General features: G+C 40.6%; 10 protein-coding genes across 13 annotated transcripts; 7 read left to right on the forward strand and 3 right to left on the reverse strand.

The window, feature by feature from the left end:
* Window positions 1-782: 782 nt before the first annotated feature.
* Window positions 783-9,600, reverse strand: LOC6036779 (protein transport protein Sec23A). The gene is given in 6 exon segments (XM_038251443.1): window positions 783-1,164; window positions 6,898-6,912; window positions 7,107-9,147; window positions 9,149-9,169; window positions 9,171-9,324; window positions 9,396-9,600. Coding segments are annotated over 5 exon segments (2,319 nt in total). The 5' UTR covers window positions 9,323-9,324; window positions 9,396-9,600; the 3' UTR covers window positions 783-1,074.
* Window positions 9,601-14,248: 4,648 nt separating this feature from the next.
* LOC6036777 (sodium-independent sulfate anion transporter) lies at window positions 14,249-46,938 on the forward strand. 2 transcript variants are annotated; one of them, XM_038257681.1, is made up of 9 exons: window positions 14,249-14,664; window positions 44,032-44,195; window positions 44,313-44,448; window positions 44,505-44,613; window positions 44,681-45,094; window positions 45,162-45,516; window positions 45,576-45,878; window positions 45,938-46,083; window positions 46,139-46,938. In XM_038257681.1, the coding sequence occupies exons 2-9, from the start codon at window positions 44,072-44,074 to the stop codon at window positions 46,493-46,495; spliced, it is 1,944 nt and encodes a 647-aa protein (XP_038113609.1). In that variant the 5' UTR covers window positions 14,249-14,664; window positions 44,032-44,071; the 3' UTR covers window positions 46,496-46,938. The 2 variants fall into 2 exon arrangements, with proteins under 2 accessions (XP_038113609.1, XP_038113617.1); XM_038257689.1 differs by lacking the exon at window positions 14,249-14,664 and adding an exon at window positions 41,903-42,162.
* Window positions 22,728-24,673, forward strand: LOC6036778 (probable cytochrome P450 9f2). Its single transcript, XM_001846722.2, has 2 exons — window positions 22,728-23,141; window positions 23,210-24,673. The coding sequence occupies exons 1-2, from the start codon at window positions 22,930-22,932 to the stop codon at window positions 24,594-24,596; spliced, it is 1,599 nt and encodes a 532-aa protein (XP_001846774.2). The 5' UTR covers window positions 22,728-22,929; the 3' UTR covers window positions 24,597-24,673.
* Window positions 46,939-47,685: 747 nt separating the features above from the next.
* Window positions 47,686-48,433, forward strand: LOC6036776 (60S ribosome subunit biogenesis protein NIP7 homolog). The gene is made up of 2 exons (XM_001846720.2): window positions 47,686-47,855; window positions 47,908-48,433. The coding sequence occupies exons 1-2, from the start codon at window positions 47,800-47,802 to the stop codon at window positions 48,392-48,394; spliced, it is 543 nt and encodes a 180-aa protein (XP_001846772.1). The 5' UTR covers window positions 47,686-47,799; the 3' UTR covers window positions 48,395-48,433.
* Window positions 48,434-48,551: 118 nt separating this feature from the next.
* LOC6036775 (peroxisomal carnitine O-octanoyltransferase) lies at window positions 48,552-53,685 on the forward strand. The gene is made up of 3 exons (XM_001846719.2): window positions 48,552-49,203; window positions 51,920-52,846; window positions 52,904-53,685. The coding sequence occupies exons 1-3, from the start codon at window positions 48,952-48,954 to the stop codon at window positions 53,579-53,581; spliced, it is 1,857 nt and encodes a 618-aa protein (XP_001846771.2). The 5' UTR covers window positions 48,552-48,951; the 3' UTR covers window positions 53,582-53,685.
* Window positions 53,686-61,504: 7,819 nt separating this feature from the next.
* Window positions 61,505-65,079, forward strand: LOC6036773 (arp2/3 complex-activating protein rickA). Of its 2 annotated transcripts, none has more exons than XM_038249669.1 (2): window positions 61,505-61,931; window positions 64,952-65,079. In XM_038249669.1, exons 1-2 carry the CDS (start codon window positions 61,531-61,533, stop codon window positions 65,022-65,024), a joined length of 474 nt encoding a protein of 157 aa, XP_038105597.1. In that variant the 5' UTR covers window positions 61,505-61,530; the 3' UTR covers window positions 65,025-65,079. The 2 variants fall into 2 exon arrangements, with proteins under 2 accessions (XP_038105597.1, XP_038105596.1); XM_038249668.1 differs by having other exon boundaries at window positions 61,505-61,927; window positions 64,948-65,079.
* LOC119765557 lies at window positions 62,256-64,825 on the reverse strand. Of its 2 annotated transcripts, none has more exons than XM_038249670.1 (3): window positions 64,672-64,825; window positions 64,424-64,588; window positions 62,256-62,608 (listed from the first exon to the last, which is right to left on the reverse strand). In XM_038249670.1, the coding sequence occupies exons 2-3, from the start codon at window positions 64,449-64,451 to the stop codon at window positions 62,271-62,273; spliced, it is 366 nt and encodes a 121-aa protein (XP_038105598.1). In that variant the 5' UTR covers window positions 64,452-64,588; window positions 64,672-64,825; the 3' UTR covers window positions 62,256-62,270. The 2 variants fall into 2 exon arrangements, with proteins under 2 accessions (XP_038105598.1, XP_038105599.1); XM_038249671.1 differs by lacking the exon at window positions 64,672-64,825 and adding an exon at window positions 64,656-64,661.
* Window positions 65,080-92,646: 27,567 nt separating the features above from the next.
* On the forward strand, window positions 92,647-99,199 carry LOC6036769 (E3 ubiquitin-protein ligase arkadia-B). Its single transcript, XM_001846716.2, has 2 exons — window positions 92,647-93,691; window positions 98,856-99,199. Exons 1-2 carry the CDS (start codon window positions 92,744-92,746, stop codon window positions 99,084-99,086), a joined length of 1,179 nt encoding a protein of 392 aa, XP_001846768.2. The 5' UTR covers window positions 92,647-92,743; the 3' UTR covers window positions 99,087-99,199.
* Window positions 99,200-105,910: 6,711 nt separating this feature from the next.
* LOC6036767 lies at window positions 105,911-109,427 on the forward strand. Its single transcript, XM_001846714.2, has 4 exons — window positions 105,911-107,266; window positions 107,320-107,596; window positions 107,669-108,960; window positions 109,174-109,427. Exons 1-4 carry the CDS (start codon window positions 105,969-105,971, stop codon window positions 109,412-109,414), a joined length of 3,108 nt encoding a protein of 1,035 aa, XP_001846766.2. The 5' UTR covers window positions 105,911-105,968; the 3' UTR covers window positions 109,415-109,427.
* LOC6036772 lies at window positions 109,415-110,151 on the reverse strand. The gene is made up of 2 exons (XM_001846712.2): window positions 110,006-110,151; window positions 109,415-109,938 (listed from the first exon to the last, which is right to left on the reverse strand). The coding sequence occupies exon 2, from the start codon at window positions 109,936-109,938 to the stop codon at window positions 109,510-109,512; it is 429 nt and encodes a 142-aa protein (XP_001846764.2). The 5' UTR covers window positions 110,006-110,151; the 3' UTR covers window positions 109,415-109,509.
* Between the last annotated feature and the right edge of the window lie 4,321 nt (window positions 110,152-114,472).

Consider the following 114,472-nt stretch of genomic DNA (forward strand, 5'->3'; position numbering starts at 1 on the left):
GGAAAATAACACGAAAAAACAGGACTGCGCGTCCACACAGGCACCGCACTACTCAAAAAATGCGTATATTTGGATTTTTTGAAAAAATCATTGTGATTTCTTTTTCGCTGGTTAATATTGACTGTTCTTATAGAAAGTTTTTTGTTTGAAATCATTTTTTAGATAAGAAATGCCTATTATTTGAACATTCTGGAAAAGTCTGGAAAAAAGTCGGGAAAAGTCGGGAATTTGAAAATGGAATTTGAGTGGTCACCCTGATTTCCCCTTCTCCGACAAATCGCACAAAGCACGAGGAAAACCCGGAAAAAATCGTTTTGTCATGTTGAGATTGACGTCTGAACAAACGCACGGAAAAAAAATGAAATGACTTTGAGCTGTCAAAGTTGGCCAGGGTTGCTTCGATGGAACCACCAAGAGAATACATGTGAAAGGTGAACAAAGTTTTCTTTCTCATCCAACATTCAGCAAATAATCTAATATTTTTAAAGGGGGAAAAGTGTATTTGTTTTTTTCAATTTAAAATAACATTTGCACACGACGAGCGGCGCTGATTGAGTAAAATAAAAATTGCGAAACTTTTTCCAAGATGAAGATAGCGAAGAAAGCATGAATAGTTATTTGTGTAGCTTGTAAATGCGTGGTGTAAATAGTAATAGAAAATGAGGTGGATTGCAGAAAGTATTAAACCAAATAAAACTAGTTACAATGTGTGTTGTAATCGTTAGCTTCAATGTACTGTAAAAAAGGCTTTCTTTCAATTTAATGCAACGAAAAAGAAATCATTTTGTGCGGTTTCCCATTGCGTAATGTATTATTTTCCTACCAGCTATCGATATAATAATATACTTTCAGTTTATTCATCCAACACATAAAGAAAATTTACTCGCCTAAAAACAAACACTTGAATACATTCAATTCGTCACTTAATCATTGTTTTGCCCCTCTCCTTCGACACTAGCAGCGTGTCGATATCAATTTTAATTGAAAAGTGTCGTCAATTTGAATCGCGTGACCTAGTTGCAACTGATTGGATTGGGAACTCAGAGTGGTGATAAAATTGTGGCGGTCCTCCATTTACGTCGTCGACGAGACGGCCAGCTTCTTCAGATGCTCCATGAATACTTGCAGCGAGACGTCGTCGGTGAGGACCGGGGCGCCACCGTCCTGTGTGAGGCGAGGGAAAGAAGGGGTTTATTTTTAGTGGTTGATGCTTGACTTGTTTGGGAAAGGAGTACCAAAATTGCCCAATGTAAGTGTACAGTATGAAAATATGTGTGAGTACTTTAACCCTTAGAGACTACGGTATACCAGTCATTTTTCTGATGTTGAGGGTTATGATTACAGATTACACAGTGGTTCAAAACGCAAAATTAAGTGGAAAATGGATTTTCCGAAAAAATGTGACATTTTGGAGCTTTGGGGTCTTTAGAAGAGTTGTTGCTAACAGAGAAGGGTAGTTTTTGGTTTGGTTCAAAATTCAAATTTAACTTTTCAGAAATATTTTTGGGAATTTTTTTTTGTCTTCTAGAAAGTTGGGCTTGCCAATCCAAGCAACTTTGTCGAGGACACCAAAATTTTATCTTGTTATCTACGTACAGTTTTAAAAACCTAAAATATGACCAAAAATCGTTTTTTTACACTTTGGATGATTTCTGAGATTCAGTGGGCAAAATTACATGGAAAACCATATAGTTGGATAGTTTTCGAATTTCGTTAGGGTGGTCCATACACTTTTTCCTTGAAAATTAGACATTTTCAAATAAAGAAAAATACCTCTGGGATTCAGGGTTGCGCCAGATCTGCGCCGACCCCAAAATTCTATCCGCGCGAAATCCGCGCCATATAAAAAAATCGCGACAAACATAGAAGAGAGTAACATAATGAATAAAATTTTAAACGAAAAAAAGAATAATACAGAAAGCATTTGGATCAGTACCGTTGATCAGTTCTGGATTCATATCCCACCTGCACCAAGTGGAACCTTTTTTGCCATTTCTGAAACAATATTGGCATTTTTTGTAACACTTTAAATATCGTTGATTTAAAAACAAATTCAGAAAAAAAAATTAAATTAAAAAAAAACAAAATTAAAATCATAAAATAAATTACCAAATTATAATATTTAGGGATTTTGTACTTGATAATTCTAGCCAAATCGAAACACGAAATTCTATTATTTTCTTCTCTAAATTTCCCTAAACTAAAATATGACTCCGAAAATTATTTAATAATTTAATAATTTATTAATTTAATAATTTAATAATTTAATAATTTAATAATTTAACAATTTAATAATTTAATATTAATTTTAATAATTTAATAATTTAATAATTTAATAATTTAATAATTAAAAAATTTAATAATTTAATAATTTCATGATTTTATAATTAAATAATTTAATAATTTAATAATTTGATAACTTAAAAACTTTTTTTTTAAAATTAAAAATTAAAAACAACAATTGTAATATTTTCTTAATTTTTCAATTTAATAATTCGTACTTTTTTACGTTTTTTTAGTCTGTAAGTTTTGGCAATTTCGAATTATGAATTCTATTTTTTTTATTATTTGAATGTGTAAATTTTGAAATTCCAAATTGTTGACTTCCAGATTTTTTTATTTTTTTCGTCATGTTGTGATAATTGGGAGTAGAATCAATTCTACCTGAATTAGAGTGGCAACCGAATTTTTATTTTTTTCAATATACCGAAAATTTTAATATTTAAATTTTTATATTGAAAAAACTTAGAAAATCTAAAAAGTTTCACAGCATCAAATTTTCGAAATTAGTTATTTTGATTTTAATAAAATTGTTATAAATATTGTCGTAATGTAATGTTAAATTTATATAACAAATCTCAATACATTTAAAAAAAAAATCGCTCTTTGAAGATTATTCCAAAGTTTCGTATTAAGAAAAAAAATCAATAATTTTTAGAAGAAAATTTTCTTCATTAGCAACTTCTTAGAAATTGTCCGGATACTTAGCCTGATGGTTAAGCGATCTGCCTTTCAAGCAGACGATCAGGGATCGAATCCCGCCCGGTCACCTCGTCACCGATTTTTCGGTGGCAACTAGACCCCCTTGCTCCCTCTGGGAGCACCAGAACCCCGGTAATTAATTACCAAAACACACACGCACGCCGCTCCTCCCGCTAGAACCAGATAGTGGTGGTTGAGTGCAAACAGGACGGGAAGATGACCAACCAACCACACCACAACGCGTGAAGGAAGGAAGGAAGACTCTTCCAAGAAGACCCCCCTGGAGATCATCATCATCCATCATGAACAAGAACAATAGATCTCGAGATCTATAAATAGACGCACGGCTCCGTGATGGCAAGGCCGATTGAGCCAGTTAGGGTATAGGTTAAGATAGAGGACAAAGAATAAAAAAAAAAAAAAAAACTTCTTAGAAATTGATGTTTTTGCACTCAACGAAAAAGATTGAATTTATTCAATTCCTAATAATATTTTCCTTAGTAATTTGAAAGAAATTTTATCGTTCTCAATTATATTGTTTATCAAAATTGCTATCCGCGCGAAATCCGCGCCTGAGCAAAATTAGCCAGCAAATTCGCGCCAGATTCGCGCCATCCGCGCCGTCCGTAACAACCCTGGATTTTTTCGGCGTTTGTAGTGCTAGATCTCCTCTTACGAATGCAACCTGGCGCTTAAAATTTGGCCTGCGCCTTTTCAAGATATTTCAGTTTTAAATTTGCATCTTTTTTACCTCCAAATTGACCTGTCAGAAAATAAAAATGTTCGTTTTTCAGAGCTTCTAAAGTGCTCCGAACAACACTTTTCTCTAAAACTCAACCTTGAATTGCTACGTTCAAAAAACTGACTTTAAAATTTTGCTCCGATGCTTTTTCTAAATTTGGCCGTAGAAGGCGTAGATTATGAGATAAAAATTTGGTGTCTTTGACAAAGTTGCTTGGATTGCCAAGTTTAACAACTTTCTAGAAGACAAAAAAAATCCCAAAAATATTCCTGAAAAGTTAGAGTTTCAACACCAGCCCAATCGTGAACCCAACCACTCTTTTGAAGACACCAAAGGGCCAAAACGTCACAATTTTTCGGAAAATCCATTTTCTACTTAATTTAGCGTTATTTTTATGTATCACTATTTTTTCCAAACTTCTTTTTTTTTAAATCATATCTCTAATACCAGGTTTACCAACATCCTAAATTCTAGCGTAAAAAAGTTTTTTTTCAGAGCTCTAAAACATATAAAAAATCGAAAATAAAAAAAATACGTATTTTGGAATTCGCCAAAACGTTCAATCCCCCGTTAAGGCTGGTATGCAGATCGGGAGGAACGCAAAACTCCATATAAAAAAACGCCCAAGAAACGGTCAAGGAAAGGGTCACGAAAAGATTTTTTTTTAAGCGGTACGCAGCTGAAAGAAACGGAAAGTGACGTTTGACGTTTCTTCGCGCGGTGGTTGTTTGTAATATGTTTTGATGAAAAAATCAAAGAATTTGAATTTAACTTTTTGAATGCAACTGAAAGTTACAAACGTTTTAATAATTTTATATTCGTTAGAATAATAGAAAATCCCGGTGAATCTCAAAATGCAGAATCTTGAAATTAAAAAGACAGATTTAGTTTTTTGATCGACACGGAGTAAAAAATAGAAGTTGTCTTTATTGCTGTTGGCCCACGTGTCGCCAACTATTGCTAGTACCAACCAGCAACCTTTGGATTGTGAGTTCACTGCACTGTCCGATTAATCCACTCTGGCGGGACCGAAATACAATAAACCGGAGTGAAAATAAACTTGACATACAAATATCTATTTTCTTACTGGAAAATTCAATAATAATCTGATATTCGACAATACAAATGATACAAATAAAAATTTGACATTATAAAAAAACAAATATTTCAGAATTTTCAAATAACAAAAAAATATGAAAGAAAATCCAACCATTTTTAAAATCTTCATTTAGGAAATTCAAAAAAAAAAAAATGCAGGATTGAAAAAAAAATAATATTGAAGTCGAGATTAAAGAATTTATAGCTCAAAAATTAAAAATTCGAGACCTGAAAAATTTCAGAAATTTTAAAAAAGGTTTAAAAAATCTGAAATGTTGAAATTCGAAAACACATATTTACGAAAAATCCGAAATTGTAACATTCAAAAACTCTAATTTTTCAAAAATTTTAAAAAAATGAAAATTCCAGAATAAAAAATTTGGAGTTTAGAATTTTTATAGTTTAAGAATTAAAGAATCACAAAAAACAATAAAATTTAGAAATTTAAGAATTTAAGAATGTAAGAATTCAAAAATTTAAGAATTGAAGAATTTAAGAATTCAAGAATTCAAGAATTTAACAATTTAATAATTTAAGAATTTAAGAAAAACTCTGTACACGCCTTTTTTTAAATTTCCTAATTTCATTATTTCCCAATTTAGTAATTTCCTAACTTCAAAATTTCCTAATTTTCTAATTTCTTAATTTCCTGATTTCCTAATTTCATAATTTCTTAATTTCCTTATTTCTTAATTACCAAATTTCCTAATTTCCTAATTTCCTAACATCTAAATTTCCTAATACTCTAATTTCCTAATTTCCTTATTTCCTAATGCTCAAATTTCGTTATTACCCAATTTTCCCAATTTCCTAACATCCAAATTTCCTAATTTCCTTTTTTTCCTGAATTCTGAATTCATTATTTCAAATATTTAATTATTGATTTCTTAATTTTGTTTATAATCAATAATTGTTATTTAAAAGTTTTGAATAAACATTTTTAATCTATTTAATTTTAACTTTTGAATATTTTTGATCTTTTTATTTAATAAAATGCTAGAGGTTTTTTTAATATGTTTGTTTAACATGTTTATTGAATTGATGAATAATTTAAATTCAACAGTTTTGTATTTTTTTATTTTGGACATTTTTGAATTTTGAAAATTTGAAGTATGTATTTTTGAATATCTAAATTTTTGGGTTTACGGATTTCTCGATTTTCGCTTTTTTTTTTAATTTTGAGGTCATTGAACTACAAATTTGTGATGGCCTTTGTAAGCTTCCAAATGGTTTTTTTTTTTTGCATTTCAGGGTTCTGCGTTTTGAGATTCGGTCTATTGTGGATTAGCATTATCATGAGAAAATTTAATAATGTTTTTTTTTTTTAATTTTCTGCTTTGAAAGCGTACCAGCAGGACCAGCTCTGCTAGAATATTTCGTGACTGGATAACACTAAATTGAGACTAGTTTGAAGGCCCACGTGATATTATGTTACAGACATGACCAGTAAGACAAAAAAAAAGTTAGACAACAAACATACAAAAAAATCGCTCAAGAAAAATCTGTAAATCTGATTTGAAGCGAAATCTCCTTCCATACCAACATTGCTCAAACTCGTATAGTTCAGTAAATGTTCTCCCATTGGAACATCCCTAAGAGTTCTCGGACATTCCTGATTGTGGTCATTGCCCCTCTTCAGAGATCAACGATGAAAACTTCTCCATCAAAAGGGTTCTACTGAGCACTCACTCAGAGAGAATTCTAAGTTTTCTTTCTTAAAGGTGTTTATACCAATTTGTTAGTTACTTTTACTGAAATTTTTAACTATGATTGATTTTATGATTAATACATATGAACAATGAGTGCTACCTTATTTTTGATAAATTTACAAATATGAAGATTCACCGGATTTTTTTGAGTTTAATATGAGTGTGATTTTAAATGACTTAGAATACTGATGTTAGAGGTTGATGAGCCAAGGGTTAGAGGTACATCCAAATTTGGTTAGGAATTGATTTTGCCTGCAATTTCGCATAAAAAAAGATTCCGATTAGGCCCAAAATTTACACCCACAACCACCGATAAAATAATTAAATTGTAACAAATAAAAAAACGGAAATGTCTCCGATATCTACCGTCGGTGCGGCCATCTGCCATGGGATTTTGTTTTTTGTGTGGAGGGAGGGAAATGACGATTTCCAGTCGAAATGGAAGGAGTTTGTTTTGAGTTGATCAAATCACACAAACACGCGTTAAAAAAATAAAGAAAGAAAAAGAAATCATAAATAATTTGATCGAATTAGATTTTTGTTCGAAAACTTTAAGCAAAAACTCGGTAACTCACCTGTCCATACGCGTACATGTTGTTGTGGGTCTGCGACGGGTTGACCTTCGAGAGCAGGAACCGAGCCTGCGATCCGCCCTGCTCGGTGTCGATGTACCGTGGCATGGGGAAGCGCGTTTGGAGGATTTCCTGTGCGTCATCGACCGGGGCTTGCAGCAGCTGTTTGAAGTTTTCGTACTCGGGCATGTCCTGGTACTTGAGCGACCGCCACTGCGCGATGGTTTCTCCGTGGAAAATGAGAATTTGGAAGAAGGTGTCCATCAGGAGAATGCGGTCCGGCTGGATGGAGGAGGTGTCGAGCAGGACCGGTTCCGGCGGGCCGTTGAAGGAGTACGAGTAGAGAATGGGCTGGATCATGATGAGGGATTGGGTGAGGTCTTCGCGCATGAGCATGTGCCGGTAGAAGGTCGTTTCGTCGGGGGAGTTGTTGAAGACCTGCAGGAATTGGGACCGCCGGAGATGGTACATGAACTGGGGAAAGAGGGAGAAGTTTTCCGCGAGTCGGAAGCTGTTCGGGTCGTCTTTGCCGTATTCGCCAAACTTCTGGCAGAGTCGGATGAGTTGGCGATCGACCCAGCGGAGCGTGTCCGGACCGTCGTCGGTTTCCGCCCGGTAGACGACCATTCGGGACATGAGTACGGCTGCTGCTTCCTGGTCGAATCCGGCGCTGATCATTGGGAGGTTTGACGTGGCGTCCGCCCAGCTGCGGGCCACGGTCGTCACGCGGATTCGCCGCTGCCCGCTGGAATGCTGATACTGGGTGATGAACTGAAGACAACCGCGTCCGCCCTGCGGAATCGGTGCCGCATGTTGATTCGCGACCTCGAAGAAGAACGCCATCGACGTGTTTGGCGTCATTGTACAGAGCTTCCACTGGCAGGTTCCGCCCATTCCAACGTCAGAGTCGGACACCGAAGCGTTCTTCACGTTCAACGAAACGCACGAACCGATGCCGCCCTCAATCTTCAACTCCCTCGAACACTTAATCTCCAGCGTTCCGTTGAAGGCCATCTTCGGGTCACCTTTCCCGTCCGTCGCAAACACTCGCTGATAAGTTTGCTTGAACAGCGAAGAATTGAACGAATCTCCCATGACCATGTGGCCACCGGTCGAGTTGCAGCACTGCTTCATCTCCATCAACCCGGTCTGATCCAGCGCGCACGAGTAAATATCGATGCAGTGCCCGTTCGTGGCCGTTCTCAACGCCAACGCTTCGTAATGCTTGATCGCCTTCTTCATGAACTTCGCGTTGTCCTTGTGAATGTCGTGATGCGATCGGATCGGGTGCTTCAACTCATCGTCCACGACCTGGCCGGGTCCCTGCGAGCACGGTCCTCCGCAGAACAGCATAATCCGTGCCCCAGTATTAGGATAGGTGCATTCCAGCAACCCCACAGCAATCGAAAGAGCAGCCCCAGTCGATCGCAAGAATCGCTTCCCCTGCGGAACTGGCCACGGATCTCGCTGCAACTCCCCCAGCAAATCCGTCAACGCCATATCGCACTTGTGCAGCGGCTGCAGGAACCGATTCGCCGGCGGAACAACCCCCGTCGGGCCACGTTGCTGCTGCTGCTGCGGTTGATTCGGCCCTGGGGCCCGGCCAATCCCCAACATGTCCTGGATCTGCTTCGCGCTCAAATCCTTCGTCCCGCGGAACACATAACTCTTCGAGCAGCCATCCGTCCCCAGCTCATGCACCTGGACCATCTTCCCGAACGTAATCAACCCGACCAACGCATTTGCCGGAAGCAAGCTCAACGACATCTGCAGCGAATCCTTCAACGCGCCCAGCTCCTCCTCGTCCATGCAAGTGTCCACCACGAACAAAAACACCGGCGGCAGGCACGGTGCCCGCGTGATCGTGTACTCGATCGTACTGAACCCGGCAATCAGTTCCGCCGGCTGGTGCTGCTCGGAAATGGCCGCGTACTGCGGCGGAAACGGATTCCGCTGGAAGCAAAAGTTGCACACCCACAGCTTGGCCCGGTAGTCCACCTGGCACAGCGGGTTCAAAATCGCCCGGCAAGTGGTCCGCGTACACGACCGGATCGTACAGGATCGGCAAAGTCCGGCCGCTCCTTCAGCGGCTGGTACAAACATCCCAGCGGGACCACCAACCTGCTCGCGTCGATCCGGCTCGACGGCCACACGTTCCACGTGAACCGAATCCCATCGCGGTCCTCGTTCTGCTGGATGAACTCCTCGTACGTGGTCATCCCTGCGGGGAAAATCCGGAACGATTAACCTCCTCACCCTTCTCTTCGCAAAGGCGTAATCCAACCAACAAACCTGCAACTTTTTATCGTTCCCGGGTGCACGCAGCAGTAAACTTCACTTTTAACGCACTTTGTACCAAAATTACCCCAAATTAGCACATACTTTTGCCACGAATTATGAAAGAATTCCAAATTTCCAGACGACGAAATCGATTTGGGAGCTGAGGAAGGACAGACAGCGAAAAACACGTCAGCGTCGGACTGTCAACGAGACATACACGGTGAGTGGAAATCGGACGTTTTCTTATTTTGGTAATATGATTTGAAATGATAAATTCGTATGAAAAGTGCGAAATTCAAATTCCCAAATTATAGTTTTCAGTTTTCCGTGCATTTGAACTTTCATTCGGTTTGGGAGCGTTCTTTTATTACGTAACGCGAAAAATCGGACTTTTAGACCCTCCCCTCGTAACAAAATTTCCATACAAATTTTAAAAATTTTGTATGGAGCGTAACACGGCCTCCGACCCCCTCCCCTACTGCGTTACGTAATAAAAGAACGCCCTTTGCGACTTTGCTGAGTTGAAACCCTTTGGGAACGCTGCGATGTGAAGATAGGCAAGGTCGGCTTAAACATTAAATTTTTAAGGAATAAAAAAGTGAAAGTAAAGTGCAGACAAAATTGCTTTAATTAATTAGGGTCCTTCAGCGATAAAAAATAGCCTTTAAATAATGTTGCATAACTTTTTGTTATTTTGATGCAATGAAATAAAATAAATTGGGTTCTTAAATTAAGCTTAAATTGGGTACTAAAGCCCTATGTCAATTATGTACAACGGTAAAAATCACGATTAAAAACCATTTCTGATCACTTTTTTTCATTTTAATGCAAAATTGTTTTTTGACAACACAACATTTTTTCGATGGGTCAATTATGGTTCCCTTGGAACGAGCTGTCAAGTAGGACCTTTTCTGTCAAGAAGGACCACGAGGTTAATTTTTCGTAATTGATTTCAAAATCCATTTTAAACTCTTTGTGGTCGTACAAAAAGTCATTGTACTCAGAAAAATATGCTTTATCGCTGTAAACAATAATTTCAGCAATCTAAGTTTCATTTTAGGACCCAATTTGTGAAATTATTGTTCACAATGATAAAGCTTATGTTTCTGAGTAGAATGACCCAAATGACCCGTTGTACGACCACAAAGAGTTTAAAATGGATTTTTAAATTATTTTTGAAAAATTAACCTCGCGGTCCTTCTTGACAGCTCGTTCCAAGGGGACCATAGTTGATTTATCGAAAAAATGTTGCCCTTTCAAAAAAAAAAATGCATTAAAATTTAAAAAAGTGGTCAGAAATGGTTTTTAATCGTGTTTTTACCTCTGTACATCAAAATTGGCTTAGCACCCAATTTTAAAAATTTACTTCGAGTAGATCCACAAAAAAAATGTTTTGTCATTTTTTTTGCATTAAAAAGTGAAGAGAAAAAGGGACCAGAAATGATTTTTAATCGTGTTTTATACCGTTGTACATACGAATTTACATAGGGCTTAAGGACCCTATAATCAAGTTGACATTTTGTGATGGATCAACTATAGTCACCTTAGAAAGAGCTGTCAAGCACGCGAGGTCAAGCAAGATGCTTTCTGTAACGCAAGGCTGCGTAATTATTTTTTCAAAATTAATTTTAAATTTTTCAGTGGATGTTTTTAATTTTTACTAAAATTTCCTATATTCCTAAAAAAAAGAAACATTCTAATATTTCTTAAAATTCTCAGATTTCTTAAATTTCCTAAATATCTTAAATTTCTTATGCTTTTTAAATTTTTAATTTTTTTTAAATTTCCTAAATTGCAAAAATTTTCTAAAATTTCTAATTTCTTAAATTTCTTAAATTTCTTAAATTTCTTAAATTTCTTAATTTTTTTAAATTTCTTAAATTTCTTAAATTTCTTAAATTTCTTATATTTCTTAAATTTCCTAAATTTCTTAAATATCTTAAATTTCTTAAATTTCTTAAATTTCTTAAATTTCTTAAATTTATTAAATTTCTTAAATTTTTTAAATTTGTTAAATTTCTTAAATTTCTTAATTTTTTTTGTTTTTAGCTTTTGGTTTTCAGTTTTTAGTCAGGCCATTAATTATTAAGTCATTATGGAATCGAAAAATTAAAATTATATTGCTGGAAATAAATTTCTTATATGATCTGATAATAACTTTTATACATTTATATCTCATCATTAATTCATTGATGAATAAATTATCAATAAATAAATACTACGATAAAAAGCACATTCTCAAAGATAGCTTCAGAAACATAAACCAAATACGTGACTTACTTTCACAGACAAAAACCAGAAATCTTTAAAAAAATCCTGTTTTTAGCTCAGTACAATTAAATTGTTGCTTGTGACGGTCAAAACAAGGACCGTACCGTCCTCGAAGTCACCTTAATGGTCGCAAATTAAACTCTCGTTAGTTTTTATTACCCTTTACGAGGTGATAAAACAAACCCAAACTATGCAAATTACTCCAACGCATGTTCACACAACACTTCCTCGAACTGTACTTAATTGCTTGTATCGTTTTGCTAAACACTGCCAAATTGCTTGTAATGGACGCAAAATCAGACCGTCCTATAATCTAACTTTCCTTGTCACCCTCAGGAAGGCAAGGTCAATCAAAGAGTGCTCGCGAACCGGTAAGTCCGGTTTGCCTCGGGACTTCCTCAAAGGCTGTAATTAAAGAACTAACCCCGCGCAACGGGTGAACTTGGAAGACAATGCAAACGTTTGTCTAACGGCCAATTTGACATCAGATTAGTTTGAATAATTGCCACCGGCGGCGCTGCGGCTATCAGCTGCGAATGGCAGTTCATCAACCGTCGCGGCGAACGGATATTACCCTCGGATTACCACACGAATTGTTCCGGTTCTGGATCTTAAGGAGTAATTCTCATCAATTACAGATGCAAAACAAAAGCCGCACGCTTCATCGTTTTGTTTGATGGATCAAGTGTCACATCGTTAATGATAAGTGCATTTGTAAGGCGGGTGTAGAACATGTACTAACTGCTGGCTATAATGTGCCAGATAGCACCGCGGGACAAGTTCTGCAAGTGTAGACATTGTTCCCGGCGGGTAAACGGACCTGACCCGACGCCGATAAGCCGGTTTCGAGATGTATCTCACGCTGTCACGTTGAACAAACGTGTCCAAGCTTCGCTGCCCTTGAACAAGTCTTGCGAGATAACATATTCTTTTATGCAACACACCCCTGCCTGCACATATTGACAGTTCTTGCAGCAAACAACTGTCAAGCGCAGGGGTGAAAATTTATCAAAATTGCGGAAGAGCTTCCTTCCACGTGGAAACTCCGGAAGAAGGAAGATGGCAATTGAAATAAACCGAACTCATTACCCCAATTAGGGCTCACAAGTTAATAGTCGTCACCAGCTGCTGCAATTAAGCAAACACAAACGCTTCAAACGCTGCCGATTAGTGGATTAAAATTCTCAATCTGACACCTTTCTAACATAACCAATCAATCTGGATGTACTAATCTCGTAGTAGCGTGAAGCGTGACTTGGGTTGATAATTGCGGTGGACATTCTCGCGGGATTCGAGTTCCACTTTGTTTCTCTTTTGATTGACCGACCGATGCCGAGGGAAAGTGATGGTGATCGTATGGTTGGACACGCCGTCTACAATTAACGATTGTTTTGTCAGTGATTGTGATAGGCAAATATATAACCTGTTGCAATTAAATTAGATGTGCGGAAGGATCACATCATTAGAAAAAAATGCTTTTGTGGAAATTCAATTGAGTCCACTGAAAACAGTTTACCTTAATAATAACGGATCATTAGGACTTAACAAGAAATAAAAAAAAGCATTAATTTGTGCTTCAAGTGCTTTTTATTAATTCAAAATTTGAATGAATAGGAAATATAAGGACTTCTAGTCGAAACATTCCTAACACATTCACACCTATGAGTGTCACAGAAATTGGGTTGTTTGCATAAGTTTTGCTTTCTCTTTCTAGCAAAAGTTTTTTTGTCACCCTCCGGGAGAGATCCGGAAAAAGATCCGGCAACAATTTGTACTGATTTGACGTTTGCTGACGGTGCCGAAAAGTTTGGTTATGTTCTGCTTGCAAAAGACAATAGCCAGTTTTTGAAGGCCCGATGACAGCCATCACATATTTCGCAGGGACAAGGACATCTCGAGCTCGATCTTTGTTTGATTGATGACACTGTGACGAGGAGTTCATCATTTTTGAGTTAATTTATAATATTCACTGGGCTTATTTCGCATTTAAATTTCGATTATTTAGAATTTTACGGCGTTTTGCAGTGTTTACCTAGATTTTACGGCCAAAGGCAAATTTCACTGATTACGCGGCTTCCGCTCTAATAACCACTAATGGTCATGATTTGACTATCCGATTTGAAATATTTTTGCAAGAGTTCAGAAAAGTTCAACTTTTCAGCACTTATTTCGAAGAGTAATACTTTTTGAAATTGTTTTGAAATTTGTCATTTTCAAGTGATCTAAGATTTTTTTCATATTTTTTGCGCCTTTAGCAACAACTTCAACCATTTCGACCTACCATTGATTGGTCATGTACGGCGGACCCCCCCAGTAACCCAACACGACGCCCGACTTATGACACGCGCTCGAAACATGCTTATCAACGGCTTATTACTCACCAAGTCAACCCTTTTTTTGTGTGTGCCTTCACCGCTGCAAGCAGCACCTCTTTCGGAAAAGCTTCGTACGCATCGGAAAATGGTTTGTTTACAGTCGTCGCGCTACCGACCCGAACGCCGATCTTGGCCCACGATCACGATCGACTCCTGCCGGGGCTAAGCCGAGTTGCTTCATTCCGTTCCGCGCACGTTCGGTTCAGTTGTTTACGCGATCGCGACCAAGCTAGACGCTTGTTTCATAGGCTTAGGCCGCCGTTGTACCGTTGCAAAGTTGCAGGTCCCCAAAGGTTGCACCACTGTTTCTATCGTGCGATCAAGAAGAAGTCTGGTTCGAGTGGGTTGGCGCGCAAACGCGCACCCTTAAGTGACTTGTAAACGGAAGTGAGTGACAGTTGGCGAGGTTTGTGGAAATTGGCGCCAAATAAGGTGTCGTTGATCATCGGTTGGGTTTCTTCAGGTGAACCAGTCGTATTTACCTTCTGGAGTTACTTCTTCGGAGGAGGTTCCAGCTGCGCGATCGTGTTGTGTCTTTGTTTTCCTGTATCGGCGCGCCCTATTGTTCTGCGAAGCGTTAGCGTTAGCTGACAGTTCTTCGTGGAACGCTTCCGAACCCCGCAACCGGAACAAGGGTAAGTCGCTCCTTTCTAGAACTTAATCGTCGTGTGCAAAGTCTCCTTGTTTACCGCGCTCAGTTTTGCGTGCAAGCACGTGTTTTTTGCACGTAAATAACATATGGTTGCTTGTCATTCCTCTTGTAGAAGTGTTCCAAACAACATTTCGTCACCTCTCCGAAGCCACCATGCCTTGGATGGTGAGGAAATGAGGAATCCATTTGACTCTGTAATTAAAGCCGACGACGACGATGACGATGATTGATAGATTAGTTAGTTAGTACATATAGACTTGGGTTTGCTCCACAATATCGTGCGCAGGCGATCGGGCTTCTGGCTTGTTTTAGAAAGTGATTGCCGGTCGCCGTGGCTAAGTGGTATCCGATTGATACCACTGCGAATTGGGCTTTGCCCATTTTGTTTTGGTTTCTGTGCCAGTAGATTTGCGCAGAACTGGTTAAGTGTGTAAAAATGTATATGGAATAACTTAAAGGTTGTTTATTTCCGCATTTTAAAATGCAATAGTTGGCACGAATGTTTATGTGGTTTTTGATCGCCGGAAAAACCATGCTGCCATGATATTTCAATACACATTTATGACTATAGTCTCTAATGGCGTTACGTAATCGAAGAATGTTCCCTATTGGAGAGCTCCATTTGACAGTTGTGAGTTAAAGAAATTGCCACTTGAGGCCCACCCAAGGTCAAGCAAAATTGGGGTCACGTTTAAACGTTTAACGTTAAGATTCTTGACAGTTCGTCTTGTAATCTGATCATAAGATTTGACAGTTACCGTCAAAACCCGTTGCAGAACGGCACCACCACACCTGTCAGAAAATAAAATATTTGATCAAAATTTATGACGAATCTTCAAGTGGCTCAAGGATAGCCCCAAATGATTCGCCAAAACAAGCCAACAGGTGCTAAAGTCCACTTGACACCGCGGTTGCCAAACCAACCTTGCCCCGGGGTCCCGGTTCGACTGCCCAAAATTGGCAAGTCATCCTCGCGCTCCTCCGCGGCCAATGACTAGCCCCGTGGCCAAACATTATTGTGCCTTCCTATACTCTAATTGTAATAATCTCGCGAAACCGATCTCGTAATCGAACCGGTCTCCCAAATAAGTGCGCGCGATGAGTCGACCCAATTCGATCCAGATCCATTTTGGCGACCTTCGACGCGTCGTTGCCCCCCTGGCCACCGCGGCTTCGGATGGCCACCTTCACACAGCCGTGACTAAGCAGCTTCGGGTGTTAATTTTTCAACGGCTCAAATAAATGGTGATAACGTGGTTCTCAAATTAAGAGAGCATCAAAACTGGCAACACTGCTCGTTGACAGCCACGTGATTAAGGTGAAAGCGGTCACCATCTTTGCGAAAAATGGCGACCACTTGGATATCTGATACCGCGTACAAAGGTTGTCAGACAACAAACAATGACGTGACATAAACAATTGCAGGAAGAACATCGCAACGGCGCGTAGATTCTTGCAATGTTATCGCGATGTCTTTGCGTGCGGTCGTTAGGCTCGTTGGCGAACGATCTGTTTATGTTGTGTTGTGAGTGTACTTGAAGTCTACCCGCCAGAGACCGGTATCGAACACGTTAGGAATGTGCCAAGAAAGCGCAAAAAGTCGGTGGAAAATAGTCGAGTTGAAGGAAAAAATGCATTCGAGTAATTGCACAATTCTATTGTTTTCTGGGGGCGGTTGGCACGGTAAACAAAGGAATAAGTTGTTGAAAAGTGTGACTAGCGACTGACCGTGGCAAGGTTAGTAGAAAATATTTTCTAATTTTAATCATCAAGATAGTGCTTTCATCATAGACTAAAATGAAAGACGTGACAAATGTCACCAATTTGTTCTAGATAAAAGTGTTGCCAAGTTTCAAGATTAATGACGAACCTGTCAGAATTGACGCTAAACGGCGATGAGTTCACACAAGTTCAGTTCTTCCATTCATCATCCCCCTTCCGACAGTGTTGAGAAGCGAATGCAAACAAAACACGTGGTTCGTGGCTATTATCAGCGCCACAGCTGGATGACTTTGGCTTGTAACACTGACTGAAAACAAAAACATCGCACCAAGTTCGTAATTGTTTCAGGCGCGTGAATTACTCAATTATGAGTTGAGTTGAGATCCAGATCACCGCATTGGACTACCCCTTAATCGAAGAGGCTCGAAGCACGAGAGAAAACCGAATCAATTAGCGCCATTAGCGTCCTCGGATGCTGTCAAATCTGAAGGCTCTGCGTCACTGCGCTAAATATAGAACATCTGGTTCTGACAAAGCTTTCGCACGACAAAAATCGCCGCACTTAAAATTACACCGATAATTGCAGCGTGTGCAATTATGTAAGGTGCGCGGTTGAAAGCGAAATACGCGTGCGTTTCTGCTACGAAAACAACTAACAAAACAAAACAAAAAATAAATACCGGCTTGAACAGCTGATGCAGGATTGGACAAGCGGCGCGGCGAGAATCGTCACGCGATTCCAGTTTGAGACATGCTCACGCTATATTGGCGTATTTACGAATGCTGCTTAAAACGCACGCTAGTACAAAAACTCAAAGTTGATCTGGCGAACGGACCTCCGTTAAGGATAGACGTGCTTCTGGAGTTATCACGCGGACGCTAAATTTCAACTAAAACGCATGGTGAAAACGATAAACGTCAAACTGACATCTGTAAAAACATGTGTGAATTTGTTAGCCAAACGCCGCTATGTTGTCCTGAATAAAGGTCTATGACTTAAACGTCAGATGCATTCCAAGAAAAGCGATGTCACTGAAAAGTTTTTTTTATGAGACAACGAGACAAATTTCGGCATACGCTTTGAGGTTCGTCGTTTGTGCTACGGTTGCGATTTTCTGACCAACTGATGAAATTAAAAAAAATATAACCAAAATTGCGTGTCAACTTCAAAGCGAAACCATTTCATGAAATGTAATGGCCTGGCGTGATATTTGTAATTTTGCGCGAGTGTTATTTAAGGTAAACAAACGAAGTCATGGAGTTGCGTGGAATAAGGCACGACTTTAAACGGTAACGGTTGATAGAAGTTGCAAATTTTTCGCTCGACAATGACCTGAATCGTGGGAAGTCTTTAATATTACAATTTATAAACAAAAATAAAAATTGATCTATTGAAAGACCAGTGCTGCCAAATATTTAACCAAAGAGAATTGAAAAGAAAATATAATATTACACTTCTCTCTGATTCGACTATTTTTTGTTCAGTCTGTCTTCTTATAACTGACTTATTTGTTATGCAAAACTTCAAAACACTGATTATCCAAGTACAGTTCCATTTAGCATTACGGAACCGACCCCCGCTCTCAAATGAATTTGGCCTTTCCCGAGCAATTATGAGTAAACCTAAACCGCCCATTTAAGGCACTTTCTCCGAACGCACCGCGACTAAACGTCATTACTCACCGCCGGTCTGTTCTCGGCTATAGAGATCACACCTTCGGTACTGTTTAGTAAACAATACAATTAGCACAAAGTGCAGTTGCAACCTGACCTGGCCGACTAATTGTTGTGAGTGTGGTTGGGTTGCCACTTGGAAATGCTTACAAAAATGTTAGTTTTAAGTAAACTCGGTAAATTTGTTATTAAAAATGACAAAACTGTCAAATTTGACAGTTAACACTGTCATAAAAGGCGGTTACCTTTAACAAGCAGGTCAATAATGGTAGCCAATTCAGCTTTAAATAATCCGAAAAGATTAGATTAGTCGATAGAACCGTTTGATTTGACACGTGCGAACAAGTGTCAGTTTAGGTGTTGATTCCTACCTAGAGTGATATCTGATGTTGCAAAGGTAATTGCCTACTAATTATTAGTTATCGCATGACACAAGGGTTCATTAAGAGTTTATAATCAGATGTGGACGAAAAATGCGCGAACATAACGTATTGCCAATCTGGCACCACTGATTTTCAATTTGACACATAAGCCGAGGGGCGTGACAGTGCCATTTTTCCTTACAAATTTCCAATTTACTGTTGGTTTCGCTTTGTCACCTGACGCCCCGGACACCTGACTTGCGGTCACAATGTCCGGACGTGTTCCCGTAACACCGGGTAATTAAAGTTCAACCGCAAACATCCAGCAATCTTGTGTACGGCTTGACATTTCTAATTACAACTTTCTGGAAGCTAATTTGTTCACCTTTCCGGTGGCGTTAGCCGATCAATTACGAGCTGGAACAATCTCCTTCTCCAGAATCGTCGGCATGTGCTTGATAACCCCCTTCTGCTACAGGTTGCAACACCGAAATCGTACGGTTCTGTGCCTCCTGCCGGCCAATTGGCCGCACTGGACTCCACGATTGATGGGGGGTAGCAAATGTGGCAGCTTTACATAACCATAAACTCTTTTCATATGGGCGACAAGCAAAGACTGTCATTACCTGCCGCGCAATTGGCATGCCGCCAAGTCGGCGTTTGCTAAAAATAACTTTCCTAGACCAAGCCGCGTACGGTGAGCCCCCCAAAGTCCATTCTGTAAACTGGTTTGGCCGCCGCGCGTGCGGCCTGTGCGGTAATGTCACTTTGGGGCTTGACCTGTGGAAACCTGTACGACCTGTGTGGTCATCTCCGGTGTCGGAAGGGTTTCGATTTCGCTGAAGTCATCTATTAAAAGCGATTACGCGGACGTTTATTCAGGATACCGGAGATGACGCGGGGGATCTGTGGGGTTATGTTGCCCGGAATGATTGATGAGTTTATCTTGCGGATTCACACGTAACTCTATTTGACCTCCCCAGAAAGTGCTCTTTCAAGATTTGTGCAAAAAGCATTGTTAGACCCCTCGGCTGTCATCCGATTTGACTATTTAAAGTGCCGGACAAACCAAGGAACATCAATATCAACGTGAAATAATTTGAAAATCCGCTCGAACACGAAACCTATAGATATGGAGAGGCGAAATGTCACTCTCTGGGTTCCAATCGAGCTGTCAAAACAAAGTTTTGTAAGGAAGTTTGAGGCTGGAATCAGTTTCAAATGTTGTTGATCAACAATCTAGGTTTAACACCAGAAAACACAAATGACGTACCGTCATCAGGGGTGACATTGGGTCTGGTGGTGAGATTAGGTCATACAAAAATGCTGAAATTTCTATGACCCAATCTCACCCATGATGATAGCTTACTTTACTTTACTTTTATTGGCGCTACACCATTAGCTTGGCCTGCTGCACGATTCTCCGCCAACAAGCTCGGTCCATGGCTGCATGTCTCCAATTTCGCGGTGTACCCACACTTTCTAGATCGCTCTCCACTTGGTCCACCCACCTCGCACGTTGCACCCCCCTACGTCTTGTTCCTACCGGTTCCGACACAAACACCAACTTCGCAGGATTGATCTTCTGGTTCCGTTGGCTCAATTGCTCGGTACGTTCCGACATCCTTGCAACATGACCGGCCCACTGCAACCGTCCAGCCTTCGCGACCTTCCGGATGCTTGGTTCGTTGTAGAGTTGTGCAAGTTCGTGGTTCATTCTCCGCCGCCATCCGTCGTTCTCATATACGCCACCAAAGATGGTCCTTAGCACTCGACGTTCGAAGACGCTTAGCGCTCGTATGTCCTCTTCGAGCATTGTCCACGTCTCGTGCCCGTAGAGGACGACCGGTCTTATCAGCGACTTGTAGATGGAACACTTCGTATGTAGGGAGAATTTCCGGGACCTTAGGCTCTTGTGGAGACCGAAATAAGCACGACTTCCAGCGATGATGCGTCTCCGAATTTCCCTGCTGCAGCTGTTGTCCGACGTCACCAACGATCCGAGGTACACAAACTCCTCTACCACCTCGAATTCGTCCCCGTCGATTGTAACGCTTGGTCAATGCGAGCCCTAAGGGACTCGGTTCCTCCTGCCAGCAGGTACTTTGTCTTCGCCACATTCACCCTTAGCCCAACCTTCTCTGCTTCCCGCTTCAAGCCGGTGTACGCATCCGCAACCGCCTTGAACGTTCTGCCAACAATGTCCATGTCGTCAGCGAAGCAGATGAATTGGTTGGACTTGCTGAAGATCGTGCCCCGCATATTGAATCCCGCTCGTCTCATAACACCTTCCAGTACCACATTGAAACAGAGGCAAGAAATCCCATCGCCTTGCCGAAGCCCCCCGAGTGAAGGAAACGAGTCCGATTCCGCACCCGATATCTTCACACAGCACCGAGCCCCATCCATCGTCATCTTGATCAGTCTGATCAACTTCCCGGGAAAGCCGTTCTCGTCCATGATTTTCCATAGCTCTTCGCGATCGACTGAGTCGTACGCGGCTTTGAAGTCGATGAATAGGTGGTGCGTGGGAACTTGGTACTCGCGACACTTTTGGAGGATTTGTCGCACAGTGAAGATTTGGTCGGTTGTTGATCTCCCATGACGAATCCGGCTTGATAACTTCCAACAAAACATTCCGCTATTGGCGATAGGCGGCTGAAGAGGATCTGGGAGAACACTTTGTAGGCCGCGTTGAGGACTGTGATGGCACGGTAGTTCTCACAATCTAACTTGTCCCCCTTCTTGTAGATCGGGCATATTACTCCCACTTTCCACTCCTCCGGTAGCTGTTCTGACTCCCAGATCCTGACTATCAGCCGGTGCAAACAGGACGCCAGCTTCTCCGGGCCCATCTTGATGAGTTCAGCACCGATACCATCCTTACCCGCTGCTTTGTTGTTCTTCAGCTTCTTGATGGCATCCTTAACTTCCCTCATCGTGGGAACTGGCTCTTCTCCTTCTCCTGCTGTACCGATGAAGTCCTCTCTCCCGCCGCCTTGAGCCCCTGCCTCTGCTTCTGCGCCATTCAGGTGTTCATCGAAGTGCTGCTTCCACCTGTCGATCACCTCACGCTCGTTCGTCAAGATAGCTCCATTTTTATCCCGGCACATTTCGACTCGCGGCGTGAAGCAACTTGCGCGTTTCGTTCGAACGATGCAGCTGCTCCATGTCCTCAAACTCCAACTCTTCCTGGTGGCGCACTTTTGCCCGGAAGAGCTGGTGCTGCTGCCTTCGCTTCTGTCCATACGCCTCTTCGTAATCACGGAGATTGTACTGCAGCATTGCCCTCCGTGCTGCATTCTTCTCCAAAATCGCTCGACACTCCTCGTCGAACCAATCGTTCCGTCGTCCTCGTTCCACAAATCCGATGGTGCTTTCTGCTGCGTTGGTGATGGCTGCCTTGACGCTCCTCCAGCAGTCCTCGAGGGGAACTTCCAACAGCTCACCCTCCCCTGGCAACGCAGCCTCCAGCGAATGCGCGTACCGGGAGGCGACTACCGGTAACTTAAGTCGCTCCAGATCCAACCGCGGAGGGCGGCGGTACCGAACGCTTTTCGCCAGGGAAAGTCGTTGGCGCATTTTCACCATCACCAGATAGTGGTCCGAGTCGACGTTGGCGCCGCGATAGGTCCTGACGTCGATGATGTCGGAAAAGTGTCTACCGTCGATTACAACGTGGTCGATTTGTGATTCCGTTCCTTGCGGTGATCTCCAGGTGTACTTGTCTCGGAGGTTGTGCTGGAAGCACATGATGATAGCATTTCAGCGAAAAAAAAAAATCAACAAAACGTTAACGTTCTGTGAATCCCTGCTTTGGTTCACCTCAAAGGCTTCATCCATAAAGTACGTCACGCTAAAATCGACCAAAATTTACCCCCCCCCCCCTCCCCCCCTTTGTCACGCTTTTCCTATACTTATAACATGCAATGTCACACTTGCTCAGACCCCCCCTTTCCCCCCTAGGGCGTGACATACTTTATGGATGACGCCAAACTAAAACTTTGAGAGATTCACTTGACGCGTCGTTCGTGTGCACCGAACAATTGTCTCTAAATTGATATTTATTCAGTGCACACCAAAACTTATACTCTGAATGGTTTGTAGTTTTCATCATTCGTTCTCCGAAATGTGAACTCAACTGTGTTGCCAGTTTAATGGAAAAAATGAAACAGTGTTGCTAGTAGCAGTTTCAAATCAGTTGTTCTAACCTTAGCTGTTTAGTACTGATTTACATTCATTTTTTTTTTCGAATAAAGAATAATTCTTGAATGGTTTTGACAAATTTAAGATTTTTGGCGAAACTGTGTTTGGTAAACAATTTTGCTACTGCGGCATTATTTACGGACACTTCCACGCTATCAATTGAGCTTGTTTATATATTATCAAACGCTTGGCAAATAAAACGTGATAAGAAAGATGAATATCATGGTCCTTCCTGATTGTTAGTTGGAAAGAATCTGCAGCAGTCGAAAGTCATATTTTGGACGATGGATATAAACCTCGGAGTGTTAGTCGTGTTTGTCCTAATCGTGGGTTTTCTGTACCGGTTATTGACCAAGAACAATGGTTACTTCCACGACAAGCCGATACCGTCGATGGCGGTTACACCATTTCTGGGCAGCACCGGACCACTGATGCTCAGGAAGTATACCTTTGGTGATTTTGTGGAACACATTTACAACAAGTACCCAAATGCTAAGTATGGCCTGATCGTTGATTAGAACAACCATCCAAAATTAAAAAAAAAAACTTTTGTTTCAATCGTAGAGTTTTCGGACTGTTTGACACGATCAATCCGATCTTTGTGGTGCGCGATCCCGAGCTGATCAAGAAGATCACCATAAAAGATTTCGATCATTTCATCGATCACCGACCTGTCTTTGGCAACGGCGAAAACGACAGCCCGTATGTCCTCTTCGGGAAGACGCTGTTCGCGATGACCGGGCAAAAGTGGCGGGACATGCGAGCTACGTTGAGTCCGGCGTTCACCGGCAGCAAGATGCGGCAGATGTTCGAGCTGGTGATCGAGTGCTGTGAAAGTGTGACCGAATTCCAGCTGAAACATGAGTCTCGATCGGTTGAGCTGAACGATTTGTTTAAAAGGTTTAGCACGGACGTGATCGCGTCGTGTGCTTTCGGTGTTAGACTGGATTCGTTCCGGGATCCGGACAATGATTTTTACAAAAATGGCAAACAAATGATGCGTTTCGAGCGGTTGAGTGTTACGCTGAGGATCTTTGCGAATCAATTCTTCCCGACACTCACCGGGAAACTTGGAATCGATGTGATCGATCGGGAACACAACCGGTACTTCAGTGCGCTGATCATGAACGCCATTCAGGAACGCACGGCCAAAGGAATCGTTCGTACGGACATGATCAATCTTCTTCTGCAAGCCAGAGCTGGACTGCTGAAGCATCAACACGAGAAGGAACTCGCCGCGGAAGGCTTCGCAACGGTTCGCGAATCCGAGCTGGGAAAAGCGAACTCTGCGTTCAACATGACGGACACGGAAATGATCGCGCAAGCGTTTGTTTTTTTCTTGGCTGGATTTGAAACTGTTTCATCGACGCTAATGCTGATGACCCATGATCTTGTCGTTCATCAAGATGTTCAGCAAAAACTGGTTGAAGAGATTCTGGAAACGGAAGACACGCTAGCTGGGAAGAAGCTCAATTATGAGACACTACAGAAGATGCAATACATGGACATGGTAGTTTCGGAAAGTCTGCGAATGCGACCAGCAGCGGTACTGCTGGATCGCGTCTGCGTTCGGGACTATGTTCTGGACGATGGACACGGGTTGAAGTTTACCATGGACAGTGGCACCGCTGTCTGGATCCCTACCCAGGGAATCCACATGGATCCCAAGTTTTACCCCAATCCGGAAAGATTCGATCCGGAGCGATTCAGTCCCGAGAATCGCAAATCGATCGACCCTCTCACGTACTTGCCGTTTGGAGTGGGTCCGAGGAACTGCATCGGATCGCGATTTGCCCTGATGGAGATCAAGGCGATATTGTATTACCTGCTGTTGAACTTCAAAATAGCCAGGAACGAGCAAACTCCAGTTCCACTTAAGTTACGTAAAGGGTTCACGACTATATCGGCAGAAGGCGAAGTCTTTGTCGACCTTGTAAAGCGTCAACAATGATACATCAATAAACATAGTGTATATAACGGATTCAACGCAGCTAAAGCGCATCAATAACAAAAGTATCTCCTTCCAAACCCTAAACTTATTTTTTATTTGATCACCAACCCTCCAACATCCGATCGTAAACTGTTAATCATACTGCGCAAAGTGCACCCCCGTCCTACCAAGGTCAAGTTCGATAAACAATGGGCAAACATCTCTCTCTAATGACTTCGGATACCGCTAGTGTCGGAACCTTCCCGCTCGAGCTATGAGAGCATCACGAAAGGGAAATGCGGTCCGCAACGTCAGAGATTACCGCGATAAGACGCTTCGACGTACACGATCGCGTAAATCTCGGAACGTTCTCGAAGAGGGTTAGGGATCTCCTTCTGGTCACAAAGAAGCCCAAAGCGGCAAAACGGCACGTTCCACGCCGGACCAGACATCAGCCAGACAGCTTGAACAATGTGAGAACACGCGTCTAGCTGTCAGCAATAGCGCCATGTGTGAGCTCAGACTTGGAGTGTGCTTCCGTTACGGTTGTTCAACACGTCGTCGATCGCTACATGATCGCGGGGTATTCCAAGTACCGCACGCACCGAGCATAATTGCGCGCGATTCCCAGGCGGTACAGTGATCCGCTGGTTCTATCAACTGGTAGGTACCACGGTAGAGCGAAGATCGCAAAGCCGCGCGATCACTGTACTACGTCGTGGGGCTTCCCCTTATCGAGATAAGTGATCGTTCCGGAGAAGACTGCGCGCGCACAGCGGTAGTTTGTACTCGCCGTGTAAAGTTACATCAAAGGTCACGCGGTAGCGAAAATGGTAGTATCAGCCGCGCGTCTAGACACGGTGTAACAAATTGGTTAGTTCCAGTACCGATCCCCTCCCCTCCGCTGCCAAGCTGATCGCTAACTTCATCAACATTCCAGCGCGTCCACGTGCCGCGGGGTTGTCACTCATGTCATGGCATTCGAGTCATTTTTATTGCCGCGGAGATCATAAACTAGCCGGTGGAAGTCGATCCATTTACAGAACGGAACGGAACTCGATCGCGATCGCGTCAGCGATCCGTTATCTGCGTATATACGAGCGAAGTCATTTGTTTATGTTTATATGCAAATGGATGTGACCAAAAAAAGTGCAAGCTACGCCGTATAACGGCGTTTAGCGTAAGATCGTGTGATCTACCCTGCCCCCCAAAAGCATCCGGAAGAACCTTGATTCGCTGCCGGAGGCGAGCCTCTTTGGTGGACTCGATCTTTATTGTTTGTGCGAAGATCGCTTCCGCGTACACCGAAAACAACGGCACTTCAGCAGGATCAACCCGTCTTCGGGGTTGGACAAAGAAGATCGAAGATTTATCGCGCGATCCAGTGACAACGGTCTACGTCAAACACGCAAGGATCACGTGAATGCAAGCATGCTGTTATGGTCCGTCCAAAGCTGCTTGAACCGGATCGGTCCAGACCTATCGCCGTCGTTAAGATCGATCGCACGCTGCACGTGATCACCTCCTCGATCACCTCATCTCTCTCTCTCTCTGTTTTCACCCGATATTGATGGGGGCGCGTCCTTCTCTCAAGGTGTTCCTTTCAACACCTCCCGTGAGTTGTTGACGCCGGGCGAAACCAGTTTGGAGAAGGCTTGGCGCCAGGGTTTGCAGACATTCACGTGACCGATCCAGTTTGGGCCGGCGAAGAGGGTGATGCGCTCGCGACAGTCTCTTTGTCTAACCGATTTCCGGGATCACTTCGGTGAAGATCGTTTTTGGAAAAAAGGTTCGACGCAAATCAGATCAAGTTCGGGTTGACAAACGGTACTGAAATGTCACGGCCGAGTCATCCTGCGGTGATTCCGGCTAATTTGACGCAATTAAGGGGACATTAGTTGGGCATTCTGGGAAGTTTGCAACGAAAATCTGATTGTTCAGGTTGACGCACGATAGCTGACGACGACGACGACGACGGTGCTTTTGGACTGCCATTAGATGCGTTGGCAAAACCGCAGGTCAGGTGTGGTGGAAAAACGATCTGTTTAAAATTCATAATTCGCTGAATCAACTTGCAGGGGATTTTAGCTTGAATTTAATTGATTGTTCATCGCTTTTTTTTATTCTATATAAATTTTTTCTTGAAAGGAGATTTTCAAAAATGACAAAAATGACAAAATGACAAAATGACAAAAATGACAAAAATGTCAAAATGACCAAAATGACCAAAATGACCAAAATGACCAAAATGACCAAAATGACCAAAATGACCAAAATGACCAAATGACCAAAATGACCAAAATGACCAAAATGACCAAAATGACCAAAATGACCAAAATGACCAAAATGACCAAAATGACCAAAATGACCAAAATGACCAAAATGACCAAAATGACCAAAATGACAAAATGACCAAAATGACCAAAATGACCAAAATGACCAAAATGACCAAAATGACCAAAATGACCAAAATGACAAAATGACAAAATGATCAAAATGATCAAAATGACAAAATGACAAAATGACCAAAATGACCAAAATGACCAAAATGACCAAAATGACCAAAATGACCAAAATGACCAAAATGACCAAAATGACCAAAATGACCAAAATGACCAAAATGACCAAAATGACCAAAAATGACGAAAATGACGAAAATGACGAAAATGACGAAAATGACGAAAATGACAAAAATGACAAAAATGACAAAAATGACAAAAATGACAAAAATGACAAAAATGAAGAAAATGACGAAAATGACCAAAATGACAAAAATGACCAAAATGACCAAAATGACCAAAATGACGAAAATGACGAAAATGACCAAAATGACCAAAATGACGAAAATGACGAAAATGACGAAAATGACGAAATTGACGAAAATGACGAAAATGACGAAAATGACGAAAATAACGAAAATGACGAAAATGACGAAAATGACGAAAATGACGAAAATGACGAAAATGACGAAAATGACGAAAATGACGAAAATGACGAAAATAACGAAAATGACGAAAATGACGAAAATGACCAAAATGACCAAAATGACCAAAATGACCAAAATGACCAAAATGACCAAAATGACCAAAATGACGAAAATGACCAAAATGACCAAAATGACCAAAATGACCAAAATGACCAAAATGACCAAAATAACGAAAATGACGAAAATGACGAAAATGACGAAAATTACCAAAATGACCAAAATGACCAAAATGGTCAAAATGGTCAAAATGGCCAAAATGACCAAAATGACGAGAATGACCAAAATGACGAAAATGACCAAAATGACAAAAATGACCAAAATGACGAAAATGACGAAAATGACGAAAATTACCAAAATGACCAAAATGACCAAAATGGTCAAAATGGTCAAAATGGCCAAAATGACCAAAATGACGAGAATGACCAAAATGACCAAAATGACCAAAATGACCAAAATGACCAAAATGACCAAAATGACCAAAATGACCAAAATGACGAAAATTACCAAAATGACCAAAATGACCAAAATGACCAAAATGACCAAAATGACCAAAATGACCAAAATAACGAAAATGACGAAAATGACGAAAATGACGAAAATTACCAAAATGACCAAAATGACCCAAATGGTCAAAATGGTCAAAATGGCCAAAATGACCAAAATGACCAAAATGACCAAAATGACCAAAATGACCAAAATGACCAAAATGACGAAAATTACCAAAATGACCAAAATGACCAAAATGACCAAAATGACCAAAATGACCAAAATGACCAAAATAACGAAAATGACGAAAATGACGAAAATGACCAAAATGACCAAAATGACCAAAATGACGAAAATGACGAAAATTACGAAAATGACGAAAATGACGAAAATGACGAAAATGACCAAAATGACAAAAATTACCAAAATGACCAAAATGACCAAAATGACGAAAATGACGAAAATGACGAAAATGACAAAAATGACGAAAATGACGAAAATGACGAAAATGACGAAAATGACGAAAATGACGAAAATTACCAAAATGACCAAAATGGCCAAAATGGTCAAAATGGTCAAAATGGCCAAAATGACCAAAATGACGAGAATGACCAAAATGACCAAAATGACCAAAATGACCAAAATGACAAAAATGACAAAAATGACGAAAATGACGAAAATGACGAAAATGACGAAAATGACGAAAATGACCAAAATGACAAAAATTACCAAAATGACCAAAATGACCAAAATGACCAAAATGACGAAAATGACGAAAATGACGAAAATGACGAAAATGACGAAAATGACGAAAATGACGTAAATGACGAAAATGACCAAAATGACAAAAATGACCATAATGACCAAAATGACCATAATGACCAAAATGATCAAAATGACAAAAATGACAAAAATGACGAAAATGACGAAAATGACGAAAATGACAAAAATGACAAAAATGACAAAAATGACAAAAATGACAAAAATGACAAAAATGACAAAAATGACAAAAATGACAAAGATGACAAAAATGACAAAGATGACAAAAATGACAAAAATTACAAAAATTACAAAAATGACAAAAATTATAAAAATTACAAATTTAAGTCGAAATAGCGAACGATTAGCAATCTGCTAGGTACTCATATTATCTAAACAATGCCCATTCTCAGACTTTTTTTTTATGTATTCCATGTTTCACTGTTGATGAGATCTTTCAAATTAATCGAACAATTAGAATATCAACTCATTGAATCTGAGATGCTGATCCTTCTGAAGAATCTCTTTTTTTAATTTTTATTAGCAAAAATGGCTCCTCAAAATAAAAAAAACCAAACTTATGTTTATAAATGTTCTCGTAAATGTTTTTAATTTATTACTTCGAAAAACCACGAAAAGTACTACCCTGAAACGGAACTAAACGTGTCTGCGCAGGGTTAATTGCACGCACAGCACTAATTTGTTCTGCGAACCGCGTGTTCAACAGTTTGCAAACACCTCACTTCCAAACAGAGGCAACAAAAATTAATTACCGTTCGATTGGCGTGAACTCTCGCGCTGGTACACAGCTGTTTTTTTTTTGCTGCGTTCGAATTCTTTTTATCCAATTAGGGAGGTTCACAGCACCTCCGACCCGATCCACTTAGCAGGGTCTGATTTAGCGTTTTGATTGGGTTGAAGTTTGCGTGTACGCGAGTGACAGGTGACAGTGATGCCATCGCTTGCTTTTGCGGCGTTTCTTTCAACTATTTTGACAGTTGTTCTCTCTTTTCGTTGAATGCATAACCTCAACAGCAAAGTTATTCAAAGGAAGGCTAGCATGGGTTATGTGCGTCCAGGTTACATGGGAGTGCACCGATCAACAACGTATCAAAAACGGCATCCAAACCGAGCTAGTCGGACCGACTAAAGTGTGCACCCTTTATAATCGTGTTCGCTCTTTAGCGTTCGTCTACACCTGGTGATTATGTTGTTAACGACGACTTCGGTTGCAGCGTCATGCCGCGAGAAGGAAGTGTTCGGAGAGGCGCGCGCGCTTGCAAGGTGACGTGACGACGTAAACAAAGCTTGAGATGCGGGTGTTGTTTGTTTACAAATCGCTCGATGACGTCACAGGCCACTGTGACGTTGCGGTATCGAGCCGCGGCTGTCACTCAACGGGTTCGGGTTCAAACCCAATTGGTGTCAAGATTTTTTTTTTGTTATTTCGCGAACTTTTGAAAGTCATTGCGAGGGGGGTTTGGGTCATAAACGTCACAACCTTGGCCAGACCTTCGCAAACGCAAAGATCGCGGGGGTACAGATAACAAGTCGACGTTTTGCGATGAAAGAAATTTTATTTGATTTCGCGGCAGAATTGTTTGTTTGCCCAATATTGCCGTGCGGCGACGTGAGCTGCTTTCGCAGTAAAGTCTCGTCAGATGTTTAAAAGACGATTGAAATGTGTTAAGCGCGGCACGTGACGAACGTTGGTTCCATTTTAAAATTGTAAACTATTTGTCATGAGGGCTGATGATCGTCAACTGCTCGTGGGGCGAGTGTTTGTGGGAGGTTGATCACTCTCGGGGTGATTGCTGTTATTGATTATTATGGACGTTTATTGGATGGCTTTGCAATGTTTTGAATAATGCATGGTGACACGAGCCGCAGGATCGTTGAGTTCAAAACTTTTATTACGAAATTGAAAAGTAAGCCAACAAAAATCGATTTTTTTTCTATCATTTTTGTGGCAAGCGATTATTATGTACAATTTTGGATTTTTTCTGACTTTTTGAATATTAAATGATCTTCAAACTGTTCGAAATTTGTGGGATGACTGTAATGACTTTCAAAAATAAAAGGACTTGGTAAGGTATTTGCAACATCAGATCAAATTTCATCAGAATTCGGTTTATTGGTTGTTCCGTGTTTTACGAATAAAACATCAAGTGTTGAAAGAACCGAAAGCTCTGCAACACGTGTAGTGACGTTAACCAGAAACAACCGGTTGTTCGACCAGCCATAATTAGCTAGGGATGTACCCTTTCTCACCATGTTCAACTCAAGGTAATAAAATTGAATGACCTGGTTGGAAAACATCCGCATTGATGGGAATTCTGCGCTAGCCTAGTAATTGCTATATGTTACAACTGACGTCACGAAATTGTTTCGTTATGTTGCAACATTCCAGAAAAAAAACTTCAGCCTATCATTAAATCCGATCATCCCGTCATGCCCGACCCGTGTCCGCAAATTGATTGTTAATTTATTCCCGACGGAGTCACTCTATTAATCAATCGGTAATAAATTTGCAAACGAGTTAATACGCCGATCACGGTGCCCCTCGTTGAACCACGTGTCACACCGGTGGGTACCGCAACCCCTTATAAATAATAAACAGAGGGTGGAGTCGTCGCGGAAAATTCACACGATCAAGTTTCCTCCTTTAGGTGCCACCATGAATTTGCATATTGAAAGCTTTGACAGCTGCCCATACTGTCTAGTACCGAAAATCAACATCTGGCGGCGCTGGAAACCACTTTTTTCTTGCTGGGTTAAAATTGTTTCTGTTAGAAAAAGATTTAAAGACAATTTGTATAGTCTTAATTTCAAAGACCATTTTTTAAAGGCATTTCTTCAAAAACTACATCCCTTTGTCTGTGCAATCCACCCGCACAGCAAAAGTAGTCCAAAGGGTCGAACCGGTTCGCTCAAAAGTGTCGAGACTGGGCATTCCTTCCAGTCACGACCGATCGATGTCCGGTATAACCACAAATGTATTAGGCAGCAGTGATTAGCATAAAATCTGTATCAACCAGACCGGACGGGGTGGTCCCGGACACTTACGTGGCCGTCTCTAATCAAATGTTTATTAATTGACTACATGCTGTAAAAGCGGAAAAATGTTAGTGCTTCAAAAATGGGTTCAATTAACGCCTCGATCAATTCCTAGCTTTGTTACGGGACTAACTGAATTGGTCCTCTACAGCTTAGACAAATAGACTTAACCCTTTCAGGCCTGATGGGTCATATATGACCCATACCGAAATTCGGTTGTATAAAATCACACAGTGCTCAAAACATATAACATTGTTCAGCAAAGTTGTAATTTATGAGTTTCTCTACCTAGGAAAAAATGTTTGAGTGGTTGTTAATGGCCATTTTGACGACCTAGAACATCCTGAAAACCTGAAATTTGGAAACTTCAGAAAATGTTGAAGATAATTCAGGTTTACAACGATTTTTCAAGGCAAATGAAGTTTAGTTATTACCAGTCACATCCTCACGACCATATGGGACCACTTCGATCCCTTTGGATCTCTTTTGGGATGATCTAGGTCCTCCAAAGTGTCCTGGAATACAGATCTTGGAGTCTACCGCCGTAACAACACGATTCTACCAAGTTTCCGATTATGGATCATATTCAGTGATGTCCCTGGGACCCTTTGGCAACCCTCTGAGCTATGTGGGTCACTTTTGGGATGATCTGGGTCCTCCAAAGTGTCCTGGAATACAGATCTTGGAGTCTACCGCCGTAACAACACGATTCTACCAAGTTTCCGATTATAGTTCATATTCAGTAATGTCCCTGGGACCCTTTGGCAACACTATGAGCTATGTGGATCACTTTTGGGATGTTCTGGGTCCTCCAAAGTGTCCTGGAATACAGATCTTGGAGCCTACCGCCGTAACAACACGATTCTACCAAGTTTCCGATCATGGTTCATATTCAGTGATGTCCCTGGGACCCTTTGGCAACAATATGAGCTATGTGGATCACTTTTGGGATGTTCTGGGTCCTCCAAAGTGTCCTAGAATACAGATCTTGGAGTCTACCGCCGTAACAACACGATTCTACCAAGTTTCCGATTATGGTTCATATTCAGTGATGTCCCTGGGACCCATGGCAACACTATGAGCTATGTGGATCACTTTTGGGATGTTCTGGGTCATCCAAAGTGTCCAGGAATACAGATCTTGGAGTCTACCGCCGTAACAACACGATTCTACCAAGTTTCCGATCATGGTTCATATTCAGTGATGTCCCTGGGACCCTTTGGCAACACTATGAGCTATGTGGATCACTTTTGGGATGATCTGGGTCCTCCAAAGTGTCCTGGAATACAGAGTCCACCGCCGTAACAACACGATTCTACCAAGTTTCCGATCATGGTTCATATTCAGTGATGTCCCTGGGACCCTTTGGCAACACTATGAGCTATGTGGATCACTTTTGGGATGTTCTGGGTCATCCAAAGTGTCCAGGAATACAGATCTTGGAGTCTACCGCCGTAACAACACGATTCTACAAAGTTTCCGATCATGGTTCATATTCAGTGATGTCCCTGGAACCTTTTGGCAACCTTCTGAGCTATGTGGATCACTTTTGGGATGATCTGGGTCCTCAAAGTGTCCTGGAATACAGATCTTGAAGTCTACCGCCGTAACAAGATTCTACCAAGTTTCCGATTAGGTTCATATTCAGTAATGTCCCTGGGACCCGTTGGAAACACTATGAGCTATGTGGATCATTTTGGGATGTTTGGGTCCTCCAAAGTGTCTTGAATACAGATCTTGAGATACTCCGTAACAACACGATTGTACCAAGTTTCCGATCATGATTATGAACCATAATCGGAAACTTGGTAAAATCGTGTTGTTACGGCGGTAGACTCCAAGATCTGTATTCCAGGACACTTTGGAGGACCCAGATCATCCCAAAAGTGATCCACATAGCTCATAATGTTTCCAATGGGTCCCAGGGACATCACTGAATATGAACTATAATTGGAAACTTGGTAGAATAGTGTTGTTACGGCGGTAGACTCCAAGATCTGTATTCCAGGACACTTTGGAGGACCCAGAACATCCCAAAAGTGATCCACATAGCTCAGAGTGTTTCCAAAGGGTTCTAGGGACATCACTGAATATGAACCATGATCGGAAACTTGGTACAATCGTGTTGCTACGGAGGTATACTCCAAGATCTGAATTCCAGGACACTTTGGAGGACCCAGAACATCCCAAAAGTGATCCACATAGCTCATAGTGTTGCCAAAGGGTCCCAGGAACATCACTGAATATGAACCATGATCGGAAACTTGGTAGAATTGTGTTGTTACGGCGGTAGACTCCAAGATCTGTATTCCAGGACACTTTGGAGGGCCCAGATCATCCCAAAAGTGATCCACATAGCTCATAGTGTTGCCAAAAGGTCCCAGGGACATCACTGAATATGAACCATAATTGGAAACTTGGTAGAATCGTGTTGTTATGGCGGTAGACTCCAAGATCTGTATTCTAGGACACTTTGGAGGACCCAGAACATCCCAAAAGTGATCCACATAGCTCATAGTGTTGCCAAAGGGTCCCAGGGACATCACTGAATATGAACCATGATCGGAAACTTGGTAGAATCGTGTTGTTACGGCGGAAGACTCCAAGATCTGTATTCCAGGACACTTTGGAGGACCCAGAACATCCCAAAAGTGATCCACATAGCTCATAGTGTTGCCAAAGGGTCCCAGGGACATCACTGAATATGAATCATGATCGGAAACTTGGTAGAATTGTGTTGTTACGGCGGTAGACTCCAAGATCTGTATTCCAGGACACTTTGGAGGGCCCAGATCATCCCAAAAGTGATCCACATAGCTCATAGTGTTGCCAAAAGGTCCCAGGGACTTCACTGAATATGAACCATAATTGGAAACTTGGTAGAATCGTGTTGTTACGGCGGTAGACTCCAAGATCTGTATTCTAGGACACTTTGGAGGACCCAGAACATCCCAAAAGTGATCCACATAGCTCATAGTGTTGCCAAAGGGTCCCAGGGACATCACTGAATATGAACCATGATCGGAAACTTGGTAGAATCGTGTTGTTACGGCGGAAGACTCCAAGATCTGTATTCCAGGACACTTTGGAGGACCCAGAACATCCCAAAAGTGATCCACATAGCTCATAGTGTTGCCAAAGGGTCCCAGGGACATCACTGAATATGAACCATGATCGGAAACTTGGTAGAATTGTGTTGTTACGGCGGTAGACTCCAAGATCTGTATTCCAGGACATTTTGGAGGGCCCAGATCATCCCAAAAGTGATCCACATAGCTCATAGTGTTGCCAAAGGGTCCCAGGGACATCACTGAATATGAACCATAATTGGAAACTTGGTAGAATCGTGTTGTTACGGCGGTAGACTCCAAGATCTGTATTCTAGGACACTTTGGAGGACCCAGAACATCCCAAAAGTGATCCACATAGCTCATAGTGTTGCCAAAGGGTCCCAGGGACATCACTGAATATGAACCATGATCGGAAACTTGGTAGAATCGTGTTGTTACGGCGGAAGACTCCAAGATCTGTATTCCAGGACACTTTGGAGGACCCAGAACATCCCAAAAGTGATCCACATAGCTCATAGTGTTGCCAAAGGGTCCCAGGGACATCACTGAATATGAACCATGATCGGAAACTTGGTAGAATCGTGTTGTTACGGCGGTAGACTCCAAGATCTGTATTCCAGGACACTTTGGAGGACCCAGATCATCCCAAAAGTGATCCACATAGCTCATAGTGTTGCCAAAGGGTCCCAGGGACATCACTGAATATGAACCATGATCGGAAACTTGGTAGAATCGTGTTGTTACGGCGGTAGACTCCAAGATCTGTATTCCAGGACACTTTGGAGGACCCAGATCATCCCAAAAGTGATCCACATAGCTCATAGTGTTGCCAAAGGGTCCCAGGGATATCACTGAATATGAACCATGATCGGAAACTTGGTAGAATCGTGTTGTTACGGCGGTAGACTCCAAGATCTGTATTCCAGGACACTTTGGAGGGCCCAGATCATCCCAAAAGTGATCCACATAGCTCATAGTGTTGCCAAAGGGTCCCAGGGACATCACTGAATATGAACCATAATCGGAAACTTGGTAGAATCGTGTTGTTACGGCGGTAGACTCCAAGATCTGTATTCTAGGACACTTTGGAGGACCCAGAACATCCCAAAAGTGATCCACATAGCTCATAGTGTTGCCAAAGGGTCCCAGGGACATCACTGAATATGAACCATAATCGGAAACTTGGTAGAATCGTGTTGTTACGGCGGTAGACTCCAAGATCTGTATTCCTGGACACTTTGGATGACCCAGATCATCCCAAAAGTGATCTACATAGCTCATAGTGTTGCCAAAGGGTCCCAGGGACATCACTGATTATGAACCATGATAGGAAACTTGGTAGAATCGTGTTGTTACGGCGGTAGACTCCAAGATCTGTATTCTAGGACACTTTGGAGGACCCAGAACATCCCAAAAGTGATCCACATAGCTCATAGTGTTGCCAAAGGGTCCCAGGGACATCACTGAATATGAACCATGATCGGAAACTTGGTAGAATCGTGTTGTTACGGCGGTAGACTCCAAGATCTGTATTCTAGGACACTTTGGAGGACCCAGAACATCCCAAAAGTGATCCACATAGCTCATAGTGTTGCCAAAGGGTCCCAGGGACATCACTGAATATGAACCATAATCGGAAACTTGGTAGAATCGTGTTGTTACGGCGGTAGACTCCAAGATCTATATTCCAGGACACTTTGGAGGACCCAGAACGTCCAATAATGAAATGTAACTTTTTTTTGCCTGTTTCTGTTTACTCATGGAAAAAATGAACTACTGGTACCAAAATTGTAGATTAACACAGCTCAGAAAAATTCAGGCCTGAAAGGGTTAAACTTACATTAAATGTGGCGGAGTCAACCAAGCCCTACGAAAGGTTTGCTGTTGTAATTGCTCTAATTGTCAACTATTTCCGTTTTCCAGTAACTGCTCCGGAATGTATTAGCAATTTCCACTACAACAGGTTCTCTGGTGGTTGACCTCATCTTTAGACGAGTTTTATAGATTTTTTGTAAATAAACACAATTTGGTGACTCAAGACAGGAAATTCTGTTCGATGGCAGTTATTAAAAAATGGCAACACTGCAGAAGTTTTCCCGAAATATGTTCTGGCGTTTGTTAGTATTTAAATGTCATGTTTTGATTTTTTTTTTCAATAAGTTTGTTAAAACCATTTTTGACAGCTGCTTCAAGTCAGTCTAATAAAGTTTAGTAAATCGCCCGCTAATCCATCGCTGAATTATTCATAGTGGATCTCTCCACTAACAGTTCAACTAGTTTGTTAGTTCATCACAAAATCGACCAGTCCAGTGACAGTGGGACCGATTCTGTTTGAAATTATAATCGCAATTAATGATAATTCAGTCGCGTGTGTCCGCACGATATTTTATTTATGAGTTGGCCACGCTTTCCCGTTTGACAACCCGCCGGACTCGAAGTACAACACACACAAATTAGTCAATCAAATGATATCGCAAACTGGAGCTAGAACAAACAATGGTTCCTTGCGGGCAGTAGAACAGGTCAGGCCGGGTCTAGCAATACGTAACCCTAGTTGGACACGCAGATCTGGATTATTTATCACTAATGTGTTCAAAAGTCACTTCAAACTGACTGCACCTAGATTGTGCGATAATTCATGCTTTCCCACGGCTCTTGAGTTCTTGCAAGACATGGGCCCAGTAGAAAATAGTTGACCCATTAGGTCATATCCCGGATCGGTTACGCCCACCAAGCGGATCGATTTGAGCTAATAAAAACAATTAGTCATATTAGCAGCCCAAGTCGCGGACATGCGGTAGACAATGTGATTTACAAAGTAAACGGCTGTCATTACAAGAACTTGATCATACTTGCGACACAAACAAAAAGACACAATAAAATTTGACCTAATTTAGCTTAGTACTGCCACCTACCGGCAGAAAGCCGGTAGAACTAGAACTGTCAAAATCAAAATTGAGCAGTGTTGCCAAATTACCCTCGCTTCAATCTCCAAGTCCACTTGTCTGTGCCGCGCACAACTCTCACACGCAGTATCAAGTTTCTTCAAGCTGTCGCCGACATAACCTCAAACGGCAGATTTTTCACGTGATTCAACACGCCTTCAAGCCGGATTGGTCCGGTTTCATCTGCTGCCGCTGCTGGTTGACAGGTTGACAAACACGCCAAAGGGGGGAAAACACACTTTTGCCACATTCCACCGCGAGATGGCAGGCTAGCTGTCAGCTGTGAGGTATGAATGAATGCAGGTTTATTCAATCTGGCAGAGGGTTGGGATTCTCCGGAACCGGGTGGGGAATAAAAAGGTGAAAAAGTTGATATTTTTGTAACAAGCATCATTACCCGCTGCTGATGCGGCACATTACGGCGTATGACTGTCGGGAAAATTGATTTATATGGAAACGGGCGGCATGCCCTCAACAATGTTGCTAGTGTGTTGTTTTTATTGTTGTTAAATTGTGATTAAATTAGAAATTTTGAAGTTAAAATATAAAAGCATTCTATCGCTTGATTACTCAAAATAATTTAAAGCTGTTTTAACAATTTAATGACAGCAAGGTAAATGTTGATGGTAACATTTGACCACAGATAAACCGGCACCATTCTTCGGAAAATAGTAAAAAATAGTAAATCTTTCTTTCGAAACCGATTGCCCACTAGCGCAATCTGTTGCCCTGTTGATAAAGCAGTCTCAAACTCATATCTGATTGAACGAAATTAGACATTTTATGACACTGAATTCATGGTAAAGTTTTGAAACTACTTGAAATGATATTCAATTTAATTCCTCTACTTGTCTGTGCTATTTGTTGTTTGTGATTTGATAACGAACAAAAGCTAACCGTTTCGTCCCGGTATAGAGTTATCTAAGCCCGATCTCACGCACACTAGCACGCCATTTGTTTTGCTGGCCGGTACAAAATTTAACCTCAATCTTTTTCGTGTACGTACACGCAATACATGCGCACGTAGATAACTCTATTCCCAGCGGAACCTTCCGCAACCTGTTGCATCCAGAACAATCTAAGGGTTCTCCAAGATTTCACCGTTGTAAGCTTTTATTAATCTGGCCTATCACACGAGCAATCTCAATTGTTTTTGCCTGCTCAGGTAGCATGTTAAGATCGCGAGATTGATCATGCGGTATCGCTTTGCTCGGGTCGTCAGTACTCTAGAGCTAACCCTTGATTAGCCGGGTGTGCGATTTGAAGTTACTTAATTGGCGAATCTGAGAACATCAAAAGAAATTATTCTCGTAATATTCACGATCGAAGTCTTAAATAAATCGCCAGCGCAGTTGCTGTGCAACTTTGAAATCAGTCGCGAGAATCTTAATTCATTCGGGACTTCTGAGCGCCTAATTGAGTCCGTTGGCATACAATCGAGCGATAATTTTATTTGTTAGAATTATTACGGTACGGGCATGCAACGTCGTTACATAACACTCTGTTGCGGGGCCTAGATGTTACCTTAGCCGAACACTTTGTGATAAAATTCTCACGCAAATTCGAGCGAATCGCGCGTCAATTCTGGTGTCAACGATTTATGAATTATTTGAGGTAAACTGCGGCTTTCGCGATGAATCAGATCGGGATCGGCACTATCGCAATCAAATCAGTTGTTTTATTCCACTTGTAAGTATTGTGGAAATTTACACTTCACTTGTTACGCATCTGGCTTGATAAGTAACTGAGAGCTTTAGCAAGAAATTGTGGGATTTTTTTTGCAAGTGGAAACGTTTGTAATATCCTAATTATTCAAATTAATTGTATGCAAAATAAGAAAAGTTGTTTTGACTGCAAAAGTTTTGCGTGAAGGTGTTTAGTTTGTCAGTTGTTTGACGACACGTGTAAAAACAAAACAAATGGTACGTTCGTTTGAAAAGCCGGTGCGGCACTGAGTTCCGCACTCGTCGGTGCCAGTTTGGGTTCAATCGAATGTCATTTGTCAGTGTGCGTGGAACTCGCATGAAACTGAAAAATATATCGAGTGCGGCACTAGAGTTTCAGCTCCAAGATGGCGGCGAAACTAGCGCGAGTTTCTTCAAAGAAACATTTTGACAGCTCTGAGTGCGGCACTCAGTGTGGAACTTGCCATCAAACGAACGTACCAAAAGTGTGCGATTAAAATTCAACGGTTCTTTTGAACGATCGGAAACTCACCACGGTAAAGGTTAAATTCACCTCAGCTCATTTTCTTGCGTTTGACAGTTGCTTGATTTGCATTTTTTTCGACCGCAATTAGTTGGCTCTAGTGAGAAGCGATTAGTGGAATTTTGGTAAATGTTCAATGATTTACGTCTGTTTGTCTGTATTTGTTTGTTAGTTAGCTTGTTGAAATATCTCAGCAAAATTTAGTGTGTTGACGCAAAAAGTAGGTTCCATATGTAAAGTGGTGAAAGTGTCAGTTGATCAATTATTCAAAATCTCTCAATGTCAATAGATTATTTTTGAGCAAAAATATATTGAAAAAATGGAAGCCAAGATTGCTGTAAATTGAAATCCTATCACTTTAAGTAAAATTAGAACAACCAGAAACATTAAGGTCCATTAGATAATTGGGTCCTAAAATGAAGCTTGGACTTCTGATATTATTGTTTACAGCGATAAAGCTTATTTTTGTGAGTACAATGACCCTTTGTACGACCACATAGAGTTTAAAATGGATTTTTAAATCAATTTTGAAAAATTAACCTCGCGGTCCTTCTTGACAGAAAAGCTCCTACTTGACAGCTCGTTCCAAGGGGACCATAGTTGATCCATCGAAAAAATGTTGTCTTGTCAAAAAAAAAAAAATTCGCATTAAAATGAAAAAAAGTGATCAGAAATGGTTTTTAATCGTGTTTTTTACCGTTGTACATAAAAATTTACATAGGACTTTAGTACCCAATTGACGAAAGACTGGCTAATCTTCTTTTCTAGCATCAACCCAACCTCCGAAAAGACACGTTTTCAACTCTTAGATAGGGCTCTATCAAACAAAAAGCCAAAAGGTCAAGTCCATTTCGCAAAAGTTCTGCTCTCTTTCGTCATTTCGTCACTGGGAATTGGCACTGATAACCACTTTGACGTGTCAAACATTATCACAGACAAGCAAACATGAAAGTTTGAGACAAAAATCTTAAAGCAATTCCATTTCGCTTTATTGTCTACTGTTTTTCGTAAACGTGTATCTGTCATTTTTTTTTACTTCAACTTTTACGAGCCACCTTGAGATCTGCCAAATCTGTTTGCCTTCAGTGACTAATTCTGCGATGTTTAGAAACATCGCACCGCGAACGTAAACAAATTTTACGACCCTAATCGGCGTGCTCATCACGTGCTGCGGCCATGTTTGGGTAATCCCGTGCATGCTAACTTGCTGGTCAAATCTGGTTTGGGCCGGTGAATTACGCACTTTGGACTGCCTGCCCACAGACTGCCAGGGGATTCCAGGTCAAGCCGGTTTCGAAACGACAACAGTCTTGGGACTTTTCTTATTGAGGAATCCCCATGTGGGGGGACGACCCCGTAGATTTACCCCTCAGAGTGGTACAGATAGATCAGATCTTGATCTTCCGTCAATCTATGAACCCTCAAAGTGACGATTTTTCAATTTTTAAATTAGGTTCTTCTTAAAAAGAAGAAAAGCGGTTAATAATGCGTTTAAAAAAACATCACACAAAATTACAAATCGTTTAATGAAAATCAATAAATAAAGATCGACACTACAAGGTTAACCAGCCGGCTTGTCCGACTTCCAGTTGAGGTGGAAAAGACCTGAGAAATTTGAAAATTCTGCTGCGGCGGTTAATCCACTCAGCTCTCTCCTCTCTCAAGAAGTTCTGCGCGAACGAAACGGTGATCTCTGATCAACTCAACAGATCGTCAGAGGAGCTGTCAATGGGCCTGGTTGTTCACAGAAACAGCTGAGTTGAGCTGAGAGCGCGAGGCTCGGAAAAAGAGACTAAGCTCCCCGATATCAGTCGCGCAAAAATGGCTCTGTTTGCGCAGTTTCAGCTGGGCTGGCATCGGAACAGGTCGTGTGATCAACGGACCGGTGAAAATTGTGGAAGAACAAATTTTGTTTTGTGGTTTGATTTTTGAGAATCAGCTGTGCTGTTGTTGTTTTCGAAACAGTTTTCAACGTATCTACTGGACTGTAAACAGTGATTGTTAAACTGTGCTGCAGTGAAGTGAATTGAGGAAATTTGGCGATTTTTTTTTGTGTTGTAAATATTGATTAAGAGGTATGTTGATGAATCATTTTGTTAGAAAATCGGTTGAAAGTAATTATAAGTAGATACATATTTTCAACTAACTAGCTTCAGCCTTTACTTATTTGTTTTTCACATCGTTTCGAGCTCTTTTGCCCTAGAAAATTTTAGCTTCTTTTTTATGAATTGCATCATTTTTATAGTGTTTTTAGCACTTTGTTGTTTCTTCTTAATTTTTAAGAGATTTTTCCAGATTTTTTTTTATCAATTGTTTAGTTTTAAAATTGATAGTGATAGTGATAACCTGTACAGTTGATTTCAAACTACTAAGAATATTTTTAGATTTTTTTATTTGAATTGGTCCTATAAACATATCTGGAGTTTTTTTTTGAAAAGGTCCAATTATCCGAATTTTCCGTTTTTGCTTTTTGGGTGTTTTTTAATACCCCTGACTTAAGGTGGTTTCAAAAACACCCAAAAAGCAAAAACTTTGGAAATTTGGTTTATTGGACCTCTTCAAAAAAAAAAAAAAAAACTCCAGATATGAAACACAATAGTTCATAGGACCTTTTCAAAAAAAAATCTAAATATTGTTCAACGTTTATGTTTGAGTTTGTAAACAAACGGAATACTTTCCGTTACATGAAATTTTGTGGAAAACATTAAATTTTCAGTTATAGTGGCTTCAATGAAAAATAAAGTACAGAGTGAATTCGGTAATTCAAATTTCGCTCATTCGAATGCCCACTAGTTCGAACGTATTTGAATTTAAACCAGTTGTTCAACATATGCTGGCGTTCCTGTTCGACAATTTCCGAACACGTTGTTTCAAGCTTTTGACAGCTGTCAGTCGTTCCAATTAATGAATTCGGATTCGTTCATTCGAATGAGCTAATCCGCTCTGTATATTTTGAGAGATGAGATGAGAGATGATTCAAAATTACATGAAAAAAAAACAAAAGAAAAAATCCAGAGTTGTTTTTGAAAAGGTCCTATACACAGAAAAAAATAATGTAAATTTGGAAGCTTTAATTTTGGAAGGTTGAATATTACCTCTTTTATGATGTAATTTTACCTCAATTTAGACTGAAAAAGTGACATTACACCAGAAAAGTGGTAAAATTACACATTTCCAGAGGTAAAATTACACCTTTTTTCTGACATAAAAGATGTACCCCTTCCCAGATGTAATATTACCATGATTTTTTTTCTGTGTAGGCTACTGTCTTTCATATGTTTATAGGACCTAATAAAAAAAAGTCAAGAAATGTTAAAATCATAGCGAACTTCTATAGAAATTCTTTGATTATTGAGCCGTGTTACGTGTCATAATTTTTTTTTAAATTTGTATGGAAATTTTGTTTTGAGAGGGAGGGGGAAAGGGTACCAAAAATTCATTTTTTGCGTTCAGTAATAAAAGAATGCTCCCTAATCCATTATGTCTTTACTTAATTTTACCAGAGACAAACGGACGTGAAACTTTTTTAATCATTAACTATCAATTTAACGGCCAACTAAAAGTTGAGGTCATACAAAAAAATTCAACTTTCCTAACATCTGCCTTGACGTTATTTGCCTTTCTTATTAGACAATCGAACAAGGATACACTTTGACCATGTTTACAAAAAGTCTGCGAAATGAATAAGACAATCGCCGCCGCTTGCCCACCCGCGTAATAATTCGCCACTCAAGTTTGCCCATCTGGTTAGCGAATAAAAAGCCCAGCTTTGACCAGAACCAGACTGACTCGCTATGAATCGCTATGGATTGTTTGTTCCACACGACTCACCACGGGGAACGCGCTAAATGGTTCCCAACTGGCTGCTAAATATGTGCAAATGTCCCATGACAATAGGACTTGTGATAATTTTATTATTATTATTTTTTTGCGATCAATTTCAGATTCTAACTGACGACGCGTGGTCGCGGTCTTCCGAAAACCATGAGGACTCAAATTAGTCCGGACGGTTCGTACGTCAACGAGGGGATGAACTGCTCCTCGCTGGACATAACGATGCCCAACGGGGAACCGCACGGCGGTTTGACGGGTTCGAACGAGTTTATCCGTAAGTATTTGACAGGATAAACCTTAAATCACTACAAGTGTTGCCTCTCTTGAAAAAAAAATTACACCAGTGTTGCCAGTGAAACAGACTTTTTCAAAAAATAATTTTTCGTTGTAGTGTCCGCAAGCGGGAAGAAAATCTCCTCGGAGAATCGCATGGAGCAGGTGAACCAGTGGTGCCAGCGAAAGGTCAAAAGTGCCTGCACGAGAAAGATGCTCCACAAACGGTTGCCAATTTCGCGGTGGCTACCCAAGTGAGTGTTTGCTAAACGAAACTCGTTTCAAGTGTAACCGGCTCGAATTTCCACAGCTACAACTCGTCGGACGCGGTCGGGGATTTAGTGGCGGGAATCACCGTCGGCCTAACCGTAATTCCTCAGGCCCTCGCGTATTCCGGCATTGCTGGGCTTCCCGCAGCGGTGAGTTGTTTGGAAGAGTGGGTGTGGTTTTTCGACTTGACCTTGATCTTTGTCTCGTTTTACGCAGTACGGTCTCTACGGTTCCTTCCTCGGGTGCATCGTGTACATCTTCCTCGGCAGTTGCAAGGACGTTCCGATGGGTCCGACGGCCATTTCGGCTCTGCTGACGTACCAGACGGCGCGGGGCAATGTTGCCAAGTCGATTCTGCTGTGCTTACTGACGGGGATCATCGAGCTGTTGATGGGTCTTTTCGGGTTGGGCTTCTTGGTGGACTTCGTTTCGGGTCCGGTTTCTTCCGGATTTACGTCTGCGGTTTCGCTGATCATCGTAACTTCGCAAATTAAAGACGTGCTGGGTATCTCGGCGAAGGGAACTACGTTCTTGGAGATCTGGCAGGCCATCTTTGCCGACATTCACAACATTCGAGCGTGGGACACGGTGCTGGGACTCACCTGCATCGCTGTGCTACTAATTATGAGGGTAAGTTTCCGCTAGTCGGCAATAGATGGCGACACTGATTAACCACAAAATGGCGTCTCTTTCGTAGATTGTAGCAGGACTGAAGGTGGGCCCCGAAGAGGACACGCTCAAGTCGCGCAAGCACCGGATCATCAACAAATTCATGTGGCTGATCGGGACGTCCCGTAACGCGATCCTGGTGGTGGTTTGCGGCGCCATCGGGTACGTGTTCCAGTCGTCGGCACAGGCTCCGTTCAAACTGATCGGCGAGATTCCACCGGGCATGCCGTCCTTCCAGGCGCCCTTATTTTCGCTGACCGCCAACGAGAACTCCAGTGGACGGGCCGAGTCATTTTCGGAGATCGTCTCCGGACTGGGATCCGGTTTGATCGTGGTTCCGCTGATCGCACTTATGGAGAACATCGCCATCTGCAAGGCGTTCTGTGAGTTATAACCAGAACCCAAGTGGTGAATTTGCACTAATTTTTCCCCTTCATTCTAGCCAACGGCAAACCGGTGGACGCCACCCAGGAACTGATTGCCATCGGAGTCGCCAACATCGCAAACTCCTTCGTGCAAGGCTTCCCCGGAACGGGATCGCTGAGCCGTAGCGCCGTAAACAATGCGTCAGGAGTGAGGACTCCCATGGGTAACATCTACACCGGTGCCCTGGTGGTGCTTTCGCTGATGTTCTTCACGCCGTACTTCTCGTACATCCCGAAGGCGTCGCTTGCGGCGATCATCATCGCGGCGGTCGTTTTCATGGTCGAAGTCAAGGTCGTCAAACCCATGTGGCGAACCAAGAGTGAGTTACATTTTTCCAAGATGGCGGCCATACGATGACTAAACAATGTTTTCTTCCAGAGAGCGACTTGATTCCTGGACTCAGCACGTTCATTGCCTGCTTGGCGCTTCCTCTGGAGATGGGAATTCTCGTTGGAGTCGGCTTGAACGTTATCTTTATCCTGTACCACGCGGCTAGACCAAAGATTTCCGTAGAACGGTTAACGGTAAGCGTCCCTAGCTTCTTTACCCTCACAAACCTAACCTCAAATTCCCCAACAGAGTCCCGGTGGAACCGAGTACCTCATCATCACGCCCGATCGCTGCCTGATCTTCCCGTCGGTAGACTACGTGCGGAACCTCGTCACGAAGCACTCGATCCGGCAGTCGCTCCCCGTTGTGATCGACTGTTCGCACGTGTACGGCGCCGACTACACGGCGGCCACCGTCATCGACAGTATTACGGCGGACTTTACCAAGCGGGATCAGCCGCTGTTTTTCTACAACCTGAAGCCGAGCGTGTGCGCCGTGTTCGAGGGTCTTTCGCCGGTGGACTTTGTCGTGTATTACCGAGAGGAGCATCTGGATGAGCTACTGAAGGAGCGTGCGTACAAGCCGAAGCAGGTGCTAAGTGCTTAAAGTCCAGGGAACGACCTGGGAGTATGTGAGTTGCCGACAGTATTAGGGCCTAATTGCTGGGCGCCTCGAGGTATTACGAACGCGTTACCGTTAATCCTATTTCACCGACGGCCGAGCGATGTGTATTTATTAACAATTACAACGAGCATGATTTTACTCTCCGTAACCTAATCGAAGACAATTTCAAAGAAAACCTTACTTCTTAGAATTAATGTTTGGCCATCGACACTGTTAGTTCGTTTTTTTTTGCGGAATCCTCAAAATTTCCATAGGTTTTAAATTGCACGAACGTTTGTAACATTCCGGCCATAATTTATTAATTAAGGATTTTCACTGAAGCAGCATGCATGGTATGAAGACACTTAAACATGTTTTAACTTATGATATGTATTATATTTGCTATTGATGAATAAATAACTGTGATAAGGCGATACGTTTTAAAACATGTGTTTAATTTTACGATATTTTTTGGTTTAAAAAAAAAATTTCGCTTAATATTAAAAAGAAGTTTAATTTTATCGTGTATTGTTGACAACATTGAATCGTCACTTTTGAAAAATTGCATTTCCAAAATCCGTAGTAACAGTTCAATAGGGCGAATCTGCATTTGTAAACAAGCAGTCTATCCCTTTTGTTCAAGTGACAGTTCACGTCATGTAAGAGGGGGATAGACTGCTTGTTTACAAACGCAGATTCGCCCTATTGAACTGTTACTACGGAAATGTTTCCATCCAGCTGGCCTTAACATAAACAGGCCTCTTTTTTCATTGACTGTCATTCACACACTTAAACGGAATCACAGCCTTTTCTTGGGTTATTATTGCACGGTTAATTTATAAGCAAGTTTGACATCGGACAAACCAAAAAAGGCGTTTCATAATTCCTTATAGAGCATTTTACGTGCGTATGTATTGCGTGTACGTACACGAAAATGAAGTAAGGTCAAATTTTGTCAGCCAGCAGAACCAAATGGTGCGCTAGTGTGCGTACGCGAAGCGTCATAAAGCTCTATTGTTTATTGCTGCTTATTTTTATTTCAAACGTCACCCAAAATAACTCAACCAAGGGTCGCGCGAAATGTTCGCGCCAAAACACCCCTCGTTCGAAGCAGCCCTGCGCATTTCGCCGCGCACATGTTTTTTGTTACGCGTGTATTGGTGTGTTGTTCTGTCAAGCACGTGCGCACTTGTGTGTTGATCAACATAAACAACGTGCACCTCGGACCAGGCGGTTGCGATAATCCGAGCAAGAAGTAAAATCTGAGTTTAATTTGAGTTTTTAGTGTAATAAACAAATATTTCAAAATGAAACGCCTGTCGGAGGAAAAGACCAAAATTCTCTTTGAGAAGCTGTCCAAATAGTAAGTGAAGAAACTAGGTTATTTCGTATTTTAATCATGTTCGATCTTTCAGCATTGGGCCAAACGTGAAGCTGCTGATTGACCGCGCCGACGGCACGTACTGCTTCCGGGAGATGAACATGCGCGTCTACTACATGTCGGAGAAGATCCTGAAGCTGGCGGAGGGCCTCAAGAAGCACCAGCTGGTGTCCGCCGGAACCTGCATCGGCAAGTTCACCAAGGGCAACAAGTTCATCCTGCACGTCACGGCGCTCAGCTATCTGGCGCCGTACGCACAGTACAAAATCTGGGCCAAACCGTCCACCGAGCAGCAATTCCTGTACGGAAATCACATCAACAAGACCGGTATGGGACGGATCACGGAAAATACGCCCATGTACCAGGGGGTGGTCGTGATGTCCATGAACGACATTCCGCTCGGCTTCGGCGTTGCGGCCAAATCGACGGCGGACTGCAAACTGGCCGACCCACTGGTGACGGTGTGCTTCCACCAGGCGGACATCGGGGAGTACATTCGAAACGAGGAATCGTTGATTTGAGGGAGAAGTTTGAATAAATATTTAAGTTTCGCTAAAAAACGTCTTTTCATTCTGAAATTTGAAGCGGTTTTCATTTTGGGCCTCTACTGTAGTGAACATTCGTGTTCATCGCAGTAGGCGCGCTTGTGTAGGTAGATGAATCTGACAGTGCCAGTTTGTTTTGGTTTTTGAACACGCACGCACAGTCCAGTTATTCAAAGCAGTTTGTTAACTCGGCCGTGTGAGGCAGGTAAATTAACTCAAAACTTGTTATCGAAAAAATCCACTTTGTAAGTGACTGTCGAGGCATTCTGCCACTGAACCACCGATGAATAGCACCGTCTTGCGCTGCAAGCAGCAAAAACAAACTTCGCAGAACGAAAACAACTAGTCATCCAGCCAATCGAATCCAATCACTGGAGCTGCAATAAAAAAAGAGAACCAACAGCCAGAGCTTTTTGTGGGTCAGTTCCAAAGTCCATCGAGCACTTGAGTCGAGCCGTGAGTTCATGTCGAAGTAGTGCCAACCGTAGACGATACAACAGTCGACAAAGTATAGCTGGAGCGTTAACCTCGGGATGAACCGGGACGGCATTTATCACCTTCCTGAGGGAAGCAAGGAGACAACATTCTGCTACGATGATTCGTTGCCGGCACTGCCGCTCCCAAAACTGGAACACACCCTGAAACGGTACCTCGAGTCGCTGAAGCCGTTCGGAACCGCGGAAGAGCTGGAAGCTTCGAAGAAAGTTATCGAAGAGTTTCGTACCGGAATCGGGGGCAAACTGCATGCCCTGCTGGAGGAAAAGGCGAAACACGAGAAGAACTGGGTGAGTTGATTTATTCCAAAATTAGCTTTGTTTGTCCATCGGTATCTGTTTTCGCAAGTAGTCTTCTAATTGAAGCTTTATCTTATCAACTGTTGCTGGAACAATGTGTACATCTCTCGATGCTACAATCTGTTGCAGCTCATTTCTGATGGTGTTGGGCAGCATGTCGAAAACACAATCCAAATTTTCTACACTCAGAACTGAGTCGTCACTTTTAGGTTTACGTGTTTTCGTTCTGGAAACATATGATTCCTCCATATATCCAGCTACCTTTAGACGCAATTCCTCATCTGCTGCGGGAAGTCTTCCACTCGCTTGCGTTTGTTCCAAAATTTGTCGCAGCTCATCCCGTAACGACGGTGGAAAATGCTGCAAAAACTGCTCTATCTTGGCAGCCGGAGGGAGAACATAGTTCTCGCGGACACGTTGCATTTCGTCGTGCACTTTGCGGCGTAGTTCCGGGGACATGTGCTCCAGACCACCTTTCAGAAAAAGCTCTTCTAGGATGTCACGCTGCAGTCGATCGGGCAGAATTTGCTGCAAACGATGGGGACTGATGAGTTGCCTTCGGTTGGGATTCGCACTTTCCGTTGGTTTCGTTGTCATACTTTCCGATATTCCGAGAATGAGTGCCTCCTGAATGATGCTCGTTGCTTCGGGATGTTTGCTGTCCGGAAAGTTGGACAGGAAATTGTCGATCGCATGTTGGGTAGGAACCAACGATTTCACTAAGGTCACATGTTTGCGGATTTTGTCATGAAGCTCATCAGAGAGGTCAAAATTTGGTCCGTGATGTTGTAGCTCATGTACGAGCTGATCCCGAATCTCGTCTGGCAATGTCTCGTGGATTAGATCCACCAACAACGTGGAATCAGCGTCTCCTCGAACTGAACTAACGATTGTTACGCAGAATACTAAAAACACTTTCATTCTGTTTAGACTCGGCACAGACTGACTTGATGATTCTTGAAGGTGTATTTTTATCTAAGAAGTGTTCAATATCGTAACAACTGATTGTCGAACTAGTATCGATAAGTTTGTTTGGTATCGTTAAATGAACTTGTTAGTGATAGGACTTTGTTCCATTAAAACAGGTGCTTGATTTTGTAACGTCTGAGTCACCTAGTCAGAAAAAAAATCACCTGCTCAATAGATAGCAGAATTCAGGAAATCATCTTTCGAAACTGCTTCTCATCAGATCAACGGACGTCCTATTCAAATGACAAGATAAGATGGAATCTTCGGCCGTTATAAATTGGCCCAATAGCCTCGAACGGTCAGTCAGTCCCAATCCCTGCGCTGTTCTCCAAGATGAAGTCGAGTCTAGTATTCGTGTTGGCCCTGGTGGCTCTGTCCAGTGCAAGTCCTTTTGGATTTCCGAAACGTGTCGTTCGTTCCGTGTCTCAGGAAACGCTAGACTTGGCATTCGATTCGATCGTGGAAATCTACCGTACCGTTGAGCGTACCTACCCGGCGGAACTGGTTCAGGAGATCGTGCACGAGATTCTGGAGAATGACGGAGCGTTCAACTTTACCCCCGAGCTGCGCGCTAAGCTGGATGAGAAGCGCGTCGAGCTGAAGCAAAACCTGATGGATGCCCAGGAGCAGATCATCACCGGTGGAGAGGATTTGCCCGAGGTGATTCTGGAGAAGATTCGACTGTACCTGGATTACAGCGTTGGAACGCTGCTGGATCTGACTCCGTTCCAGCTGATGGAGGAGATTACCAAGGAAGTGCTGAAGAACGGTGGATCGTTCGCCTTTAGCGATGAGATCTTGGTCTTGTTGGAGGAAAGCAAGGTCGCTTACAAGGACGGCATGAAGCGACTGCTGGACTACGAGTTCGAGGTATTTGAAGACCTGATCGAGTTGGACGACGACCTTCGTCAGAAGATTTACCTTGCCGTTGAGTACATGATCGATCGTACGTACGACGCTATCCCGTGGGAACTGCTGGAGGATACGGTTTATTACATTCTGGAAAACGACGGATCGGTGCAGCTTTCGGAGGAACTGGTAGAACGAATCGAGGCCAACAAGGATGAGCTGAGGGAGAAGCTGCGCGATGCGCTGGATTACGTGGATGACTTGCTGAATGGCAAGTTTGATCCGGAACCTTTGTAAAAGGGATGTTTTAAGAAAAATAAAGCTGTCAATTTGAAATATGAACTGATTTATTCAAATAATGGGTTTAGTTTTTGGCGGCATCCTCATTAACATTCGGTAAATGGTTCATCAGTGGCTTCAACTTCTCCCAAATTGATGGATTCCCGGAGAGCATTCCAAACAGCTGCTCGACTACCTTGTTGCTATCGACTGGAGCGTTTTCAGGCGCAGCTTCTTCTGCGGATTCACCTTCGACTTGTGGAGATGGCGCCAGTGGCAGCTTTCCGACGACTTCCTGAATACGATCCCAGACGTTGGCTAGGTCTGCTCCAGTGGTGCCTGCACTTCCGAAATGCTGATGAACGTCGTTGCGAATGTCCGCCTTGATGTTGACGTTTACGCTGACCAGGTCTCCGATCGTGTTACCCGAAACGGTGATGGGGTCGGCCTGAGCGATGGCAAGCACGATTGCGATCGCTAGGGAAGCTGCGAAGATCTTCATGGTTCTGGGTTGAATAGATGTTTTGGGAATCGCTACCTGTAATTTATACTGGCGAAACGCTGTCCCGGATGATGGATGACTGCATGATAACGCATTGTCTCGTTACAGGTCGCAACATGGTGGGAGGATTACGCGTATCTGACCTTGCGGATGCCCTTGATCCCGTACTGCGTAATGGCGAGCCCGCTGCTGCTGGAGACCGTCGGGTTGGAGGATGTTCCGGAGAACTTTCTGAAGAGTGCGGCGATTTGCTGTACGATCAACATGCAATTTTGGAAGCTGCTCCGGACGGAAACGTTGCGTCCGATCGCGAGCAGCGATAAGAAGATTCTCTTTTCGTCGGATTTGTATAAGAGGCTGTTTAATACGGTTCGTGCTCCGGGGCTGGAGATGGATAAGATCGTAAGCTACTTTAAAACGGAGAAGGAGGGGCCGTGTCCGTCGCACCTGCTGGTGATCTACAAGGGAAGGATGTTCAAGATCGAGGGACTGCATGAAGATGGGGAGATCTTGAGTCCGCAGGACTTTTTGCTGTACTTTCAGCAGATTCAGCACAAGGTAGACAGTGAGGACACGAGTATAAGCGGAGTTCCGTTGCTGAGTAATGACGACCGGACTACGTGGGCCCGTAATCGAAGTCATTTGATCGAGCTGTCGGAGAGGAACGCGGAAGTTATGAGAGATATCGAGAGTTCGATATCGATGTTTTCGATGGATACAAACGAACCGTCGGACTATTCGGAGGTCGCTACGCGGACCTTGATCGGCGATATGCATTCCAAGTGGGCGGACAAAAGCGCGACGACGGTTTGCTTCAAGAACGGAAAGATGGGCTGCATGGGCGAGCACTCGTGCTACGACGGGACGATCTCGATCTCGATGAGTTTGTACGCAATGTTGAGCATCTTTGAGGACGGGATGCCGGACTGGAGCATTCCGCCGAAGCGGCTGGTGAAGCCGGTGGAGCTGGTGTTTGATCTGGACGACGAGATACGGGGGGAGATCGAGCGGATGACGGAGGTTGCGCACAAGTTGGTAAGCGGAGTAGGGTTGGTAGATCTGTTGTTGTTTTTATTTTGTGTTTCTTTCCAGCAAAACAGCGTCTGCGTCACGGTCGATCAGTTCAACGGGTACGGCAAGGAGTACATGAAGTCGAAGAAGATCCATCCAGATTCGTGGATCCAGACGGCTCTGCTGTTGGCGTACTACCGCCTGCACGGGACGTTTGCTCCGACGTACGAAACGGCCATGATGCGTCAGTACTACAAGGGTCGTACGGAGACGTGCCGGTCGTGCAGCGTAGATTCGGTTAACTTTATCGAGGCTATGGGAAGTTCGAAGGAGCCGGCTGGCACGAAAGCGAAACTGTTCCGGACGGCGGCCAATCGCCAGACGGAGTTGATGAACGAAGCTAGGAAGGGAAATGGCGTTGATCGGCATCTGTTTGGGCTGTGGTGTATGGCGTACGATCAGGGGCTGCCGATTCCTGAGTTTTACGACGATCCGCTGTACAGTAAGAGTGGCGGAGGAGGGAACTTTATCCTGTCTACAAGTACGCTTGGGTTCACGATCAACTGTGGCTTTGTGGCGCCGATGTGTATGGACGGCTATGGATGCTTTTACACGATGCTTGGCGAGAATATCTGGTCCATCTTTACGGCCTACAAAGACTCCGAGGTGACCAGCTGTCGGAAGTTGCAGGCAGAATTCCATCGAGCGTTGGAAGATATTCGGACCGTCATGGATGCTGATGTCGGGACGAAGCTTTAATCTGTTTTAAATTGATTCTAAAAACGGTATTAGGTGCTTATTATGTTGATGACCATTGTTGTGTTATGTAAATAAATCGGTGAAATGATCCTTTTTAGATTGCATCCGACTCCGAGTTAAATTTCCCTTAATTGGTGGTTTCGGCTGGGGGGTTGGGGTCTATTTTGCAATGCAAACAGACATAAATCAGGCCTGATGCAGCTGATTTATGGAGTGCAGAACGTGACGTCTATTGCGCGTGGGTTGAAAATTTAATTCGGTTCTGACATCAAACTAATATCTGTTTGCAAATCCGATTTTTTACGCCAGAATGCGCTCCAAATAGGACCATAATAACCTCGCACAACTCACGTGCACAAGCTTTGCGTGACTTGCTCTCGTAACGCATTCGCCATTAGCTTTGACGGGGACTCGGTTTTGGGGTTAGAATTTTGACAGTAAAATGGTGTCTTTTAAAATTTGTCATCAAAATGGCGTCAAATAATTAACTGGCTTTTGCGTCACGTGAGCACGCCATCGGCGATTTAGTGATACCGGAAACCGCCAAATAAGAGCAAATATAGAACTGTAGCAGTGGGAAATCATTTTAGAAACATGGTGACCTCCCGGGCGAGGTGGTCAACGCTCGGTTCTGGGAGATTAGAGTTCATTTGGTTGGCACCACCTCCACCACCACCACCAATCTATTGTCAGTTGGAGGTTTTTGTGGTTGTTGGGTTGGTTACCGGCTTCATGTTTGACATGAGTGCAAAAATAGTATGAACGTGGGTGATTGGGGAGAGAGAGTAAAAAAATCACACTGTAAACAACCCCCCATCCTTTGGGGTGGTAATAAGTGTCGCACCCCTCGGTCATATTTGGTTGCCGCATGTGGTCGATTAATTTCAATTTGTCGGGATGATGGTGGGGATGGTCCACGTGGTCACGTGGTGGGACGGTTTATAACCTTTGTGGCGCACCTTGCTTGATGGATGATGGGAATTGGCTCGGGGTGAAAGTTTAATGGGTCTGTTTTCAATATGGACTAACTTCAAAGTTAATTTGGTGACAGCAAATTAAACGACTTGAAAGTAATTTAAATTAAATAAAAAGTTCGGAAATATTCTGATAAATCTGCTACTTCAATAAACATGCATCAATGCTTGAAATATCGTGAGACTTGAATGGGCCATTCAAAAACGGTCCTAATCCCATTTGATGGTCCGTCAAAACTGATAACCAAGTCGTGTGACTACTCATTCAATTACGAAGCCATCACTAACTCAGTGTAACTGCAACCATGAAACCGACTGTAACCATCCTTTTACTGCTGACGACTGCATGTGCCCTCCTTCAGGCCACTCCGGTTCGCCAGAGGGCACCCTTTGGCGTCAAAATCACCAACGTCATCAAGGGCGACGACACCTGGGAAGCAATGGCGGAAGCATTCCGCCGGACATCCTCCGACACCGGCAAGCAGAACATTCCGTTCCAGCTGCAGAAACTCATCGGGATGCTGATGCAGGATGCCGTTCCGAGACCGGTGGCACCTTCAACTGGTCCCTTTCTGGGCCTGGTCGAGATTGGCAACAGTGTTGACTGATTAAAAAAAAAAAAAAAACAGTCACGACGAATAAACCAAGTGCGGTTCCGCGACGAGAATTTAATTATTCGTAAACACATAAATTCGATTGAATTATGATAATGGAAAAGAATGAATATTTTTTAATTAAACCGTACGGTGACGGGTGAGGGAGCAATTTTGGGTGCGCCACCGTCGTAATTGTCCATAAATTTTTCAATGGCCCCTCGTCGCTGGACACGCGTTGTTTTGGCCATCGGAAAAGGGAAAATGCAGATTAAAATTTGGAAAATAAGGGGTCCAACGGGACTGGGTAGTTTAAATGTTGCATTGATTGTGTTATCTGCATTTAGAAGAGTAGAATTTTAAATAAATAAATATGAAAAAATTAAACCGTTCGACGTAATACCTAAAATTGTACATCTCAGATCTGTGGCTAGCAGCCATCCAATCTTCCAATTCATGAAAAATTCAAAACTGCCAAACATGTGGCGAAAATTGATTCATCGTGGTGTATATTATTTTGCTCTCGCTATTCTACAGTTTTCCTCCGCCAGCAAATCGGATTCAGCCAGATTTTAATTTGTTTTCCCAAGCCGCTGTCATTGTCAATGTGGTAGTTCCACTATTAATTTTTAGTAAACGACATGTCGGGTTTGGCTTTGTATGCTTGTGGTGTTGTACTTTCTTGTCATAATTTGGTTTTTTTTATAACAGTCTCCTCCGCTTGCGTAGTTTCAAAAGAAAAACCTTACTTAATCCACCCTTAGGTGGTTGGTGCCTTCCTCACATTTAAAGGGTGCTATCCAAAATAGACACAAAATGGAGGTGTTTTTCAGAGTTTTATCAATTTTGACTCATTATTCATACCACTAGATTGGGTAGTCAGATCTTCATATTGCAGGGCACTTATGTGGTTACAACTTATGACAGGGTAGTCAGATCTTCAATCCAATTCGTGCTCGTTGAAAAGGTCTTTTAATTACCTATCCAAAGATAGGTCGCATGAATATCATGAGATAAGATGAGATGATCATGAGATCCGGCCTCCAAAAGGTGCGTAAATAACACTTAAGTGCTTATAACTTTTGATAGGGTTGTCAGATCTTCAATGTCTTGGACGCGTTGGAAAGGTTTTTGATAACCTATTCAACGATAGGTCGCATGAGAGATCCGGACAACGTTTTCATCAAAATATCTGAGATCCGGCCTCCAAAAGGTGCGTAAATTACACTTAAGTGCTTATAACTTTTGATAGGGTTTTCAGATCTTCAATGCCTTGGATGCGTTGAAAAGGTCTTTTAAATACCTTTCTGAAAATGTATAGCATGACCACCCTTTTTACAATCTTCCGAACTTTTAAAATACTTAACTAAACTCCATAATTTTTAATAGTGACTTATGGGATTCCAGGACGGATCGAATGAGGCCAAAACGGACAAAGTCGGTTCAGCCAGTCTTGAGATAATCGAGTGACATTTTTTTGATCAACATCCCACCACACACACAGACATTTGCTCAGAATTTGATTCTAAGTCGATAGGTATACATGAAGGTGGGTCTAGGAGGTCTAATTGAGAAGTTCATTTTTCGAGTGATTTTATAGCCTTTCCTCAGTAACGTGAGGAAGGCAAAAATCTATAGAAAAACATTCCAATTTCAATTTTGAATGATCAGAAACCTCTACAGAAACTCGCCACAGCCATTTTGAATTCACCTCGGCTTATTTAAACAAATTTAAAGTGTGTTCGACCAAGTTAATGATCGCTTCGGGTAATAAACGCGCACTGATAACATTAAATTTTAAAGTTTTTTTAAAGGTCCAATAAACAAAATTCAAGTTTTTTTGCCTGATGGGTGTTTATTGAAAACATGATTTGTTTTGGTTGAGGGGTGAAGGCTGGTGATCGTTGAATACATTTTTTTTTTATGCTTAAGTGATTTTTTTTCAAATTATGAAATATGTTTTGCTAGTTTTTTTTAACTGAAATTTAACATTCGGTACCGTTTTGAATTGTGATAGTTCACATTTTAAAATTTCGAATGCGATAAGAGACCACTATAACTGAACAAACAGCTTTAAATAAGCGAAAGTTCAAACATTGCGACTCATCCATCTCCGGGGCGAGTGTTTTCATTAGAACTTGAAGAAATGACGCCCTCCACTCCACTCAACTGCATCTGGTTCAGGGTTTTGTCTTTCGTCGTGGTCCAATAGATTTGTGGCCTTCTTTACATATTTCATTTGTCGTCACACAGCTATAGGTCAACCTCTTTTTGCCGTTCTTTTGAGAGCTGAGTGTGGGAAACTTAGGTTGGTGCCGTGGAGAGAATCCCCGACACGTCTGGTTCGTCCGGAGATAGTTGTTGGAAGGGGCACAGTTTGTTGACATCGACTGGCAGCTGACCGCTGACAGGATATATGCGTTACGGGTGGGCGTAACGCTTAGCACAAGGGGCGTACATGCGGGGGTTATTATTCGGGTCCACACATCTTCCCCCCTCTCCTAAAAAAAAGTTACTAGCGCAACTCACCAAAGCAATCAAACTAAATCATTCATGCTGTGTTGCGTATCAGAAACAGTAGAGATATTGTTTACCTCACAATTTTTTTTTATCCTATCTTCTTTTGATAGGTTTACCATGTAGTTAAAACATTAACTATATTTCAAACAAGTAATTATTTCGTCATTCTGATAAAAGGTTCCTGCATGACCTTGATTCAACTTGCTTCGGACTTCGACTTTTTGTCTTCAGACCTTCGGTTCGGAATGCGACAACGCAGCTGAAGCACTAAAGCACACACTCGCTTCGAATTGCTGTTTTCAATTGGTTCCGTAGTCTCTGTCTTGATGTCTTGTCCTGCTTCGCCAATTAAGATCAGTTCTCTATTTTGAAAGACGATCAGATCATAGAGACGATACCCCAAGGATCATTGACGGCACGGTGTCTTTTCTTAAGGCTGGTATGCAGATCGGAAGGAAAGGGGTAAAGAAACAGCTTCACGAACAGCAGAACAAAGGAGAAGGAGAGATTTCTTGGGGCTTTTCTTCACCCTCTCTGGCTTGCTTTCGCTGCCGCTGCTGCCCATTTGATTTTTTTCTTGACCGATTCCTTCCGAAGTGCATACACCGCTTTAGGGAATGGTAGTCGGGTTTGCTTATCCTTAGCGCACCCCACGCAGTTGTCAACATCAGCGTCCTTGAACTGCACTCCAGAGGCAGATCTTCGGCTGACTTCGGCCTTTCACAAATCGTTGTTGTCTTCTCGTTGCGACCTTTTCAGTGAGTTCACAAGCCAGGATGGTCTATTCAGTGAGAGCTCACAAGCCGTTGTTGTCTTCTCGTTGCGGCCTTTTCAGTGAGAGCTCACAAGCCGTTGTTGTCTTCTCGTTGCGACCTTTTCAGTGAGTTCACAAGCCAGGATGGCCTATTCAGTGAGAGCTCACAAGCCGTTGTTGTCTTCTCGTTGCGACCTTTTCAGTGAGTTCACAAGCCAGAATAGCCTATTCAGTGAGAGCTCACAAGCCGTTGTTGTCTTCTCGTTGCGACCTTTTCAGTGAGTTCACAAGCCAGGATGGCCTATTCAGTGAGCTCACAAGCCGTTGTTGTCTTCTCGTTGCGACCTTTTCAGTGAGTTCACAAGCCAGGATGGCCTATTCAGTGAGCTCACAAGCCGTTGTTGTCTTCTCGTTGCGACCTTTTCAGTGAGTTCACAAGCCAGAATAGCCTATTCGGTGAGCTCACAAGCCGTTGTTGTCTTCTCGTTGCGACCTTTTCAGTGAGTTCACAAGCCAGGATGGCCTATTCAGTGAGAGCTCACAAGCCGTTGTTGTCTTCTCGTTGCGACCTTTTCAGTGAGTTCACAAGCCAGAATGGCCTATTCAGTGAGCTCACAAGCCGTTGTTGTCTTCTCGTTGCGACCTTTTCAGTGAGTTCACAAGCCAGAATAGCCTATTCAGTGAGAGCTCACAAGCCGTTGTTGTCTTCTCGTTGCGACCTTTTCAGTGAGTTCACAAGCCAGGATGGCCTATTCAGTGAGAGCTCACAAGCCGTTGTTGTCTTCTCGTTGCGACCTTTTCAGTGAGTTCACAAGCCAGGATGGCCTATTCAGTGAGAGCTCACAAGCCGTTGTTGTCTTCTCGTTGCGACCTTTTCAGTGAGTTCACAAGCCAGGATGGCCTATTCAGTGAGCTCACAAGCCGTTGTTGTCTTCTCGTTGCGACCTTTTCAGTAAGTTCACAAGCCAGAATGGCCTATTCAGTGAGCTCACAAGCCGTTGTTGTCTTCTCGTTGCGACCTTTTCAGTGAGTTCACAAGCCAGGATGGCCTATTCAGTGAGCTCACAAGCCGTTGTTGTCTTCTCGTTGCGACCTTTTCAGTGAGTTCACAAGCCAGGATGGCCTATTCAGTGAGCTCACAAGCCGTTGTTGTCTTCTCGTTGCGACCTTTTCAGTAAGTTCACAAGCCAGAATGGCCTATTCAGTGAGAGCTCACAAGCCGTTGTTGTCTTCTCGTTGCGACCTTTTCAGTGAGTTCACAAGCCAGGATGGCCTATTCAGTGAGCTCACAAGCCGTTGTTGTCTTCTCGTTGCGACCTTTTCAGTGAGTTCACAAGCCAGGATGGCCTATTCAGTGAGAGCTCACAAGCCGTTGTTGTCTTCTCGTTGCGACCTTTTCAGTGAGTTCACAAGCCAGAATAGCCTATTCAGTGAGAGCTCACAAGCCGTTGTTGTCTTCTCGTTGCGACCTTTTCAGTGAGTTCACAAGCCAGGATGGCCTATTCAGTGAGAGCTCACAAGCCGTTGTTGTCTTCTCGTTGCGACCTTTTCAGTGAGTTCACAAGCCAGAATGGCCTATTCAGTGAGAGCTCACAAGCCGTTGTTGTCTTCTCGTTGCGACCTTTTCAGTAAGTTCACAAGCCAGAATGGCCTATTCAGTGAGAGCTCACAAGCCGTTGTTGTCTTCTCGTTGCGACCTTTTCAGTGAGTTCACAAGCCAGAATAGCCTATTCAGTGAGAGCTCACAAGCCGTTGTTGTCTTCTCGTTGCGACCTTTTCAGTGAGTTCACAAGCCAGGATGGCCTATTCAGTGAGAGCTCACAAGCCGTTGTTGTCTTCTCGTTGCGACCTTTTCAGTGAGTTCACAAGCCAGGATGGCCTATTCAGTGAGCTCACAAGCCGTTGTTGTCTTCTCGTTGCGACCTTTTCAGTGAGTTCACAAGCCAGAATGGCCTATTCAGTGAGAGCTCACAAGCCGTTGTTGTCTTCTCGTTGCGACCTTTTCAGTGAGTTCACAAGCCAGGATGGCCTATTCAGTGAGCTCACAAGCCGTTGTTGTCTTCTCGTTGCGACCTTTTCAGTGAGTTCACAAGCCAGAATGGCCTATTCAGTGAGCTCACAAGCCGTTGTTGTCTTCTCGTTGCGACCTTTTCAGTGAGTTCACAAGCCAGGATGGCCTATTCAGTGAGCTCACAAGCCGTTGTTGTCTTCTCGTTGCGACCTTTTCAGTGAGTTCACAAGCCAGAATGGCCTATTCAGTGAGCTCACAAGCCGTTGTTGTCTTCTCGTTGCGACCTTTTCAGTGAGTTCACAAGCCAGGATGGCCTATTCAGTGAGAGCTCACAAGCCGTTGTTGTCTTCTCGTTGCGACCTTTTCAGTGAGTTCACAAGCCAGAATGGCCTATTCAGTGAGAGCTCACAAGCCGTTGTTGTCTTCTCGTTGCGACCTTTTCAGTAAGTTCACAAGCCAGAATGGCCTATTCAGTGAGAGCTCACAAGCCGTTGTTGTCTTTTCGTTGCGACCTTTTCAGTGAGTTCACAAGCCAGAATGGCCTATTCAGTGAGAGCTCACAAGCCGTTGTTGTCTTCTCGTTGCGTCGTGGGCAAAAGAAGGAAGATTTTGTGAGGGAAAGTGGTGGAATTTGGGGGAGGCGGGCCATGAATTATGAGTGGGTGGCACCGGACGAATTTCCTTCCATTTCGGTGTGACGACTTATGACATCTCTTTGGTTGCGGGGGCTTCCCGGAGGGCTCTTTTCCCCGTACTGGCAGAAGGTGATGGCCACAGAGGACACGCTGAGCATGTGCTGAATGACAAGTGTGCTGAAATGTGGCAAAATGTGAAATGATGAGAAATGACTACTAGCTGGCTAATGCCGGCTGAAATATGGCCAGGGAAACTCATTCAAAGGCAATCCGCAAATGTTTGCCGTCGAGCTTGAGTTCTGATATAAAGGTGACTCATCTCGAGCTAAAATGAAGGTTTATCAGTAAAGGATTCCCCTGCAAAGCTCATCCCTGCGCGATAAATGTTATCTATTTTCTCTCTTCTCAACTGGAAAACCTTTAAAAACCATTCAGTCACTCCGCAAAACCTAACCAGTCCAAATGAAACCACTTCTGTTCCTCGCTCTGGTCACCCTCGGGGGTGTGAGCTGCGGCCCCGTCTCAATCCGAGACAACAACATCGGGGACATTACGGCCATCGGGATGAACGTCGCCGCCGACATCCAGGGTGACTTGAACGTCAACATCGCCAACATCATCCTGGCTCTGCTGGTCAACATGGGCGACCATCCGCGTCCCCCGGTGGGACCACCTCAACCTACCACCACAGCCCCCGGGGAAGAACCTCCGGTGACAACGCAGCCGCCCCATCCACCACCAATTACACCCCCGATTACGACGGCCGTTCCGCCGATCATGCCACCGCCCTCACCACCCGTGGAGGTCCTAATCAGTGCCATCCGCGAGATTCGCCAGAAGGCAGAGGCCGCCAACCTGAGCCACCCTGACTGAAAAGTCCGTCGGACGTCCGTCGTTTGTCGTCCGTGCAATCGTACGACGTCGCTCGACAATGTCGTGCGACTTTCGCACGAATGTCATACGTTTTTGCACCAAAATGTCGTATTTGTCGTGCGATCGATGATCGAAATTGTATGACATTGTCGTACGACATTCGACCGACGTCGCACGGTTTTGTTATTTAGAATGTCGTGCTATTGTCGTGTGCTGTCATTTCGGATTTTTGGGTTATTTTGCAGTTGAAAAAACTGTTGTTTTGTTTTTATTGATTTTTTTTTATTCCAGCTGTCAAAATTTCACAAATATTTATTGTACACTTAATTTCACTTGCGTATCGCCGATTCTTCCCCAACTTGGCTTCCTTCTGGATTTGCCTTGACCGCAGCTTCCGGCTTGGGTGTTGGTGTTCTTCTGAGGCGGCCGTGGCAGCATCTTGGTCGTGTTGGACTTTTGTTCCTCGACGAGCTGATCAAAACCCGGATGCGACGCCTTGGCGACGATCTTGGATCTCCGACGGATTGATGTTTACCGGAGTACGAGGAAACGTGGGTTTTGTGGAGTACGAGTACGAAAAAAACGGGACTGCTTCCGTGGATTCTACGGAAGCCACGAGTGACCACACGGGAACGCATTCCGGTTTCCGGCAGAATCAGATTGTTGCCTGAAAAAAATATATCATCAATCAACAATTGGCAAGAATTTAAAAATTAAATTCAGATTTCAATAATAATAATAATTATAAAATTTCAATTCAATAAAATTTCAAATATGTTTTTTTGAACTATGAAAGAAAAACTAAATTTATGAACTTTCAAAATTTAAACATTTAAAAAAGAATTATAAATAATAGATGCCTAGATAGATGATAGATTTAAATTTAAGATTATTGCAATTAGTTTTGAAATCCGAGAATATTATTATTTGAAAATTGTACGTGATTTAAGAATGCTAAAAGAATCTCAAATTCTAAAATTCAAAAATTCAAAAATTCAAAAATTCAAAAATTCAAAAATTCAAAAATTCAAAAATTCAAAAATTCAAAAATTTAAAAATTCAAAAATTCAAAAATTCAAAAATTCAAAAATTCAAAAATTCTAAAATTCTAAAATTCTAAAATTCTAAAATTCTAAAATTCTAAAATTCTAAAATTCTAAAATTCTAAAATTCTAAAATTCTAAAATTCTAAAATTCTAAAATTCTAAAATTCTAAAATTCTAAAATTCTAAAATTCTAAAATTCTAAAATTCTAAAATTCTAAAATTCTTAAATTCTAAAATTCTAAAATTCTAAAATTCTAAAATTCTAAAATTCTAAAATTCTAAAATTCTAAAATTCTAAAATTCTAAAAGTCTAAAATTCTAAAATTCTAAAATTCTAAAATTCTAAAATACTAAAATTCTAAAATTCTCAAATTTTAAAATTCTTTAATTCTGAAATTCTTAAAAATTTTAAGTTCCGAAATTCGAAATTTTTAAAAATGAAAATTTTCTGAATTATAAATTTTTTGAATTTTAGGGTGCCTCAATACCAAAATCATTTATTTCAATTCGTGATATTTTTAAAATTTTAACTTTGTAAAATCCTTGAAAACTTTCAAAAGTTAGAAGATTTTTTTTACTATTTAAAAAAATTTAAAACTTTTAAATATAAAAAAAACAATTTTTAAAACTTAAAACAAAACTTGAACTTGTATTTTTTTTAAATTTTGTAATATTTTTTTTTTAATTTTAGTTTGTTAAAGTTTTTTAAATTTGTATTTTATTGAAAATTTAAAAAAAAATTAAGATCTAAAAAATCATTTTTTTTTATTTTTAAAATTTTAAGAAACATATTAAGTTTTTAAATGCGTAATTAAAAAAAAAGATCTTTGAAATTTTAGAATTTAAAAATATAAATTATTTCAATTTTAGAATTTACAGAATTTACAATTTTTTTAATTTTAGAACTCATAATTTTTTGAATATTAGAATTCAAAATTCCAACTCGTGCGTCCAACGTTTTGGGAATTCAAGAACTTTATAATGTTAGATTTTTTGTGTTTATAAATTGAAGAATTTTAGTACTTAAGAATTAAGGAATTTTAGTGTTTAAGTTTTTGTCAATTAAAAAAAATTCTTATTTTTGAATTTCAAATTTTTTCAAAAATATTTGAAAACTTTGAGAATTTGAAGAATTAATAAATTCTAGAATTTAAGAAAAGAATACTAACAATTTGCACAATATCAAGAAATTCAATAAATTTAGAATTTTCGAATTCTCACATTTTTAAGTCCTGAAATGCTAGAATTTTACAACTTTACAATTTCAGCTTTTAAGTTTTTTAAAAATTTTAGTATTTTTGATTTTTTTATTTTTCAGTTTGGAATTATTGGATTGAAAAGTTGAGAATTTGTTTTGTTCCATTCATCCTATTTTTAATTTCGATCGTCCAATCGCACTTCCAGCACACCTCCATCGTTTCTAAAACATGACTCACCAGTTCCATTAGGTATGCGTCGCAACATCCCGCGGACGGTAAAACACCAAACACCAACCGCTTCCACGATCGCAAACTGGTTCCTTCCCGTCCCGTCTTCCGGAATGGCCCGCCGAGTAAACCATATTTCCCGTCCTCCTCCTCCTCCGCCACGAAGACCGAAATCTGGAATACAAGATTCGGTCACTCGCCCACTCCGGCCGGAACTTTCCGGCAGAAAAAGTAATTGAACCTAGTAAACAACTTACCTATTAACTGTCCAAAATCCTCCAAAAGCCTAAAAGCAACAACAACTGGTTCGACTCGGTTGCAATCAAGTCCGAACAAGATCAACAGAAGAGAACTGTCAAACTGTTTGCGTCGACGATAATCGACGTCGAATTGAAGGTAAATCGATTGAAAAAACCATGTCGAGCATGTCGAGTGTTTGTCGTCCGTTTGTCGTCCTTTCGACCAATCGATATCAAAACGGTAAAATCACAACCGTGCGACAACTCGTACGACGTGCGACATTTTTCAAACAGGGCAGGAGCAGAAGGACCAACTGTGGCGGGAGCACGCGGAACCGTTTGTGAAGAGATTGATGGCCGCCAAGGACTGAATTGATCAAAATGATTTGCTGAAGAAATAAAAAGTAAATAAATGTACAGTCATCCCACACATTCGGGACAGCCAATCGGCCAATGTTGAAAAAATCATAGAAAATCTATAATTGAACACAATGATTTGCTTTTACCTTCATGTGAAAGCTTTTCTCGTGATCTTTCGAATAATGCAGTTATCAAGTTAAAAAAAATATTAACCCCTGAAATCAATAAATTCGGAACACTTTTTTCATACGGATGTAAACAAACTTTGGATCTCTCCAGGAGAGTTTTTTTTTTACAAAATAATGGCTTCACAAACTGAAATCAATGAAAATCAAGCTTAATAATGCTTTTTAAACGTCTGATATTTTTTTCTTTCGTGAAAATATCTGTTAAATTCAGGCACAATAACATCCCACAATTATGGAACAGGCAATCTGGAGGCAGCGTTTTGCTGCTCTGGTTAAAATCGTCTTGAAATACAGCTTTTTGATTAAAAAGTACTACTTTTACTAGTGAAATAGCAAAAGAGCAAAAAAATGAGCTTTTCACAAAAAGCTCGTAGACCCACCTGCATGTATACTCAGAAAAAAATGATGGTAAAATTCATCAGGAAATGGTGACAGATATTGTTTGAAAAAAAAAAAAAAAACATTCCAAAATTCAACTTTTCTTTTGCTGTGTACCTGTCGACTCAGAACCGCAAACTAAACAAATGTCTGTGTGTGCGTATTTGCCTTGGTGTTCAAAATTCTTGCCAAGTTTTCTCGGCTCTGGCCCATCCGATTTGTGTCAAAGAAGTTTCAAATTTCTTGAAGATTCGATTAGTAGTTCAAAAATTATGTATAAAAAATTGTAAACATTGAGAACCGGATGAGAGATTTTTATGGCCGGATCTCACTTATCTGTATGAAAAATTTGTTCGGAGCTAACATCCGACCTATCGCTAGATCGGTGATCAAAAGACTTTTAAAACGCGTCTAAAATGTTTAAGATCTGGCAACCCTGTCTCGAGTTATGACCACTTAAGTGATAATTATGTACATTTTTGAAGCCTGGACTTAACTGGCCTCAAAAGCACTTGGTGTTCAGTTTGTTATCATTAACATGGATATAATTTTCAGATATTTAATGTTATCCATTTTTGGTTAGGAGTTAAGAAAGCACCAACCACATAGGTGGATTAAGTTAGTTTTTACATTTTGTTTTTTTTTTTTAACTGGATTCTTTGTTTTCTGAAAATAGTTTGTTTCTAATCAATTGCAACTCTCGGGGTTTCAATCGAGCTGTCAAATCTGGGTTGCAATCGAGCGATAAGACCTTTTCATATGTTAGGATAGATTTTTAAAACATCTTACTATTGTTCTTGGAAAGGCCAACTTATCACCATTCATTTGCGTATAAGACAGCTGAAATCGGTGGAAATGGCGGGGAGTAAAGATTTTTTAAAAAAGTGGGTTTTGCAAAAACCGACGATTATTTCGGCCAGGGAAACCCCAGAAAAAATTTGAGCCCGATCTGTTTTCGTGGGGAATTGCTGTTAAATAGGTTGTATATCTAAGCTAAATAAATTAATAAAGGTCAAAATCATTGAACAAAAGTTACTACATCGAAAAACATAAAAATCAGAGGAAGTGATTTTTCCCGATCACATGACAACTAAAATATTATGATATGAATGTTTTGATACCCTTTCCGCCATTGTTCGGAAATTGCTAACATTATTTGTTTAAAGTGAAAAAGATAAAATTATACATTTGCAATGTTAAGGTGAAACGGGAAGGCCAGATTGAAACTACGAATCGAGTTTTTGAAAGCACCTTTAAGAAAAATTCCGTATCTAAAGAAGATCTGTGTTTTGCAGACGCTAGATGGGTCGATAGCAAGCAATCTGTCATGTTCAAAAATTGAATTAAGTTGAACAGAAGTTGTCCAAGAACTGGTGTCCCGTTTCACCTTAAACAAGAAGAATATTTAGATAAAAACGGGTGATTTTCTATCGCATATGAGCAAGGGAATGGTGGAAAGAGAGGAATCACAAATCCGTATAAATAATTTCAAGATTTTTCAGGTGTAAACCGAAAACGCGATCAAAAATTAATGTGGATGAATAAGACTTTTAACTGCTTATTTAATTGTCGGTGTACAGGACACCGCACTGTTGAATCATTTTCTGACGTCCATTCAATTTTGCAGTCCAAACCCAGTCATTGAATTGGAAAAATAAAATTCTTTTTCAAATTTTCTTTTCTTGATTTGTGTGCACCTACGTCGAAGACCAAGATTGTTTACTTTTTGCTCTTTGGTCTGACAGTCTTGGTCTGACAGATTTGGTCTGTCAGCTTTATCATGGATTTTGGTCTGGTCTAGGCGAGGGATAGGACACAGCACCTTCCTGCATATGAGCCTGCAAATTCATCGATTGGATGCATTGTATTAGAAACCGTGAATCACAGCTTGCTTATCGAGTGGATAAAGTCGAAGTGGATTAATATCCGTTTATCAGTCTTCGTCACCTGCGTTGAACTCGTTTATAAACTGACCAGCTGTTAACCCACAGCGTCAGTTGTTGTTGAAGACCTCAGCTTTTACCAACCCCTTCAAAATGAAGTCCCTACTACCGTCCATGCTGGCCCTGGCCACCCTAGCTGGCGTGGTCACCAGTGGACCCATCGCAATCAGTGACAACAACATCGGGGACATCATCACCGTCGGCATGAACATTGACGCTAATGTTCAGAGTGAGGTCAACACCAACATCGCCAACATCATCGCGGCCATTCTGATCAAAATGGGCGACCAGCAGCCGCGTCCTCCAATGCCACCACCGGGACCACCAGGACCTCCAGGACCTCCAGGACCTCCACCGACTACTCCATCGCCTCCAATTCTGCCAACTCTACCTCCAATCATTCCACCACAACCGGCGATGGGCGTTGATGATCTTGTCAGTGCAATCCAGGAGATTCGTCAAAAGTCAGCTAACCTGAGCAAGGAACAAAAGGAACAACTGTGGCGTGACCATTCTGAAGAGTTTGTCAAGCAACTGATGGCCAGCAGGTATTAGGAAGTCGTTTAAACCCATGCAGCAAACATTTCAGCGCGCAATAAAACTCATAAACTGAGCCGCAATTGTTATTCGTGCAACTTTTCTACCTTTTCAAAACTATATAATAGAAATCTGAGAAACACCTGCCAGAGCTGTCACATTTAGTCGTAAACTAACCGTTGACCACCTTCCAGCGGTTTTTTTTTGCTCTGTTTTCCATGAACGTCCAGTTTAAGTCAAGCACGGTTCGCTGGACACCGTCCGGGAACCGTTCCGTCTCCGGTAACAACAAACGCCACAAACCACCGAAAGGTGTACGCAACCCCCACGTGGAGACCACACGTGAGCCACGCTGACTGCACAATAATGTGGTTACACTATATAGTTCCGGGGTTTGCACTTTTTTAATTTCACCAAGATGATGTTACGAAGGTGGCAACATTTGTTTGAACTTTTGTTAATATATTTGTCTGAACAAATTAATTTTAGCTTGTTTCACAAAACGAAAAACGAATCAATTTCAATAAATCGAGCATTAATTCCCACTTTTTGCCTGACAACCTTGACTCATCAACCTCCCCTTTGGGTGGTTTGGGGCAACCATCAAGGACGACATTTCCTTTTGATAATGCACCGTGATGGCGCTGCTCGCATTTCCCGGCGCAACTTTTCATTCCTGCCATATTTCTTGCAATTTAATTTATTCCTCACCTATCACAACACGGTGACTGCTCGAATTTATTACGTGTGACACATTACACGGACCTTGCGGGATTTAAAACAGCTTTTTTTTTGTGACACTGTCGCAAAAAGTATTGCTACTGGTTTTGTGTAATTTATTTGTACATGATTTGATTTTAGGTTGGTTCAATGTCAATTAAAATGGGAGTGGAAAAATAAAAAAAAAGTTTAAATTAAAATTCATCATTTTCAATCAGAAATTTCCACTCTGCTTTGCGACGTAATTTATCAGCGCACCCCTTAAGTCACTCAGGGTAATTCCATAACTTCCGTAGTCGTTGAGTGCACCAATCAGCACGTTCAGAAACTCCACCGTGACTTCCGAGTGAATCGTCCCATTGACATTAACCGTAATGTTGATGATATCACCAACTGTACTCTCGCGAATGGTGACCGGTCCTCCGACAGCTTCTCCACCGAGCAGTGTTTGTCCAAAAAAGGGGCCTGTCGGAAAAGCGGCAGGATTTCCATGGAGTGCTCCCAGCTGTAGCAGCAAAACAAATGCAAAGACAAAAGCTGATTTGGACATCTTGACGGCCACCACTGACTGTTGACTGAAAAGTCTTTCGAAAGTGTCCGTTTTCGGCAACTGATACGAGAGCATTTTTTGTTATCAAACTTTCCAACCCCCGATAAGAAGCTTCCTATTGTACGATTAATCCTTTGTGATCGGGGCTTTTCTGGAAGTTGAAAGCTGGTCGTCATGGAATCCCCTGCCTACCGGTGGCAAATTTAGCAAATGAGCATTTCAAAAAGTCACGTGATAACCGAATCCGACATGAATGTGTCACTTTTGGAGGCAGCCATTGCGTTGGATTAGCAAGAGTTCGTACCGGGCACGGATTCGCTCGACATTGAGCGCTGCTCACTTCTGAAGCATCACATCAACCAAATGCAACGACGTCTGGTGATTCTGGGCACGGAAAGTTTGACGAAGTTGGTTTTGCACAACTCACAATGTGTACTTTTTAACTCACAACTCACAACTCACAACTCACAACTCACAACTCACAACTCACAACTCACAACTCACAACTCACAACTCACAACTCACAACTCACAACTCACAACTCACAACTCACAACTCACAACTCACAACTCACAACTCACAACTCACAACTCACAACTCACAACTCACAACTCACAACTCACAACCCACAACTCACAACTATAATCTATTTTGAAACTTCCGTGCATCCTACGCTGAAACCGAAACCTCGCCGTCCCATGTGGCAAATGTCCGCTGGTACGGAACAAGGACCGCCGTGCTTCCCGAAACCCCGCGTTCGTATGTATATTTGCGAGCATGTGTGTGCTTGTGTGCACAGAAAATTATATCGCTCAACATACATCACCGCATTAATGCTCATAAATGTTGAAAATACTGTAAATGTTTGCCCAGTGCTATAGAATAAATAGCCGAAACCGGTTCCCCCGGCGCACATGTTTGCAGGTCGTCGTCGTCGTCGTTGGTCATTCCCAGTGCCACTCGCTAGTCCATGCATTACCGGGCTTGTCGAGATTTCTGCTCAAGTGCGAGAACCACAAGAACAGAGCGCGCCGACGACCGGAACGGGCAAAGGATTTGACTTTTTCAGGCCCCCCTTCTGAAATGTGCCAGGACGCGGAAAATTCATGATTTACTTGCTTGAGGCGGTCAGTTTCTGATATTCAAACGAAGTTGGTGCACGCTGCATTCTTGCCCAGTCGCGGATTATTGTGATTTGGTGATGGTGATGAATGAAGGAGTTGCATTTTCTAGGGACGCATGGGCTGTTTTGCATGGAGCTTTGCGATTTATGTTTCATGATGGATTGGGTAAGCTCACGTCAGTGGAGTAGGTCACTACATCAAAAGTTGAGTGATTTGTTACTTGTTGTAAGGTCATAAAATCATAAAATCATAAAATCATAAAATCATAAAATCATAAAATCATAAAATCATAAAATCATAAAATCATAAAATCATAAAATCATAAAATCATAAAATCATAAAATCATAAAATCATAAAATCATAAAATCATAAAATCATAAAATCATAAAATCATAAAATCATAAAATCATAAAATCATAAAATCATAAAATCATAAAATCATAAAATCATAAAATCATAAAATCATAAAATCATAAAATCATAAAATCATAAAATCATAAAATCATAAAATCATAAAATCATAAAATCATAAAATCATAAAACTATAAAATCATAAAATCATAAAATCATAAAATCATAAAATCATAAAATCATAAAATCATAAAATCATAAAATCATAAAATCATAAAATCATAAAATCATAAAATCATAAAATCATAAAATCATAAAATCATAAAATCATAAAATCATAAAATCATAAAATCATAAAATCATAAAATCATAAAATCATAAAATCATAAAATCATAAAATCATAAAATCATAAAATCATAAAATCATAAAATCATAAAATAATAAAATCATAAAACCATAAAATCATAAAATCATAAAATCATAAAATCATAAAATCATAAAATCATAAAATCATAAAATCATAAAATCATAAAATCATAAAATCATAAAATCATAAAATCATAAAATCATAAAATCATAAAATCATAAAATCATAAAATCATAAAATCATAAAATCATAAAATCATAAAATCATAAAATCATAAAATCATAAAATCATAAAATCATAAAATCATAAAATCATAAAATCATAAAATCATAAAATCATAAAATCATAAAATCATAAAATCATAAAATCATAAAATCATAAAATCATAAAATCATAAAATCATAAAATCATAAAATCATAAAATCATAAAATCATAAAATCATAAAATCATAAAATCATAAAATCATAATATCTAAAAAAGCAAAATTAAAAAAAAACTGGAAAAAATTGACGAATTTTACAAAATATTGTCTTTTATCAAATTGAATCCTGGACCTACAATTTCTTAGCAATCTTTCGTCACTATTCTCAATTGCTTCCACGTTTGAGCTCATCACGAGCAACCGGTTTTCCGAATAAAACACTGCTCGTTCGAAAGCTGCTGGAAAGCCACACATTCAACATCGAAAAGCGACGTCATCTTTGATGTCACCGGAATCGCGCAGAACATTCTCCGCCGACGTCCACATTAGTGCGCTCGACGGCTATAGATCGGAAAAAGCTCATTTCTCACCGGCAACATTCAGGCCCGACGATGATGAAGCCGTCATTCGAGTGTGGACACGGCCTCGCTCGAAGGACATCTGTCGTCGTCCTTTTTCGGGGGCTCTGAAACCACACTGGACCTGGAAAAGCGTTGATGGTGTGGTGTTTGCAAATTTCCGACTCAAATTTGGCCAATTACCACGGTTGACTGGTCAGCTGACTGACTGACTGAATGGAAACTTGGAACGAAAGCTGGCTCCGTTTTTCCTTGCTCCCAGCCAGGATGAACGCAAATCTTCAATGGAAATGTGCCGGTGCTGCACTCAGAAGGGTCGTTGCGTCCGGTTATGATGACCATGTGACGACAAATAGCTCGGACGAGGGATATTCTGGGATTTATCCAGCTGGAAGGTGCATTTCTACTATAAAGTGGAATTAGGCTCGAGAATGTGGTTTTTGGTCACCGTTTGCACTCCGGAAGTGACGTGGCAGCTGTCATGTGGACTAGAAATTTTCTTGGAGCGGTTGGGTATTGAAATTCTTCAATTTAATTGAAATTTACAGTTATTTGAATTTCAAATTAATCTTGAACTTTATTTGGCCCATTTTGTGATGCTGAGTGCAAATTTGTTTCTACAAAACAAAATATTTCTATTTGTCAAGAACCAGCCCAGCTCAAACTGACTTTCAAAGAGTAATAATCATTTTTCTCTATACCGTTCAGAGAGGTGTTTTTGAACTGTCTAGAACTAATACAAACATTTTTCGTCCCAAATCGAAAACTGAGTCTATTCACGGTCTTTCCGAAACCAAAGCTCACCATCCATCCATCCAGGCCGGGCCTGGTTAGCCGCAATGTGCATCGTTCCGTGGCGGTGCCCTTTGAAGTTTTATTATTTGTTCCGGAATATGGACTTTGGTTGGCTTGCAGGGTCCCTCTCCCGGTTAGGGGACGAATCTTTTCGGTTCGGTGTGTAGCATCAACAACAACAGCAACCGGCAAACAACTTGAATAAAACCTCCGTTCTGGTTTAAAAGCACGGAAAACATTACACTGTGCAATATTTGGGCTTCGGTTCAGGGTTGATACACACAATACTTTCCAATAATAAGTTAGGTGCTTAGATTTCTAAATTCTCTAAAATTCGTAATTTTTTTAATGATCCATTTTTTGGCTTAAGTCAAACAACGTTTTTGAAGGCAATTTTTTTCCGTGTTCTCTAAAGAGGCAACTGCATCCTGGACCAGGACAGCATGGCCGACGTCGGCGGGGGTGATTTTTGTAATAAAAGCTCTTCTGATGGCTGATGTTCACTCCGTTGACTGACTGCACATCGCATTGTGACCCAGGGCTCTGATGTCAACCTGTGTGCGCTGCTCGCCGTGGTTTATTACTGTTCAACCGATGTTCAAACGGTTAACAAATGAGCTGGTTTGGGTTTTTAATCTGCGTTGTGGTTGGTTGGAGATGCTTTATGATTCGCCATGGTAATTTAAAATTTAACTCTTCCAAGTTTCAAGTCTTTAAATTCTGGTAAAAATTTGATTTCATCAAAGTCTAAAAATAAAGTTTCTTCCTCCATGTTCAAGCATTAAAAGTTCAACATTCCAGCAAACTTTCCTTCAATTAACATACACTTCCCCCGGACTAGAATCGCGAAAAACCCGATCTCCACGTGTTATCACAACTCGCGCCCCGCTCTCTAATGAAAAAGTCCGATTGTTTATCTGGCAGGAAATTGTAAGGAATAACTTTTCCACTCACCGACTCCATCAGTAACAACAAACGGCAAAAAGCGACCCTCAACCCCGTTGCTCGGAAAAGTGGAAAGTTTTGCTCAAATGTTTAATTTTCATGTGCCGACACACTGAATTACAGGCAACGAGAGAGCAAAAAAAAAATGCCCCTTCAAACAGAACAACAACGATAGGAGCGTATAAAAAAATTAGCATAAACTTGTTCTATTGCCCCACCGTTGGCCGTTGAAATGCAAATGGAAATTACGATCACGATTCCGTAGTCGCCCGGATGAAGCTCGGACAACCCTGGCTGGAAAGGATTCCGGTTGCGAATGTGTTTTGTACTGGTGCCAGCTCGGAACGAGGAAGGACCTTTCTTTCGATGGCATCTAGAAATATCTTCCCCACTAGAAGAAAAACAACAAGCTTGAAACAGAGACGACAATTATTTCTAGCGAAATCATCACCCAGTTGTGATAACGTTTGCCCTGCTGGTTGTTATTGGGAAAATTATCAAACCTACTTCATCGTGATACATCAACTCTGCAGGAAAGAACCGGTTCCCGGAAAGGAATCTGATATCACAAGCAGAGCAACGAGGAGAAAATAATGAAAACATTTCAGGACATTTCCGGAGTCAGTTGCCCTAGAGTTGTGGACACTCCGGTTGGCTTCCGGAACCATGGTGACCACATTCTTTCGAGGATATGTGTTTCTGATATTGAGGCGACACATTGTACCGTTGATGGGTGTGAATCAAGGTGTGAATTCTTTCAAAGTGTTCTTATTTTTGTTTTAAAACTGTGATTAAAAAACAATATGAACTCTTTTTTATATTTGGGTAATTATCCGCCAACTCACACAGCAGTTGCCCCGACCCCTCTTCGATTTGCGTGAAACTTTGTCCTAACAGGTAACTTTTGTCCCTGATCACGAATCCGAGGTCCGTTTTTTGATATCTCGTGACGGAGGGCGGTACGACCCCTTCAATTTTTGAACATGCGAAAAAAGAGGTATTTTTCAATAATTTGCAGCCTGAAACGGTGATGAGATAGAAATTTGGTGTCAAAGGGACTTTTATGTAAAATTAGACGCCCGATTTGATGGCGTACTCAGAGTTCCGAAAAAACGCATTTTTCATCGAAAAAAACACTAAAAAAGTTTTGAAAATTCTCCCATGTTCCGTTACTTGAATGTAAAAAATTTTGGAACATGTCATTTTATGGGAAATTTAATGTACTTTTCGAATCTACATTGGCAAAGAAGGGTCATTTTATCATTTAGAACAAAATTTTTCATTTTAAAATTTCGTGTTTTGTCTAACTTTGCAGGGTTATTTTTTAGAGTAAAACAATGTTCTACAAAGTTGTAGAGCAGACAATTACAAAACAAATAATATACATCACATCACGAGTTATCGCGATTTTACGAAAAAAAGTTTTGAAAAAGTTGGTCGTCATCGATCATGGCCGTTCATGGTCACCCGCGACAGACACGGACGACGAAACAAAGAGAAACGCAAAAAGTAACTTTTTCAAAACTTTTTTTCGTAAAATCGCGATAACTCGTGATGTTTATAAGCAAACCCCTTATGTCTATATATCACCATTTTTGTAATTGTATGCTCTACAACTTTGTAGAACATTGTTACACTCTAAAAAATAATCCTGCAAAGTTAGAAAAAACACGAAATTTTAAAATGAAAAATTTTGCTCTAAATGAAAAAATTACCCTTCTGGGTCAATGTAGATTCGAAAAGTACATTAAATTTCCTATAAAATGACATGTTCCAAAATTTTTTACATTCGAGTAACGGAACATGGGAGAATTTTTAAAAAGTTTTAGTGTTTTTTTTCGATGAAAAATACGTTTTTTCGGAATTCTGAGTACGCCATCAAATCGGACGTCTAATTTTACATAAAAGTCCCTTTGACACCAAATTTCTATCTCATCACCGTTTCAGGCTGCAATTATTGAAAAACACCTCTCTTTCGCATGTTCAAAAATGGAAGGGGCCGTACCGCCCCTCCGTCACGAGATATTAAAAAACGGACCTCAGATTCGTGATCAGGGACAAAAGTTACCCCTTAGGACAAAGTTTCACGCAAATCGAAGAGGGGTCGGGGCAACTTTTCCCGATTTCGTGTGAGTTGGTAGAGAATTACCCTTTTGTTATATTTATTTTTTAATTTGTATTATTTGAATGTGGTCTTCATTTTTATCATGACAAAAAACATCATAAAACAAGTTTTATGAGCGGTGTCAATCCAAATATCCAACAAAAATCTTTGTCGTACCGGTTTTGTCTGTATCATAATCATCTGCCCCTTTTTTAGTTTGCTCAAACTGTGGGAAGACCTTTTTTAATAATAAAAAAGCAAGTAGTTCATTCATTTAAGTCTCCATTGAATGTTTTCACGAATTGTTATAAACAAAGGCTCTTGTAAATTGTTAGGGTGGAGCTTTTATTTATATATTTTAATTCAAAATTGGCCGGTTGTTGTTTTTGCATGGCAATATCTCAGCAACTAAGGGTCGTATCAACAAAGTTCATAAAAGCAAAATATAGAGAATTTTCCCAGCTTTATTTTTTTTCAAAATTGGACAAACATGGGCACTTATTTTAAGAAATGAACAACAGCGACTATTTTCCAAAAAGTTACCTTAAAACGGCTATAACTTGAAAATGATGCACATTATCACATTTTTTGTCCGTTCTGTAAATTTCTGAAAAGTTGGCATTTGATGTCCCCTAAAACCTATCAAAAATAGCGTTTTTTAGCAAATCAAGTCTATGTGACAAAAAGTGAAATTTAAAATCACATTTTTTTTACCGTGTGATTTTTTTTCAGTGTAGTCCTTATCCTTAACTACAACTTTGCCGAAGACAACAAATCGATCATAAAATTCCTTCAAAAGATACATTTTTTTGAATTTCCATAAATCATTTTTGTACGGACAGCTGCCAAATTTGTATGGCAAATTATATGTACAAACTAATGATGCAAAATGGCTTCTTTCGGCATACCGAAGGCACCAAAAAAGTTTCAGCCGGATTAAAAATACAAAAAACAAATCGAACGTCCGAAATCTCAGAGAATTGCTCATTTATAAAAATTAATAAATTTATCAAAATGAAAACTAACCCATTGTTGATAGTTGTAATTGTCTTGGACAGTCTTTCCATATAATATAGGGTACAAGGTTGTTAACGATAACTTTTTAAAGAAATTCCACCTCAAACCAGATCAAACATGCTCCGATTGGGCTCAAATTTAACATCGAAGTCCCAACATAAAAATGAAAATGGCCAAAATTATTAGATCCATATTTTTTGTTTGACGATCAGGGTGCTCCTATCCGAAATAGGGTGGTCGAAAAAACTGCATTTTTTAATGATTTTCGCAAAAAAAAAAAAAAACACACACACACATTAATAAACATATCTACGGAACAGTAGAACCAATTTTAACTCGACTCGTTTCGAAAGAAAGGTGATTTGTTGGAATTTAAATTAAAAATACTAAGACATTTTTAAAACATAGCTAAGTACACATCAGAATGTTTTACATTACATCTCCAAAAATGGTGAATATCCAACAATATCAGAGCAATTTTCTACGAAATCGGCCGATTTCGACCATTTTTATTTTTTGTATGTTTTGATTTGGCTCAAACTTTGTGGGGTCCTTCCCTATGACCAAATAAGCTATTTTGTGTCATTGGTTCACCCATACAAGTCTCCATACAAACATGATACGTAAATATTCCAACAGCTGTAACTTTTTGAAAAAAAAATAGGTACACGGAAAAAAATCGCAGATTTTTTAAATAACTTTTTTTTCATACAAAAACTTTATTTCCCAAAAATAAATTGATATGTTTTGGGGGACAAAAACCCGCAACTTTTGAGCCATTGCGAAGTATGGTCAAAAAATCTGCCGCTAAGTTATAATTTTTTGAAAAATAGTGATTTTTGGAAATAATCGAAATTTCATAAAAAAAAACAAATTTGACTTGATTTTTTTTATGTAAAATTGAATTTGCAATCGAAAAGTAATCTACAGATTTTTTTGATAAAGGGCTTCGTTTTCAAGATATAGCTATCGAAAGTATTATTTAACGAAATATTTGCAGTTTTCAAATTTTAAATATTATTTTTCTAGAAGTTAAAAAAAATCCTATAAAATTGTCTAAGAGACCTCTGGTTGTTGAGATACAGCGGATTAAAGAAAAAGAAACAGGAAAATGTTTTTTTTTATCTCACCCAAACAACCCATTTTTTTGTTTTTTTGATAGTCTTGATTTAAAAAAAAATCAAATTGCATAAAAAAAACCAATGATACTATAAACGAAATACAACACAAAAAATCTCGAAAAATTTGCGAAAAAAACATCGGGAAATCAATATTTTTTCCTATTTTTTTCCATATTTTGGTGTTTTGCGCAGGTAACCCTGACAGAAAGTTCAATTAATTCTAGCAAAACTTAAATTACTATGAACTATTTGTTATTTATACAAGAAAAAATGTTGCTGATGACTGATATTTCCAAACGATAAGTTGCCATAAATTCAGCATGATGTTCATCAAGTTGTAACATTGTATTCATGTCTAATCGCTTTTTTCCATGGAAATTGTTAGAGCAATCGATTGGTAATGGAATTGAAAAATACCTTGATTGCTATTGAACTGAATCAACTTACAAATAGTGAAAGCGTTTTTCAGAGATAACTAAATTCCAAAAAAAAAATGCTTTGATTCTGCGCATTTGTTCCAGAACTCACATGCCACAATTCCAAAGTAAATGCAAACTGTTTCCCTCTTGTAATTGAGTTCCGGTTTGAACTGTTTGTTCTATGTTTCTAGCGGGAATTGGTTTGGAAATGGTCAAACGGAGCTCGGGTAGATATTTCCGGCTGGTTGTGACTTAGCATGAAACAATTCTCTCCTTATTTATGGTTTTCTTTAATTACAAAATATGCAACGATTTAATGAAACAGTATTTTTTTCACAATTTTGTAATAATTTTCCGACTCTGCCATACCAACAGAACCACCGGACCTTCCAAACTTCCCTCGAGGGTCATTCCGGTCGTTATTGCATTTGCATCAAAAGGTTTTCGCCAACTTACAACAACATCTGTAGCAACTTTCTCGTGCTCCGTGTGACTAGTGTTTCACCATATGTTTGCGGCCGGTATCTGGTTTCCGGGATTGTGACTTGTCCACAACGAATAGCACACACAAACACACACACGCTGGTCACGCTATCGGCCATGAATTTATCCCCGCCGGAACCGGACCAAACCGGAACTTTCGAGCTTCTCGAACAAACACTTTGGGGGCCAAGCTGACTCGCAAAGAACGACAAACAAGAACAAGTCAACACTGTTCAACAACAACAATAGCAGTGTGGCCAGTTTAGCATCTGGACATTATCGGGGCCACTTGGCATGGCCATGAGTGTGTGTGTGTGTGAGTGTATGCGGAACACAAATTGTCACCTCCGGGGGTCCGGAACTGCAATCGGATGGACGCGCACCGAAAACAATGGCCAGGCCGGGATGACGACGATGGCCGCGTTCGTCGGATTGTATCGCCCGGACCACTCCTGCATCAGCAGGTCCGTGTCGATGATGCCGATCCCGGCATTGGCTCGAGAAAGGGCAAATTAATTCACTTGTTTGCCGTGTAGATTTGCAATTATCGCCTGGCGTAATCGGGTGCCCTGGACGTTCCGGATGTTTCGAATGATGGGTGCCCCGAGCGTGGAGAACTTTCCATGGGAAAAGAGATAGGACATTGAAAGACTGGATTAAATACAAAAGTATTTTTGATAGTTCGTACAGTTTTATCAAAAATCAAAAAAAATAGTTACTTTTTTTAACTTGTCAATCAAAAATGTTTACATGTTTAAATACTCACCACGTCAAATTTGAATTCACCACAGTTGATTTGAACGTTTTGAAAGTTGTTTCAAACCATACATTTGCTAGTGATGGGTGATTAATTCTTTAACAATTTAGGTCTGTTTGTCTGTGTTTCTACTGTTAAACCAAGGAAGGACGACAGCGATAAACAATCACTATTGACCAACTACAGCATAGAATGTGGCCAATGACCATGCAAGTGTGAATTTGAATGTGACCATTTCGCGAACTTTTGGATTTACTTTGCGTGACTCTGAGTAATTCTGTCGGTATTTAATAAAGTTTTCAATTTTTTTTTAAATCATATTTTGTAAAAGACAATTTTTTTCATTTAAAATGTAGAGAAGATTAAATGTTTAGTCATACTTTGTGTTCGTACATTCGATTTAATTCAAAAGATAACGAATATCCACTCCGCAATTATCTCCTGCAACGGTACTTTGCTCAAGGGGGTCTACTCTACAATTGACGTGACGAAATAGTCTTATTGTTCAACCTGCCTTTTAACTGTGAGTCACCTGATATTAACGATAAGGAGATTTTATAGAAAGATATCTAATTGAATGTTATCTAGAAAGACAAAGATAAACTTTGAATGCTTGTATTTCGATGATTTAAAAGTTGATTTCATTTGAAAATTTGCCACAGTTGACACCACTCGTCAGAATCAACAGTCTTCAAAAAATGAAAGCACTAATTCCCTCCACCCTACTCCTGCTCCTGCTGGTGGCCAGCTTGAACCCCGTGTCCGCCGACCCGATTCAGGTATCCGGAAATAACTTTGGAGACCTTACCGCGGTGGGATTGAACCTGAACGCCAACGTCGCGAGCAGCGTCAACATCAACATCGCGAACGTCATTGCGGCCATCTTGATTCAGCTGGGTGACCTCAACCTGGACCAGCTGCCACCGATTCCGGATGTTCCGGGTTGGCCGCAGCTGCCACCCTCACTGAATCCCGAAGAGCAAAAGTTGGTCAGTGTGGTGGTGGACAAGCTGAAGCATCACTGATGGAAATTTAATAAAATTTAGCAAAGACACCAACCCATGTGCACTCAATTTGCATAACTGTAGGCGTGATGACCATATTCTACAAATCAATGCTGACACCGACAACGACACCATCGATCATTCTCAACTCTTCTTCCCTAATTACCTCTTCATTTCGCTTGATGTAAAATTACGACTCGTAACGCCCGCCGATGAGGGTCAATTGATAACTAATTAAAATCTTAATTAGCTGCTAGAACATAAATCTCCGGATCCGGTTGAGCTATCCTCTTTGGAGGACAAAATAATGGGAACAACTTCAGAATTGGATTGATTCCCAGGAGGTAGAGCTCTGGCCCATCATGGTCAGCTGGACAAAGCCATGCAAACGCGGAGCAAAATGGCCAATCAATAAACTTTAATTAGTCTCACTCGAATCGAACGGTATGATTAATCGTACATGGTGATATTAAAGCCTAGTTGGAGAAGAATGCCGAAAGAATGAAATCATAAAATCATAAAATCATAAAATCATAAAATCATAAAATCATAAAATCATAAAATCATAAAATCATAAAATCATAAAATCATAAAATCATAAAATCATAAAATCATAAAATCATAAAATCATAAAATCATAAAATCATAAAATCATAAAATCATAAAATCATAAAATCATAAAATCATAAAATCATAAAATCATAAAATCATAAAATCATAAAATCATAAAATCATAAAATCATAAAATCATAAAATCATAAAATCATAAAATCATAAAATCATAAAATCATAAAATCATAAAATCATAAAATCATAAAATCATAAAATCATAAAATCAGAAAATCATAAAATCATTGATAAATTTCAATATTTGTACTGGCATTTTTTTTGCTTAAAAAAAAACCTAGTCGAGAAGAAAGTCAATCCTACCTTCAACCAGAAAATTCCAGTAGAACTGCATTTCCTGGCGGAAAAAAAACAACAATCACTCCATCAAGCATCGCCGAAACGTGATACCATGCGGAAAGTACCCACCAGCAATTGCTCTGACTGAGTCTGGCTTGGAAGCCTTCCTCGCTGGCGGAGATATTGGATCCATTTCGCAGTGGTCCTCATTTAGTTGGCCGCCCCAGAAGCTGAACCTGAGCTGAGGACCAGGTCGTTAGAGAGAAAAATGAAAAACAATCGTTGGAAAAAAAAAATCTCTGCCTCTGCTAACCCGGATAAAAGTTACTCAATCCATCAATTAAAAGCAATGTGCCGTGGCGCGGTCGTTCGATCGGGGTTGGCCTGGCCTGTCGGGGGGAGTCGGAAAAAGTTGGCCAAATTGGGCGCGCGATATTGAAATGAATTGGAAAAGTTTTGTCTTGGCACACCGTGAACTGTTTATGATTTAGCCATTTTTCCCCCCTGCGGGATTTCGAGGGGAAACTTTGTAATAGACATTCAATTACAGTTCGAATAGAATTATCAAAAATTGATTGAGTTACTTTTCCTTCAGTATTATTATTATTCTGCTTTGGTCACAGACAAACAGATAAACAATGTAAGGTCTTTTTTCCTGTTTTTTTTTAGTTTTAACCACAGCTCGTTTCCTTGTCATACGATGTGAATTGATTGTCTGTGTAAATTGGATGGTTCCAAGGAAACTGCCTGCAAATTATGGTCCCCCAAATTGCCTCTATCCCGTGTGATTTTTATTCCTTTCACTCGCAATTTGGTCGATTGGATCGCATGAAAAATTTGCTTTGGTTCGGCCGATTAAGCTTTGCTGTCTAGATGGTTAATCTTTATGATTAAAAGTGGCAGTCAATTGACTGGGACACATTAGGGCCCGAGGAAGTCGTACCTCAACCTACTGAAGCAATCTTGCGTGACTACCCCTAAGAAATTGTTATGAGGCGAAGCCAAAAACGAGATTGTTTTACTGAAGTAGCACAGCAAATCTGTAGGATTTGGTTTATTGTAGCCTACAAATTCCAACCCATTGAAAAGTACTCCCATTGATGATTGCTCGCCCAGTTCCACGATTCCAAATTAAGTTCGTCGTGACGTTGCTTCGGCAGAGTTTGTGATTGGAAATTCCAACTCATTCTCGAAAACTCAACCCTCCACGTGACTCGGTGGCGGGCCAGGTTGTAAAATCCCATTCCCGCGCGGTATCACCAAAGAGTCGAGTCAGCTTTTTACACATGAGCGAGCCAGATAATCGCGTGTTGCTCGCTGCTGACGTGTGCTAGACCACACCGGGGACACCATGGATAAGGACTCATCACAGGGCTCCCGTTTCTGGAATGTTCCCCGTACCGGTTCTTGGCAATGCCGTCACGTCCGCGTACTCACTTTAATCACAGACTATACTGCGGACTTTAATGGTGTTATCTCTGTGCTTTTCGAAACGCCAAAGGACCCAAGAAAAACACTGAACTAACTACTAGACCCGCTGCTAGTTTCTGTCCCAACTAGCTGGTTAGCTTGGCACACCACGCGCTGTGGCTTTGCATCTTTTCCCGATGGAATCGATTGCATCGGTCCATATCGGAAAGGACGTGAAGTTTGCTTTTGCCGCACAAACATCAACGGGCGCTGACGGGAGTTTTTCCCTTAATGAGACCAGCACTCTAAAATGGCAGTGCCGGGTACCAAAGACAAACAGACGTTAGTTTCCGTTTCAAATGTATCAAACTAAAATGGCCACTATGGAAAAATTTGTCACTACGGTAATTTAAACTTAAAAGAAACGTTCAGTGATATATGATATTGTTTGTTCTCTAAGTTTTCGTAAATCGACTTTTCATTGTATGTTCGGTGGTGTAAGGTTGCCCTCCCGCTTACCCCTCTAGATTACCCCTCCAAGCTGAAACAATAGGGTCCTAAAGCGCTATGGCAGTTTTTATGTACAAAAGGCGAAATTTTTTTTTTGCAATTCCGTCGTGAAACTACTTACTTTTTCTGTCATTCTTGAACGACGAAATAGCCTACTTTTCTGTACCAATCATAACAGAATCGAATAGCAACACTTTTCAAAATAAATGCTGAAAAGTTCTACTTTTCAGCACTGAAATGGGTGCTGAAAAGTTGAACTTTTCAGCACTTGTTTCGAAATGTAACACTTTTCAATTTTTTTTTGATTTAAACGATTTATTGACGAAATACATGGAAATTTGACATAAAATTTCACTCAATGGGTGTTTTTCGGAATTGCAAAAAATGTTGTATGGAACTCGTTGCAAAACTTGATTTTTTCAGCACTCGTCGTATTTATCCAACTCGGTGAACCTCGTTGGATAAATGTACGACTCGTGCTGAAAAAATCCTCTTTTTGCAACTTGTTGCATAAACTACTATTAAAAACCCTTTGTTATCACTTTTTTTCATTTCAACGCTGAAAAAAAAAATAAAAATGACAAGACAACATTTTACCGACGACGATTTTACGATGGATCAACTATGGTCCTCTTCGAAAGAACTGTCAAGTAGGACCATTTCTGTCAAGAAGAGCCGCGAAGTTAACTTTTGAAAATTGAATTAAAAATCCATTTTAAATCCGTACAAAGGGTCATTGTACGCAGGACATTAAGCTTTATCGTTATGAATAATAACATCAGTAATCTAAGTTTAATTTTAGAACTCAATTGGTTGATTAGGGACCATCCATAAACCACGTGGACACATTAGGGGGAGAGGGTATGGTGATTGTCCACGATCCATGCAAAAAAGTTTTTTGTTTGTTTTGACTAGAGTTGGGCAAAATCGCTCTTTTTTAGGAGCCGCTCATTTTCGTTCGTTCATTAACAAGAGCCGCTCTTTGAACGGTTTTTTCGCTCTTTTACAAAATTTGGATGAAAAGTTTTTTTTTATGAATTGTGTGATTTTATAAGTTATTTTACATTGGACTTTTATAAATTATTTGATTGGCAAAAAATAAAAATTAAAACGAGAAGATGCTCTAGGAAACCATCGGTCTTGGTATGATCTCTTTTCTATAAACACTAAAGTTTAATCGGACAAAAGGATATATATTTTCCAAAATCTCCAAACTATTCAGTAGATTTTTTGTAATATTTTACAAATTCTGCAATTTAATATGCTCAAATTGTATTCCGGTCAAACTATAATGTACAATCAGTTTTACAATGAAAGTTTTTTTGTTTTGTTTTAAAAATCATTTAAGAGCGAGTCCACGAGCAAAGCATACCCATCTCGCATCGACCTCACCAATCTGCCTGAAATTTTCAGGGGTTGTTTGTACATATAAAACTAGCATCTGGCCAAAATATGAGCTATCTAGGTCAACGGGAAGTGGGGCAAATCGGGACACAAAGTTTGAAGGTTCAAAAACGTCAAAAATCGTAAAAAGGCTGTAACTTGGGCAAAATTCAATTTAATTTAAAAATTCAAAATGCATCTGAAAGGGCTTAAAAATGCAACAAAATGCAGGATAGAGCACCCCGATTGGTTAAATCTAAAGGGAGTTATTGACATTTTAGTGAAAAAATAGCACAATTTTCAAACTCAAATAAAAAAGTGTTCCATCCAGATATCAACTCGGTTCGACCTGCAGCTTGTAGGGGACATCTGGGACTACCATCTGAGACTAAGAACGCTTTGGGTAAGGCTGTTTAACATATTAAATAGACACTTTTACTTTTAGTAAATTTTTTGGTTGTAAATTTTTGCTCGGGGGACCCCTTAGATCCCATTTTCTGATGATAATTTTATCATATTCGTGTTCCTGAGACAATTTCACAATAGAAACATGCATAAAAATGTTTGTTTTCATCCATTTTAACCCTTTAAAAAATGAAAGTTAAAAAAAATCTTCGATTCACATTTATTGAAATTCAAGTTCGTTTCCAAGGATACTAGATGACACCAGAAAAAAGCAGCATCTCATTTTTTTTAACTATATTTTTTTTATTTTTAACTATATTTATTTTATATTATTTATGCCCTGTTCGTGGACTCGCTCTTAAGGGTAGGGTAGTCATCAATGAGACACTTTTGGTTTTCAACTTTCAACGATTTTTCTATTTTTTTTTTCATCAGCATGATTTAATGAGCTTTTTGTTGCATTTTCTTTCTTTTAGTGTATTCTAACATTGACCAAAATATGAGATCGATCCGACATCTACAGCCAGAGTTATTCAACTGTCTCATTGTAGACGCACTTGGCAGGAACAATGAGACAGCTGGGGAACAATGAGACACTCAACGAAAATCAATACTTTTCTAGTAAAACATCATGTTTTTGTGTTGTTCCATTACAGGTGACTTGCCTTGAGCATTTTAGAGCAATTTTGCCAACATGAAACTTAAATTAACAAAAGTTATACTAAAAAGTATTTAAATTTTGTAAAATCCATTTATTTATACCAAATAACATTTTATGTTTGGTTAAATGAAGTTAAAACTCTATAAATATTCCAAAAATCACTTTCAATTCATGTTTTGAAAGATTTACATGAATTTTGAAATGTTTAATGAAGAAAAATCAAAGTGTCTCATTGTTACCCATGGGCTAAAATTAGTGGGGAACAATGAGACAGCCCTGGATTCTGGGTATATTCTAAATTTTGGTCAAACCTAATGAAAGGACATTCCCAATAAAGTGTCCACGTAGTTTATGGATGGTCTCTAAATAAATCCATGCGAAACAATAAGGAAAAAACAGATGTTATTTAAACGGAAATTGCCTTTTTTATTTTAAGGGAATATTTTGCTTGGAAGGAGACTTGTAATTATTTCAACTTGCAAATTTTTTTAATCTGAAGGTTAACATTACACCACATGCTTGAGGTTTTTTTAACACAATTTAAAAAAAATGATAAAAAAAACTTCGTCCATTAATTCCTTAGGTCCAAATAAGCCATTTGCAAGATTGGTTTCTCCATACAGTCTCTCTGCTAATTCGGGGTTGTCCATAGACAAATGTCATACAAATATTTGAAAATCTGTATGTTGAGATGGAATTTTCTGATCGATTTTCGGGTGAAAAGTCGTAATTTAAAAATCATATTTTTTTTTTTTTCAAAAGGTTGAGTAAACATCGCACGTGTTTCACTATATAACATTCAAAAATTTTCAATCAATTCCAAGAAATCATCGGTTGAAAATTTAGAGCCGAATGGGCACAATTGAAAACTATATTTTCGTAATTTTTATTATTTGCAAGGGGCGTCTCATATACCAAAGGTAGCAACCAAAACTGTACATAATTTTTTTTAGCATTTTGACCAATTTTGTCCGTTTTGGTCTCATAAAACCCAATTGAATATTATGAAGTTTAGTAAAGTACTTCAAAAGCTATGTAAGAGTTTGTATTTAAAAAAAAACCCGTAATGTTATGTATATTTTGAAAGGTATTTAAAAGACCTTCATAATGAGTCCAGAACACTGATGATCTGACAACCCTATCAAATGTTATAAGCACTTAAGTGTTATTCATAAAATCAAAATCAAATTCGCTCTACAGCATTGCCTTGGCGTTCTCGATTGCGAGATTCCTACTCGAAACTAGGTGTCCGAAGGCTTGATTGTTGAGGCAATTGCAAACCGCTTTTTACACCTAAGCTTCCATTTACCCCGGGATTCGAACTGACGACCTTTGGATTATTAGTCCAACTGCCTACCAGCGACTCCACCGAGGCAGGACCTCGTCTCGAAAAATGTCACCGGGACCGTCTGGGATCAAACCCAAGCCGACTGGGTGAGAGGCAACCACGCTTACCCCTACACCACGGTTCCACCAAGTGTTATTCATACACACATTTTATTTTACCGAATTCGGTAGTTGAAAATCGGTAAAGTTTAGATCGGTAATCCTTCTGTCAACATGAACAAAATTTTACCGAATATCGGTTATACGATGAACAACAATGAACTTCATTACCGAATTTTTGTAATTTTTTACCGAATTCGGTAATGTTCAGTTTGCCAAACTGTTCAGCAGTTGAAAATTTGGTAAAAAAAAACTCTAAGTTGAATAATGTTTGGAGGCCGGATCTCAAATATTTTGAAGAAGACGTTGTTCGGATTCTTTGTTAAATGGGTAATCACAAGACCTTTCCCACGCATCTAAAAGATGAAGATCTGGCAGCCCTATCAAAAGTTATAAGTAATTCATTCTTATTTATACACTTTTTAGAGTCCGCATCTTAGATATTTTGATGAAAACGTTGTCCGGATCTGTCATGCAACCCATCGCTGGATGAGTTATCAAAAGACATTTCCACCGCATCTAAAAGGTTGAGGGATGATGCAATTCTGACTAGATGTATTCACTCTATGAATGTGAGGAAGACACCAACTACCTTAAGGTGAATTAAGTTTCGTTTATAAAATGCTTTTGATTTTTCTTTTAAAGATTTTTGCTGTTTTTTTTTAGATCGAATGTGTTGTTGTTCAAATATGTAACATTGTTGATTGAATGATTTGCGTCTCTTTTCCGATGTTTCACAAAAACGGTTTTTTTTTCAAAGCTAACTCTGTTTGTCTGTGGGCATATCCCACTTTGCTCTCTATGATTTTAATGTGAAACTGGAAACATTTTCGTTACAAAACTGTTTGCTTTGTAATCACAGGTTATGAGCAGCATTTCTGAAATTGTCTGAAATTTTACACCATTAGAATGAAACTTTTATATTTGCTGCTGTTTAAGAAACATAGTGTTGATCGAAGACTGATGAAACTCGTGAAATTTAATAATTTAAAGTTTTGTTTAAGTTTTATTTTAACCACTAATTTGAGTATTTTTAAAACGACAAAATCACTTTGCCTCATGACCAATCGCTTGTTCAAACCTTGTTTCCAAACACACTTACTGCCGAAACTACTCCCAGCTTCGCAACAGTTTTTTTTTTTATTTTCGCGCGTTCGAGCAGGCAAAATGGACGGCAATCGTCAAGAACTTCAGGCGAAAAAAAAAACAAAACTGACCAAAAGTGCTTTTTTTTGCAAACCATGAAGCCACAAAACGAGCGCGCGCGGTGAAAAACGACGAACGATACAGCAATCAACGAGAAACTGAAAACGGTGTATTTTTTGAGGATTTTTTTGTGTGACTTCCGAAAAATTTCCAAAAAAGAAAAAAAACTGGGAACTCTGGTTTCATTTTTGGAAGAAGAAAAAATGGCCGGAACCAGGCACCGGCGAAAGGAAGCGCTGAACGATGCAAACGAGTGAACAGTTTTTAATTAACTAAAAATCGGCAGTTGCAGCGGGCGAAAATTGACAGAGAGGAGGGGTTATTTTGGGTTCTGAAAAAGTATTGAAATAATTGTTTGACATGTTAAAGTTATTTGATAAAAAGTAAAAAAAGCAGACTAATTTCTCACTGGAGCCATCTAGTTATGATCACGCGTTATATACGGAATTGAATTCAGTTTCAAGCAACTGTCAAACGTGCAAACATCAGCAGAGGTGAATTCAATTGTTTTGTGGTGAGTTTCCGAGAATTGAAAGTGACCGTTAAATTTTTTATTGACAAACCTGCAATGATATTTCTCACTTCACAGTGGATTACTCCAAACGTTCAATTCATTTTTCAAAAACTTCAGTTTGTTTTCACGATGTGTGATACGCGATGCACGCGCAAACGATGACGATGCCAGTGCCGTCCAAAATTGGCAATCGAGTTTCCACTCTCATCGCGGGGAATAACAAAGTTTGCTGTTCTCGCTCGACCACGCAGAAATAATCCACTTTCGTGTAGTGTGAGAGTGCAGGAATTCACTTTGCTGCGTTTTCGAGTAGTCTTTTTCATTCGATTGAATTGCTGTGTTTCAGTAGCACTTAATATTGTTCGAGTGTTACTTTTATGTTACACTTTGTCTCAATTTTACCTTTTGCTTTAATCGCTTTACTTAAGTGATTCTTTTTTTAAAGTACCTTTTTTCGCACACCAAAGTTCCTCAATTTGGCTGTCGATTCGCGTGCCACACTGATTCGAGGGGAGTGATTTGTTCCGCTGTCGTGCCACAGTTTTATAGATTGCTATCGTTTCGATTTTCGTTGGAGTTTGGCGTGTTGTGTTGATGGACGGTCGGAGTAATGATAATTATCGTTGGCTTCGACTTGCAGCAACAGTCGAGTAGCAACAGTATTGACCGCTTAGGTACGTGTTGATTCTGGAATAGGTGTAATTTGTATCAATATCATAGGCGATTTGTTGATTTTCTTTGGGTACAGATAACGTCGATTTTAATAGTTGTTTGATTGTTATTAACAGTAATTTAACTGATACAAGTTAGACTTGATTTTGAAAAAATATTAGTCATGGAAATCATATCTGCTGCATGATATTTACCGTAAACTGGGGTCAATCGGAACACATGGGGTGAATTGGGACAGCAGTTTTAACCATGTTGGAGCACAATATTTTGACCGATTCTTTCGTGACGGGACAACGTTTGTACGCATATGTTTTCAGTTTTTTGCTGATAACTTTAAATTCTGTGGGAATAGGTATCAATATTTATTCAAATTTGGAGAGTACATTAAAAATCCAATAAGATTCATTCCAGCAAACGACGGTTTTTGACCCCGGAACATACCCGCACCACCAGATCTTAACTCCAAGGAGACCTTGGATGACCCAAGTCAGCCCAACACATCAGCAAAGTAGTCTACCATACTCACTGAAGCTATGCGGATATGTTCCGGGGTCAAAAACCGTCGACCTCTGGCTTGTTACGGCAGTAGACCCACAGAGCTTAACTTCAGTGAGTCCTTGGATGACCCAGGACATCCCAACTCATCAGAAAAGTAGTCTACAATACTCACTGAAGCTATGCGGATATGTTCCGGGGTCAAAAACCGTCGACCTCTGGCTTGTTACGGCGGTAGACCTACAGATCTTAACTTCAGTGAGTCCTTGGATGACCCAGGACATCCCAACTCATCAGAAAAGTAGTCTACAATACTCACTGAAGCTATGCGGATATGTTCCGGGGTCAAAAACCGTCGACCTCTGGCTTGTTACGGCGGTAGACCTACAGATCTTAACTTCAGTGAGTCCTTGGATGACCCAGGACATCCCAACTCATCAGAAAAGTAGTCTACAATACTCACTGAAGCTATGCGGATATGTTCCGGGGTCAAAAACCGTCGACCTCTGGCTTGTTACGGCGGTAGACCCACAGATCTTAACTCCAGTGAGTCCTTGGATGACCCAGATCATCCCAATAAGTTGTTAGAACAATGTACTGTAGCCTGCCACACTCACTGAAGTAGTCTGGGTAGGAACGGTGGTCAAACTTTTGAAGTTTCGACTTGATTATTTGGTAAGCCTGTTGCATAAATTTTCCGGAAGTTTCGGATGGACTAGAACATCCCAGGTGTTCCAAAACCATGCTAAAATGTTTTTTATAACATAACTAAACAAAATACAACTGATACATTTTGAAAATTCTCCGACAAATTACGAAATCCCAATGATTCTTAATTTAAGTCATATTCTCAATTGAAGTCATAGACATTCTCATTTTAAGTCATGACTTAAAAAAAGTAGTGTAAATCGAGAATCGTTAAAAAAAGGTGACTTAAAAAAGAATATGGTGTACTTCCTCTTTGAATGTCCTCTATGATTGTATATCTACAGAATCTGCTTCTGTCAACAAGAAGGCTTATAAAAGAGTCATTTTACTATAAAATTTCATGCATTAATTTGAGCAATTATTTGAAAAAGTTGGTAAAATTAAAAATTTTCAGCGTTTATACATTTTACAACTTTGCTCACAGATATGTTGTAAAAAGAGACTTTGGTGTGGAAATATGTTTTTTTTGTTTGGTTAAAATAGTTGGAAAACATGGAAAGTTATCAGAACCATCCAAAGTTCAACTTGAAAAAAATGACTGCTTGGTAAACAAGTGCTAAGAATCGGTCCTATGATTTTCTGTTTGGTTTTGGTTAGAACAGACTCAGACCAACAAAATGTGTACATCCATTTCCAAATTTAATAGCTTTAAGTGCTTTAAAAACTGCTGTCCCTATGCTGTAGCCTGAAGTCCCGATTCGGCCCAGATTACGGTATTCATTTTTTTTTATTTCAACTTTCATGTGTCAATGTTAATCTTCATCACATTCATTCAAACTGGTTACAGAGGCAAGTTTAAAATCAATTGTATGTATGTAAAATTTATTAATTTTATTCAAATTATATGATTTTTTTTAAAGCAGTCAATTTTGTTGCAAAATTTTCTTCATAATCAAGATCAGATCAATTTCTAATGAATTACAAAATTTCTTTAAAAAAATGTCAATATTATCCGTTTCCAGCAAAAGTGGCAAAATTTCGAATAGTAGGGCAGTAAAGGGTTAGCTATTCAATTGGGCACTTGTTCAATAAAATGTTTAACAAAAAAAAAAAAAAAAAATCGGTCATAAATATGTTATTATGAAACCAGCAAGATAATGATGTTTTTTTTTATAATACAACATGATTATCGCAGCCTCTTACGTCCGCCACAGAAGTAACAAATTGTTTCTTGGGTTCGCTCGTGGTGCGATAATCGATACCTCCAATAACAGGGTGCGTTTCTGGGTTACCAGGAAAAACTGCATCACGCATCGGTACCACAATAAGCCCAACAAGTTTAAAAATAACTTGTAAACACAACCATTTGCGCCTACAAGTAAGTTGTAGGCTGTAGCACCCTCGTAAAATGACATTATACAAAATATTAATACGTAATAAATAGCTCGTTCTCATGAAACCTTGCACCTTGCTTTGTAATTTTCTTTCGTGCAAATTACCAATTGCTGGAGTCAACTCCGGCCACCGTTTTGTGCGGCGCCTTGTTATGTGATCTCTTCTTCCAACAACCGTCAAACGATACTGGGGCCCTAGCCAAAACCAACGAAGGGCTCCTCGGTAATTGGACCATTTGCTTCCATGGCGCGCCCGGCCTAGCCTGCAACACAGTTTTTACCCTTTCTTTCCTTATAAATGATGGGTTCGTTGAAATGCGGTTGTTTATTCGTCGATCGTACGCCGCCCCGTCAACAGCTCTTCAAACAAACGAATACGAACCAAAAAAAAAAAAAATCAACGGTAGTCGAGCTGATCGGAAGAAGTCGCGTTACAAAGTGCGTGTTCAAAAAAGAGGGTTTAAAGCCGATGTAAACACCTGCAAGTTACTACAATGCTGCAATTCCAAGTGTTTGGTTCGGTTGGGCTGAAACGGCCCATTGGGTTCGCCCCGGGAAGTGATGGGTGGTGTTTAGTGATTGTGTTGATTCTGGGACTTGGGACGCTAGTGACTCGTGGTGACCCCATTCCGGAACCGGATCCAGCGAGGATCCTGGGAAAGTACTACTTTTCAGTGGAACCTGGACAGAAGGAGTATACGCTGTCGAAGAAACCCGTTGATCTGAGCCAGATCCTCGGCGACGATGACCTGGATCCGGACAGTTCGGCGAGTTACAGAGACCTTGTAGGAGGTCATAACCATAACCATCATAACCATAACAACCATCATCACTCTTCGTCGTCTTCATCCCACGGGTCGGGAACATCGCCGGGGTTCATGACCTCGTACACGACCTCAACGCGGCATGGCCACAGCCTGAAGAGTCCCAGCCTCAGCTACGATTCCGGAAGTAGCGACGAGGACAGTGACGAACGTGGTGGCAACCACAACTACGGACACAGCAGTTCGGCATACTACAGTAGCAGCAGCAGCAGCAACAGCGGAAGCAAACGCAAGCCGATTATCCCGATTCTGCAGTCGTACAGTATCATCCACGCGACCAAGGATCACCATGCGCCGCCTTCAAGCAGTGTCAAGTACGTTGGATCCAGCAGTGGCAACAGCTATACCGGAAATAGTGGCCCAAGTGGTCCCAGCAACAGTGACGAGGAAGACTACTACGAAAGCATCCCGTACACGCCCCCGAAGGTGGTCCACACCAAGGCTCGGGCAGTCCCGATTGCGCAGCACATCGAAGTGGAGAGGCCCGAGCCGATTCCGTACGTGAAGAAGATCCACGTACCCGTGCCGACGGAGGTCAAGATCCAGATTCCGCATCCGGTGCTGGTGCCGGTGCCGCAGCCCTACCCGGTTCACGTTCCCGTGTCGCAACCCGTGGCGGTGAGTTTCGTTCAATAGTTTCACAAGTCGACATTTTTTAAGGTGATGTCTAGGCTTGATTTTTCACGCTCAAAACTGCAATTTTCACGGGGACTTTAATTCCAAAACTCAAAACGTGGAAGTGAAAAAATGTTAAAATAACCTTGAAAAAGTTACAGAAAGTACTGTTTATACTACAATTTATGATATTTTTCATTTAGCAGTCAATTTGCCACCAACCTTGTTTCAAAATTTATTTGTTCTTTTTAGTTATGAACGTATGATCTTAACATGAAATTATCATCCGAATAGAACTAAAGCGAACATTTAGAGTAAAATATGGGAAACACACTTTTCAAAAGCCATGCAAAACAAGTTCTCTAGCTTCATAAGTTCAAAAAACAAAATGTAAAAATAAAACCTATGACAACATCTTTAAAATTGAACAACAAATCAAATCTTAAAATTTCTTATTTACACTTAGACAAATTTCACGGGACTATGCCCTTTCTCAGCCTATTTCTATTATCGGCCTATCAGCACTTTGATCATGAATTACAGCTTTTATACAGTGTTTTTGACTGTTCAAAAGTAATAAATAGCTCAAATAAAAGTGAGCAAGCAACTCTCCATTGTTGATGCATCTGGAAATGTTGATTTGATAGCGGAAAACGGCAAAAGTGATGAGAATTGGTCGAATGGCTTATAGTGATTAAAATGGGTATATTTCCCCTATGACAACATCTTTAAAATTGAACAACAAATCAAATCTTAAAGTTTCTTATTTACACAAAGACAAATTTCACGGGGCTCAGGAAAAATCTTAATTATTCTTAAGAGCGAGTTTTTCACCGATGTGAAACAGGTCGTATCGAGGTGCTCCGATTTGGATGAAACTTTCAGGGTTTGTTTGTCTATACATGAGATGAACTCATGCCAAATATGAGCCCTCTACGACAAAGGAAAGTGGGGTAAAACGGGCATTGAATTTTGAGGTCCAAAAAACATGAAAAATCTTAAAATTGCTCGCATTTCCGTAAAACTTCATCAATTCCAACTCTCTTAGATGCATTCGAATGGTCTTTTGAAGCCCTTCAAAATGTGCTATAGACATCCAGGATTGGTTTGACTTTTTCTCATAGCTTTTGCAAATTACTGTTAAAAATGGATTTTATTAAAACCTTAATAACTTTTCCCAACAGCCTCCAACACCCATACTCCTGTAGGTCAAAAGTTAGGGAATTTCATGGACTATAAGCCTACGTTATTAATTTTTTGGCCAATCGCAGTTCTTCTCATAGTTTGACGATTTTTCTAGAACAAACATTTTACAACGTTAGTTTTTGGGTGTTGGAGGCTGTTGGGAAAAGTTATTAAGGTTTTAAAAAAATCCATTTTTAACAGTAATTTGCAAAAGCTATGAGAAAAAATCAAACCAATCCTGGATGTCTATAGCACATTTTGAAGGGCTTCAAAAGACCATTCGAATGCATCTAAGAGAGTTGGAATTGATGAAGTTTTACGGAAATGCGAGCAGTTTTAAGATTTTTCATGTTTTTTGGACCTCAAACTTCAATGCCCGTTTTACCCCACTTCCCTTTGTCGTAGAGGGCTCATATTTGGCATGAGTTCATCTCATGTATAGACAAACAAACCCTGAAAGTTTCATCCAAATCGGAGCACCTCGATACGACCTCTAGAACAAACCGAGCAGAATCTACAAATACTGCCTCTTAAAAGGCCAGATTTTTACACAAAAAAATACATCTTGAATCAACCAATTTTAAGTCAATTTATTTCTTTTGTAATTTGACCATCAAAATAAATTGGTAGTCGAGAAATTTTTACAGGGTATGAAACCATGATTTAATTTAGTAAGTTTTTTTTAAATGATAAAATACAATTTTGCTACAAATTGGGATCTCTAAATGCTTTTTTGTATCTACAATTTATCTACTTTTCTTATTTACTTTATCATGTTATTCAGGGTAAATCTTATTACAATGTTGTGTAAATGTATGTTTTCCATACTTCAATTTTTAAAACTAAGCTTTTCAACTTATATAATTTATATAAAAAAGCTTTTTGAATGCAATATTTGTTGAGATGTGTTAATGTAAGTAACGATTTAAAAAAATCCACGGGATTTTTACGGAAATTTCCAAATTTCACGAATTTTACGTTTCTGATCGCGAATTTCACGATAAAAGATCTCCGATGTTATTTAAAATGTTTTTTTTTTATAAAAAATTACGAAAGGTGTATCGTTTTTTGACCAATAGTCAACCCCACTGACGGTATAAACAGTATGGAATCGTCTTATTTGAAGGTGATATTTATATGTGAGGATACTGACAATAAGGGAGTGCGCATGGTTACTCCAGATTTTTCAATGCTTCATACCATTTTTACCCGAATTTTACTATTTTATTTATTGGCTGGAAATTCACTGAAATTAAATTATGTCCATTGGAGTCTGTTCAGGAAGCCCAAATCCATAATAAATTTACGAAACTGAAGCATTTACTGACATCAACTTCAAAAATGTCGAGTTGTCTTATATGCCATCCTTCTGTAGTATAACATTTGTTATTTTAATATAGATTTGTAAAAAGAAATGAGATTTCCTGATGTTTTTGATGCCACCGGCTAAGATACGAATAATGCAATGGTTGAGCAGAAAATAACTATTTTTAAAAATACATACACAGAAAAAAATTATGGTAATATTCATCAGGAAAAGTTAAATGTTAAATTTTACCACAGAAAATGATGAATTTTCATCAGTTTTTGATGAATATTCATCAGGTTCAAATTTTTACACATTTTTTATGTAATATTACTCAAAAAAAGAGGTAATATTCAACCTACCAAATTTTCAACATTCCAAAATTCAACTTTTTTTTTCTGTGTATTTAACATTATATTTCCACAATACAAAATTTTAAGTTATCTATTTTTGAACGTTGCATGTTTTGGATTTTTTAATGAATAAATATAACCTTTGAAGCGTTTTTTCAAAATTAAAAAATAATTTCAAAAATAAAATGCAGGCATTATTTTTTAAATTAATTTATGTTCATTTCACATTTTCACTAAAATTTGGATTTTTTTTTTCAAACAAAATTTTCACTTTAACTTAAGGTCAAACAGTCAAACAGTACTTGAAAGTGCTTTCAAGTGTTCTAAAAATTGCTATCCGTAATACAATTACCCTAGTTAACGGTAAAATTCATTTGATTTACATTGATGCAATTCTCTACATATCCAAAAATTGTTTTTTAATTGATTTGAGTGTCCAAATTTCACTCATCATTTGTTTCTCAATACAAATTTGAGTCAATGTCCTGTCTATACGAAAGAGCTATTGAAATATTCGAAATTATGTTTCTCGAGTATTGAATTTCATTTCAATTTTGGTGTTTCGGTAAACAAATTAAACTCGCTTGGAACCCCCTTATTTCGTTATGTATTTTAACATAAAAAAACATTCATAAACATATTATAATAAAGAAACGATTTTGAAAAACTTTCCCACATTGCTTTTTTTGGTATGCAGGGGAAAAATTACAGTTTCAAATTAACCTTTGATTTATAACGGATGAGCTGTTTTTGGGTTTGTTTAGAATTTTTGAAGTTGTGTGTGTGTGTGTGTGTGTGTGTGTGTGTGTGTGTGTGTGTGTGTGTGTGTGGCCCAATCCAATACCCGCTAACCGGTAGCGAAATTATGGGAAAGTATAATTTGTATCAGACTGTGTACATACCGAATGCTGATACAGCTTATCTCAGTCCCGGGTATTAGGTGGTGATAGCCCTCGCGCTGCTTCCAACGACCCATTTCAGAATGACAGAGCTCCTTGCGGTCCAATTCCGAGGTCGCTGGGCATTGTTCGGCCCCGCCTAAACATAGAAGCAAGCATCTGAAGGAAACTCGATCTATATTTAGACTTCCAATCCCCTCAGGCAAATCAGGGATCAGCGCGTATTTAATAATATGAGAAGAAGAGATAACATGTTTCAACACTACGGATCAATTCACTGCTAGAGTGTAAACCTTCTGATGGCCGACTGCTTAGCGTCCCAGACCACCACCAATCCAAAGGTGTGAGTTCGAATCCCACCTGATTCATTTAAGTTTTTATTATTATTATATTCAAATTCCTGATTCCAAATTTCAAAGGTACCGACCGGGATTTGATCCCTGAACCTTCTGCTTGGGAGGCAGAAGCCGTAACCATTAAGCCACGGAGCCGGTTTGTTTAGAATTTTTAGAATTTTTGAAGTTGTGCCATTAAAAATAGCAAAAATACACTTATTTTTCTCAAAAGTCTAAACTTACTATTTGAAAAGTACCCATCCATTAAAAAGATATTTTGAAAAAATAAAAAATCTCTAGTTTTCTTTTACATTTTCAATTCGATCATTTCATTGGGAAATATGGCCTTGGATTGGATGATTGGAAATTTGCTTTACCCATTGACAAATTTTGGTGTACAACATTGGTATTCTCATTACTTATTTAAAACTAATCTGATTTTTTCTCAAAAGGCTAAAAAACGTTTGAAGTCACTTTGAAATGTTCTCAAAATTCCTAAAATATTAGTTTTGAAGTGAAAAAAAATCACGAATATTTATTTCTGACATTGAAAAATAAGGGCATTAGTTTTCAAAATATCGTCGAATTGAGTGACAATCAAAATATTTTTTCATAATATCTTTACTAGGTATATCTTTACTAGGCCAGATTTCCGCATCTTTAAGTGAGATCTAGAATAAACAGTGAAAAGTAAAGTTGTTTTGGTACCTTAAGACGAGTTGTTAAAATAAAAAGGTGCAACTTATGGCTTGGTTGAAAATTGGGGTAGTTCAAGACTCAGATGATTTTGAAATTCTAGATAGGGGAATATTTTTGGGATTTTGTTTGCTCTTCAGGACAATTGTTAGGCATGACAAACCAATCAACTTTTCCGAAGATATAACATTTTATTTTGCGTAGTAATTAAGCACCTAATTTTAAAGCAAACCGATTTTTGAATTACTTTAAGAGCTCTTAAAACCAAACATTCTAATTTAAAAAAACTTCCATTTTTAAAATATCTCACGTAAAAAAATACACCAAAATATCACCTTTCAAATGTGACCTGAGGCGTTAAAATCCAAACTTATTCCCTCTCTTCCCCAAAAGGTACCCGTAATTCGCGAGATTACCATCCCGATCGAAAAGATCGTCCCGTACCCGGTGGAGAAGCGCGTGCCCATCCCGATCGAGAAGCCCGTCCCGTATCCGGTCGAGAAGCACATCCCGGTGCACATCCCGCAGCCCTACCCGGTCAAGGTACCGGTCGTCAAGACCATCTACCATAAGTATAAAGCCCCGCGGACTGTCGGCGTCGGCAGCGTGACCATCCCGGAGTAGATGGATTTTAATTAAATTAATGTTCTTTGTAAGGTAATTAATGAGCGGGGGGAAATTTACAACTTTTGCTGTAAATTGAACCGAGTTTGAACAGTTGTTGAAGTTTGTTTACACTTTTCTGCCCGGGGAGCTATCCGAAAAAAAAAGAAATGCAATGATAAAAACAAGAGAACAAACATGCAAAAATGCAAATTTGCATTAAAACAGTTGCAGTGAAACAAAAAAAAAGCATCGAAATGATAGGAAACCACCGCACCTTTAGGGCAGAGCGGTAAATTCAGAGTAGCAAAAGTCCAAACGCCGGCGCCAAAGGGAACAAAGCTTGTTAACTTGCATGTAAATGTTTTTTTTTTGCACCACTTGGCAAACCAAGCCTACTACTGCTGCTTCTCGTTGAATGAGTTGCCGCCAAGCCCCGCAAGTTGTTAATTTATTGCTTTCCAATTATTATTTTTTTCTGCACCAGACGTGGGTTTTGTTGGGTGGGCCGGGGAAGAGAACTGAGCGCCCACAGGTGGACACGTGATATGTTTGCTTTGGCTCATATTTTTATGCGCGTTGCGCGGCTTCCTTCCTCGTGCCGCAGACAAGTCAGAAAAAATTTATGGACAGAGGCGAACGCAAAAAAAAATCGTGGATTTTTTTGCTCCCCATTCAGTTCAAAGCATTTGACTGATATTTATTTGTGTTTTGTGCTGGAAAAATTTACATCGATACGAAACCATAACAATAGCAGTTAGTTGGCCGGGCAATGTCTATGCTACTGGGTTTATTTAAACATTTGTGTTAGTATTACGAAAGCTTACCGACTATTGTACATGTTGTTGCTAGGTTTGTATGCTCTGTGTGACCTATCTATTTTTTTAAAAACTATTATCAATAAACCGATATCTGTTGAAAAAAAAAACATGCTTTTTATTTCTGTACTAAGAACAAGTTGATATGCACATCGAACATGTCATGGTATAGAAATCATAATTTTTATCTATCATTACATTTTCTAGAACAATTAGATTGGTTAAATCAATTAACTGCGCAGCGTTGGCATGTTTCTATTGAAATAAAAGAGTTGTTACCATGGAACGATGAAATTTTTTGCTGGAAACGAATGCATTACAATAATTATGCTCTAGCATTGAATGGAACGTTTTTTTTTTCAAACGAGAAATTCTACGAAATTTCGGCCATTGATTAATCTCTTTATTTTTTATATGCTTTAAACCTTGTAGGGACCTCACCTTTGACCAAAGAAGCCATTTGCATAACTGGTTCGTCCATACAAGTTTGAATAAAAAATTGGCAGCTGTCCCGTTGAGCCGGCCTTGCCAAAAAGTTTATTTTCGGAAGCTATTGACTTTTTAGCAAAAAATCCTTAAAATATGGTGTTTTCGGGAAAGTTTTTTCAAATTAAATGAAAATCTTACTTCCGAAAAATGGTAAGAACAGGATAACAATTGCGCCCTCCACTGGTAGAAAACAGAAACAGATGCTTTTCTCCATATATTTTGACGGTTTTTCCCATAAAAACCTCAAGGGCTTAGAGGGAGGGGTTCTCGTGATCAAAATGAGCTCAAATTTGGCATTTAGCCTAGTGCTTTCTATCTATTAAAATCATTATTTCATGAAAATTTTCACAATAATACGTATTTTTCCTGTATTTCTAAAATGCATTTTTTTTTCTCTAAAGAAACCAAAAATATATTGTTATTGCAATATGGTTATTAAATGATCAAGTTTTTTCATACATTTTGGATGTAATAACAACATTTTTAGAAAATACTCAAAATTTTCACAAAACTACGTATTTTCGAATAAAATACTCAAAATTTCCGTTTTTACAATATGGGTATCGAACGATCGAGATTTTTCATACATTTCGAATATAATAACAATATTTTTTGAAAATACTCAAAATTTTCACAAAACTACGTATTTCCGAAAAAAAAATACTCAAAATTTCCGTTTTTACAGTGTTGGTATCAAACGATCGGGATTTGTCATACATTTCGAATGTAATAACAATATCTTTTGAAAATACTCCAAATTTTCACAAAACTACGTATTTCCGAAAAAAATACTCAAAATTTCCGTTTTTACAATGTTGGTATCAAACGATCGGGATTTTTTCATACATTTCGAATGTAGTAACAACATTTTTTGAAAATACTCAAAATTTTCACAAAACTACGTATTTTCTAAAAAAATTACTCAAAATTTCCGTTTTTACGATGTGGGTGTCGAACGATCGGGATTTTTTCATATATTTTGAATGTAATAACAATATTTTTTGAAAATACTCAAAATTTTCACAAAACTACGTATTTTCGAAAAATTACTAAAAATTTCCGTTTTTACATTGTGGGTATCAAACGATCGGGATTTTTTCATACAATTCAATTCAATTCGGTTTTATTGGTGAATAATCAAGATACAATGAGTTATTTTGAAGTGCATAACAGAGTTTTGGAGTTCCTTACAGCTGTGTGTTGCATCATAATCCATTAAGGAACAATTATTTCTTTAACTAAGGCACTAGCAAGAGTTAGAAAAAACTATAAAAAAAACTTACAGAAAGGATTTTTTCATACGTTTCGAAAGTTATTAAAAAAATGAAAATACTCAAAATTTTCGCAAAACTACGTATTTTTGAAAAAAATTATATGATTATTTGATACCCATATTGTAAAAACTGAAATTTTGAAAAGTTTTACAAAAATACGTAGATTTGTGAAAATTTTGAGTATTTTCAAAAAAATATTGTTATTACATTCGAAATGTATGAAAAAATCCCGATCGTTTGATACCCACATTGTAAAAACGGTAATTTTGAGTATTTTATTCGAAAATACGTAGCTTTGTGAAAAATTTGAGTATTTTCTAAAAATTTTGTTATTACATTCGAAATGTATGAAAAAATCCCGATCGTTTAGTACCCATATTGTAAAAAATGAAATTTTGAGTATTTTATTCGAAAATACGTAGTTTTGTGAAAATTTTGAGTATTTTCTAAAAATGTTGTAATTACATTCGAAATGTTTGAAAAAATCTCGATCGTTTGATACCCATATTGTGAAAATTGAAATTTTGAGTATTTTGTTCGAAAAAAAGTAGTTTTGTGAAAAAAATTTAAGAAAATAATTTCCAAAAAATTTTTTTTCGCTAAAACCAGGTAAGGCTACGTTACCTCTGACAAGTTATTGTGGAAGTTACGATTAAACAATCTTACAATTCGAAACGGGATTTTAGAAGATTCAAATATAAAAAAAATATGAAAAGTCAAATTAGAAACTATAGTTTCAACATTTGGATGAAAAAAGTGTTTCAAAAATATATTACGGACGATTTTTTTTGGCTAGAAAATAAGTTTTTGCGGAGTTTCATAAAAAATTCCAATATTTTAAAAACGAGTCCAAACATGATCAATATGATAATTATAAAGTAAAACGACATTTTAGGATGCTTTCAGTTGATAAGACTTCGATTAAAAAAAAAACGGATTTTTGTATTTGAAAAATATTTACCATGGCTTAAATAAACAAAATGTTGTAATATACTGTAATCCGAGGTGACATTGATAGGTTGAAGATTTATTTGCAAAATATAAAACACGAATTAGGTTTTTTTTTTAATTTGTTTTAAGGCCATTGCAGATATTTTTTGAAAAATTGGTGGTATTTCGATATTTTGAAAACTTATAACTAAATTTTTATACATTTTTAAATCCCCCCCCCCCTTGTCTGTGACCAGAGTCCAGGGACATAAACTTCAAAAAAATATTTGAAAGCAGAAGAAAGTTTTTTTACTAAGTCCAAAATTCATTCAATTGTGCATTTTTGAAATGAAATATTAAATGTAACCTTACTTATGATAAATTTGACGTGATGATTTCAAATTGCTGACCTTTAGGTTATAAATGATGAGAAAAACATGGTGTCACTCCGATTATTTTAAATAAAAAATCAGTGAAACTGTTTCGTAGAGCACTGTTGTTTTTTTATTGTAAAAACGTACATTTATATGGCGTGGTCTACCGTATTACATGTTTAAAAAATAAAAAATCCTGAGACAAGTTTTAAAATATTGAAAATATTTGAAAATTAAGTTGAAGTTCTATCAATGTCACCCCGATTTACTGTGCTATATGTTTAAAAAGAGACTTTTTGATATGAAAAATTCAATTACTTTATTTTGACTAAATTTTTAAAACAGCTTCAAAAATTCCTGATAAAAATTTACAAAAAACTCATTACACTCATAGATGCATAGTCCAAGAAGACAAATAGTTTTGCTCCAACTTAATAAATTTTAAATAAAAGGAGCATTTTTCATATCTGCTCGCTGCCACCTGTAAACGAATGAATGCACGAAAGTGGTCCATTTTCCTGCACTCCTTCATTTCTGGGTACATTTTTCAAGACAGTAAAAAAAAAAATGAATTCCTAGCAAAAATAAACATCACGATGAGCCACTTCCACACGCCGACCACGTTCGCTCTAACATCATTAAGGTACCTATAAATTCCGTCCTTTATCATCACTCTCTAGCCGGATCGTAGACACACTTACACACACACACAAACACTCACGCCCGACACTATCATCATCATCTATCTTTTAGGTTTTCCGCCATCTTCTAGTTTTTTTTCTTGTCTGTAAAACTTCCCTTTTCGGGAAAATTTCTTCTTCTCGCCCGGAAGTTCACCAAAGAGAAGCCAGCGCATCCGGTGGCCAAAGATGCGAGCATTCATATATGTTGTGGAATGAATTTTAAGATGTCACTCTGTCTCAACCGAACCGTCATCCTGCATTCAGTGGCGTTTCGCAAACTTTATTTTTTTGACATCACGTTTTCTGTGTGACAGTTAGTAAGGAAGGTTAGTGAGTGTTCTATTTATTTCCCCTGTAATCATCAATTATCTCACTTTACGATGACATCCAAGACGAGAAAACATATTTAAAAATAAATTGATTAAAAATAAAAATAAATTGGTATCAATTTATAGAACGAAAAATCAAAACATGCTACGCGAAAGGACTGACAAATTTATTGACAGCTGGAGCGATAATAATATCGAGAATATCGACAGCCAGAGAGTCGACTGTATTTAAAAGTACTGACAATATTTTTGTCTAAACTTGATAAAACAAGATTCCCAAGAAAGTTAAAGGGGCAAAACCCAGCTTCCAAAACAGCAACGACGCCACCTAAATTCCCCGTTCAGAGACTTGGCATCACAGTCGGGAAAATACGACGACGAAAAACTAGTGTAATAAAATAGTCGAAAAATTAAGATTCAGAAGACTACCCCCAAAAAGACGATGATATAATTTAACCCCCCCCTTCGAGCCTCAGAATCCCACCCCCAAAAGTCACCGCCCGGAGCCGACTTTGGGCCCTGGCACGAAGAGGCACCCTTGGGGCGGACCAACGTTGTGCGAAATCTCATCCGCATGTTTATATTTGTCGTTGTGTCGTTCGTCTCCGGCCGCTGCTGGAATGCTGGAGGGACCTTAAAGACACGATTGTGATGATGGCGGGCCTCGGACGGTGGACGCCCAAATCCCTTGATCTCTAAATGGCCACCGCCGACCAAGAGTCGCACGATGCCAGGAAAAGGAAGGCTTCGGTGAAGTTTAAAGAGTGAGATGGTCGCTGGAAAGTTTTGATTTTAAATTAAAAATTGAAGTTTTTAAATTTTCTTAACAACGCAGCTTTGAGGGCACGTCGTCGAGTTGTGAGTTTGAATATTTAAGCACTCCTTTTTAATGGCATCGAGCCTCGTGAGGCACCGTCGATTTGACAGAGAATTTTCTGCAAAAAGGCTAAATAGTTCCTACGAGTGAGGAATGCTGAAGATTTTAACGAATTGTCGGAATTGTTTGACTTAACTGCGGTCAACATGGCTGTCAAGTGGATTGCTCCGACTTAAGAGGAGGATGTTGATAACAGCCTCAGTAGCCTTCACAGTTCATCCCTTAATCGCACTCTTCTCAGTGTTCAATAACAAGTCCACGCGATGAAGACCAAATCGGCGCTTCTGACGTCCATCATCTGCGTCGTCTTTTTCAAATCCGGCCTCGGTCAAGATGTCGAGTCCGCGGAGAACTTCCGGACGGTGACCAAGGATTACTGCGAGTGGCGGTACAGCTGCTGTGAACCGGCCGAGCCGCTGTCCCGCTGCAGGGAGCTGTGCTTTCGGTCCTGGAACTGCGTTGAACCGACGGAACAGCCCGAGCCGGCGGAACAGTTGTCCTCGTTCAGACTGTTTTCATCGCGGGGAGGATTCTACGACCGAACCAGAATGAGACCGGCGCGTGTTGTTTGTCCCGAGGGGTACAAACCGGACCACCGGAATCGCTGCCGAAAGGTGTTTGATTTTGAGTGAACTGGACGTGTTTTAGTAGAGTTGATAAGCGGTTTTGATTGAAGGTTTACGCTATCAGTGTGCGTTAATTTTAAGATAATGTTGATAGTAAATGGACATAGACGTAGGAGGAGAGAGTATTTTATTAAAAGAAAGAAAGACAAACTTGAGTTTAAGTGTTTAAAACACTATAACAAACGACAAGTTTAGACTTTGTCTGCCATGATTTGCAAAATTAACCAGATTCATCGTACAGATCTCAGCAAATCTATGAAGCATGTCGGGAACAAATGAACGTCTCTATACTCATAGTCGTGGACAAATTGGTTTATTCAAATTAAGCTAGACAAGCTATTGACTTCCCACCTTAAATTGTATAGCTTCATCACAATTGTTGCTCGATCCGCACAAAAAAAAGACTATAACTAAATACCGCACACCACTGCGCTACACCCAGGCTGACGGCGTAGCTCAACCGTAACCTCGACCAGTACCGTGTACGTGCTTACCGCGCGACGATGTCTACGTCGGGCAAGTCTCTCTCGGCGGTAATCGTACTGCTAGTACTAGTGGCGGTTCCCCTTATCTCGGCGGATAACATTCTCTTCCTGCAATCGCTGGCGTCCAAGAGTCATCACATCTGGAACAAGCAGATCTTCGAGCGGCTGTACGACAATGGACACAACTTGACGATTCTGTCGTTCGAGGAGGAACCGTCGGTTCCCGGGAAGACGTTTCTGATGGTGCGCGGTTTGATGGATAAAGTCATGCAAGAGTACGGCGGAGCTGAGTGGGATGTGACTGTGGAGCAGAGTGCGATCGTTAATGTGTTCTTTTTGTACGATTTTTACGAACGCGCGAGTCGACATTTGGCGCAGGAGGAAGCCATCCACAGATTATTGGCGTATCCGAGAAGCTTCAAGTTTGACCTGATCATCCATGACTTTACCATGGGACACTTCTTGCTTGGATTCGTTGACTACTTCGGGAATCCCCCGCTGGTCTCCGTCACGGCGTTCAACATCCCATCCCACACTCCGGACCTCTCGGATGCTCCGGTTCACCCCTCGTACATGCCGCACTACGCGTCCAGCTTCGGCAGTCAGATGAACTTTGTCGAGCGAGCCAAGAACACCCTGTACTGGACGCTGGACCACGTATGCCGCAACTACATCTACATGACCAGCGAAGATCGTCGCGTGAAGCAACTGTTCGGTCCGGATGCACCCTCCGTCAAGCGTGTCGAAAAACGCTCGGACATCATCCTCGTGAACGGCCACTTCAGCATGGACTACTACCAGCTGCTACCGCCTAACGTCATCTCCGTGGCCGGGCTGCACGTGTCACGCAGCGAGGAGGTCGCCCCGATCGTCAAACAGTTCATCGCACGCGCCAACAAGGGAGCCGTACTGTTCAGCTTCGGGACCAACATTCAGAGCGAGATGCTCGGTCCGGATGTCAACAAGCAGATCCTCGCGGCGTTCCGATCGATGCCGGAGTACGGATTCATCTGGAAGCACGGGGATCCGTTGTCGCTTGGGGTGGTTCCTCCCAACGTGCTGGTTTTAAAATGGGTTCCCCAATCGGCGATCCTCGCCAACCCTCGCACGAAACTGTTCATCAGCCACGGGGGACTGCTGAGCACTCAGGAAGCTACCTGGCATGGGGTTCCCGTGGTAGCGGTTCCCTTCTTTGTTGACCAGTACGCGAATGCGGACAAGCTGGTACGGGCCGGTGTAGCGACCAAGCTGCTTCCAAAGGACGTTAACGAGGAGACACTAAAAGAGGCAATTTTAAGAGTTGTTGAAGATCCAAGGTAAGAATCCTAAAAATATTTAGAAATCATCTAACAAACATCTCTCTTTTTAGCTGTCGCGCCAAAATGAAGGAGCGATCGTACCACTTCAAGGGACAACCCGATCATCCACTGGATCGAGCCATCTTCTGGATCGAGAAGGTTCTGGAGAACAAGGGTCTCGCATACCTGCGATCTCCGGCGCTTGAGATGAGTGCGATCCAAGTGTACAATCTGGACCTGCTCGGAGCAGTCGCGCTTGCGGCATTCTTATTTTACGTGATGCTTGGAAAGATTCTGGGATGCTTCATTCCCAAAACAAACAAAAGAAAAAAGAAGAGTAAAACTACTTAAACGTTTCCAGTACCAAAGCGTTTTCATTATCTTCAACCGGCAAGCCCACTGATAAGAGGTTACCCTCAGCCCGACGCAATCAGTTCCATGGCGTCGTCAAGTTGGTTCTGTTTCGTATTGCCGTATCTACTGGCGGTGCACTGTCACAACATTCTCTTTCTGCAGACGACTCCGTCCCGGAGCCATCACATCTGGAACCGGCAAATCTTCGACCGACTGTTCGAGAATGGACACAACCTGACGGTTTTGACCTTTGAACGGGAGCGGTCCGTGTCCGGGAAGAGCTTTCTGTACGTGGACAACTTCTACGGCAAGATTGTGGCGCGTTTGGCGGAGGAATCAGGTGCATCGGAGATGGGACCGATCGGGAACATTGTCAACATGTACGGATTCTACGAAGTGGCGAGTCAAGTTCTGGTGGAGGAGGACGCCATGAAGCAGCTTCTCAAGTATCCTCAAACGTTCAAGTTTGACCTGGTCATTCACGACTTCACGATGGGTCAGTTTCTGTTGGGATTCGTGGAACGCTTCGGCAATCCCCCGCTGGTTTCCGTATCGGCGTTCAACGCTCCGTCGTATACCGCTCAGCTTACGGGTGGTCCCGTGCGGACTAGTACTCTACCGAACTATGCCGCCTGCTTCGGCCAGCGCATGACTCTGCTGGAACGGGCTTGGAACACGTTCTACTGGATGCTGGACTGCTACCATCGACAGTACAAGTTCATTCCGAACGAAGATCAGCGGCTTCGCAAGCTGTTTGGATCAAACGCAAGCGGCGTGGCTGAGTTGGAGAAGCGGACGGATATCGTGCTCGTCAACAGTGACTTCAGCATGGACTACTATCAGGTGCATCCACCGAATGTGATTCCCGTTGGGGGATTGCACATAGCTAGATCGGAAATGATACCGGAGGATATTGCGCGGTTCATGGATCGTCCCGCCGAAGGTGTGGTTCTTCTCAGTCTTGGTACGAACGTGAAGAGTGAGGACCTTGGAGAAGGAGTCAATCAAGCGATTTTGAACGTCTTTAGCAGTTTACCAGATTACAGCTTTATCTGGAAACACGGCGATCCGGATTCTTTGGGAGCGATTCCGAAGAACGTCCTGGTGAGGAAGTGGATTCCACAAGTGGCCCTACTTGCGGATCCTCGCACGAAGCTACTAATAGGTCACGGGGGATTGCTGGGGCTGCAAGAGGCGTCCTGGTTTGGAGTTCCGATGGTTGGGATTCCGTTCTTTGCCGATCAGTACCAGAATGTGGACAAACTGGTTCGTGCCGGAGTGGGAATCCGGATGATGCCGAGCGAGATTCGTGAAGATTCGTTGAGGAAGGCAGTGGTGACGGTTCTGACGAACGGAAGGTAGGTTTGTTAGTTTTGTTTGTTTATGGTAAGTAGCACTTCGCTGGAAGGGATTGTTAGTTGTTTTTAAACACTGATAACAGTAACGCAAACCAAGATAAGATCGCGGATTGAATTCCCTAGAAACACGAAATTGTTAATCACTCAGGAATGCAAACAAATCTGCACAGTTGTCTTGTTTCAAGAAATACATTGTAACTAAACTTCTTCCAGCTACCACCAACGAGCCGCAGCCCGCTCAAAGCAGTTCCGAAACCAGCCCCAACCACCACTGGACCGGGCACTGTTCTGGATTGAACAGGTCCTGGAGCACAAAGGTCTCCCGCATCTACGTTCACCGCCAACACCTTTGTACCAACAGTACGGTCTAGCCGTGGCCGTGGCGCCGTTCGTTATCTTGGCGCTTTTGACGCACTTGATGTTATCTCTGGCTTGTACCAATAAAAGATGCTAATTAGATAGTTCAAGACGGCGGCGTTTGTGCGCATTTATTCGAATCAGATCTTGCGAAATCGTACTGAATTTGGGGAGTTGTTGGAGCAGGTTGGTTCAGATGTGGGCACCTTCGAGAGATGCAACGGATGCGGCGTACGAGGGTGGGGGTTCGTCCAACAGAAGATACTTCTCGATCTTGTCGTACGGCGGCGGATCGCGCAGGATCGTAGCGTAGTCTGGTGGGGGTGCCGCCGGACGACCTGCACCGGATTCGACGGTGTAGATTGAAGATTCACCCGGAGCCCCGCTCGGTAGCGGACCCGTCCACATACAGGCTCCGACGCGGTGCGTCAGGTACAGGGCCACTAGGACCACGATCACGAAGAAGGCTACCGCCAGACCGAGCACGATCACCTGGGAGTCGAACTGCTCGTTCCAGGGCGTATGGTTCATGATGTTGTCCAACAGCAGCGCTACGACGACTAGTGATGGGACCGTGACCAGCACGATCGCAAGATCAATTACGCACTGCTGGTACTTCATCTGCAAGTGGAGCAAGGTCGGAACTTGTACGCAGAACTCGAGCCGGACATCTCTCGCAAACACTTACGGTGCTACATCTTGAAACACGCTAGAAGGGGGTAGAACACTAGACCGCTACCCGAAGAAATGTAAAGCACTTTTCAAAGAAGATCGCGATGTGAACTGCTCCACCAACCGACGGTGACTCGAGTGTGAGGCAGCAGTACGGCGGGACATCTTGTTTGTTCCCGCAGCACGGCGCAGCGCAGCCTCGCGGAGAAATGTAAATACGATAAACCGAGTCCCGCTGTTGACATGGTGATTACCGGGCGTAGGTCTGGGGAGAGCGTTGTAGTAGTTTGCGCACACCTGAACGCCGCGGCGATGATCGTGATGATGACGTTGGGGTGGTGTTGATTATCGCGTTATCTATACGGGGTGAGGGAGGGATTGTACAGGTGCGAATAATGAAGGCATTCATAGATGGGCAGTTCAAGGTTATCTGCGACAGCAGTGTTGTCGGTATGCGAATCAAGAAAAGTTGCTATTTACAGATGGATATGATCAACGGTATGAGATGTCGTGCTTCTTCGGTTATTGGACTAATGCACTATTATTTTGAGTAGCTATCCTCCAGAGTATCTTTGTTGTTCAACTTGTCTTGATAATAGAAGTAATACAGTGCCTGTTCTTAGCTGCCTTAACCGGTTCGATTGTTGTATCGTATCTGAACTTGATTCTTCACATGAAGATAACTGTTTCAATTTATAGAACTTGGTCATCGAATTGAACAAATCGCTCCTAGTCAGACGATATGTTTCGACCCGCCTCATCCAGAAGCCGATTAAATTTAACTGTTATGATGAAGATATTGATATTAGCCCCTTTCGGTACAATGATATGATTGGATTGTGTGTTTCTATTATCACCGAGGCAATCAAACTAGCCGAAGCTGAACATCGAACGCACGACCACCATGTATATCGACCTCATTGACTTGCCACCTTTCTGGCCAGAACCTGGAAGCTGCCGCTGGTCAGGTCTCTGGTCAGCAGCAGCCATTTGGCTTGCCCGGCTCATCAACATCGTCGTCGTCGTCGTCCCAATCACCGTTGTTGATGCCGAGTGTCTGGTGCTGACTTTTTCAATTACCATTTAACCAGAAGCCATTGCAGATTGAAACCTGGGACGCAGTTGTTGACCGTGTTTGGCAGAAGGGACCGCTAGGGTTGCCAGTCGTGTTCAGTGGAAACCAATATGATTATTTTTCTTTAATCAACGACATTTAGCAACCCTGGACCAAGTCAACCGAACGACACCAGGATCAACCCCCCATCCATAGTTGACGCAAGGGGGCTTAACAAAGCTCGATGGCACCCCTGGAACAATCAAAACGATGCCGTTGATTGTGTTTGAGATTATAAATGTTGCAGATTATCGAAAATTGAATCGGCAAACCTGTTTGCCTTAGTTCACCCCACCGATCTGGTGTTGATTTCGTCTCGGATCTTGACAAGAATTACACAAATATCACTGTTCAGTAGCTTTATTTGCAAACCGCATTACAATGAATCACCTCAGAACACCGACCTGCAGCGACCTCGTGGATCCAACCGGTAGCCCTCCTTGCAGTTCGGGGCCACCAAGATGTGTCTCGGGTTGGCCACCAGTAGCTTATCAAGACCGGCTCCAAGCGGCTCGCAGACGATCTCCGGATGCGGACAGAGGCGTCGGCAGACCGGTTGGCTCGCGTCGAACTGGCAACACTTGTACAGCCAGCTACACTCGGTGTTCTCCGGAGGATTTGGGGCAGAAATGGCGCAGTTTTGCAACGACAACCAGCAGAACAACGCAAGCAGTGCGAGGGGCCGCATTTTGGGACGACTGATTTCGGTGGAGTCGTCTGAGATGTTTGGCCGAGCGGTGATAAGAGAGTTGGGACCGTTTGACTGTTTGAATTGGGTCAGATGAAGCGGTATTGGACTTTGTTTTTGTTCTCTTATTTTGAGCCTTTTAGGCAAATCTAATTTGATCTAATCGAATCTTATTTTCTATTTCTAATACAGAGTGGATTCGCTAACTCGAATGGAATTCAGTTCGAACTGGCGAGCTCTGAAACGTCATAATTAGAGAGCCTATATGGAGAGGCGAAATGTCACTCTCTGGGTTCCAATCGAACTGTCAAATCGGGGTTCCAATCGAGCAACAAGATCATGCAAGAACAAGGTTGGAATCAATTTAAAATAATTTTGGCAAAAAACGAGACTTATAACATTCACAAGTATTGTAAAACTGTTGTTGATAATAATCTGGTAGTTTTTGTTATTTTTGTGCTTGTTCGGTACAAGAAAAGTGCCAGCATCAAAGAAAAACTACAAGTTTTTCAACCTTAAATTTGAATAACTATGGGTGTTTGAAATTTCTCCTAGAACATTTCATTTCCCTATGTAGGTCCCTAGTCATAATGGAACTGTCAAACTAATGTTTACATTTCGTCTCTTTTGTTCGCCGTTTTCCGAGCATGTTGTTTCGCACTTTTGACAGCTATCAGTAGTTCCAATTAGCGAATTTGGATTCGCTTAGCTGAACCAAATGAATCCGCACTGTATTTTGAACTACTGTCTGCTAAGTTTTGACCATTGAGTGCTTTTTTAATTTGAATGAGATTTGAATTAGCGAGATTCGAATCAACGAATCGTCTCTGTAGAACTAAAAATTAGAAAGTCATATGTTATAGACATTTGCAAGCAGTACACAGAAAAAAGTTGTATTTTATAAGGTTGAAAATTTGGCAGGTTGAATATTACCTGTTTTTAAAGTAATATTACATAAAAGCGTGTAAAAATGTGAACCTGATGAAAATTTACCAAAATCTGATAAAAGTTCACCAATTGCTTGATGCAATTTGACACAAAATCTGGTATCGTTCCCTGATCAATATTTCCATCACTTTTTTTCTTTGTAACATAACACCTCAGATGTCAAACCACAAAAAAACTGCTGCATTGTCTATTCTGGAAAAGATCCGATAACGAATGTATATGGTTTGACGTTTGAGTGGGAAGTTAAAAATGTAAACAAACCACTTCGTGCATCAGCTAATAAGAGAATTAGGTAATTGTCACGAAGAGTCATTTTTAATCAATAAAATTATCATACTTTTGTGGATAGCTTAGGTACGAATTGAGACTAGGTCCAATATAGGGACAGTGTTTATTATTTTCATAATTGCTATTTGTTCTGTTCACAGTAAATTTCAATTTCTATACTTTTTATACCCGATGTGATTCTTGAGTTAAGTGCTCCTTAAACGCCTTTAAAAACACACTCATCATTTTTTAACGTTTTTTTTATATGACTTCTTTCTCAAACAACAAAAAATATACTTACATTTTCTTGCAAACCCCATTTCCGTTGGCCTTTCTCCGTTTTCCAAGCCCGATATCTTGGCAGACTAAGACCCCCCCCCCCCCCAACCTCCCCCCCCTGTAATCTCACCTAGCTGGCTAGCCGGTCGCTGAAATGTGATTCAAATTTATGGAATTCATGAATAGATAAGGCCATTTCTTTCAAGCCGTTTGCCCATTTTTCTTTGCACCTTCTTGATTTGTGCAAGGGGCTTTTCCATATTGCGCACACACACTCCAACGCCCGATGTATGTCTGACGTTGGCCTAACATTCCTCGCGGGAGGAGTGCAGGACTCAAGATGAACGAATCCCTCTTCTGGGATTCGTCGGGGATCGTTCGAAAATTGCGAAAAAAAGCGTCAAAACTGAGTTGTCAACCTAATGTTTACATTTCGTGGTTTCGTGCTTTTGACAGCTGTCAGTCTGTTTTCAAAGTTCGCGCAAAGTAATATGTAAACAGCTTTTTGGGAAAGTACAAAAAAGTCGTCGAGTCGAGCATATTTCGCTGGCGGAATATTAGCATCATTGTTCAGTTTGTCTATTTGGGCACACACACATACAAACAGACACACGTACTACACACCATAGAAACATATAAAAAGTCTGCGCTGGGGGAGTGTCTCTGAGATGCTACGGGAAGCAAGGAGCAAGTCACAGAAGCAATCCGATGGGCTGTTCGTTCTGAGACATTCTATGCCGAGGGGTGTTTCGATGTTTTTTGTTTCTTTAATTGTAAAAAGTGAAAATCATTTTAAATTCAAGAGATTCAAAATTAGGCTGATGTGAAAAAATATTTCAATTTAATTTAAAATACAATTGACCTACCCCTCGTTTCACCATTGTACCACCTTCAAGGAAGGCAAAAAAGAAACTGCACTCCACAATTTCCTCCATTTTCGCAGCATCCAACCATGAAGCTGGCAGCACTGCTACCTAGGTGCAGCCGTAAGAAGTGTGCACTCCGACCTGTCCCGGGGTGCTGCAATTCTCTTCGCCGGCAGGAGACCTCCCCGGACCATTTGGGTAGACAAATTTATGGGTCCCTCTTCACGTGTCCTTTCTGCCATCCTTTCTTGAGACAGTCCTCAACGGGGAAATGTGCAGCTAACGGTGTACGTACGGCAATAAAGAGGTTAGAGCTTTCAC

This window comes from Culex quinquefasciatus, chromosome 1 (genome assembly GCF_015732765.1).
Source record: "Culex quinquefasciatus strain JHB chromosome 1, VPISU_Cqui_1.0_pri_paternal, whole genome shotgun sequence".
Lineage (NCBI taxonomy): Eukaryota > Metazoa > Arthropoda > Insecta > Diptera > Culicidae > Culex > Culex quinquefasciatus.

Excerpts from the sequence above, each read along its gene's own strand:
- LOC6036778 (XM_001846722.2), top strand. The coding sequence starts at position 22,930 with ATGGATATAAACCTCGGAGTGTTAGTCGTGTTTGTCCTAATCGTGGGT. Across the intron at positions 23,142-23,209 it reads AACAAGTACCCAAATGCTAA|AGTTTTCGGACTGTTTGACA; the intron begins GTATGGCCTGAT and ends TTTCAATCGTAG.
- LOC6036777 (XM_038257681.1), top strand. The coding sequence starts at position 44,072 with ATGAGGACTCAAATTAGTCCGGACGGTTCGTACGTCAACGAGGGGATG. Across the intron at positions 45,095-45,161 it reads CTGTGCTACTAATTATGAGG|ATTGTAGCAGGACTGAAGGT; the intron begins GTAAGTTTCCGC and ends TCTCTTTCGTAG. Across the intron at positions 45,517-45,575 it reads CGCCATCTGCAAGGCGTTCT|CCAACGGCAAACCGGTGGAC; the intron begins GTGAGTTATAAC and ends CCTTCATTCTAG.
- LOC6036776 (XM_001846720.2), top strand. The coding sequence starts at position 47,800 with ATGAAACGCCTGTCGGAGGAAAAGACCAAAATTCTCTTTGAGAAGCTG. Across the intron at positions 47,856-47,907 it reads TTTGAGAAGCTGTCCAAATA|CATTGGGCCAAACGTGAAGC; the intron begins GTAAGTGAAGAA and ends TCGATCTTTCAG.
- LOC6036775 (XM_001846719.2), top strand. The coding sequence starts at position 48,952 with ATGAACCGGGACGGCATTTATCACCTTCCTGAGGGAAGCAAGGAGACA. Across the intron at positions 49,204-51,919 it reads CGAAACACGAGAAGAACTGG|GTCGCAACATGGTGGGAGGA; the intron begins GTGAGTTGATTT and ends GTCTCGTTACAG. Across the intron at positions 52,847-52,903 it reads CGGAGGTTGCGCACAAGTTG|CAAAACAGCGTCTGCGTCAC; the intron begins GTAAGCGGAGTA and ends GTTTCTTTCCAG.
- LOC6036773 (XM_038249669.1), top strand. The coding sequence starts at position 61,531 with ATGAAACCACTTCTGTTCCTCGCTCTGGTCACCCTCGGGGGTGTGAGC. Across the intron at positions 61,932-64,951 it reads GAGGCCGCCAACCTGAGCCA|GGAGCAGAAGGACCAACTGT; the intron begins CCCTGACTGAAA and ends TCAAACAGGGCA.
- LOC119765557 (XM_038249670.1), bottom strand. The coding sequence starts at position 64,451 with ATGTTGCGACGCATACCTAATGGAACTG. Across the intron at positions 62,609-64,423 it reads ACGCATACCTAATGGAACTG|GCAACAATCTGATTCTGCCG; the intron begins GTGAGTCATGTT and ends TATTTTTTTCAG.
- LOC6036769 (XM_001846716.2), top strand. The coding sequence starts at position 92,744 with ATGCTGCAATTCCAAGTGTTTGGTTCGGTTGGGCTGAAACGGCCCATT. Across the intron at positions 93,692-98,855 it reads CCGTGTCGCAACCCGTGGCG|GTACCCGTAATTCGCGAGAT; the intron begins GTGAGTTTCGTT and ends CTTCCCCAAAAG.
- LOC6036767 (XM_001846714.2), top strand. The coding sequence starts at position 105,969 with ATGTCTACGTCGGGCAAGTCTCTCTCGGCGGTAATCGTACTGCTAGTA. Across the intron at positions 107,267-107,319 it reads AGAGTTGTTGAAGATCCAAG|CTGTCGCGCCAAAATGAAGG; the intron begins GTAAGAATCCTA and ends CTCTCTTTTTAG. Across the intron at positions 107,597-107,668 it reads AAAAGAAGAGTAAAACTACT|CCCGACGCAATCAGTTCCAT; the intron begins TAAACGTTTCCA and ends GGTTACCCTCAG.
- LOC6036772 (XM_001846712.2), bottom strand. The coding sequence starts at position 109,938 with ATGAAGTACCAGCAGTGCGTAATTGATCTTGCGATCGTGCTGGTCACG.